This window comes from Neofelis nebulosa, chromosome 3 (genome assembly GCF_028018385.1).
Source record: "Neofelis nebulosa isolate mNeoNeb1 chromosome 3, mNeoNeb1.pri, whole genome shotgun sequence".
Taxonomy (NCBI): domain Eukaryota; kingdom Metazoa; phylum Chordata; class Mammalia; order Carnivora; family Felidae; genus Neofelis; species Neofelis nebulosa.
This window is the reverse complement of record NC_080784.1, coordinates 104,609,455-104,751,055: the sequence shown is the minus strand read 5'-3', so window position 1 is coordinate 104,751,055 and position 141,601 is coordinate 104,609,455. Positions and strand designations below refer to the sequence as shown.

At 37.8% G+C, this 141,601-nt stretch overlaps 1 protein-coding gene and 1 long non-coding RNA gene across 4 annotated transcripts; one reads left to right on the top strand and one right to left on the bottom strand.

Moving 5' to 3' along the window:
- Nucleotides 1–41,572: 41,572 nt before the first annotated feature.
- TNIP3 (TNFAIP3 interacting protein 3) lies at nucleotides 41,573–133,686 on the bottom strand. 2 transcript variants are annotated; one of them, XM_058721488.1, is made up of 12 exons: nucleotides 96,729–96,845; nucleotides 78,493–78,579; nucleotides 74,492–74,572; nucleotides 72,735–72,800; nucleotides 71,156–71,287; nucleotides 67,779–67,907; nucleotides 62,987–63,106; nucleotides 60,018–60,143; nucleotides 55,936–55,986; nucleotides 54,925–55,023; nucleotides 51,693–51,753; nucleotides 41,573–41,740 (listed from the first exon to the last, which is right to left on the bottom strand). In XM_058721488.1, exons 1-12 carry the CDS (start codon nucleotides 96,837–96,839, stop codon nucleotides 41,709–41,711), a joined length of 1,095 nt encoding a protein of 364 aa, XP_058577471.1. In that variant the 5' UTR covers nucleotides 96,840–96,845; the 3' UTR covers nucleotides 41,573–41,708. The 2 variants fall into 2 exon arrangements, with proteins under 2 accessions (XP_058577471.1, XP_058577472.1); XM_058721489.1 differs by lacking the exons at nucleotides 41,573–41,740; nucleotides 51,693–51,753 and adding exons at nucleotides 52,012–52,356; nucleotides 133,621–133,686 and having other exon boundaries at nucleotides 96,729–96,849.
- Nucleotides 71,281–118,331, top strand: LOC131507129 (uncharacterized). Of its 2 annotated transcripts, XR_009259343.1 has the most exons (4): nucleotides 71,281–71,494; nucleotides 78,807–78,872; nucleotides 115,346–115,443; nucleotides 116,194–116,389. It is a non-coding gene; the product is annotated as an uncharacterized LOC131507129 (long non-coding RNA). The 2 variants fall into 2 exon arrangements; XR_009259344.1 differs by lacking the exons at nucleotides 115,346–115,443; nucleotides 116,194–116,389 and adding an exon at nucleotides 117,326–118,331.
- Nucleotides 133,687–141,601: the final 7,915 nt, after the last annotated feature.

The following is a 141,601-nucleotide window of genomic DNA, read 5'->3' as shown; positions in this document are numbered from 1 at the left end:
CTAGTAATTTGTTAACCCTAGCGATCAATTATTTAAAAAAAAAAAAGTCATCCACATTAACCTTTTGACTGTCTAATCCTTATATTCCTTGAGTGGTTTCTATGTGCCTGCTACTGTTACTATTCAGTAGTCCCCACAAGAACCATTATCCAGAGGTATTATTATGATCCCCATTTTAGAGATGAAGCTACTAAGGCTGTCAGAATTTGTCATATTTCTTGCCAAGAAGAGATTTGAACCCAGGCAATACTTTTTTCTATGACACTCTCTTCTCCCCTTTTGGAATAGATTCAAGGTGTTCCCTCACAAATGTGGGGGAATGAACTAAATAATTAAAGAATGAGTCAACTCCAGTCATATCAACATCCATTTTTAGCTATTTCTTATAAACATTTTCCCTTTCAAAAAATAAAACTGTTCTTGAATAGAATAGCATTATGGAAGAATTCCATTCAGCTTCTTTGTGTGTGCTATCAGACTGAAATATAGTAAATTCCTTATTGGATTAGAGCAGTTAACACTGGATTTTGTCACATTTCTACTTTTAAATACCACGTCTAGGAAAGAAATGTCTTAATATTTACTTCATTGTGCCAAATCAGATCCTATTGTAAAACTAGATCAAATATGAATCACTACTCTGTAAAACTCAAAATCTGTATGTTCAAGATAATGAGAAACAGAGGTGGTTCTCATTTTCCGAGCATAACTTCTCAACTCTCATTATGCTCTATTGAAGAAAAAAATTGCATTATTTCAGGTCCTATAAAAGGAGTAAAGCCATTTTTTTTCCTGGGCAATAAATTGTAATTTAATCACTGAAATTATTTTGGGAAAACAGCTTTCATTCCAACAGAGTCTGGAATGAAAACTCCTGGTGTTCTAAAGGAAAATTCTGATTTTTGCTAATGTAAGCTTAGATGATATAACCTAAATCATCATTCTTCAGGTTAATCCTTATATGACATTTTCTCTCTATAAAATGTAATCAATATGGAACCTTGTGTTTTTTTTTGTTTTTTTTTTTTTTTGTCTTCCTAGCATTTTGTCAGTAGCTCTCTTTCTAAGTACATACATTTGTATTAACATGATAAACAGTGGTGGTGTATCAGTTCCAGTCCCCAAACCAACTGCACAGTCAAAATCTGAGGGAATTTCTGGTGTGATGAAACTGCAAGCCTAGGGGTTGGGCATTTTTCTGAAATTTGAGGAAAATAACATCGTGAACAAATAGGTTGGAAACTCAGAGGTCATTTGAAATACCAACCTTTGAAGAACTCATTTGTGCATCTGTCAAAACATAGGAAAATCATTCTGATTTTAAAAGAACTTTTCTTTTTTTTTTTTTTTTAAATTTTTTTTTTTCAACGTTTTTTATTTATTTTTGGGACAGAGAGAGACAGAGCATGAACGGGGGAGGGGCAGAGAGAGAGGGAGACACAGAATTGGAAACAGGCTCCAGGCTCCGAGCCATCAGCCCAGAGCCTGACGCGGGGCTCGAACTCACGGACCGCGAGATCGTGACCTGGCTGAAGTCGGACGCTTAACCGACTGCGCCACCCAGGCGCCCCTAAAAGAACTTTTCAATGACCTTATCTATGGAGGAAATTTCACATTGACTTATGAGGAATATGTAATTTGTGTTAAACACCAAATCTCATTCAAAAACTAAAGGTAATCTTATATCCAATCAATTCTAGACCAGAATTTTTGTAACTTGACAGAGAAAGTTTTTAAGGGACTAAGTGATACAAATCCAGGAGGATCCAAGTGCACAAAGACCTTCAAAAGTGCTAAAATGTTTGACTCTATCTTTGCATGAGCAAACACATTTACAAACCTCCTGCTCGCTCTTCCTCTATATTTTGAGGCAAGTCCAGTAAGACACATGTAGGAGAAGAAACACAATAAGACGAAGAATAAAGGCAATGGGAAATAGGGAGATAGAGGACAGGAGAGGGAAGAGAAGAAGAGATAGTGGTTAAGTGTTTAAAATAGAGAGCCAGGAGAAAGTAAAGACTGGTAGTAAACTGGTTAAGGTGAACGACAGTGGTAAAGACATGGAGGCAGAAGATTTAAGAAGTGAAGAAGGCAGGAAAATAAAGAGCAAATGCATCAGAGAGGTGGAGAAATCCAAGAAAAAAAAGGGGTGATATATGACTTAGCACCAAATCTAGAGGTACATCATAAAGCCGATGATTATACAATGGAAAACAAAATGGAGTAGGGACAATGCCATTTACAGGTGGGGGGGGGGGTGGTAGGGCAGCATGTTTTAAGAATTTCCATCTCACTATCAGTTGGGAAAGCTTCAAAGAAGAGCTTGATTTTCATCTGAGTGAAAGGAAAAATGATAGAAAGCTGGAGCAGGGAGGATCTTGAAGATAGAGGAGTCCTCTTGGTAAAAGGAGAGAAAGTAAATTGGATTGTATATTTGCACCAAGTGGGATTTGAGCCAATATGCCTTAGAGCAGAACTTCCCAAAAGTTTCCCATATTTAAACATAGCTTCTACTATTACTTGATTTGTTTAAAAATTTTTAAACGTTTTTATTTATTTTTGAGACAGAGAGAGACAGAGCATGAGCGGGGGAGGGGCAGAGAGAGAGGGAGACACGGAATCCAAAGCAGGCTCCGGGCTCTAAGCTGTCAGCACAGAGCCTGACACAGGGCTCAAACTCATGGAGTGTGAGATCATGACCTGAGCTGAAGTCGGATGCTTAACTGACTGAGCCACCCAGGCACCCCTTACTTGATTTGTTTAAACTGTAGACCTTCTGTTTTACTAAATAGCTTATTTTAAAGGGAAATTAACAACCTAACAAGTAATATCTGTTTCATATACTGGTTATGTTCTTCTTTTCTCATACACATTAAATAAATAAAATATTTGCTATGGAACGAATCTAAAGTGATATCTCATGCCATTGCTGCTTTGCATGCAAGGGAAGTGAGATAGCCCGAGGTTGAGAAGAAGCCAGAAGGGATCTCCTCTAATCCACAGTATTGGGAAGCTCCTGAAAGATCTAAGAAGACAGGAAATACAAGAGAGCAATGGGTAGTTCACCCTAATGCTTGGAAGAAAGAGCGCAGAGATGAGGAAATGACCCCTTGACATCTGGTATTGAGGTCATTTCTGTCTCATTCTACTGATCAAAGCAATTCAGATTCAAGAGGTGAGGAAGTAGACTCCACTCCTTGATGGGATGAACTGTAAAGAATTTGTGGCACCTCAACTCATATACTCACAAGTTCAAAAACTCAACAGAGTCATCAATAATTCAAAAGAGGTGATATTAGTTTGGAAAGTCATTTTCATGTTCTTTTGACAATATAATATGTTTGGGGCTGACTTTTACAGAACTAGGTCAGGTAGAAGAGGACTGTATCGACCGTTTTATTCTAACTCTTATTTTGGGATGCCAATTCTCATAGATCCTATTTGACATAAGTACACACATTTTACGGACACACACACGCCTCTAGTCTATTGTAGGTTTCTTGAACTATCTTTGTTCCAGTGAACCAGAAAATCTTTTTTATTATATGAGAGGGAAGAACCAAATTAAAGGCCAACTTCATTTATGTTAACCTAAACGCAAAATATCTTCTTTCTACATGACATCTTTCTGTGGGTGAAACAGCTAATTCAAGCATCTAAAGAAACAAATATTCATTTAAGAAGGAAAAGTAGTTCTACTTTAGAGTGGAGATGGAGAAAGGATTTATATTCCACTAATTCTTAACTAAGGGTAATACCGTAGTGTTTTATTGAACACTTCCAGAATATTATTGTTACCTCAAAAGTATAGAAGAGATTCATTTATACACTCTATTGACCAATGTTTAAGAGGCAGTGGAAAGTTCACAAGTCTTCCTAAAACAATGAAAGAAGTTTCATTTATTACCTCATTGCTAGGGCTTGGAAATGATGCTTTTCCTGAAGTCTAAACATATGTGAGGCTCTCTTTTGAATACAAAAATGTGCATGTTACATATCTATATATCTATATCTATATCTATATCTATATCTATATCTATATCTATATCTATATCATCTATCTATATAATTTTGTGCCTGGTGTTTAGTTCTTTTCACTCCATTTTGTACCCACCTTCCTCTCCCTCCCCTGCTTTGTGGTGTTGAGGCTGGGACCCTGAATAACCCACTTCTGATTCCCCAGCTGCTCCTGGTCAGGTTCTGCTGTTGGGGGGCTGGGGGGAGAAAGGGAGGAGAGTGCAAGGCTGAAGTGAAGGGGGGGCGGAGCACATTCCTTCTGTGCTTCCTGTCTCAGCTATTTTCCTTCCTGTGCCTCCCTGCCTCACCCAGCGCCACTTCTAGCCTTGGCAGTGGAGGTATTTTGCAGTAGCAACAGTTGGTCCCAGTTCACAGTGTTCCTGGCCTGTAGAGCAGTCTGGTACACTCCCTCAGGGACACCAGGCCACCGGTCTTCAAGTGGTTTGGGTCGTGGGCGAGGGGGGCTCTCTCCCACATCTCAGAGACAGTGGTCTGAGCCTGACTGTAACTGCCCCTCGGAGCGGGCATCTCAGCTGCATCAAACCCCTCCATGCTTCTTCTACTCCAGGTTCTTGGCTTCAATTCCCCCTCTTCTCTTTGTGCCCAAGCACTGATTTCTCACTTGCTACCTCTGTGAGACCTCAGTGTCCCTTTTACATCCTTTTGCCCAGTGTGCCCTTTCTGGTTCTTTAATACCTGTTTATATTAAATTCTGTCTTTTAAAAACATATCTGATTTGTGTTTCCTGATGGACCCTGACTGGTACACATTATTTCTTGGATGGAAAGAAATTTGAATTTTTACATTGGCTCCATTCTTTTTAAAGTTTATTTATTTTTGAGAGAAAGAGTGAGAGAGTGTGAGCTGAGGAGGGGCAGAGAGAGAGGGAGACACAGAATCCGAACCAGGCTCCAGGCTCTGAGCTGTCAGCACAGAGCCTAATGCAGGGCTCAAACTCATGAACTGGGACATCATGACCTGAGCCACCCAGGCGCTCTCATCGGCTCCATTCTTATTGAAGAAACTTTGTTAGTAAAGTGACTGAAGGGAAGCATAAATAAAATAACGACATAACGTGAATCTTGATCATTTCAGGCACGATTTCTGAAATTCAGGATGTCCCTCCTAGAAGGCTTTAAAGAAAGAACACAGTCTTCAAGAAGTTTCAAGGTTTACCACATTCACTTGGAGTGTAAGATTAGGGAGACTCCCTGATACGAAAACTACATACTTGACATAATGCAGACCTCTCGCCTAAAGATTTGGAAGAGCTTTGTAATGTGGATACTTAAATTAATCTGCACAATAATCTCGTGCATATGGCAGGATGTAAATATCACATATGTGTCAGCCAAAGATTAAGATTGCTTCAGGGACTCCTGGGTGGCTCAGTCTGTTAAGAGGCTGATCACTCAGGTCATGATCTTGAGGTTCAGGAATTGGAGCCCCGCGAATTCCAGCCCCACGTCGGGCTCTGTGCTGACACCTCAGAGCCTGGAGCCTGTTTCAGATTCTGTGTCTCCCTTTCCTTCTGCTTCTCCCCTACTCATGCTCTGTCTCTCTCTCTCAAAAATAAATAAACATTAAAAATTAAAAAAAAAAAAAAACAGGAAAAAGAAGATTAAGATTGTTCCAGGTATACTTGTTTCAAGCAAATGTAAGGGAAAATTCAGATATATCATTTTGTATACATCCAAGTTAAGCAAGGGCATGCAGAAGAAAAAAAAATAAAACAATTGATTTCCAATGGATTGCAGCTGCAGTTAGAATGTGTGAGGATAGAGACCATTTAGTTGTTATGGTTCCGAGCAGAAGATGTAGCAACTTCGGGCTTCGCTGGGCCCTGTGCTCCCTGTGGGGATCGTGTGCTGGGAATGAGGGCCTTTTCAGACTTGTGACAGAATTGTTCTCAGTGACTAAGAGACTCTTAGTAGTAAATACAGTTAACAGTGTGAGTAGGCCAACTGTGGGTGTCAGCCCTGGGTGTTGCTGGTGTCAGCGGTGTTAAGTGAACCTTGGGCTGGAGGAAGGTGTGGGGGGAAGTTGAAGAGTTTATTAATAGGTACATAATAAATTTCATATAAATATAATATCTATGGAAGTATGAATTTAAAACATGATGACATCTGTTGTCCTAAATGAGAGATCTGAGTGGCTGCAAACAAGACTGGGAGAGGACTTACCTTTTACTGTGCATTTGTAGTTTTTGAATTTTATGCATAGTTTATTAATTAATTTTATTTTTTTTAATGTTTCTTTATTTTTGAGAGAGAGAGAGAGAGAGACAGAGTGCAAGTGGGGGAGGGGCAGAGAGAGAGAGGAAGACACAGAATCTGAGGCAGGCTCCAGGCTCTGAGCTGTCAGCACAGAGCCGGACGCGGGGCTCGAACTCACGAACTGCGAGATCATGCATGACCTGAGCCAAAGTCAGATGCTTAACTGACTGAGCCACCCAGGTGCCCGTATGCAAAGTTTATATATTGCCTAGTCAATATGAAAAAACCACCACCAAATGTTTAATTCATACTTGTATTGCTCTCTTCAGTTTCCAAATGGCTCCAACTTACATAATTCTCTCTGCTCCTTTTAAAAAGTCTGTGAGGAAAACATCACAGGATTTCTCATTTTCAGCATGTAATAACTGACAGTGCAAATGTCTGACTTCTTTCAGTATCATGCAGTCAGTTAAAGTGTAGGCTAAAAAAAGGTTTTCTTGCTCCAAATTGTTCTTTCCATTATCTTGCACTCCCTTAGGTGTGCTGAGGATTATAAAACAGATTGGGTAGAAAAAAAAAAAATTGTCTTTACAAAACAGAGTTTACAGGCCAGTGTCTGGGCCATGTATCCCTGGATGCCTGGTGGAAACACAGTTACTGAAGCCAGAGTGACCTTCAGTTCAGAAAACCATGCTATGTGAATTAAACTAATAATGTATTAAGTAATCATATCCCTCCTTTACTGGTCCAAGGCTGAGGACCTTATATACATTATTTGCAGTCTTAACCAATGTATTACAAATAGCTCTTCTCCCCATTTTGCAGTTGGGGAAATTGAGATACAGAGAAGTTACATCACCAACACATTAAGTTAAAGAAAAATTGTAAGGCTAGGATTTGTCTTCAGTTTGTCTTTCCCAAAGCCCATTCTTATTTTTCAAAGTGCTGGGCTGGTTGCTCTGGTGGATTCACAGGTAAGTAACAGAACAACTGCCTTAAAGATAGAAGTGTACATTATAGAGAGGAGTGGATGACAAAGCAGAGAGAAGACAAGTACTGCGAAAACTGTATGATGAACCCGAATATAATAAAAGGAGTCTGAGCAAATGCCATAAGGGTTTAAGGGAAGAAACAATCTCAGCCTCCTTTAGATGAGCTGGACCTGGCTTCAAGAGAGAGCTAGGAGGGGCACCTGGGTGGCTGAGTCGGTTAAGCTTCTGACTTCTGCTCAGGTTATGATCTCATGGTTCATGAGTTTGAGCCCTGCATCGGGCTCTGTGCTGACAGCTCATAGCCTGGAGCCTGCTTCAGATTCTGTGTCTCCCTCTCTCTCTGCCCCTCCCCTGCTCACTCTCTCTCTCTCAATAATAAATAAATATAAAAAAAATTAAAAGAAAGAGCTAGGATGTGAAATAAACATTGAAGAACTACTGAGAAATTGAAATATGGAGTAGACCTGGAGTCATGAATAAGAGGAAAGTGACACATTGCAGATGAAATGTGTGGATGCTTTTATGGCTGGCCAGTGCCTGAAACATAAACTATGCTAATAAAAATAAAATTTTGTCTGTTGACCCCCACGGTCAGGCCTCTAAGCTGTGGGAGTAAGAGCTGAGATGCTGGTGAACAAAGACCCAAATAGTACAAAAATCAATCAATAAATAATAAAAAAGATGTTGAATGAACGCATGTAAGGTGACAAAGAAGGAAGAAAGCATGAAAGCCCCTCTCCCCCAATTTTTTATCATTTTGTCTTGGATGAACTCTGAGTTACATTAGTATCTTATTGTGGTAATTATTTAGTGCTTGATTATGGTAAAAACAAAACAAAACAAACCTTAACACGATGAAGGCACATGAGCGTGCCAAAGTCATGCTTTGTTATGTTGGCCAGCTCTCTTCAAGCTCAAGGAGAATGGCAGAATCCAGAACTCCTGTTGCCAAAGTTCCACTTCCCTCAGGCTAGAGTGGTATTCCAGCTCTGCTCTCTAGATATATGGGACCTTTGAAAAGACTTTGGGGATTCCACAATGAAGAGTTAAATTGCCTGGAAAACTCATCCATTGATTGTATCTGTTTTTTGTTTGCATGTTTGTTTTGTTTTGTTTTGCTTACCGTGGTTCCCGATAAGATTTTATTCTTTTTTTTTTTTTATTTGAGACAGAGAGACAGACAGACAGAATGAGGGGGGGGGAGGGGCAGAGAGAGAGGCAGACAAAGAATCAGAAGCAGGCTCCAGGTTCTGAGCTGTCAGCACAGAGCCCTTTGCAGGGCTTGAACTCACGAACCGTGAGATCATGACATGAGCTGAAGTCAGATGCTCAATCAACTGAGCCACCCAGGAACCCCAAGGTCTTATTCTTAGTAGTAGTGGTATTTCTTTACAAACCTAGCTAGACAAAATATGTCTGTCATTGAAATATATTCTCAATGTTGCAAGACTTAGAAATTCTGAGCCAGGTGGAGGGCATTCACACAAGGTGCAAATGATGGGAAATGAAGGTGGTAAACTACAACACAATGTAATGAAAAGCGTCCTGGGTAGGAAGGTATGGCAGTGGTTTCCACTATGATCCCACTAACGAGATGGGAGATTTGCTTCTATGTGGTAGGGTGACCTGAACAATGAAATCTGACCTCTTGGGACTCCTTTTTCCTCATCTGTACAATGAAAACTTGAGAAAGTTGACCCTCTTTTGTCCAGCTATTGGCAATTAGGTACTGAACACTTTCTAGGATTAAAGCATACTGCTACTAATTTATTTCTTTTATGCAGTTAGCTATTTTAGGCACTTAAAAATGTTACATTTGATGTGAAGCTATAAACTGAGTTGAAGAACTCACTTTAATTTGTGAATGACTAGAATTGTACACAACAAAGTAAAGTGATTTCTCTAGTAATTCAGTATAACTTATGATAAATTGCTTCTTCAATATAAATGTTACAATGTGTAAACACATACACAGTCTGGGTTTAAATTTATTGCATATACAGACTGTCCCCCAGCCAGTTCATTTATTCTGATCCTCTTAAAGGTGTGTTGACTACCGTAGGCTGACCCAAATGTTATGATGTGGCAACCTGTGCAGACTTGCCTATCTGTGTATTTGTGAAAATATAGTTTGATAGAATTGCCCTACTATTCCATGATATGGCGTATGTGTATGACCATGTAATTGACTTCTTAGATGAAATCACTTCTATTGTCTTCTAGTCACATTGCAAAACAAAACAAAACAAAAAACCATGAACCAAACACAGATGGCCTTTTTCTCCAGTGTGGTAGGTTTTATTACTTTTCAAAATTCACCATATATTACATGTATATATATATATATATATATATGTATACACACACACACACACACACACACACATATGTATATAATCTCTGCAATACATATTGTTCACTGCTATGTGCCAGGCACTGAATTTGGTACTGTGGTTATGGCTGTGCAAAAAACAGACACAGTCCCTGTATACCAATTCCTGGGCCTACTGGTGTTTGTAAATAGGCAAGAACAATTCAGTATGATCTGTAAAGTGCAAGATGCCATTGGAGATACGTGGGGGGGTAATCGGATCTGTATTTGTCAAGTTTACTCAACCTTCAGTGTGGAAAATGCATTGCCAGAAACCAAGACTAGAGGTGGAGTATCTAGAAGTGGAGTTAGAAGACGTGGCAGAAATATAGGTGAGAAATTATGGCGGGCCTACCCAAGACAATGGGAAAGAGATTAGAAAAAAGGGGCATATTCAAAAGCTTTGTAGTTGGTAGAATTGAATTTTGGAATGAAAGAGAAGAACAATCCAGGGAAAATACTCTGGTTTCTGGCCTGGGAAGCTTGATGACTGCTACTGCCTTTCAGTGTGATGAGGAACTGAAAAATAAGCAACAGGAGGGTGCAAATGAGTTTGTCTTGGAACATGTTGCACTTTGGGTTCTGATGGGCCATTCAAGCAGAAAAGTCTAGTAAGCTTTATGTGGGTATAAAGCACACAAGAAAAGTCTAGGATGGAGATCAGACAAAGATATACAAGTCCCCAATCTAGTAACATCTGCAGTTGTAGATAAGACGACCATTCAGGGAAAGTGTGTAGGCTTAGAACAGAAGGCCAATACCAGAACACTGATTGAAGTCCACATTTTAACAGACAGGTTAAGACACAAGAGGAACTCCAGAAACATAAAAATGTCACAGAATTTCAAGGTAAGAGGGCACTTGAAAGAGGAAAAAATGGCCAAGTGTCAGTTGGTATAGAGAGGCCAAATAAGGAAAGGTTTAAGAAGTAACCACTGGATTCAGCAACCAGAAAGTCATTGGTGTCTTCTGTGGGAACAGTTTCACTTGAGTGATGAGGATAGAAGCCAGATCGCATAGGCTTCAGAACTATGTGAAGGCCGTAGACATAGTGACAACATGTGTAAAAAACCCTCTCGAGAAGTTCAATTGCTAAAGAAAGAAAAGAGATAGAGTGCTAAAGTGTGTATCAGATTGAAAAGAAGGCCTTAGGAGAGACTTAAGCATCATTATATGCCCATTTGAAGAAGCCAATAAGGAAGGAGAAGAAAACAGCCAGTGGCAGGGGATCCCTAAGAGGATCGAGGGCATGAGATACTGGTAGAAGCATTAGCCTTTACCAGGAAGCAACAATCCCTCCAAGTAACAGGAGGAAGGACTGATGAAGGTTCAGATGGTTGGGTAACAGGAGTTAGTGTGATAAGAGCTTTCAACACACAAATATGAATATGCCAGGATTCTAGTCCTCTCTTGGTTTGGAGGAGGGAGATAGAATATATGCATATAAATCTGTTATTAAGTGGAAAGTGAGACATGACACAAATGACTTAGAAATGAAAGGCAATGCATGTCAGCCTAGAGAATGAAAAGGTTGTTTCTGAATTGGGATGGGGTGGAATCTCATAGAGGAGGTAAAATCTAAGACGTCTTGAAGTACGCAAGAAACTCAGAGGTGTAGACAATTGTATAGCAAGAGGACAGTTTAAGCAAAGGGAAAATATCAATAAAATGAAGGTGGTGTTTAGAGAACAGTGAGTATATAATATTTGAGTGAAATATAAGATACACGGAATAGGTGATAAGTCTCAAAATGTAAATGGGAGTTATGTTGAAGAAACCCCCTCACGTCAGACCAAAGAGTTTGCAGTTGGACTTGTTTTCAGTGACAGGTGGGAAGCTGTAGAAGAATTTTTTTTTAATGTTTAGAAAGTTAAATATTTGGGAATCATATTAGAAAGGTATGACAGCATATTAAAAACAAAGACATGGAAAACATGGAATACAAAAATAGGTATATTAGGAATTTGATAAATATTGATTGATGAGTGAAGGGGTAATTGGATGGATAAAAAAATAAAGAAACACAATTATTTTAACACGTCTGCTCTACATCTACCGTATACACCAAACACCAACAGTGTGCGGTCATTTCTGTAGCCAACTGTAACAACTGGCCCACAATCCCCTCGTAGGCTGATTTAGTTGTCTACCCTTAGGAAAATAAGCTTCCAGATGTTTCAAAGTAAAATTTACAAAGTATGAACTGCTTTTGTATTTGTACATATAATATAGTAAGTCAAAAACTAATATTTCAAACTTCATTTTGACAAATGATTTAAATGAAGAGTATAAAAATAGTATGTTAGTTTTTGAAGACCTTAACATATTTGCTAAATCTTACTGTTAGGTAAATTATGCAAGGAAGAATATTTACTCTTAAAATTCTTTGAATATTTTTCAGTGGTGAAGGTTTTGAAAAACACTTTAAGAAAGCATTATAACTATTTCAACTTAATTAAAAAAAATTTCGCTCAGCTTCTATAAAGAAAAAAAAACACCACGGTATTTTTAATGACATCATGGTGACTCAGATTGCTTTATGAAATACCTACTCTTTGATATTTCCTATTATAAAGAGTTTGCCAAGGGGCTGATTGATTTCTCTTTATCAATGATCAAAACTATTACACTTGTGGAATGACATGTAGAGGAAGCTTGTCATTAAGTTGGAGGTTTGAGGGCGCTTGGGTAGCTCAGTCGGTTAGGTGTCCGACTCTTGGTTTCGGCTCAGGTCATGATCTTGCGGTTTTGGGAGTTCCAGCCCTGCATCAGACTCTGCATTGACAGTGTGGAACCTGCATGGTATTCTCTCTCTTTCCTTCTCTCTGCCCCTCCCCTATTTATGCTTTCTGTGTATAAAATAAACTTAAAAAAAAAAAAGTTGGAGTTTTGAAGCCTTCAAGTAAAATGCTTTTATACTGCAGCATAACTTGGTTTCCTCAGAATTATACTTCTTAAAGATAAGTTAGTAATTAATTCTAAAGCTATGTTTAATGATAAAACATAAGATATTAAGTATATGCTTGAAAAATATTAGTCATAAGTATTATAGTATGAAAACAAAAAAAAAATGCTTTAGAAGCTGCCTTAAGTTTACTAAACTAAGGGCAAACCATGACAAATTTCAGTTAATAAAGAGAATTTTTATATTCATGTCAGCCACTGCAAACAGGAGCAGAATGTGATTTGCAACTCCACTGTGCCATTTGCATTAGCCAGTAATCAAATAGGACCTTTAAATACAGTTGTGCTGGGGCACCTGGGTGGCTCTGTGGGTTAAGGGTCTGACTTCGGCTTAGGTCAGGATCTCATGGTTTGTGGGTTTGAGCCCCACATTGGGCTCTGTGCTGACAGCCTGGAGCCTGCTTCAGATTCTGTGTCTCCCTCTCTCTTTACCCCCCACCCCCACACCAGCTCACATTCTGTCTCTCTCTCTCAAAAGAAAATAAACATTAAAAACATTTTTTAAATAAAAACACAAAAATAAATAAATACAGTTGAGTTCACTGGATAAGAATATGTGAGTGGACAACAATACTGTGTTTTTGAGGATTTAACAGATATACCTAATAGACACTCATATTTAGTCTCTATGTGTGTGTTTCCACACTTGAGAGTTTTTTATTTTTTATTTTATTTTGTTTTTGTTTTTGTTTTTGCTAAGCCTTTCAGCTTTAAGATTTTTGTTTAAGCTCTATGAATTATTTTTGACTCATTAAACAAGTTCCTAGGATTCTTATTTTAAAGCAGGTTTTATAGGTAAGATATTTTCCTTTGTTTTCATTAAGCCTGTGAAGTATACAGGAAAAAAAAATAAAATAAAATAGAACTCGGATGGAGGCATCTTAGCTAAAAAAGTCAGAGATGCAAAAGTTTTCAGAAGGTAAGCTGTCAAATGGCATTCGTTTTTAAGTGTTAATGTCATTTTTATAAAAAAGTTAGTTAAAAAAAGAAAAGAAAAGGTGTTATCTATCAGTTTTTATGGTGTAACTTCCAGTGGTAAAGTTTTAGAAATGAGCTCTTTCCAAGGCATCACTCTCATTCTTTTGAGACAATAGTTCCATCTAGTGGACATTTTACTTAGAAACAAACCTTTGATTTCAAATTTTTCTTTTTCTTTTAACTAAGTCAACATTAGAAGAAACTAACTGGAATAATAGCAGAGATAATTTGTTGAACAAGAAACTAAATGATTAAGTTGGAAAACAAACAAAAATACCTACTTTTACATAAAACCCTTTCCTAAAAAAATTGGCTAATTTAATCAATGTAGAGAACCAATCTAGATAGTGCTGGGGTGACTGAGGTGAGAAATAATTACAACTTGATTTAAAAAAAAAAAAAAAAAGTCTGGTACAAGTGTTAACAAAAATACAAAGCAATAGAGATCTTTTATTTATTTATTCATTCAGCAATAGCATTTTATTGGATGCCCACTTCAACTACATGCTTGTCACTTTCTAGCAAGTGGGATACTGACAGACAGTTGCTTTAGTCATATAGCAGGGGAGGGGCCACCTACTAATATCCCTGGCAGTCCAAAGTGAACCACTGGGCATTTCAAAACTTGACCTCTCATTAATGGCTTAATTTGCAACACAATAGCAAAATAGCCAACCTATTTAGATGGTTCATTCAAATATTAATCATCTGGACATATTCCAAAATATTACCATGGTTGGATTTTTAAAATTGATTTGGCAAAGTGTTGCTTCTAATTACATTATCTTTAAAAGCAGATTGAAGGCCTACAAAGTAAATGTCTGAACACTCGGAATAAAAAGTAAGCCTGAAGTCATAGCTCTTGTTATGGTTATCCTCATGAACTTAAATGATTCTTTCTATGAATGGCTCTCTGTTAAGCAGATCTATCACTAATTTCATTTCAAAAGACCCAAATGGTTGATTGAATCTTTATTTACTTTTAATTTGGTTTAAAATTAAAATGATTAAAGTTTGAATAAATCTTCCAAAATACACAGATAGTGTTTTGGGTGCAAGGGTGTTTGGATCTTAAGGCAGGGCATTTCTGGCTTTCTTTTATCCCTTTTATAACTTGACTATGACTGGCTCAACCCAGAGCAGACAAACTGACTACCAGGGGTAGTCTTAGGTTAAGTAGCATTTCTGTACCTCTTTTGCATACATTGGGACCAATTCTAGAGCCTCCCCATGCTGATCTTCCATTTAGACATATCCGGTATCCCTCCTGGGATTCTCATATATTTGTATGGTGACAAAAATGCCACTTTGCAATTGCAAGACAGTGGCTCAGTGATAACGGGCCTTAGAAGTCTTCTATCTAGGTGCCAGAAGTTAACTATCCTCACCCTTTCACCAGGACAGGAGGAGTCTTACCAACTGTCTTTGATGCCATTTAAGTACTGGAAAGTACATTACGATGTCAAAGTAATTCAGACAGATGTGGATAGGATAGTCTTGAATCTCTAAAAATGTCTTCTCTAGTGATCTTTCTCTGTAGTAGAAGTTATAGCCTAGACCTGAAGGTAAACTTGCTGAATAGAGCTTTTAATAAAGTGTCAAACAGGTTAGAAACTTAAGCAGTGTTATTGTGATCTATGCAAGCGATTAAAATCAAACTCTTATGAGCCACAAGAGGAAACAGTGAGAACAAAGCCCAGACCTGTGACAATGGGGGTGAAGGAGGCAGCGTGGTTGAATTAAAAGTGTAGGGGCTGGAGTATGTGGCCATTTGAAGATAATACTAATGGCTGTCAGTCACTAGCATCTTACTTGGCACCAAAGATTTGAGTAGGTGCTTTCGGATGTTGTCTTATTCGTTCTCACAAAATTTTGTGCAATAGATATTATTACATTGATCCATTTAACAGATAAAAAACTTGAGGGCTATAGAAATTAAATTAGTTGCACAAGTTCACACAGAAAATAGGAGGCAAAAATGACATTTGCTGTCTGACTCCAAATCCTTAGTTTGTTCTGCTCTACCAGTGAAACTATTATTTTCAACCTCAAACTAATATATATATATATATATATATATATATATATATATATATATATAATGGAACTTTATGGAAAGTAGTTGAAACCACTGCAGTATTCTATGCAGAAAAAGCTTTACTACTCACAACAGCATTATTCACAACAGCCAAAAGATGGAAACAATCCAAGTGTCCATAGGTGAATAGGTGAATGGATACACAAATGTGGTACGTACATACAATGGAATCTGGTTCAGCCTTTAAAAGGAATGAGGCTTTTGTTGTTGTTGTTAAGGTGTGAAGTAGTTCTGGCACATGCTACAACAGGGATGAACCTTGAAAACATGATGTGAAATAAGCCAGACACAATAGGATAAATACTTTGTGATTCTACTTACATGAGAATAGGCAAGTTGACAAATACTGAAAATAGAATAGAGGTCAGCAGAGGCTGGGAGATGGGGAGAGATAGGAAGCTATTGTTTAATGAGTACAGCATGGGATGATAAAAAAAATTCTGGAAATGGATAGTGATGATGATTATGTAACATTGTGAATGTACTTAATGATACTGAACACTTAAAAATGGTTAAAACGGTACGTTTTATGTTGTATGTATTTTACCACAATTAAAAACAAAAAGAAAAAAGAACACTTTGTTGAGGATGAAAGAGATTTGAGGAATGTTGAAAGATAAAATCAGGAGCAGTGGAGGGGAGTAAACTGCACTTGTACATCCAGAAAAGTCAGAGGATAGAACTTGGAAGTTTCTGGTACGGAGTTGGGATCCACAAATTCAGCCAAGTCTGAGTACAGATAATCAAAGGGAAAAGGATAGACAAACAGGCATCAACCTACCTAAGAAAGTGCATTGATTGGCCTGTTAAGATGCAAATTAATAGCTGAACCTGCTCCCAACTCGGTCCAGGAAGAGGAGACACGTTACTTTGTTTTGCATACGTTATGGCCTCAGTTATGTCTCCCCTCCCATTCACATGGGGGGCCCTGACCTCCAGTACCTCAGAATATGACTGTATTTGGAGATCTTTTTTTTTAAATTTAAAAAGAATGTTTACTTATTTGTTTTGAGAGAGAGAGAGAGAGAGGGAGTGCATGAGCGGTGAGGAGCAGAGAGAGAGAGGGAAGGAAAGAGAGAAAGAGATAGAATCCCAAGCAGGCTCTGCACTTTCAGCACAGAGCCTGACACAGGGCTCAAACTCAATCTGTGAGATCATGACCTGAGCCAAAATCAAGAGTCAGATGCTTTACTAACTAAACCATCCAGGCACTCCTGGAGATAAGATCTTTAAAGACGTGGTTAATTTAAAATGAGGCCCTTATAATGGGCCCTAATCCAATCTGGTATCATTATAAGAAGAGAAAATTTGGAACAAAAGAGACACCAGGGATGCTCACATGCCACAGGAAAGACCATGTGAGGCCACAGGGAGAAGGTGGATTTCTGCAAGTCAAGAAGAAACCAAACCTACTGACACATTGATCTTGGACTTCCAGCCTCCAGAACTATGAGAAAATAGAATTTCTAATGTTTAAGTCAACCAGTCTGTGGTGTTTTGCTGTGATAGCCCAGCATATTAAAACACTAAAGCAAGTATAAAACCTGTTTCTTGAGGTATTCTTGGTCTATGGTAGAGTAGTTTCATTGATGTAGGAGCTAATCCTTCATAATGCTATGCTGAAGAGAGACATCAGAAAGGAAAGGAAAGGTATAACTCTAACAAAAATGGCCTTTGGGTAACTTAAAAAGCAGTTGTCTAGACAGGAAGGTGCTGGGACCATTTTCTACAGTTGACACACATTCTCTTCCCTGGAGTTTGACCCATATAAGGTGAACTTCCCGGCATCCTTAGACTCTTGCGGCTGACTGGATCAGCATCTCAAGGATCCAGGCATGTTCATTCCCTTACCCCGTTCCTATGTAGACCTAGAAGTGGAAGCAAATGCCACCCTTGACAAATCACAAGTGGCTTGAATATTTTAATCAACAAATATTTAAACAAATTTGTTTAATAAACAAATAGTTATTATTTAAGTAGGAGTAAGCAAAACAATTGAATGAGAGGAAATGGCACATTACTTCAGGCACAATAAGAAAATATCTTTTTGAACGTGAGTTTTTGAACTGATTAGAATTTTATACAAAGAAAACTGCTAGTCCAGGACCCTTTGGGGAGGGACCAATTCCTGCCTGGTGACTACCTTATTCTTTGCCTGGTTACTTGCTTGCGTCTTCCTTTGCTTCCTTCCATGAGAACTGAGTTCCTATTGTGGACTAAACACTGTGCTGAGGAGTACAGAAATGAAGTCTAGAAGCACAGTTCCTACCCTCAAGGAGTGCCAGTTGAAGTCATGGGAAGAGCCAAGTAAGCCAGTGATTTCTTGCAGGGCATTGCATCCCATCACACAGTGATACAGAGTCTTGTGAGAACACAGAGGGGGCACAGCCAGATAAGATGGACACTGGGGGAGACTATTCTTAAGGCAGGGAGGGGGGATGCTTGAGCTTAATTTTCATGGAGAAATTCATTTAGTCATCCAACCCACATTTACCAAATACCTATCGTATACCAGGCATCTTCTAGTGTTTCCGAACTTGGGAGAGCATCAGAATCATCTGGAAGGGTTGTGTAAACACAGATTGCTGCTTGCTGAGGCAGAAGATCTGCAGCCAGGTTTGAGAATTTGCATTCCTAACCCATTTCTAGGTGATAGTGCCATTGGTACAAATATTAGACTTTGGGAACCACTGCTTTAGACAGAGCAGTAAGTAATGGGGGAAAAGAAAAGCAGCACCATGGGTAGGGTTGTGCAGTTTCAAGCAAGAAACAAAGCTTCAGGATGGGCTTTGGTGGCAATGAGCCTTGAAAGCCCCTAATGCACTTGTTAAGTCCTAAAAGCTACCTCAACCTGAGGGAAGAAACACTTGTTCATTTAGTCCATTCAGCAGGGGCCCTTTGCAAAATATCTATCCTGTATGTGAGTTTTAATCGTTGGTCTGCTAAAGGAACCACTTCTTTTGTAACTGGCACAAAGGCTTGGGGTATGCCAAGGCTGGAAACGATGTGCAAAGCAGGGCACGGGAGATGGAATTAGAGATCCGAGATCCTTCAGAATGTTCAGAGCACATAAACAATGGTGAAGCTAGGGCTCCACACTGGCCAATCTGACTTCCATCTGTTGTCTATTACACTTAGCAACCTGGATCCCCTTCCACACACAGATGTTGTGTTAAAATGTTTCACACACACACGGGAACTGCCTCATCTCATCCTGCTTGGATCCATCCTGTCACTGTGGACAGTTCTTCATCTTACCTATTTACAGGCCACGTGATGCTGCTAGATATTAAATAGATGTTAGAAAAAGGCAAAGGTATGGGACCCAAAGGACCAATTGAAGGACACTAATAAAATAATGGCTTAGGTGGAAGATAGTCAATAAACAACGAAGACCACACAGGACCAAAATGCCTGAAGAGGACCGCAAGGACATGTGGGCTCAAGGTCTGAACTTGGGAATTTGTGTGAAAAGATTAAGGGGAATGACTGGCACGTCAAATCAATAAACAACAACAGAACAGGTGATTAGAGTGGCTGTATTTAGAGTTGACCTGAGAGGATTAAAGAAACTTTGCTTGAGAAGAAAGCCTATTAGGAGAAGACTGGAGTCCTTGGGCAAAAACCATTCTGAATAAGAGATTTAGCTTCAGTAACGAAGAGAGAAAAAATCCTGCACATGGAGATTTGTACGTTTAAAATATTTAAAAGAGGCACACAGCCTGCGGGTCATTTTGTGGGAACCATACTTGCTGTTCATCTCTCTGGTGTTTCCACTGCCTACAATTGTTCACCCCCATATTTTCAACAGGACTTGCAATGTCAAAGAATATGATTGTTAAAATGGATTTGGGTGAAAACAAGAAAATATTGAAATTTCAACATTTCTGTAGTGAAGGCAAAAGGCTTAAAAAAAGATCATTTAACGTCTTCTCATTTAAGTCTTTATTAAGACTTCCAGCAACACAAGACTGTTTGTGTTAATGTGCAGGTAAAATCTGCTGTCTGCTAAGTATATCACACGTGAGAGCTCAGCCTGCATCAGCTCCCTGGGGGATTGTTCAAACAGATCAGTAGACTCCCACTCCTGGAATTTCTGATTCAACTTCTGGGGTGTGACCTGAGAATTTGTGTTTCTAACAAACAAGCTCCCAGCAGATGCTGATGCAGCTGGCCTGGGGACGACACTTTGAGAACCATTGTTTGTAAACATTAATAATGTCATTTCTTACAATGAGAAAATCAGTGTTTAAATGGCAAAAGTCACAGCTTGTGGACAGTTTGTGAAGCATTGAGGTAAAGCCACTGAGTTCAGACAATGCTTGAGCAAATGTGAGCACCTCTCACCCTGCAGGGAAGAGATCTTGCCAATTTTGCCCAGCCTGCTTACCAAAGATTTCATGCACAAGACGACAGGTGCAATATGGAAGCGTTTCATAAATTGTACCTCAGTGGAAGAGAGTTGATTACAATCTTAGGCAAGGCTGATTGGGTCATGCCAAGTAAATGGAAGACGTGAAAAATATAAGCATTTGTTGTGAATTTTCCATTAAATGGTAAAAAAGATTCCTTACAGGTAAATTTGAGAGCATATATTTGCTCCAATCACCAATCGGAGCAAACTTTGTACTACATATATCTTTGAACATGCAACTCTTTGAAGAACGCTGTCAGTTGGAAACAAGCACAAAGAGACTAGCACAGAATAGACTTCCTGGTGATGTCCACAAGCAGGTCTGGGAACCCATACAGATCTTAAATCAAAAGAGCCACCACTGAGATTCAGCAAGCTAGGCCTCACCCGTGCATTACTTAAGCATTCCTAGATTAAGTGGCTTATTTGGCCCCAAAGAAATCACTGAAATAATTGGAAACTGAAATAGCTGTTACACACTGTCCTTCTGTCTCTGACTGCTGAACGCATCTCCTCAGTATCAGGTTTAACCCGATGAAATGGTAAGTAGATCAGAACTACTATGGAATAAGCTCAAACTGGTGAAGGGGTTTCCAATATTCATCTGTGAGTGAGTGACCAACCTTTCCTTAGTACATATCAGTTAGATAAACTGGTCTATTAATAGGTCACTTTCAATCTACAAGCTCATTTGGGAAAGCAGTAGGTAACGGAGGCCTCATTCAAATGGGAGAAGCGTAACATAACACTTACTCTGAAAAATAGCACTGTTGGTTCTGAAAAAGAAAATGTGTAGGCACTGAATAAGTATCATAGGAAACATGACACAGTCTTATTAGGAATGCCGTTGGAAGTAGCTGTGGTGGAGGGTGGGGCTCAGTCCCTTTAAGAGGAAGGTTGGGACTATTGAGTTCCAGCGGCTCCTCTCATTAAAAGGGACTTAAGTGAGGACTCCTGACTGCGAAGGGGAGGACAGCCAGGCTGGGTGAAGGAGGAGGCTTCTGCTAACAAGCCTGGTATGGGGCCTTACACAGAAAAACCACACAATTGACTTCCTTTGTTGTTTCTACATGGACTGATGTATGGGAGAGAAGGCCCTGATGGGTTAGTTAGGGATATCCCTTTTGAGGAGCCCTAGAAAAGGAGCCAGATGGTAAAATAAAGCCTAGCCGAGATCAATGTGACACAGCCTCCCCAGCACCCTTTAGTTGTGGCTCTTTCGTTCTGGAAAAAAACGTGTTTGTTCCCCTTCGAGCCACATACTCTGCGTGTGTGGTGTGAGTGTCTTGAATGTGCCCATATAAATGCAAAATGCTAAGACCAATGTAGAGCGCTATTTAACTGTACACACAAAGGCACCTCGATTAGCCCTCTTCCCATGACGTAAGTATTTTCAAGTTTGCCATTCCTCACTCTTCATATGGGCTAGAGCCAGGTAGCCACAAATCTCAGATGGACTGATCAGGAAAGACTCACTCCGAGCCCACTTCAGTCAAGCAGCTTGTGTTCTGTTAAGCTTACGGTGTGCTCAGCACCCGTATGTTGTCAGCTCGTGTGAGTATTTGGGCTTCTCCACCATGGAGGATGATCTGGTCCTTACAGTTTAGTCCCTTCTGCTTTGCTTTCAGAAGATGTGCTCATCCTAAGTGAGTCCAAGGAAAAGAACAGATTCAAAACTGGATAGTCATTATCGCAGTATTATTTTCATCAGGAAAGTCTGAAGATGTCATGCATAAATTTGTTTGTCTCTTTTAGACCGAATAATGTTTTGGAAGGTGTGTGAAATCAATGGGTATAACCTGAAAAAAAAAGCGGCCAGATGAGGGTCCTGGAGGCTGGAAATAACACAATGATGGTGATTGTCATTTTTATGGCTTCATTTTCGTTGCTTTGAAGGGATTCCCTAAAGAAGTTTGCTTATTTTATCAAAGCAAGACAGCTGACTTTGTTTCAGAGTATCTATTGCCGACACTAACACTAGCTCTCCAATTTGCCAAATAAGAATTCTTGCCATATGTTTGGCATCTTTAAAGTAGCTTTTCTCCTTATCTTCAATCAGTGCCAGAAGTTCAGGGATCTGATACAATTTGCTACAAGGCTCTAGCTGTGGTCTTGATCTTGCTGGATAGTATTGTGTCGGGCCATTCAACATGTTTCCCCTCTGCTTTCACTTCAACTATATTTCAATTAAAAAAAACTTGTTGATGTTGCTTTTTTAAATTGTTAAAAAAAAATCCTTAACTTTTGGGGGTCAGTCAGAAATTTTATGTATGATTCCATTTTGTGAAGAATCACACGTAATCATGGTAGTTATGACATTGTTTATTGCCAGGTAGACTGCTTCTCAAGACTTAGGCATCATTATTAATTTTGTTCATGACAAACCTAACGTGAGCATCCACAAAGGAAAACCACCATTATTACCACTACCAACAGCAAAATACTAGCTACGGGATGGGGAGGTTACCACATAATAAGCTAAAAATAAACAAGGTATTCCAATAAGAAGATTCTGGAATGACTGAAAACAAAATATTGGGGGGGGGGGGGAAGGCAAACTTGTTCTACAAGACCTTCTGTGACCAAAAGTCCTGCACAGGCATGTATATGACTTTGATTTCATACTTGAAAATCTCACTTTAAGTGTGGAGATCTTAACTACTTGTTAAAGCATTTCTAAGGACATCTGAAAAGACTTTTGGAATGAGCTTTAGAAATGGAGCTCACAAAATTCAATATGTCAGGATTGCATTGTCTTGCCAGCTAGTCCTCAAAATATTTTTTTTAACATGGTTTTGGTCAACTGTCCAATAAGGGTTGGACTAGCCAGTGCCTGAGCTATCACCCTAAGAGTACACTCTGCCCCCAACCTTTGTTCATCACTATCTGATTGACCTTTTCCACTGGCAGGACTTTTGCTGAGGGAAAGTCAATCCCAGGTGGAGGCCTGCTTCAAAACTCTGTTTTCTGTGGAGTTCACTAGGTGTCTCAGTAACATTCCATAGATCGGGTGCCTCATAAACAAGAGAAATTTATTTTTCACAGTTTGGAGCCTGAAATCCAAGATCAGGGTGCCAGCATGGTTGTATTCTGGCAAGACCCTTATTCTGGATTATGGAACTTCTGCCTGCTTCTCTCTGTGTCCTCAAATGGTGGAAGGGCGAGCTAGCTCTCCAGAGCCTCTGTTGTGAGGGCACTAATCCCATTTATGAGGACTCTTCTCTCATCACCTAATTACCTCCCAAAGGCCCTAATACCATCACCTTGGGTATTAGGTTTTCAACATAGGAATTTGGTGGTGGGCAAGGGACACAAACATTCAGACCATAGCACCAGGGTATTTTTAAGATGGAAAGGGACACTGTTATGGGTTGAATTGTATCTCTTCAAATTTTGTATATAAAAATCCTAACCCTAGCACCTCACAATATAATTTTATTCAAAAATAGGGTCATTACAGATATGCTTAGTTAAAGTTGGAATGAACACATACTGGAGTTGGATGAGCCACTGATCTAATGTGACTAATGTCCTTAAAAAAAGAGGAATTTGTGGGGCACCTGGGTGGCTCAGTGGGTTAAGTGTCCAAGTCTTGATTTGGGCTCAGGTCATGATCTCACAATTCGTGTGCTGACAGTGTGGAGCCTGCTTGGGATTTTCTCTCTCTCTCTCTCTCTCTCTCTCTCATTCTCTCTCTCAAAATAAATAAACTTGAAAAACAAAAAATAGAAATTTGAGCACAGACATTCCCACAGACAGCAGCATTTGCAAATGAAGATAGAGACAGAGTGATGTTTCTAAAAGCCAAAGAATACCAAGAAAATGGCCAATTAACCACCATAAACTAGGGAAGAGGCACAGAACAGATCCTTGCTCATATCCCTCAGAACTAACAACCCTGCTGGCACCTTGATTTCAGATTCCTGGCCTTCAGAACTGTGAGACAATACATTTCTGTTGTTAAAGCCACCCATTCTGTGGTACTTTCTTATGGCACCCCTGACAACGTAACACAGATGCCATTGTCTTCATTCCTGCTGATGCCATGTAGCATATTGGGAAAGATCCTTCGTAGCAGTGGGCTGAGTTCTTCCTATTCGTCTTGCTCAGGTCTAAGCCTGCTAAGAATTTCTGAGATAGTTTTACCTCAGAACTCACCTCACATGTCACCTCTGAAGGCCTTTTTGCTTTCTGGTTTCTCTACGCCTGAACAAAATTCTGTGAGGAACTCTAGGCTGAAGTTGTTTACCAAGTCGGGGGGGTGGGGGTAGAGAAGGGGATATTCTTTTTGTTCCTCTGAGCTCTGACCCCCAGTGATGCCAAAAGGCCTATCTTGGAGGATCCTGGAAGCAGCAGCAGAAGTACACGCAGAGGGCTGTGGGAACCCATTGCTTTAAATAGTTTTGCTTCAGACATTCGGAATTAGTCGTTTTTCTTACCTCAAGTTTTGTCACCAGATTAGTTAATCTAAGTACATTTTCAGTTTCCAATGAAAGAACAGTTAAATGGAATTTGATTTGATATGGAAATATATTTACCACTTAAATGTTAGATACATAGTGCACTAGAACATATTAAAATTAAGATTACAGGTGTTAATAATACTATTCAACCCCACCATATTTATGCCATGGTGATAATGTAGTTTCTGAGGCTTTGCTGAAACATGACTACTGCTAATAACTACTGCCTTTTGAATGACTACTATGTGTCAGGTGATTTATATGCATTATTAATCTTCCAAAAACTCTGTCAGAGGTGGAAGCCTTGCAATTAAGGTATACAAATTCTATGGTTTTAAAAAAAAGTCAAGTAAATTGTTTAAGATTGTTGAAGTCGTAAGTGGAAGAGCTGGGATCAAATGTAAGTCTGTCTGACTCCAAATCCCATGTGTTTTCCACCGCGACACTTTGCTGTTATTATTTCTTTACTTCTTTAAGAAGAGAGAATGATTTTCATATATTTGGAAACAATCAGATCTTTTCATTAAAAAAAAAGTTCAAGGTTGAATATGGTATAATCTATCATAATAGAAAGTTTGGTATCCCAAACTCCAGGCAAATAATGGATGCTTTCCAAAAATGCATTCATTATCCTTCATTGATTTCATTAAATTTCACAAAGCCTTTTTTACAGCATTTATCCAGACAACTTAACTTCTAGATTCCTTATGGAAAATGCCCTTATTTTAAATAAAGCTACTTTATGCATCTTCACATTTATGATGCTTTTTTAAAAATGTACTGATTAACTTATGGACATTGAACTAAAGAATTGTCACATTCTAGTAAATTCTATTAAGTGGTGGCACCTATTGACGATCTATGATATTGCAGTCTGACATCATTAGACACAAATTCTTAAGATTTTAGAAGAGAAAGGAACTATTTTGTCAAGTTTTAAAACTACAGAATATTCCTTGTAAAAATACAGTATATTCCTTGAGAAATATGGTATATCTGGAGTAGAAGTAGAGTGTGGTCACAGAATATGTATGGCACATCTTTCTGACATCTCAATTTTATTCAATATTTATATATGAAAACAAATTATATCGTGACTTAGATGGCAACATTGGCCTGAATGTTCTATCTATGATGGAACCCTTTCACAAAGTGTCTATATTGTAAAGGTATTCATTGTTGCTTTGCCATTAGAGGTTCTTCAGTGGGAAACTTTTAGAAACATTGGGTCCAGTTCATTTTACTTGTGTGAAAGGTGAGAAAATGATGTTCAGTGCTGGGTATAGGCTCAGACACAAGTGCGAGGAAGACAGAGTTCCAAAATCTTATTCAACATTCTTTCCTATTGAATTTACCACCGGATCCTCATTTATATAGTATAAACCCGATTAAAAGTAGAAGAAGTGTTAAATTTAGAGAATCACAAACGTGTGGTCAAAAAAATTTGGGAAAATGTGAGAAGTTCCATAACTTTGGAGTTACTGAAAATTGGTAGCAATGCTAGAATAAAATATCCCATCTGAGAAATCTTTACAAGTTCTCAAATGACTGTGAAGGATATTAACAAGCACGTTTTTGAACCTGACAGTTTCTTTTTGCTGGAAAATTTAAAATTCAGTTCTCCTTGGAGGAGTTTTTCGTTGGGAATATGCCTTTAATTTTATCATGCCAAACAACAAATAAATCACCAGCATTAGTTTCATAACACAGTCATCATTCTGAAACACATCTATTCCATATGATGAAGAATATTCTGGGGCACCTGGGTGGCCCAGTCGGTTAAGCGCCTGACTTTGGCTCAGGTCATGATCTTGCGGTTCATGAGTTTGAGCCCCGGGTCCAGCTCTGTGCTGACAGCTCAGAGCCTGGAGCCTGAATCAGATTCTGTGTTTCCTTCTCTCTCTGCCCCTCCCTCATTCACGCTCTCTCTGTCTCTCTCAAAAAATAAATAAACATTAAAAAGTTAAAAAAGAGAATACTCAAATTTAGGCCAAATTTTAAGTTCAAAGAATAGCTTTGAAATAAGACTGTGGGTGAGTCTATTATTTGATTTGTAGCTAGTTAGATCTCCAGGGTTTTTTTTTCTCATATATGCCTTTTGTATTCTACTTTTTTTTTTTTCAAAAAGCAAAGGGACTTAGGTAATAGACCACTTCAAAAATTCCAAGTGATTGCTCAAAATGAAATCAGACTGAGGTTGGCAAAGATAAGAACTGAAAACTTACAAGGATGCATTATTATTGCAAATAGCCAACCTGTCTCAAAAAAATTGCAAATTAGCTTGCTACCATATTGCTGAAGAGGCATGCCTTTAGCTTTTACTCAAAGTGGCTAGGTTAACATGGAAACTTTATTGTTGCACTTTACTAGTGTTTCAGATGTAGAGAGACTCCAGGGTTTGTTAATTCAGCAATTTAAGAACGCCATTAAATACATACTCAGAGTCTTTCCTTTTGTTCTACCAACCTTGGTATCTCTAATAGGCCTCTAATGTTTGCAAAATGATTCTATTGGCAAACCAGACATCCTCACAGATCAATGTCCAGGGGCAAAACAAGCACAAGAGCTCTCTCTCTCAGGTCCCTTTTTAAGAGCATAGAATCTTTCCCTACAAGGTACTCCAGCAGATTTCCATTCTTGTCTTATTACTTGGAATTGGGTCAGGTACCTCCTTCTGACTCAATTTCAAAATGGCAAGGGAAATAGAACTACTGTATTATGGTTGGTTGAAGGTAATCAAGATTTGCCCTCTGGGGCTGAGACTGGACAGGACTAATCTTCCCTGAGACTGAATACCGGTGCCAAATATGGGTTTTACAATAAGTAAAAGGGCTCAGTAAAAAAAGCAAGTGTCTGCTACACAGCACAGCATAGAGCAACAGAAGTCAATCTCCTCCAATGGGGAGAAACTTTTAGCATGGCAGGTACTGTGCTAAAATAGAATGTATAAGTGAAAGATACACTTAGAGGAACAAAAGAAAAGGAAAAAAAATCAATGTTTTCCTCTATATCTTCTGCTATTTGGGAATTTAATCTCTGACTTTATTTTTTTTTAATGTATTTATTTTTGAGAAAGAGAGAGGGAGACAGAGAGAGAGAAAGGGAACAAGCGGGTGAGGGGCAGAGAGAGAGGAGACAGAGAATCCCAAGCAGAGCCTGATGTGGGGCTCAAAACCCACAAGCCACGACCTGAGCCAAAGTTCAAAGATCCTGAGATCACGACCTGAGCCAAAGTCAAGAGTCGGATGCTTAATCGACTGAGCCACCCAGGTGCCCCTTAATCTCTGACTTCAGGTTGTCAAAAGCAAAAGCAGCCTAAGATCTTATGTCCACTTTCACAGCTAGTGCATACAAAAGTATCAGAAGGATTATGACTTGCCCTGAAGAATGCTGGGAGAGCAATTGTGTTTGGCTTAGCTGCCTCTTTCCCCTGCACAACTCCATGTGTTATTTGGGTTTACACATACACAAATTCATGAAGGCTACATTTAGCGTTACTGTGTGCCTGATCCTAGGATTGAGGTACCCTGTGGGAGAAAAGGCACAGGTAGATGAGAAGGAAGCCATTTGTTCTCAGGAAGAATCATGAGCTCTTTAGGTTCTATGAATTCAATTTAAAAGTACTGTCAAATGAAGTAGATTATGAAGGTAACACAGTGGAAACTAATGTAGATAATTTTGTTCATATTGCATATTCTTATTATGCTCTACATTGCCCTTGAAAACTAGATGATAGGATTTTTTTTTCTCAGACAAGATTAAAAGGGTCAAAGGGATATATTTTAATAAATCACCAAGCCAGAATCACATGATAGTATCACTAGAAGAGTTCTTAATCTTCTCTTTGGAAACTTGAAAAACATTAAAGAAAAGGAAACCTCAAGAAAATTTTCTACTAGAAACTGGTTATAAACATTTCTTAGCATAAAATAAATAATGTACTTGGATAGCCTATCTAATAGTGAGTAATGTCCTAAACCCATGTTCAGCTAAGCCATATTTATACTAAAGAGAGCTCAGGCTTCCTTCAGATAATATGATTCTGATAATTATGCAATTCTATGAATTACTGAATGTGTGTTGTTCTCTTTGTTATTGAGTATATCAGAATTATATATATTTGTTAATTCAGCAAATATGCACTGAGTGCCTAATATGTTCCAGGCACTGTTCTGGGTACTTGAGATATGTTTGTGAACAAAATCAACAAAAGATCCAAACCCCGACGAGTTAACACTCTAGCAGGGATGATAAACATAATAAATTAATAAATGTACTATGATAGAAGGTGGTAAGTGCAATGGGGGAGAGAAAAGACGTGAGAGAAAATGTAAATTTGTGATAACTCATACACTAAATTGGTTAAATATTTTATCTCTGTGTTTTCCATGAAGAGCTTCTAATGTAAAATAACTGCAAAATAATATTTTTGTAATGTTTTTGCTTTTTCTTGGTTCTAATATCTTGCTTATTTCAGAACATTCAAAACATTAAAGAGAAAGAAAATAAAACCATCCATAATCCTACTGCTTATAGAAAACTACTAATATTTTAGAAAAATTCCTTGCTTTCCTATGCCTGTACTCTTCCCTTTTCCCTTCCTCCCTCCCTTCTTTCCTTCCATCTCTCCATCTAGATAGAATTAAAAATAAATATACAGATGAATAAGTTTTTTTCAATGTTTATTTATTTTTGAGAGACAGAGTGTGAGTAGGGAAGGGGCAGAGAGAGAGGGAGACACAGAGCTCAAAGCAGGCTCCAGGCTCTGAGCTGTCAGCACAGAGCCTGACGCGGGGCTCGAACCCGCAAACCGTGATATCATGACCTGGGCCGAAGTCGGACGCCCAACCAACTGAGTCGCCCAGGCACCCCAGATATATGTGTGTGTATGTGTGTGTGTATATATATATATATATATATATATATATATATATATATTAAGGCTGTAGCATAGGTCTTCTATCCCTTACCTGAATTTTTGGAGCCAAAGTATGCTTAGAAATTGAGAATTGATTGGCTATAAAAAGATAATGAGGTATAAACTGTGTATTACATAATAGCCCTAGTGTGGTCTGGGGAAGGACCCTGCAATCAAATACGTTAATACTGAAATTTTTATTTTTACAATAAATGAGATGAATAAAGGCTATAAATAGCCTCATATAAATTCAGGTCATATTTTGCTATTAAATGCCTTACAAAATAGTTTTTGTTATTTGGAAATTCTTAGATTTCAGAATTGAAGATGAATTGTGAACCTAAGTAGGTTTTTTTAAGTGGTGATTTTTCTTTACTTACATAGTTAAGTTAAATTAACATTCTACTATGTTAAATTTTTGTAGATGATTTTAATAATGACAAAATGGCTCGTGATGTGTTTCTTAACTTATTTAACAATTCTCATACAGGTCTTTGATCATATCACTAACTCTTTAGATTCTTAGAAGAGGACTTGACTGGATCAAAGAGTAAGAGCATTATTAAAACACATGGTACATGGCATCAACTGCTTTCCAGAAAAGGTAAACTAATTTACATTCTCACTAGTAGTATACTAGTAGTATATGAAGGTTCCAGGCTTATTTTAGATGGAATAGAATATAAGTGCTTAATCAATATTTGTTAAATAAATGTGCTTTTAAAATTTATTTATTTTTTATTTATTAAAAAAATTTTTTTAATGTTTTTATTTATTTTTGAGACAGAGAGAGACAGAGCATGAACAGCGGAGGGGCACAGAGAGAAGGAGACACAGAATCTGAAGCAGGCTCCAGGCTCTGAGGTGTCAGCACAGAGCCCAACGCGGGGCTCAAACTCACCAGCCGTAAGATCATGACCTCACTGAGCCGACGTCGGACGCCCAACTGACTGAGCCACCCAGGCGCCCCTAAAAATTTATTAAAACTATTTATACATTAGGATGTTAGCCAACTGTCCATCATATGAGATGTACATATATATTTCTGGTTTATGTTGACATATTTATGTTGTTTATATGATATTCACCTATATGTTACATGTAAATACCACATATGGTATTTATGGTGTTTGCCTACACGTTTTCCTAGTTTATAGTTACATATTTATGCTAGCATTTTATAAATCAAATATATTGGTTTCAGTTGTTTCTTCCATTATGCTAAATATTGCTTATAGGGTTATATATATATATATATATATACACATATATGTATATATGTATATATATATATATATATATATATATATATATACACACATATATATATATATATACACATACATTTTTTTACTGTTTAATCCTTCTAGAATGTGTTCTTTAGCTACAATGTATGTTTAAAATATTTTTATTTAGACATTCACATGGGTGATGTGTTTTCTGAGCTCCTGTATATGGGAGCTCGTGGTACAAGATCTTGTCAAGTACATCGGGTCACAATATTTTCTTTTCGCTATTTTATGAGGATCATCTCTCACTTTTGAGGGCTGGTGTCAGCCATGTAGAAGGTGAGGGAATATAGTCCTGACCCTCTAAGGGAAGGACCACATGGTTTAGCATTGCTGGCGTTGGGTCAATATGAGGAGGTCCTCAATCAAGTACCATCTTCAAAAAACCAAAGACAGTAATTGTGAGTAGATGAAAAAGTGAAGGGGGGAAAAAGCAGCTTTTTCTTAAGAAAGTTTGTGGAGAATAAAAGAAGAAAATCCAGTGATTTTGGTAAATGCCAGTATAGCAGAGCAAAGACAGCCACTTTCTGTTGTGGGCTCTCAGAGCTGACCTGATGTTAGCAAAGAACAGAGAAACTTCTTAGGCTGTGAACTGTGTGCTCAGGTTCAAAAACTCCAGAAAAGAACATGATGACTTTTGTTTCATAAAGAGCCATACAGATGGCATTTCACAGAAAAGTTTCCTGGTGGCTGGCCCTGTTGATGGTCACAATGTAGCTTGTAGTGGATGCTAATTTACCAGAGGACCTCAGTGCTTCAAAGACATTGGCACTTAAGTTGACTTCAGGCTGTAACGTTCCCAGGGTTTGCAATTAAGTGAAGCTGTTTTGTTTTGCTCATAGATGCATCAGATGATGGGTGTTCTTTGATGTTACCTTTCCTCCACCTCATCAATCAACCCTTCATCTCTTTGTCTGCCAACTCCTTACCCCTTACTTTACAAGCCTAGTAAAATCAGAAGGTTGTAAAGGGGGCAGATTAGATGAAAATGGGAGAAGAATTTCCTTTAAGCTTACTACACTCTGAGTTCTGCTTCTGATTCTAGCAATCTTCTGTCCACGAACATGCAAATGCCCCACCAGTATGACTGTTTCTAACTTTTACAAGCTGCATACAACATCCTTAGGAATCAGTTTGGATATCTCTTATAAAGATTCTTAAAGGGGCGCTTGGGTGGCTCAGTCGGCTGAGCATCTGACTCTTGGCTCAGGTCATGATCTCATGGTTCATGAGATTCAGCCCTGCGTGGGGGCTCTGTGCTGACAGCATAAAGTCTGCTTGGGATTCTTTCTCTCCCTCTCTCTGTTCATCCCCCTCACAAAATAAATAAACTTTTTCAAAATAAGTTCCTTCTCTCAAAATAAATAAATAAACTTTTTTCAAAAATCTGAAATGAAATGCACCAGGTGGCATGTTTATCGGTACAAAAGAACTTTCAGAAAAGTTATCAGAAGAAAAAAAATATTTTTATCAGAAGCTCTTTGTCTTTCTCTGAAAATAAATAAACTTTTTTCAAAAATCTGAAATGAAATGCACCAGGTGGCATGTTTATTGGTACAAAAGAACTTTTGGAAAGCTATCAAAAGAAAGAAAAATATTTTTATCAGAAGCTTAGTTCTTCTTTCATTATTACATTTCTGTTAGAATATTTTAATTGTCTATTTTGTGTTACACTTAAGAAATATATGCATTATTTAATATCTATAAATTGTATATAAGTTGTTTTGACAGATTAATTATAAAGGAAAGATATTTGGATGTTATGCTTTTTACCACTGATTTCCTCTTACTCTTACTTAAACAAATAGCTTCAGGTGTATCTTTGGAGTACTTATGCTTCTAATTTTTGAAATAACCTCATTAAGAACTTGGATACATATTGTGTTGAAACTAATCAACGATCTAATTGTCTTTTGGAATTGGAGGTGTCTTGCAGACATTACTATCACGAATGTGCCCGAAGCTGCTTTACTCTGGAATATTGTCAGATCTCCAAAATTCCTCTATGTAAGGTGGCATATGTAAGTTTGGCTTCGTTGAGGGTGCCTACAAACTAGAAAATTACATAAAAAGCTGTAGTTCTGCTAGATTGGTAACTCTGTATCCACATCTGTGATTTAGTTTCTCCTTCCATGAGATGATTTGTTTTTCTAAGGGATATAAACACGAAAACCTGAAATCTGAGTTTTACTTGAATTTCTTCTGAACTGCAAGATAGAATAAAAAATTATAAAAAGGATTTTGTGCAATGGCCAAAATGTAAAATGCTGTTAGGTTTCAAAAATAAAACATTTCTTAATCAAGTAATCTTTGGCTTGAACTTTGACCTATATATTATAACAGTAATAAAACCTTCAGATTTTCAAAACTGGAACATAAACTCTCAGGGAGGCAGGCTCCTTGCATTGTATCATTGTTACACTCTAACCCTAGATATGATAAAACTTACATGTATTTTTAAAAGTACAAATATATATTACTAAGAAATAAGGTATTTATAATTGCCTTATAATGTTATTAGGAATTACAGAGTAATTTATATAAAATTTAATATAATTTCAGTGTATTATTTATATACATTCAGTATGTTATTTACATCAATACCTGAAAGGTGAGTGAAAAAGTAAATGAAAAATAAAAGTATAATGTAAAGAAAAAATGGCAAGTGCTACTCCATTAATGTTTTCCTGTATGTCGTGTTGTCCAGGATTGGTTGGTATCCCTCCATTGTTCCTTTGTAAACCAATTGATTTTTTTAGCTTGAAAACTTGTATCAGAATTATTTTTAAATTCATGATTATTATATTATCTTTGTAATCCAGTTTTTTTTTGTTTTTTTTTTCAGAATGTGTCCAGATATTCTGCTTCATTCTTTCTGGATCAGGATGAGCCCTTTTGATTTGCATGCTTTGATCTATTTTCAGTCACATTCAGCTTGAACAAAATTCAAAATTGTTACTCCTTGTTGGAATACATATTCCCTTGTCTCTGTCTCCTTCTATTTGGCATATGACACCCATTCACCCATATATAATATCACAACCCTTCCTGTGTGTGGTCTTATCCTTTTTTTTTTTTTTCTATTTCTTCTTTTTTTTTTATTTTTTAATATATGAAATTTACTGTCAAATTGGTTTCCATACAACACCCAGTGCTCATCCCAAAAGGTGTCCTCCTCAATACCCATCACCCACCCTGCCCTCCCTCCCACCCCCCATCAACCCTCAGTTTGTTCTCAGTTTTTAACAGTCTCTTATGCTTTGGCTCTCTCCCACTCTAACCTTTTTTTTTTTTTTTTCCTTCCCCTCCCCCATGGGTTTCTGTTATGTTTCTCAGGATCCACATAAGTGGTCTTATCTTTTAATAAACATAAAATATCTAAATTTAGTAAAGAATTTAGAATTTTATGCCTCTTTCTTGCAGAGATCAATCTTGACTGGCATCTGATTTTTGTGTGAATTCTATGTATGTTCTCCTTACCAACACAACTTAAAATCTTTACATGTTGGGAGAAATTCACAGTGTAAGTTTTGCAATTTGCAATTTCACGTGAAGAGATATGAGAGGTGTCCTACAGTAAAGGCTGAGTTGGATGAAACACATCTTACACTCACGGGGATGGAATCCTTTCCTGTACAGCTCCTATTTCCCTTCCAACAAGCACATTTTAGGAATGTTATTCGAGAAAGATCTCTTTAACCATCACAATAAGCAGAAGGAAGTTAATGTATACTGAATACCACCCAGGGCCAAACATTATATATTTGATATGAATTAATTTTTATAAAAATCTTCTGAGATTGTTTTCTTACTGTCCTTTTTCAGTTACAGAAACTGAGGTTCACTGACTTACACACACTTGTTCGTGTTCACACCTGGTGCAACCAGGAGCAGAATCTGTACCTGACTCCAAATCCATGCTCTTTCTACAAAATTTTGCTATACCCATTCATTATACTCTTTTTGCTAAAAGTGGATCTCCTGAAGGATTTAGAATAAAATCTCTTAAACTACCTTGGCTATTTCTATCGGCAAAAAACAAAAAAACAAATGAAAAACAAATCACAAAAACTTATTTTTACCTGATTATTTTTTTCATCTTACTGGAAATCAACTTAACACACGCTGTCTCCCCAGTTGGTAGAGGAGTGAAGGAGATAGATCCTAAATTATTTGGTGATGAAGCAAGAAAGAATGTCCAAAGGAAAATTAAAAGTTTGCCAAATAGTATTAGTAATAATTTTCTTTAGGGAAACATGATAAAACTGGAAAAAAATTAAATTAATTTATGCCAGAACATTGGCTCTCCACTTCATTGAATCTAAAAAAAAAAAATCCATTTTAACTTATAAATTTTCTTAATAATTAATCTACATTCTGGGATTAACTTTTAATGTCTTATGAGAAAGGTGGATTTCTGTCATACCGCTAGAGCCATATCGAACTAATAATACTATAAAAATAAATCAAAGGCTAGTTGTCCTTTTGGAGAAAATTATTCTAGATTTTGCCAATTATTAAAATAATACATTTTTGTAAGAAAATTTTAAAAACTTGCTAGAGCACTTGAATATTATAATATTTTGCTTAATATAAATTGCTAAATTCTGACTATCTTTCTTCTGTGCTTTCTATAAAAGGATGATACTTCCAAAGATGTTGAAAGGCTGAAATATATGTTGAAAATTAAAAGGAGCTTCACTCTCCCTGGCTTCAGTCCATCCTCCCTACAACTGCTAGAATAATTTTCCTTAGACAATAGAAAGAATAGAAAGTGCCTCTATTTCTTTTACATCACCCATCACTGCACACACATTTTTATGCAAACAAAACATGTTTCTAGTGAGTGACATTGACAAATAATAACATTCAAAATAGATATTTGATCAAGATGAGACTTAGGATATGTGTAGAATTGAATGTACTAACTCAGATGATTTTGAAGCCATCAGCAATTTTACCTTAACTTCTCATTGAGGAGCTACCCTGTATCTCAATTAACATTCTGTTACAGAACAATCTGAAGTTTATAATGTTAGAGTTTAACTTTGCTGGGGGAAAACAAAACAAAACATCATCCCACTGAGATGTTAAAGCAGAATTCATCTGATATAGTTTCTACACAAAGGAATTCTATTTCCTATCATTTATTTATTAATACCTATGAAAATGTAAATTAACAGTTATATGCAAGTTAGCACTTCAAAAAAAGAAATAGGAAAGTTAGACATGGGCTTTGGTGGTTTTACTTCATTGGAACTTCTCCCAAGTTTGCCTCATTAAAATATCTTCTTGAAGGGCTTTTCGGATTTAGGAGAAAATTCAAATGAAGAAGTATGTTTTATTTTTCATTGTGGTATTTCCACTTTAAAAGATATTAAAATGTATTGCACCATGATCCAAGATAATATTTTGTAAGACTGGCAAGCATGACATTTAAATTAACCGATCTGATTATATTATTATAAGGTTGACTTTCCATTTTTAAAGATATAAAAAAATGTGTGTGCATAACGTATATTTATTTCTCACAATATACTTGACGGTTACTTTCTGACCTTCAACTCTCACACTTGCAATTAATTAAGATTCTTTTCTTTCAAACTCAAGAAACTCTGACTTAACAAATTGATTGGAGAGACACTGGGTTACTCACATCAAAGTGAGTAGAACATGATCTACAATGTGTTGTAAAACATGACCAATTCTAAGGTGCCAGGTAATGACCACAGCCTCCCCAGGACTACGCTGGCTTAAAGTTCAAATTCCAGCAATGGAGTGTCCACATAGCCTGGTTTGGATCACATGGTTGCCTCTTACCTAGGAGAGGGCAGGGCACTTTATGTCAAACCGGTTCCGGTGGGGGAAAGGTAACTCTCCTAAAGGATACTGAGGTGCTATTCCAACAAACAAACAAACAAACAAACAAACAAAGATGGAGTGGGCATTTGGAAACCAAGAAACAAACAAGTCTCCCAAGTTCATTTTTTCTTTTACTTCAGCATTGCGAGATCTGCCTGCAAAGTAGTCTCTGAATAGAGGGGATCTCATTCTTATTCTTGCCCTCTGTGTGTGTGTCTGTGGTTGACTAATGTGGGTCATCATCCTTTGGCTGTAGATATGAGAGAGGGAAGCCGTGAGGTTCCCCCATGGATGTGCAAATGAAATCACCAGTCCATCTAAGCACACCCCTGCCAGTCAAGAGCAGACTCAGGAAAATCAGTTAATAAGATGGATTCTCCCAGCAAATTAATGCTCAGTAATAAGCACATGAGGAAGCCCTAAGGGTTGGGTTTAGTTTACCAAACAGTATTTCCTGAGTCTCATAAATTGCGCTCTTCCTTCTGACGTTGGAATGGAATAAAGTCAAAGGAGAGTAGAGAGAAATTATTTTAACTTTCCGTGCAGTACACAAATTAGTGAGACTCACATGCTCCCGTGAACATTAAAAGTCCCGTCGTATTACTCAGCAGTTACTGGCAAATTATTTGGTTCTAGATTTCAACATTATCACTTCCTGCAGGAGTTTAGGATAGAGTTTGTCAGTATTCTTGGCAATATATTATGCACTCAGGGATTTGAGGCAAAATGGAAAAAAAATTAGCTTTATTATGCAAAATTTCCCATTGGAATAAATCTACTCAGACATAAACGGAGAAACTAGAGGCCTAAACTGTTGCCTGTAAGGTAGAGAGGTAGAGGCAGGGTGTGTGTGTGTGTGTGTGTGTGTGTGTGTGTTATATGTGGGTGTGTGCATAGTGCGTGCTGGTAGAAGTTTCCTTTTCTATAGAATCACAAATGCTTGGAGTCCCCCAGAACACCTTTCTTCTTTGGACCAAAGACTGATGAGCACGAAGAAGTAGATAGGTAAAATGGTGATGAAGCAAGAAAAAATATCTCTAAAATTATTAAAAGTAGGGATTGCAGAAAATATTTTCCTTTCTTTCAAGCTGTATAATTGGAGATTAAGCAATTTTGAGGCAGGGAAGGAAGATCATAGTGTAGCTGCAACAGCAACGCAAATGATTCTGTATCACCTTCGGATCTAATATTATTGGGGTCCCCGGGAAGATGGGTAGAAAAATGGCAAAAAGGAAAAGGGGGCAAAGGGGCTTTCAAATTGAGGAGAATAAAAGCTGCTAAATGACTCTGCCTCTCCCCACCCCCAAATATGTATTCAACCAAAAATAGCGCACAGAGGCAAAAGCAGTGTGAGATGTTTTGTGCTGCCTAGACATTTTTGAAAATAAGCCTGTATTCATGTAATAATTGTTGTGCTCACTGAGGCAGTATATATACTAAGATTAGAATGATACAGAGAAGGACAGCCTGGGTGGCTCAGTCAACTGAGCATCGGATTTCAGATCAGATCATGATTTGGCAGTTCCTGGGTTCCAGCCCTACATAGGGCTCTGTGCTAACAGCTCAGAGCCTGCAGCCTGCTTCAGATTCTGTGTCTCCCTCTCCCTCCCCTTCCCCACTTGCTGTCTCTTTCTGTCTCTCAAAAAAAGGCATAAACATTGAAAAAATTAATTAAAAATACTGTTAAATTGAATTATTGAGTTGGGAGGTCATAGGTCTTTTAGATTTGATTTCACTAGTGACTGAGCTATGTTATGGGGCACATGGATAACTCAGTTGGTTAAGCATCTGACTTTTGATTTCAGCTCAGGTCATAATCTCACAGTTTGTGAGATTGAGCCCTGGGTTGGGCTCTGCACTGACAATGTGGAACCTGCCTGGGATTCTCTTTCTCCCTCTTTTGCTGCCCTTCCCTGCTCTCAAAATAAACAAACATTAAAAAATGTATTGATACATGAAAGCAACCATTCAGGCCCATAGTTGTACCACGTAATGCACTTTATTTTATTTTAATGTTTATTTATTTTTGACAGAGAGAGACTGGGAGAGACAGAGTGTGATCAGAGGAGGGGTACACAGAGAAAGAGGGAGACACAGAATCTGAAGCAGGTTCCAGACTCTGAGCTGTCAGCACAGAGTCCAGCATGGGGCTCAAACCCATGAACTGTGAGATCGTGACCTGAGCCGAAGCCAGATACTTACCTTATTGAGCCACCCAGGTGCCCCTCATGTCACTTTAACATTAAGTGTATATTTTTCTTTTCCCATGTAGTTGCCTAAACGAGATACTTCTCTTATTTATTTATTTATTTATTTATTTATTTATTTATTTATTTTTGAGAGAGAGAGAGCAAGCAGGAGAGGGGGCAGAGACAGAGGGAGACAGAATCCCAAGCAGGCTCCACACTGTCAGCACATAGCCCGAAAGGGGCTTGAACCCATGAACCGTGAGATCATGACCTGAGCCAAAACCAAGAGTTGGATGCTCAACCAACTGAGCCACCCAGGCACCACAAAATGAGATATTTCTCTTAACTCCAGGGGTAACTTACTAAATTCTATACGATATACAGTATTTTCCTTATTAAAATACTTTCTCCTAACAAGTATGTTCTTGTAGTGCAATTTTGTGAAAACCCGAAAGAACTGTAAAAACAAGGAGAACTTGCTGGGGTAACCTAGAAAACAGAATTACAGCATGCACAGAACTGGGTGGCCCTGGCCCACAATTTTGAATCCTGGCTCTGCCATTTCCTTGCCTTGAGACTTTGCAGAAATGACTGAATCTCTCTGTGCCCTAGATTAATTATCTGTAACAAGGCAGTAATTATACCTCTCTTGCTGCGTGATGGAGCTCAGTAAATAAACTAAAGAAAATCATGTGGAACTCTGTCCATAATTAATAATATTAGCAAGTTAGTCTGAAATGTCCTTTTTGTTGAAAAGAAAACGAGGCAAAACTCTATGCTAGTAGCAACAGAGGCTGGCCTAACTCCCAGACCTAACCAGACCCCAAGGAAGGTTTTCTTTTGACTTCACATCACAATCAGGACAAAGTGAAGGTGATACCTTCAAGATCAAATTCTCCACGATCATCAAAAACTTAAAATGTGCCCTAGTTGTACATTTCCTAGATAAAAGAGACTGTGTGGTAGGACTTCTTCCCCTCAGCTATTCCTCACCCAATTTCCACAAATTGTGTTGTGATAATGAAGCAAGTGCCACAGCTGAGGATGACCTTTATTATGGGCTGAGACAGAAGTCCCCAAACAAACGATTTGGGGAGAAGGACCCAGGAGGGACTGGCTGGCTCTCGGGCCATGGCCAAGGCTGTAGACATCTGTCTTCTTGGAAGCGCAGGTGTATTCAGAGCAAGGGGTCCCCTTCTCACATTTGCAGTCACCCACTGGGAATTCAAATTAAATTAGGTCTCACTTAAATTGGAGTGTTTCCCATTACATTAGCATTGGTGCCATCTTGCCAATGTTTGCCAATTTGCTAATTAATAATAGGAAGACTTCAGTAATAGTAATGGGATGGTTAAGTCTTGTTTTATTGCTGTTGGATTGACCTAGAATGAGTCCATCAAAGGGTACTTCTTGTATGTGTGTTCCATTCTTATTCTGACAGGCACATCTCAGTTGGTAAACTTAATCCACCACTAAAAGTTGTTACTGCAATGACTTTTCCACTAATCCGAGGAAACAGAAATTAAAAAAAAAAAATGTGTTTTCATGAAACTGACTTGTAAACTCCATTGTTTTCCTGATTCACTTATGCTGAAGTATTGCTCAAGAATGGTTTGTCTCTTTAATAAGGAGCAGTGAAAACAAAAACAAAGCTTCAGAGAATTAACGTAAGAGAAGGATAGTTCTTTCTCAGGAATTGTGGTTTGAGTAGCTGGACTCAGGCTGAAAGTAGTTAACTTTCTAAAGCTCTTTCACTTCTCCATTACACGAAGTTTCAAGTATATTCAGAAACTGAAAAAGAAAAGCATCTGAGCTGGAATTAAGTAGTATAACTTCGGGAAGTCGGAGCTAGATAGTTTCGGCAGTATCTTGGATTGTTTTATGTGACTTCAGGTTCAGCAGATGCTCCCGGTTTTCTTTAGGTATGTCTAGGATCACAGATATCTGTGGATCTCACGCTCCTGTTATACATCTCACAAAGAGGATCTCCGGTTGGTCGTAGCAAAACCCTTATTAAATGGTTGAACGGAATACTTTTAAATCTGCTTAGTCTTTAGACATCTGTCATGCCACTGTACAATTTAATTGCCACACAATTCGGATACATTCATTTTCCATTTTAATAGGTTTGAGAAGTCAGACATGTCTTTCATCAATAATTACTCAAATCCACAGGAAGAAAAAACAGGTTTAACCACAAATCCACGTATCTCCGAACTACTACTGGACGTGCATATGAACACAGCCAATACCATCATCATCACAGTAGGGTTTTCTTTCATAATCTAGTCCACCTAGAAATGAAGTAGGCTCACAATTTCCCATCATCTTAAAGGAACGATCTGTTTAAAGAACAGTTTCAAGTTTATATGTTATTCAGATTGAACCATTCACTGAGTTTCAGGAAGTATATACACCTCTTCAGTCCTATCGACAAGTTCACTGAGGCCAACAAGGATGAACACAGTATCTAATCAAACAGGCTAAAGAACCAAGCCCCTATACAACTAACGGGAGCAATGTTACAAATTTACCCCTGCAGATGCTTTTCCCCCAGGGAATACATATTTCAATCAACATATAACACCGCTGCACCAAAAGTGGAGTCGCTGAAATTGGGAAATCACCTCTGCAAAATCTGACAGCGATATGCTGAAGAGTTTCAAAGAAGGGCGCATCATCTGTCTGCTCAATCTCATGCCGAGGAAACTGGAAGTTGTGTTTGGTTGTGTCACACTGGCTTCTCAGACTCGGTCAGGATCTTAGCTGTCACAAGTCTTTTCCTCTATCCATGCCACAGGGAGACACTGCCGGGCACAAATAATGGAGTAGACGGTACGCAGTTGTGCAGACGAAGCCACGGGAAAAAGAGAAATGAGGGCCCTCGGCCAAGCTCTCCCTCTGCCCGTACGCTCTGCACGTGTGTGTACAGTGCTTCTACTGATTGACTTTCTTTTCTGAGGAGAAGCCTATGAAAGACAGCAGGAAAATGTTTCAGATTAAAACCTGAAAATTCATTTCTTTTCTTCTGGCGTAAGCCTAACATAAACATTGAGGCTGGCAGGAAAAAAAAAAAAAAAAAGAGAGAGAGATTTTATTCATGAGTTCCCATCAGTTTACACGGAGAAATCAAGGGGCGGGAAATGGAGGGCTATTATTTTAAGCACTGACATATGCTTACCACTTTGTGAAATCAGCTGTGGCCTAGTTCTACTCACACCTGAAGAGGAATAGTCGGTACTACTTCGTATCCTTGCCGGCATTTTGGTGGCTCAGGCATTTGCTTGTGAAAGTAAGTCATATATGATACTATGGGGTTCAGTACGTAGCCCACAGAATGACAGCTGTCACCTAAACTACTTTAAGTGTGGTAAAGGGTATGTTATTGTCAAAGCAATAGAAAAGATCACAGTTCTTAAGATGTGTTAATGGCCCATGACGACCAATATGAAAAACACGGTATATTTTAGCAGGACTACAGGAAAGCACTATAGGGAAGACAAAATCAAAGATCTCCTCATGGCAACAGAAAAAATATATGTAACTTTTAAAATATAAAAAAATAAAGTATATACAATTATATAAATTTCAAGAAATAAAGTGTTTTCCTATTCATGATAACAATTTTGAATATATTGAATGTTTTATTTTTGCTGGCCTGCATTTGGTATTTCAAATAAACAAACGTTTAAATGGACTCACTAACAGTTTCCTTTCCAGGTTTAAAAAATATTCTTCTAAGCATGGCGGCCATTACATTAAAAAGGTATCCAATATGTTAAGAACATAAATTTGGACCCAGAAGCATAGTCCACAGATCTAAAACAATCTAAAGTTTAGATTTAATACATTAATGATATCTTAAAACATTAAGAAAAATTAATTCTTCTGTAGTTTTTACAGCATTCTTGTGAAATAGGTACAGAGGCAAGGGTCATTATCTCCATGTTTTAGATGGAGACAGGTTGTGACCCACGAGATAATCCATGGCAGAATGGAAATCTGAACAAAAGCAAAAACAGGTCTTCAGTTCCTTGAAGAGAAGGCAGAGTGTCCCCATATAGTGAATGTGGAAGAGACTTCTGTCATCAGACTTGGCTCCACAGTTCTGATGGCAGGGCAAGAGAAATGCCACAAGGGAATCATGGGTTCTCACAGTGCTAGACACAGTCTGCTTTTACTTATTGGTTGGTAAAGAATTCTACTCACTAATGTGTGGCTTATTATCTATTAATGGTATGTGTTACACTCCATGCTTTTATGTTCACAAGAGTGCATGTTAAATAGCATGATGCTGAAGTGATCTGAATAGAACCCAGAGATCTTGGTGGCAGAGGCCATGTCTGACTCTACATCAAGGATTAGCTGAATCTGAAGTCCCCTGAGAGGAGAGGGTGCACCAGTGCAGCAGAAAGGTTAAAAGGATTGAGGGGACTTTGCTTTCTCTTTCTCTCTTTCTCTCTCTTTTGAAGACACAAAACTTAATTTCATAGAAATTTTGTAACTCTTACATTCTCAGTGCGAACTGAGCTGTAACCTACTGCCCCATGCAGAAGTGGGCCAGTCTTGGGAGCAGGGAGGAAGGGAGATGGTGGGTAGTGGTCAGAGCTCAGGCCCTAGGAGCCCTGTTCTTCCTCACTGCTGAGGGTTAGGGATGCCACCCTCTTCCCCTGTCCCCCTCTGGGATCCAGGAAGGAGAGCAGATGGAATCTTGGGCCTGGGACCTCTCCCCCACACTCCCCTGTCCCTTCAGGTTGGAGGGGAACTAAGGAATCTGGGGAGAGAAGGGGACAGAGAAGGCAAAGATATCAATCAAGAAAGAGGAGGATCATGCCCACTCACCTCTTAGAATGTGGGTGCTTATGCATCAACAGTAAGGAAACCTAGGGAAGTAAACATTCTTCCCTAGGAAGAATGGAATGCAATATGGAATATAAACCTCGCTTCCCTACAGAATTTTATCTTCCATTTAAGAGGTATATTGCAATACCTAGTGGAATTGTGACTAGTCTAGCCTTATTGTATGCATTTTTCTCATCTAGGTTCTATCTACCTACCTATATCTATATATAATGTTAACTAGAATGTTTAGTCTTTGCTTATAAATCAGTGTCTGCATAGGAATATATTTACCACCAGCATTTTCATATGTTCCTGTACATATAAATATACATTTACACTTTATTTAATATTCCCTTAGCAAAATCACTTAGTTTACCAATAAGCTGAACTTTATAGCATTATAAAGTGAGGACACCTTATAATTTCTTCTGCAATTCTTCTCTGAAACTCCAGAAATGAAATAGGCATAAAACTATCTGTCTCTAATTGATTAATACTCTTTATTAACTCCTGGTAAGATAATTATGAAAGTAATATATTTAAAATTTTTTTTCACATTTATTCATTTTTGAGAGAGAGAGAGAGAGAGAGAGAGAGAGAGAGCGAGCATGGGTGGCAGAGGGGCAGAGAGAGAGGGAGACACAGAATCTGAAGCAGGCTCCAGGCTCTGAGCTGTCAGCACAGAGCCCGATGTGGGGCTCGAACTCACCAGCCATGAGATCACGACCTGAGCTGAAGTCAGACACTTAACTGACTGAGCCACCCAGGTGCCCCAAGTAAGTAATATATTTTATAAAAGAAAAATATTATTTTACCCATCTGTAGTGAAAACCACCCAATGTAGCCTCTAAGTTTCTTCTGTTTCTTACATCTCTTAAGTAGCTTTTACTGTTTACACTGGTTCCTGTATCTCCTCATATCACCAGGTACTAAAAAAAATCCAACTAATCCAGCCGTCTTACCAATGTAAAATTACCAGTAATGGTTAGATACAAAGGCAGTTATAAAAAGACACAAAATGAGAAAGATTCTGGCTTTCAGGACAGGGCCTTAGAATTTATTTAAATAGGGGTGCCTGGGTAGCTCAGTCGGTTAAGCTTAGGTCTTGATCTCAGGTTCATGTGTTCAAGTGCTGTGCTGGGCTCCCTGATGATAGCACAAAGCCTGCTTGGGATTCTCTCTCTCTCTCTCTCTCTCTCTCCCTCTTTCTCTGACTCTACTCTGCTTGCCTGTGCATGCGTGTCTGCTTTATTTCTCAATAAATAAATAAATATTTAAAAAATGAATTTATTTAAATAAAATATATGAAAACGACAACACTACTATATTTTAATGTATAGCCAGGGGTTGTCCATATTGCTCAGTGGTTACAATGTGGGCTTGGGAGCTAGACTGCTCGGGCTTGTCTATGTTGTAGGCAATAACCAGCTATGTGGATTTGGACAAGTGACATTACGTCTCTGGTCCTCAGTTTCCACAATTATAAAACAGGAGCAACAGCGGTACTCATTTCATAGGGTTGCTATAAGGTTTTGAGCAATCCTGTGCCAGACACAGGATTAGTGATATGGGTTGAATTGTGTCCCCCCAAGAGATATGTGTAAGTCTTAACCCCTGGTACCTGTGAATGTGACCTTTTTTGGAAACAGGATTTTTCATACAGAATCAGGTTAATATGAGATTATACTAGATTAGCCTAATCCAACATGACTGGAGTCCTTACAAGAAGATGAAAATTTGGACACAGACACAGATAAGAGGGAAGACAGCCATGTGAAGAGCAAGGCAGAGATTGGTGTTCTGCTACCATGAGCCAAGTACATTCTGGGGCTACCAGAAGCAAGAAAAGGCAAGAAAAGAGCCTGCCCTAGAGGATCTGGAGGGGGCATTACCCCAACACCGGGATTTCAGACTTCTAGCCTCCAGAGTGTGAGAGTATAAATTTCTGCCATTTTTAAGCCACCTAGTTTTTGCTCCTTGGTTATGGGTAGCCCTAGGAAACGAATTCAGTAAGTGTTCAGTTAATGAGTTATTATTAGACGTTAGTAAAGGCCAATTATAATAGTTGGACTTTGATCTTCTGTATTGTAACGAAATAATTATGTTTTCTCACAACACAATCTCACATGCCTACATTTCATGTCTTTCCAAATATGTAAGAATTGAGCTCTAGCTCATTAGACAAAGTTCAACTCTGCACCATATGAAAAGTTTGGAAGGTACAGAAGTGACTGGCAGGCAAAATAGTTAGAAAACATAGCCTGTTTGACATTTCACAAGGAAGAAACAAAACATGTTTTCAAAGTTATACTAACTCAACTATGTCATAATTGTTCTAGACACATGGAAGTCATTTTGCATCCCATTCTGATAACAGATGAAATGAAATTAAAATGTTCTCTGTAAAATCACATTTCTTTTTTTTTAAATTTTTTTAACATTTATTTATTTATTTATTTTTATTTTATTTTTTTATTTTTTTAATTTTTTTTTTTTAACGTTTATTTATTTTTGAGACAGAGAGAGACAGAGCATGAACAGGGGAGGGTCAGAGAGAGGGAGACACAGAATCCTAAACAGGCTCCAGGCTCCGAGCTGTCAGCACAGAGCCCGACGTGGGGCTTGAACTCACGGACCGTGAGATCATGACCTGAGCTGAAGCTGGCCGCTCAACCGACTGAGCCACCGAGGCACCCCAAACATTTATTTATTTTTGAGTGACAGAGAGAGACAGAGCATGAGCAGGGGAGGGTCAGAGAGAGAAGGAGACACAGAATACGAAGCAGGCTCCAGGCTCCAAGCTGTCGGCACACAGCCTGATGAGGGGCTTGAACTCACAAACTGCGAGATCATGACCTGAGCCAAAGTCGGACGCTTAACTGACTGAGCCACCCAGGCACCCCTGTCAAATCGTGTTTCTAAACAGAAACTGTAACCCCTTAACATCTGTGTACTTCAATATATCAAAATGCTATATTAAAATCTAGTGCTACGAAGAGAGAAAGCCAAGCAAGTCTTAAATGTCTTGAAAACCTTTATTTAAATCTTTAGTTTTTGAAAAAAGAATTTTCTTTTTCTGTGTGTGCATTCTTTTTTTTTTTTTTTTTTTTTTTTTTTAGAGAGAGAGAGTGTGCAAGTTGGAGAGAGGGGCAGAAGGAGGGAGAGAGAATCTTAAGCAGGCTCCACACTCAGCACAGAGCCTGATGCAGGGCTCAATCCTATGACCCTGGAATCGTGACCCGAAATCAAGAGTCGGGTGTTCAACTGACTGAGCCACCCAGGCACCCCAGAAGACTTAATTTTCAATGCGTCCCCAAAGCATTCTAAAATAACCAGAGACAGTAACTGAGAGCAAAGATGGAAATTAGTTTACTCAAAGACTGCTCAATAGACTAATCCTTGGCCAGGAAGTCCTTCATTAGGTCTACATTTATAGAGGGACCTGCTGTGGTCCTCCTCTAGTCATCTCTCTCCCGGCCTGAGTCTGCTTTCTTCTAGAACAAGCTGTTGGTACCCACATGCAGATCCCCAAATTTCCTGCCCAACCGACCCTATTTCTGCTTCTAGGCCTCATGTGGTCCTCTTTCCCAAGCCTGAAGTCAAGGGGTGCTGTTGTAGCATAATGAGGGGTATATGGATGAAGCTGGGATGTGCAAACGGGCTGTACTCAAATTCACACTCAAGACCCCTCCCACTGGAAAGGTGGGAAGAGAAGGGGATGGGCCATGGCTCAGGTGTTCCTGTGCCACTGTTTCCTGGAACAGAACTGGTTGGAATATGAGCATTTTAAATTTCACTCTGCCATTCTAGGTATATTTATCAGTAGGAGGATAGACTATAATAGCTTCTACGCTTGATTCATGACACTTAAATATTTAACATGAAGTATGCAGCTCTCCATGTATTCTTGCCTCAGGCCCTGGGAATGTTAAAGGAGGATCTAGTGGTGTCAGAGCAATTTACTCACTCATTACCCACTGTACCTTTGAAAAATCACAAGGCTACTGCTCTACAAATACTTCATGCATAGACATCAGAGCCGCTATTTCAGGTTAGATGATCTTAAGAGGAATAATTATAAGGATCAAAATATAATGTGCTATATATATTGCGGTAAAAAAGTAAATTTGTCAGGAGTCACAGGAAATTAATAAAAAACTGAGAACTAGGGCAATGTACAAAGCACACATACAAATTAGTATTAATTTAAATACCATATTTCTGAAAGGATCATTTTCATTTAAATACAAGTAAATTACTTACATAGTTATTATATGAATAGAATTTATATGAGTTTTAAAAATACTTTCTGGGGTGCCTGGGTGGCTCAGTCGGGTTGAGTGTCCGACTTCGGCTCAGGTCATGATCTCACAGTTTGTGAGTTTGAGCCCCGCATCAGGCTCTGTGCTGACAGCTTGGAGCCTGGAGCCTGCAGCCTGCTTCTGATTCTGTCTCCCTCTCTCTCTGCCCCTCCCCCGCTCATGCTCTGTCTGTCTCTCTCTCTCAAAAATAAATAAACATTAAAAAAAAATACTTTCTGTTTATAATTTATCAGAAACAGAACCTGATTTTCCACTCATTTCTCCTTCCATTGTTTGATTGTTGGTATTTATAGCGCAAAGAATAGGGTATATTGGCTAGCAGTATATTCCTGAATAGTGAAAGATAAACATATTAGCCATATAGTAAGACAATGAGTACTATTATATAAAAAATCTGTATAATAAAAAGATTTCTAAACTCATATTTAATCATACCACAAAGCTACTTTTAAGAATTTTGAGCAACTGGGAGCACCTGGGTGGCTCAGCTGGTTGAGTGTCTGACTCTTGATTTCGGCTCAGGCCACAATCTCATGGTTCATGGGATCAAGCCCCTCATTGGGCTCTGCGCCGAAAACTTGGGATTCTCTCTCTCCCTCTCTTTCTGCTGCCCCTCCCCAACTTGTGTGCACATGCTCTCTCTTTCTCTCTCCCTCTCTCAAAATAAATACACAAACATTTGAAAAAAGGAATCCTAGGGGCATCCTGGTGTCTTAATTGGTTAAGCATACAACTCTTGGTTTTGGCTCAGGTCATGATCTCACGGTTTGTGAGTCTGAGTCCTTGCATCAGGCTCTGCAATGACAGTGCAGATCCTGCTTGGGATTCTCTCTCTCTCTCTCTCTCTCTCTCTCTCTGTCCCTCCCCTCCTTGTGCGCTCTCTCTCTCTCTCTCTCTCTCAAAATAAATAAATAATATTTAAAAAAAAAAGGAATTCTGAGAAATTGGGTTGGACTTACAAATCAAAAGGAGCTTTCCAATTAAATGAAAGAAAAAATAAGAAGAATCACCACTGAAATTAAATAATGGCACACGAGATGTTTTTGTTCTTGTTTTTGTTTTTTGACAAGAGTGATTCCAGAGCTTTTGCCAATTTTTATGACCTGGCTTGAACTTTAAAATAGCATCAGCTTTGGAAGCTAGAAGAGGAGCAACAGAAATCAAAAACAGGTAGATTTCTGAGTAGGGAATTTCTTTCTATGGCCTGGCCCGTGATCAGCCCTCTTCTCTGCTACAGAGAAGCCACAGTTAGCTGCAGAGCTGTGTTGGTATGGAGAAAGAAAGGTTTCAAATGGCAACGCATCCCATCAGTTTCTACCAGGGCTGCCCAAGCATTAACTCGTTGATAGCATTTATTATGTATTTAACCTTGCATTGTACTGTGTCTTTTATCTATGATATGCAAAATACCAAATGAGTAGCACAAATAACATATGTTACAAGTGCATAGGAAGAAAAGACTATTCATGGTTAGATTCTAGTCATATAATTATCCAAGTTAAAGCCCCCATTCTCACTTTATATCAATCATTTTAGAAAATTTTAATATAGTGAGAGGGGGTTTTCAAGAGAACGATAGGATGTGATTCAAAGATAGGTTTTAATGTTCTATACATTTGGAATCTCATCTCAGGGATAATTTTTACCAACTGCGTGATTTAGGCATGCTACTTAAATTCTCTAAGCCTCAGTTTCCTAATCTGTAAAATGGCATAATAACAAAACCTATTTTATGGCATATTGTGAAGATTTAAACAATGTTTTAAAAATACTCAGGTTGCAACATAACAGAGGTTTTTTTTTTCTTATTATAGTTTTATTTTTTATTTTTTTTTAATTTTTTTTTTAACGTTTATTTATATTCGAGACAGAGAGAGACAGAGCATGAATGGGGGAGGGTCAGAGAGAGGGAGACACAGAATCTGAAACAGGCTCCAGGCTCTGAGCTGTCAGCACAGAGCCCGACGCGGGGCTTGAACTCACGGACCGCGAGATCATGACCTGAGCCAAAGTCAGCGGCTTAACCGACTGAGCCACCCAGGCGCCCCTCTTATTATAGTTTTAAATCTATAGACTGTCACACAACATACTACACACCACAAATTTCATTATTTTTCTTCCCAAGTAGACAAAAATCTGTGGGTCTTGCACACTGACTGTAATATTCTATTTTTGCATAATTTTATTTAGTTTCTGAAGGTCATGACAATTCATTTCTATTTTACATAATTATTAAGTTCTATTATATTAGTCCAAGAAGAATCTAGTAGTGATATATGAATGGCTTTATGATGTTACTGAATTCTCTATGCATAATTGTATTTTCTAGTGATTAAACTCCACCTCAGAGAGAAGATATCTTTAATATTCACTCTGGACCAATATAATATGAAGTGGAAAATTGTAATTGGGTGGCAGTTCAGCTATTATACAACAATGGATTTCAAAAACACAGACATTATACAACAATCATTATGGTTAATAGTATGCCATTCTAATAAAAGCTCTCTGTTATGGCTGGAACCCAAGAACTTCATTAAAGCCAAGGGCTATATTCATAGTAAAAAGAAAAGAAAAACAAAGACCCACAGTTTTCTGATAAATAACTAGACATTTTATTATACAGTTCTCACTTTTTACCTTCTTTTTTTCTATAAGCCTTCTGTAAGCTATGGCATTTGCCATTCCTAGTGCTGCTGGGTACAGATGTCTAGGTTGTATAAAGCACAACTCTTTGTTGTAGGGGGCTACATTTGCAAAGACTGCCATGAAGAACTCTTTGGACTGTGAAGTATACAACCTGGAAGACTGCATGTTATCCCTAGCTTTCTATTTCCACTCCATAATGGGCTCCTTATACTAAAAACCAGAATTCTATGATCTCAGATCTGAACTAAATGAGATCAAGTTTCAAGTATGACCTGAAATTGGAATATGGCTCGTCTTCAGCTTTTGTGGATAGATTAAAATCTCTGGAAATTAACAACATAGAGTCACAAGTGTGTGTCACAGGAGATTTTTAAGCATGTAGCAGGCATGGCTGACTTTTGATGATATGTGATGAAAATAGAGGTAAGATTATGGTTATAGCACAGTTTATACAGCCCATTCCTAGATGGCCTCCTGAGACCATAGAGATAAGTAGTAGAAAATATGGCAGATTCTGGAAAGAAGAGGAGAATGGTAAACCAAAGAAAAGTAAGATAAAAGAGTAGTTAGTTGTGAGTACTTTCTAGGTGCCTTTTTAGGTTTTTTCCAGTGTACTTAGAGGTGGGTGTTGTGGGCTACCTTGGCCTAAACTTGAAGTCTGACATTTAGTCACTAGGGAACACAGTTCTGAGTCTTTGTTTCCTCTGTCTGTCTGCCAGTGACATTTAAAACATCTGTCTAGCAAACTCAGCCTGGAAGAGTGGATGTGCATCTGCCCTTTGTAGTGGAATCACAGAGCTTTGTTGTTGTTGTTACAGTATAGCTCTACTTGAAGTTTTCATTTCTAACCCCAGATGGGATACTGACTCTGAGACTGGAATGGGAACAGAAGCCAGGACTGAGATTCATGCATTTCTGCATTTGAACATTTTCTTTTTCTGAAGGAGTTCAATTTAACCCCAGGTGCATCAAATTAGAGTTGTGTATGCAACACAACTTTAGAGAAGGCCCTCCCTGAGTACGAATGAATGTATGTTGAGTAAACATCCCGAAAAGACCCCATTAAAATGTAAACATGAAAGAATGCTCAATACAGCTGTGGTCTTACCATTTGCCTTGTGCTGCACATCTGGCGGAAACTGGTCAGGAGCATACCACTGATAGTCTGGCTGTGTGGAACAATACAACATTATTATAGCAATATGGACTTCAAACAAAACATAGAGGCGCATTAAAAATATAATTATACTATGTGGCTTTTATTATGCAGGCAACACAAAAGTAATTTTTGTCCAAACCTGTTGCCAATCACGCTCATCTCTCTTACCTCCGTCATCACTATTACCATCTCCCAACCCCCCTCTAAATCCACACTGTGCACTGTGCTGGCCAGAATTTCTCGTACTTTGGGGTTGTGTCATGGTGTCTTTTGTTTTTTTGGGTTTTTTTTGTTTTTTGGTTTTTTTTTTGAAGCAGATGTGTTTTGGATATCTGGAGAAGTATAAACACTTCTGTAAAACTTACTACAGCCCATAAACAAAACAAAGCAGTTTACCATCAATAAATACTATGTTTAAATCCCTCACACAGGAGGCAAAAGAAAGACCGAGAAAACAATTACAAGCTCAACGTTTTCTGGTACAAGGAAGAAATCTAAGCCGTTAACTGCGGACATGGCTTGTAGAGGCTCAGGATGGTGAAGCAGGGCAGATCTTTCTCTTTGTAGTGTTCCTCCGCGGAAACTCTTCTCTAAATCACTCAGGTGGTTTAGACTAGAGAGGCAGTGAGAGAAAAGGGCAGACTTGGATTTGCCCTGTGGGATTTTCTTCTAGGTTTCACCAGTTAAGAACATCTAGATATTGAATATCAAGGAACATGTCAAACAAACTGCATTGAATAAATCATGAGCTATAGACCTGAATTTCAAGATTCAGTTCTAAGATGAGAGTCTCTGTGTTGAACCACTTGGAACACAGCAATCTGAGGTTCACCTGCCCCTGAGGATGGTCTGTCTTCCTGCTGCCAATGCTCACCCCTGCCCCCCTCCTCCCCCAAGACACGGAGAATACAGACCTTTTGTTCTATTATTCAATTACCTCCAGAAAATAACTCCGGGAAATTTTCTCTAACAATGAGCCAACAGGGAGCATTTACAGGGCTGCCAGACCACTGAAAGTAGCCTTAAAGTTCAATTATCTGACAAGACACTAAGAAATGCTGCATTTAGTACAGTCTGACCCCACTTTACCCCCACTCAGACACCTAGACTCTTGGCTCCTTTTGGTCCACGAAAAAGCTAAAAGAGGAAATGAGATCACCTCTGTTTTTTATCTCCTCGTTTATTTTTAGATGTCTCAAATAACACGTAGGATAAGTGACGTGAGCCTCAGTTTTATATTCCAGGAGAGTTGCCAAAAGAAGGCAAATATACTGTAATTTTACAAACACTGTCGCTTGTGTTTTAATTCAGGCTTAGAAATAAGCATAGAACACTAAATATTCTTTTTAAATGAACCCTGTGAGTTAAATTCTATTGTTATAGCAAGATCGTGTTTAACTGAATACTGTTTAACTGAATACAAGCCATTATATACATGACTCAGAATCTTTTTTTCAAATCTTTTTTCAAATACAGACCTTTATTTGGTGATAATTTTACAAGGTCTGGACCACTCCTCTTATAACTGATCAGGAAAGTTTGATGAACTTTTAGACTAGGTGAATTTCTGCCTTCTTTCCATAAATGAATATTTGAAGACAATAGTCATTTTTACTTCTAGATGAGCTTGCCTGACTCATTGGCTTTATAACTTAACCTTTCACAAGAATAATTCTACAATTTCCCAACCTGTAGGAGATAACTCCAAAGTACATTTCTGTCTCTTTCTGTTTCCCCCAATATTAATTTACTTCTACATTCTGAAAGCAAATTTAGGGAATTATACCTATGTTTGGGAATTCCAAGGAATGTTTCTGATGAAGATTGAAAAGTAAGCAAGCAGGTAAAGAAAAAAGGAAATGGGGGTGGGTCACAGAAGTGACATGGGGCAACAACACAAAATGAAGCAAATTCTCAGCAGTGTGCTGTGTCACACCGGGGTCAACTAAAGGATGCTCATTAAATTCTGACATCCTTCTGCCACCCGAAGAGTCATTACCTCCTCCCTTGGGAAAAGGGCTTTGAGTTACACTCAAATACAAAACTATGGCAATCAAAAGAATCATGCTCTCCATACATGTTCTGCCAGGAAAATCCCAGGTAAAGGGATTCTCAAGATTCTTTGCATAATTAAAAACACAACTAATAAAAACTAAGGAGGAGGGGAGCTGTCTGAACATTTCCAACATGCAAAAAAATGTATAATGTTTTTTCCGGTATAAAGATTCTGTCTATGTAGCCAAAACACAAATTAGAGACGCATCCAGACCATGGGGGAGGGTGGGTGGAATACCGCTATGGAGAAAGGAAAGAAGGGTGCTTTGGTTCTGACTTATTCAGGTTGACTGTCCAAATCAATTCCACTCACAAATAATTGCTCCACTATCGTTTCATTTTGCCTGGGTAGACACAGTCACAGAGAGCAACTTAAGTGGGTCACTTTCTCTTGGATGCTTTAGGAATATCCTTTTAATTGGAAAATGTCAAAAACTCTGTGGCACAAATGTAGCAATGTCCACAGTAGTTCAACACAAGTTTATAACTGAAAAAGGCATCTCTCAGACTTGCTATATTCACTTTGCTTTTCTTTATAGACAAAAATGTCCTCTTGGAAGAGTCAGGCATTTCATTTAAAAGGACCCGTATAAAATGTTATATGTTCTTTCAAAGAATTACAGCTTAACTTGATACATTTCAGTTAATTCATTCATATCTATGTGTGGCCTGTGGGTCCAGTGTCCCCAAAAGATGATCATAGTGTAATTGACCACTGTAACTGTAACAAAGAGGCTGGGATTAAAAGAGGCTCTTTCTGTGGAGAATATTACATGCTCAGATTACAGAGACAGACATGATTTCTTTTTTTTTTAATGTTTATTTATTTTTGAGAGAGGGCATGAACGGGGGAGGGCAGAGAGAGAGAGAGGGAGACACAGAATCCAAAACAGGCTCCAGGCTCTGAGCTGTCAGCACAGAGCCTGACGTGGGGCTCAAACTCACAAACTGTGAGATCATGACCTGAGCTGAAGTCGGACACTCAACCGACTGAGCCACCCAGGTGCCCCTGAAACAGACATAATTTTTACCAAAAAAAAAAAAAAAAAAAAAAAAAAAAAAAAAAATACCAGCACTTATTAGATAATATAAGCACTTGTATGTTGAAATGCAAGCTGTTACTTACTGGGTGCTTATGTAGATCTTGTGCAGTCCCAGGGTCTGCCAGTGTGCATGGATCCCGCAGATGGAAATTCAAGCCACAGTTACAGATTGGGAAATACATCTGAGGAGGATAATATTGTCCGTTCACTGGAAGTGGGTAGAACTGGGGAGCCACAGTGACACTTCACTGATACTTGCTTCATACAACCACAGGTTTGGCTTAAATCTTAAGGTTTAGTCTAACTCTTGCATAATCCTAACTCGACATAGTAGATGTATCAATGTAGACTCTGGACTGATATAGATAAGGCTCGTGGGTCAAATTTCACTTAGGGTGAAACTCTAATTAGCTTTTCATTTTGAAGAAGTTGGAAACACTTGAAAAGAATAGAGTTAACATGATGTTTTTGAGTTATCTTCAGAGAAGATCCTTGCTTAAGAAGAATCAGCCAGTAAGCCATAAAACAAGTGTTCTTAAATTGTAGCCAGAGATTCCTACAGCATAACTAAAGTCCAGAGAGGAAATCAAGAATTAAGAGAAGAAATATTCATTCCTGAAGGCTACTAGAGAACCAATGGGACAGAATTCTTTAGTGCCCAAGAAGATACTGTATTTTCTCAAAAAAAGGCACAAATAATTGATTTAATTTTTGAAATGTAAATTGTGTAAGCAATTGCAAAAAATACCAAGGAAATATATTTCCCAGGTGTTCGTGGGTCTGTGAAGAGATCTCCATTTGTATGAACACACACTAAGGCTTGTGCGACTGCTAACATGTTCCAAAAAGCATGTGTTTTTCATGCACATTGGGGTTGAGAAACTGGATGTGCCTAAGCATTATGTGTCCACTGACATTTTAGTTGATAAGGAAAAGCATGGGTGTTCTGGGCCATCTTTAGCAGAGCTTGAATATGTCTTTAATTGGAACCACAAAGAACTGCTGTGCTTGGAAATACATGTGGGGGTGGAACATAAGGTTGCCATTTCAACTATGACAAGAAGATTGTTGAATTCAGGTCAGGAGCAACATACCTGTTTTAACTGCTTTTCGAGTTTTTCTTTCTCCATCTGACAAGCTTTTATCTATGGACAAAACAAAGACATCTGTTTGTGAAAGAGTTCACATGGTTTGTTCTAAAGTTACTCTTTACCATCTTTTTTAATGTTTACTCATTTATTTTGAAAGAGAGAGAGAAAGCGCATGCAAGAGAGAGGCAGTGAGAGAGAGAGAGAGGCGGGGGGGGGGGGGGCGGGGTGGGTAGAGAAAATTCCAAGCATACTCCACACTCAGCATGAAACCCGATGCGGGGCTTGATCCCATGCACCGTGAGATCATGACCTGAGATGAAATCAAGAGTCAGACACTTAACAGACTGAGCCACCAAGGTGCCCCCTAAAGTTACTCTTGCCTGACCCAGCCGTCAATGACCTGCTCAGATGTCAAGGGGTGAAGCACTGATAGCAGCAATGCCAACGGTGAAAACAGTCAAGTTTTGGATTTTCTAGAAGTGTACTGGTTCTATCTTGAAATTCCCAAATGAAGTTTCGGAAAGTTGAATACAGTTTTAAACTCTTCTCCCTATTTGTTGAAAGTATTGTAAGTCTAAGTTTTAGGTTGATATACTGAGATATAAATATCTAGAGACATAGGAATAGATATAGATACAGAAACAGCTTCCACTGCCAATTGAATGTACTGGAACTGGTCAGCTGTACACTCAAAAGCTTCCATCATAAATGTTAGAAGTTGTACACGTACTTAATCCATGCCAGGCACTGATCTAAGTGCTTTCCATATAGTAACTCACCATATCTTCCCAGTGCCTCTGTGTGATACTTAAATATTATTATCACTACTTTGCAGATGAGGACGCGGAGACATGAGATGTTGAGTAACTTGTTCAGAGTCACACTACTGTACTTTCTGGCTTCTCACTGTTTAAGACCCAACCTCTTCAGTCAGAGTCACCCACTCTGGATTCCTTCCACCTCTGACACAATGAGAGAAAGCTGTTTTTTCTTGGACTCATTAGTCATGCTATCATCATCCCTCCACAGCATGGTCCACAACCCTGTGAGGTATATATCCCCACTGAATGATACCATTCCAAGTCTCACCTATCAGGATTATTCTCTACTTCCTTCGTCCTCCCATTTAACATTATACATTTTCCATCGGACTTTTTATAGTCCGATGTGTATTGTGCACAGTCAACTTTCATTATCTGCGGTAGTTATGTTCTAATAAAGTCACCATGAACACTAAAGTGGCTAACTGACCCAGTGTTCCTAGAGAAATGCAGGGCTAGGTTCCTATGAGCCTCTGATCATACCATTTTTGTTAACCGATCAATATATAATTTTGTTTTATGCATGATTCTGTTAAAGACATCTCACATACACCGTTGATGCATTAACATTGAACTCTTGGCCTACAGCACTATGTTAATCCCTAACCAAAGCTTATCTAGCATGTGTCTTTTCTCTGTAAGGCACAGCGCAGCCTTCCTGTGCCAAGGAACACTAGGTAGTACTTCAGCACTACGTTCGAGGGCCATGTTAAGCAATGAAAGAACCAAAAAAAAGAACAAGAATGAGAAAATGTGACACAAAATAAACCATAAAAAGGACATTTTTTATAGTCTGAGAGCCAAATCGAGGAGGCAAGGACTTATTGGACCTCAACTGGGAACAAGCATATAAGGTGACTCAAGTTTTTCACTGCATGTTCACAAATGACTTTAGGTGGCACTAGTATTGATTTTGGTGTGACAAATACACCTTCATGAGTAGGCAAATTCACAAACATGGAGTCCACAAATGATAAAGATAGACTATATATGTCCCCCTCATTGTACTGTGAGTCTTTAATAGTAGCAAGGATCATTTTTTTATTTCCTCATAGTACATAACAAAGTGCCTTGCAGAAAGAAAGCGAGCATCAAAATTAAATTACAAGGAACTAAAGGTGGCATGTTAATTGTACAACTAAACTCTATTTAAAAACGTCCCCTTCCAATAGACAAAAATCATTTGTGAAATACCTGTGATCCATGACCGAAGCTAGATGTTTTTGTATAGATTGTTTTCATTTAACCCTGAAAACAACGTTGTGATGTCTATGAGGTAGGAACCATCATCCATATTTTACAGGTGAGTATAATGAGAATTAGTAACTCACCTTTAGAGACAGAGCTTTTAGAATTATAAGAAATATTTTAGAGATCATCTGGTTCAACTTTGTCATTTTACAGACGAAGGAAGAAAAAGGAAGCACAGAAAAGTTGGAGAAGTTGCTCAATGTCATTCCTGATTGTCAAAGCGGGCACAAACACAAAGCTTTTACCCCTAAATTTCTCCTACTCCTAAGTATCTCTAAGTATCTTGCCCTTCACCACACTTTTATTTTATCAGTCATTGACTTAAAATATCCTTAGTGATAGAATGAATAACCTCTGGTATGTAAGCAACTAGTGCCAGAATGATTTGACCTAAAAATTCCTTTTTGGTCAAATGGCCCATTTGGACCACAGATAATATGCTATTCAAATAACATCATGCCTGTTCTATTATATCATGGCATTTAATCTGCTGTTAATACATTTAACATAGATTGTTAAGCCATCTACCAGTTCCCTTTGTGAACTCTACCGTCCTTTTACCAGAGTGAGTGAGACTTTAGAAAAATAAATGTTTGGACTATCATTATTTAAAGAAAAATGTTGGTAGTTTTAAGATATCATTAAGATTATCCCTTAGTTCATTAACACAGTTATCCCATACTGTATGTAGACAATGCATTATTTTGTTAATATCAACAGAAAGTTAGTTTGCAGATGATACAGAAATGAAAATTACTTGTGGATTATAGTCTATAGTATAATTAGATGGTTATGTGTTCCTGGATGCACTAGACCTTCTACAATGACAAGGACATTGCCAATTTCAGACATAAACTTATCATCAGTCTGAACTTAATACAGTAGAATGAATCAAGTTAAAATATGGCTGGAGGTAAGATAACTTGTGCAGTGACAACTTAGAACAAATTAAGGGAGCTCTGCATATAAGGGATACAAATTCAGAGTGATTTCCTCACCGAGAGTAATCAGAACTGAACTATTTTCACTATTTTCATTGTATTATATTTTTACCACGATTTTATTCCTTTCCATTTCTTGGAAAATAGTTCTGCCAAATGATTTTTGCATGTAAAATTAGGAATTTCAAGTGAATCCTTGAAAAACATCGGAAAAGAAATTAAATTTAATTCACAGTATACTTTCTATCAGGAAGAAGGGGATGACAAGTAGTTAAAAATTTCTTTGGAGACTAAGAATCTTGCAGCTCCAGAGCTGTCACACCATGTCCCGCAACAATTTCCTATTTACTTAGAAGTATTGGATGATTTTGCAAATCAAAAATTCTGTGGTTCATTTTCTTTTCTTAAGCCAAAATTGTGTTAGCTACATCTTCCTCATTAACATCAATATTTACCCATTGTGGCAACTTGCTGAGTCTACTCTTAATATATCCTATTGCGTTTAATTGTAATGTGCTTATATTTAATATATTTTATTTCAATAAACTGGCAAATGCTATGTGGCCTCCTTGAGAGTGTGCCAGTCACATTTAGCTGGGGAACCCAGCGAACAAAATTCTCAGTATTTTATATATATAAATGACATTCAGAGATATGTATGTTTTTGGAAGACAGGAACATTCCACCATAGACCTTCAAAGAAAATGACAAGAGTTTAGAAACAACTTCAATGTGCTGGCGCATTGTGGATTTGAATTTTGAGTACTAGGTAGTTCAACTCCCATTCCACCAAGATAAATATTATGAGAAAAAGATCAGAAGAACTGGATTTTATACACGACTTTGGAATCCAAATTCTTAGGTTACTCCTTAATATACTTAAGTTAAAAGAAATCTCCAGTCATTTTCATCTCTTTATGAGATTGTTTAAGAATGATTTCATCCCAGGTGCTTACCTCTCAGAGAAAATCAATGTCAATTAACAGAAGCCCAAAGTCTTGAAAATTTTTAATGAAAAAATTAAAAACAATATGCATGAGCTGGTAAAGATTATTTTTGTTTTGACTGATACCTGAGAATTCAGCCTATTCAACTCGGATTGAGAAGTTTGAATAATTTGCTGTAGAGTCTCTTTCTCTTGATTAAGTCTTTCTCGGTCTGATCGTTCCTTTTTGAAGTCTTCTTCATATATTTGCACCTAGGAAATATTGATTTACTGTTACCGTGAGCATCCTTTTCTCCTAAGTCATTGTAAATGGATTTCAGAAGAGGTACTATCTGGGTTTGTCCAATCTGAATAATCCCTATCTTCTTCATGAATATTTTTTCATGGTGAGACTCTATTCTAATGGATATGGCCAAAATTTCATCTCTTGCTTTGTTTAGAATGGTAGTTCTCAACTTTTTCCTCCTTGAGTATGTGTCAGGAATTCAGAACTAAGGTAACAGCATGGATATTTTGGAAAAACAATTCCCCTCACCCATTATCCTCACCCATTGTCCTCACCCATTATTCTGCTGCACATTTCCTTATTGTGATGAGCCCCGCCCCCCAGGGTTAAGTGTCACTATCCTGGAGCAAGTCACCAATCCCTAACACAAGGCTTTGATGTACCAAGGGTGCTTGAAGTTCTAAAAGACAGTTTACTGACAATAGCTGTTAAGTGAAGCCAGTAAATATTGGCATGCTAGGTTCCAAATATAACAATAAGTTGAACACAAGATAGAAATGAAAGGCTCATGGATGTGGAAAAACAAAATGATTGTTAAAAGGTATTCACAATTTGCCCCAGTAATTTTGGGGGTATATCATTAAAAACAAACAAACATAGTAATATTTTAGTGGAGTGCCTCTCATGAAATACTCCAAATATTCCAGAAAAGCAATCAAACCAAAAGAAAAACAGATTTAATCATTATTGTTTTTAATTGGCATAGTGTCGACTGATGGCTTGGAGGCTAGTATATGGAACTATGAAAATAAATGAAGCTTAGGGAATAAGTTCCTTTAAGACAAGGATTTAAAGTACAACTTACATGGGAACTTAGTAGCTAGATTTCTGTCTATTAGTATTAATGCACACTGCACCTTCACCCCCAATAATGCAGCACATTTTAACTAGAGGCTGATTAAAGTCAATAATAATAGGACAGAATATAATAGGCAAGAGAGGATGAAATCAAACATTGTATATATATATCTAGATGAAGATATGCACATTTAATTTTGATGGTTTTATTCACCAGAAGCATTGCAAGGGAACTACACCCAGCTAAGCTGACATTTGGTTGTGGTTTTGGTTTTAGTTAAGGGCTGAGGCTCAATTCCAGACAGAGTCAAACCAATGCTCTGTAAACAATTACCAGAGGCATTTGAAATGGGAGAAGCTCATCTGATCAAAACTGAACACTCTTTATCAAATACAATATGATAGCGTTGTCATCACGTCAGTCAGGTGGCCAAGATTCCAACTCAGTTTCTTTGTGAATTTAACTCCTTTAGTGTATCATGTGACATTCAGTGAAACAGTGATTGTGGCTGAGCATTTAGAAATATGCACAGTTAAAATGTGTATGCATAAAGTTAGCAAAAGAGCCACAGAAAAACTAAGAAGATGGATTCTGGACCTCTTGAGGATAGTGAAAAAAAGGATACCTGCCACTGTCTGCATCCAACATGAGCTAAACCCTTGCTGTAAACTCCATGCATGTGTAAGAGTGACTCACTTGCATGTGGGATACATTATATGAGAGCATCCAAGATGATTCAAGTGTCCAAACATAAGAAGTAGTTTTTTTTCAGAGGAATCCTGGCTAGTGCCAATGGTACTTTAGGAGTTGAGGATTTGGCAGAGTTTTAATACTCTTACTCTCTTCATAGGCTTATTTTAAACTATGTATTTGAAGCTAAATGTAATGAGGCAGATTATTCAAATGGGGTTGACAGAAGAAAAAATTCAACTTTAACATCAGCTTCTCTGAATTTTTTACATTTACAGATAGGTTACTTCCTATGAAGTAATAACAATACACAACAACAACAATAATACAATTGCTTAATTCTTTGGTGTATCGCATCAATAGTCCTTGTAAATGGCCTTGCTCAGAGCAAAACAGTCAACAAATCAGTTCCAGGGACATACTTCCCAGCCCTTTGTTCCATAACATCCTCTCCCCCATTGCTAATATATTACTGACAATGCGTGCTTCAGAGATTAGAATTCCTGCATGTATCCTATATTTATTGACATCGCCATGAACTGTCCCAGCTCTTTACCTTCATTAGTTTATTTAACCTTCTACAGGAAAAGAGATGTGTTATGCATGGGTGGCCCCTCGGCTAAGCTAGCTCCAGCTGGCTGAACTAAATTTAGACCCAGATAGGTTAGGCAGTGCCCACAGCCCTATGTTGCTGATACATATAGAAGCTTAGAGAAAGCCTCCTTTACTCTTCTGTCCACTTGGTGGCATGGAGCGAGGTTGGGTGAGAGGGGAAGAGGAAGGAGAAGTGCATCAATAAATTGCTAGGTGGTGCCATCCATATGTGGCGGTAGATGAGCAGATCTGGCTCTTCAGAGATTATGATCACTGCACAGTATTTCCCTTTAAAACTGCCCTCATTGTTCAAAGGCCTGGAAACCAGCGGCTACGGAGTAACAGCGTGGCTGCTACCATTTGCTGAAAAGGTCCAGGGTTTGGGTTAATAGTGTTTTCAAAATAAATCATGTCTACATGAAGTTCTCTGGACCAGTGCTAATTAAATCTCACCAAAAAGGTTAATTAGTAAGTCCTTCTTTTAACCGTATGATCTTGGACAAGCCATTCAACCCATTTGAAATTTAATTCCCTCTTTCATAAAGTGGAAGTTGGGCTAGCCGATGTATATTCTCTTACCAAGCCTTACAATTACATAATTCTAATGAAAATAAATGCAATAATTTTGGACACATTTTGAATAGGAAGACTTCCAAAACCATCCAAAGGAGCATGAACAATGGGCCCTGTGTTCTCCACATGATCATGTCACTTTCCACTTCTCACCTGCTGTTTGAGAACTTCCATTTCTGTTCTCATCTCCTTATGTCTGCACTCCAGTTCAGATTTTCCCAAACAATCCTCCGGAAATGAAGAACACTCGATTTTCAAGGCATCTTGAAGAGCCTAGGTTATAAGATAAGCACACCGTTGAACTGAGAGTTACCACATCTTATGAATTCTTCTATGATTATTAGAATTATCTCAAATGCCCCCCCACAAGAAAGAACTCCATTTTGATGCCCCTTTTATGACTGAATTACTTGTCTTCCTTCTCATTTTCTAGCATATGATTTTTTTTTTCAGAATCTGTCTTTTCTCCATGATGATGCTTATGTTATTCAACTGTCATTGTTATTAAGGAGGGCTTCCGATACTGATGTCAGGGATGTCCTGCTCCACCAAGCCAACCATGAAAAGAAAACATATCAATAGCGCTTTTTCAGATTTCCTGCTTCAATCAAAAGCAGACTCTATCAATAATGTTCAAACATTAGAGTATCAGAATCAGCTGGAGAGGTAGCAAATCCTTGGGAACCTTCCCCAGAGATCCTGAAACAGTTGATCTAAGGAGATGGTCTAAGAATGTGCAATCCTCAAAAGCTGACGCTGCTGGTTCCAGATGACATTTTGAGTGATACTGTGTTCTACAGCCCTGCTCCCAATAGGAGAGAAGAAAACCCACAGAAATGTGAACCTGTGCAGATCACTATTCCTTAGATCTGTTGTACTGTCCTCCTCAGTATTCCATGCCCTGGCTTAGCCACAGTCATATTTATTCTCCAATAAAACATGCATGAACTCACTACAGGGTGCAGAGAAGCTCTGCTTTCTTGACATTCAGTACAACTTATTGGCTTTACTGTGGGGTGAGGAGATGAAGGAAACAAGAGTCTCTTAGACAACCATCATTATTCACTAGACCATAATACCTTACATATCCTATACTTTGTGAGATCATATAGAATACATTCTCTCTATCCTGAAGACCTTGGTTCATGATCGAGTTCAATAAAACGGCCGCCAAAATTAAGACACAACACACCTCATCCTGGTGTGGTCTCAGAGCCCACATACGATATGACTACTTGCTCATTATCAAATGATCCCTTTATACAAACAGAAACGTTTCGCTTTCAGAACTCCAAGACTTCACTCCCTCTGAATTTCTTTAGTAGCTTCAATGATGTTCGTTCGGTGGTACTATTTGTAACTTACTTTCCTGCATTACTGTACAATATGATCATAAAAGTAGGAAAAACAAAACAAAGTTATGGTCTTAAATATTGTAGGCAGGCTAGGAATTTCCTAATAGAATGTGTTTATAGTCTATGGATACTGTCTAGCCTAATGTAAATATCATTTTTCATGAAGTTGCAAGAGAAACAAGAACTATTTTCTTCCTCCAAGAAGAATTTAAAGAAACAATAAAAGTTGTTTCATAATTTATGTTTTGTTAGAACTTGTTGTTAAGCTACATGGTTTTAAGAAGTAGTATATTAGTTACAATTTTTAAAAGGAGAAAATCTAGGATGGGGTGAGCCAAATGAGTTAAAGACAATCAACTATGCCGATTTCATATTCTACACCTATGAACAGACTATTTTTGTGGGTGTTGTTATATTTGAATTTCCTGGTCTACCTTTCATGCTATTCAGGCTTCTAGAAAATTTTCAAATGAGTCATAACTGAAAGGTGAGTTTAATAGACATTTATTCCATCTTGGGGTTTTTTAACTTCCTTGAACAAATACCTATAACCTATTCCAGAATAGTAATTTACTATCAGCACAGGCATACTAAACAGATCTACCCATCTCACAATGGTGAGATGTTAGACAAATCAATTTTGCCCATGGGTGGCATTGGCTGACGAGCCTCAGGTAATTTCTCTCACTTTGGTTAAACATCTGGCTTCTCTTTAAGAACTGAATGAAAACAATGCCCTTGGGTATTTCCTTCAAAGCAAATAAGCCGAATTGAGTACACAGAGTTGTGTGAACTTCTGAAAACCATATGTTAATTACTAAGCTGATATGCTACAAATTTCTGCTGTGGTGAATGGGTCAGCAGGGGGTCTGCTAGTGCAAGCAGGGTGGGCCCTGAATTCCAGCTGTGATGTGGTGTGCAAAATCAACTACCCAAATGAACGTTTTAAGTAACTTTTATTTATTCCTGTGCTAAGAGAAGAAACAATCCACAGTGTATGTATGAATAGTAATTGCTTACGTTTCCTTAGATACTAATACATTCACTAAATGAGAAAAAAACCTTTCATAGCTCATCACTTTCTATCTATGCTTTTTAAATGATATTTTAAGGTATAGATATAGTGGAAGTACATCTGGCTTAAAGTATCCTTTTATTACTTTTTTTTCACTACTCATAAGTAATGTGTTATGCCTGCTAAAGCATGAATCTTGGGGGGCGCCTGGGTGGCTCAGTCGGTTAAGCATCTGACTTCAGCTCAGGTCATGATCTCACAGCTCAGCTCGTGAGTTTGAGCCCCGTGTCGGGCTCTGTGCTGACAGCTCAGAGCCTGGAGCCTGTTTCAGATTCTGTGTCTCCCTCTCTCTCTCTGACCCTCCCCAGTTCATGCTCTGTCTCTCTCTGTCTCAAAAATAAATAAACGTTAAAAAAAAAAAATTAAAAAAAAAAAAAAAAAAAAGCATGAATCTTGGGGCCAGAATTGGCTACTGAACATATTATGTACCAGCTAAATTATTTAATTAATTTATCCATTCAATAAATATTTAAGAACATACTGTGAGCAATGCCCTATTGTTGGCATCCAGAACACAGGATGAAAAAATTAGAAAAACTTAGGCTACATTGTGTTGTATTTGTGAGTCCATTCCTCCAAATAAATGCATATTAAAATTATGTTTCCTACCTGCATTCTTACAAAGATGAATATACTTCATATTAATATGAAAATGTTTTTTTGACTTAAAGGTCCATTTTTTTTTCAGATTTTGAGAGAAATTAAACATATTAATAGGCCACTAAAAGTATTATGAGCCCTCAATACTGTGCCTACTATGCCAAATAGAGAAGTCGATTGCACAGTCCTACCCTCATGGAGCTTACAATCAAGATTGGGAGACAGGAAACAAATAGGGTAATTAATATGAGACATTAAATATATATTAGATAGCAATAAATTCCAACGAAACATTAAAATAGGAATATCAGAGACAGAATATGTAATTTTAATTAGGGTAGCCAGAAAAATCCTCTTTGAGAAGGTGACATTTGCATAAAGGCCTGAATTTTACTCAAATTAATTTCTCTCATTTTCTAAATTTTATTATAATCACAAGAGTTAAAAATTTTTTACTAACTTTGAAAATATTAGACTATAAATACAGAGACACAAAAATTAAGGGTACACATAGGAGCAAAAAACAGTTCATGGCTGTTCTAATTACTATAGGGTGTATAGTCTTGTGTCAACATTTACAGAAATGAATTAGAGAGCAGAAGAAAACTTATCAAATAACAAATCACAGATGGGAAAGATTTCAAGCATAATCCCAACATTAGTTCCTCTAATTCATCTGTGGAGGATTTCTGACAGAGGATAAAAGGGAAAATTTATTTGCTCTAAATTTGTATCTCTGAACACTGTTTCCTCTCATAGAGGATAGAGAAGTGCATTGTTTATGATGTTAGTCTCTACTTTCCCATTTTCTCCTGACCAGTAACTTGCCCCACAAACAGATCAAATGCAGCATCACATTTGTAAAGCATTCTGTCAACCATACAGGCACATACTCAACCCTTTGGGGATCTTTAAATGATCCTCTGAACACTAAAAAGATACACAGTCCAGACTAAAATATATACAGTCCGAAAAGCACAGGCACTGACCACTTTTTCAAGGCCAATCACCCACTCTTGTTTTGGAAGGCAATTTCTATTACCTTAGGTCAAGAGATATCTAACTTGAGAGATGAATATCTTGACTCAAACATGTACTACAAGTGCTCCTATGGTCCACATCTGATGTGGCCCTTTGAAAAATCAACAGCAAAGGATTTAATTACTAACTTGAATAAGTGAGCAATCCCTTCCCCAGGTAAATTAAGCTATCCGTCCATAAAACTCTCTCTCTCTCTCTCTCTCTCTCTCTCTCACACACACACACACACACACACACACACACATGCACAAATTCTCTAGAGTCATCCTTTGGCAGCACTCCACAAGTAGCCCCTTCGAATAGCTAAGTTGAAGCCAAGGCACTTAACCACTTGTGTTTTTCTAACACACCTACCTCCATTCCTCCCCCCATCCCCCAGACCCCACATCCTAATTAAAAATGAGTTTTAGGCTTCTTCTCTGGAAGGCTACCATATCAGCCTTGGGGCTGGCCTTTAGCATGATTCCATACAGTCTGCATCATACCCAGCTCCATAGTGATGATTTTAAAGAGCAGCCTGTTTCCTCAGGAAACTTTTGTGGTTGACCAAGAGATATGCTATTGTTCCCAAACACCCACTTGCTTTACGTGGTTCTTTGAACTAAAAAAAAAAAAAAAAGTTCTTACTATCTTCTGAAGTTACTCCTCATTTCTCTTTTTCATGATGATTTTTTGCAGGGACATGTATTCCTTAAAGCCTTGGCTGAAAGATGCAGCTACGAGTGACTTATAAATTTACAGAGAAGCTCCTGTGCAGGCTCCCAAGACCAGGAGCTGTACTGCTGCACAGATTGTGTTGTGACTCTCAGTTAGGAATGTGCTCTTTCTACAGGGACCTTTCCTTCCAGCTCCCCAGATTGACCTGGACTGGTACCTTATTGAGGCGCTTTATTTCACATTCATACTGTTCCTTCTTCTTGCTCGCAAGAGTGTTTTTTTCCTTCAAAAGCTTATTTTCTTTCTTCAATTCATGTAATTCTTCACTTAGGCTCTCCTTTTCCTTCTGAAATAAACAGCAAGAAAACAAAACCGAAATCAATAAAATTCAGATGAGATAATGTTGTAGGAATACTTCTGAAATACAATAAAAACAGAACCTGCTAGATTTTCACTTAACGTTCCTTTAAATTTTTTTTTTTATATTTATTTACTTTTGAGCGAGAGAGAGAGAGAGAGAGAGAGAGAGAGAGAGAGAGACAGAGCATAAGAAGGGGACGGACAGAGAGAGAGGGAGACACAGAATCTGAAGCAGGCTCCAGGCTCTGAGCTGTCAGCACAGAGCTCAAGGAGGGGCTCGAACTCATGAACCGAACTGTGAGATCATAACCTGAGCAGAAGTTGGATGTTTAACCAATTGAGCCACCCAGGCACCCCTTGACATTCCATTTAAGCAATATTCTTTGGTTGGAGGACAGGGTTCAGATAGAAAAAAAATCTTTCTTTCCTCCTTAGTGCTACTAAGTAAATTTCATGACCCCAGAAAAAGCTCAAAATCCTCAGTCCTCACTTTCAAGGGTCAAATGGGTTCAGAGAATAAGCAAGTTCCCATGTACTGTTACAGAGTGATGGGTAAGCGATTTAGTAAAAGTAAGTAAAGTTCTACAAAGAAAAAAAAAAGTACGATTGCAATAAAAAATATGAAATATCTTAAAGACCAATCCTGCCTGCATCATTCTGAACTGAAGAGAGGGAGAAGAGGATAAAACTTCAGGCAAATAAGACCCTTCACTACAGATAATTACTCAGAGCACTGTATTGTTGTGTTCATTGCTTTGAAAAGGGAGAGATCAACAAGTCCAAGTGCCATCACTCCTCCATGTTTCCAATTACCTTCAAAAAGTCCTCTGTTTTACATAACTGAAGCAAGGTTAGTTGACAATATCTATCTTCTAATTCTTAATTTTATATTTTAGATAGTAAATTTTTTGTGGAGTGAATTGCATTTTTTTTTAAGTTTTATTTATTTTTAAAGAAGGAGGGGCGCCTGGGTGGCTCAGTCAGTTAAGCGTCCGACTTCGGCTCAGGTCATGATCTCACAGTCCGTGAGTTCGAGCCCCGCGTCGGGCTCTGTGCTGACAGCTCAGAGCCTGGAGCCTGTTTCAGATTCTGTGTCTCCCTCTCTCTCTGCTCCTCCCCTGTTCATGCTCTGTCTCTCTCTGTCTCAAAAATAAATAAACGTTAAAAAAAAAAATTAAAAAAAAAAAAAAAGGAGAGCAAGCTCACGTGAGCGTGGTGGGGAGGGGCAGAGAGAGGGAGAGAGGGAGGGAGAGAGAGAGAGAGAGAGAGAGAGAGAGAGAGAGAGAATCCCGAGCAGAAACCACGCTGTCAACGCAGAGCCCAATGTGGGGTCAATCCCACCAAACTTGAGATCATCACCTGAGCTGAAATCAAGAGTCAGACACTTAATGACTGAACCACCCAGGCACTCCTGGAATGAACTGAATTCTTAATGGCACTGAAACTTTAACCTAATAAAACAAACATCCCGGAATTTAAGTAAATCAAGATAAGAAAATAGCTAACACATGTTAGAATATGTTGTTTTAGTAATTAATATTTCCCAAAACAATAATTAGATCTAAGATATCTATGTGGGGTGCCTGAGTGGTTTAGTCTGTTAAGCATCCAACTTCAGCTCAGGTCACGATCTCATCATTTCTGAGTTCAAGCCCCCTGTCGGGTTCTGTGTTGACAGTTCAGAGCCTGGAGCCTGCTTCAGATTCTGTCTCCTTCTCTCTCTGCCCTTCCCCACGTTCACCATCTCAATCTCTCTCTCTAAAAAATAAATAAATGTTAAAAAGTTTTTTAAAAAAAGATATCTACGTGAGGTGATTTTTTTTTTTAAGTGAAAACATTCCTATTTGCTTTCACTTAAATAGAGTGGGCTTATATACACTTAGAAAATGAGACAATCATTTTCTAATTTGACATAATCTAAAAGTGACTTCAAATTGTAAATGGTTCCAACTTCATGAGGGAACAATTGTCATGATTCCTGGTCAGGAAAAGGAAGGGACTGCAACAGGGTCAGAAGGGAGTTGCTAAACCTTGTTTGTTTTCCTCTGACTCACTGGGACAGGGAGAACCTTACCGAGGTAAGAAAATCTACACCAACGGCTGTCTGCATTGATTTCAGCTATTGCCTTAAGATTGGTGCACGTGTTAATATACAGCCAATGCTTCATGATATCTGTCACAAGGCTACACCTGAGACTATTTACACTTATTTTTTCTTAACATACATAAAAAAAAGTGCATCCATTAGAGCTTAAGATTTTCCTCCCATTTTCTATAATATCCATTAAGCCCCACAACTACGAGTAAAACTGAGAGTATTTTAGAAGAAGACTGTCACCTTAATGGCCACCATCTTGCTCTCAGTGGGGATTAATGGAGATTTCAAATTTGGAGGCTGGGTTCAAATCCCATTTTCCCAGGTACTAGGTTGGCAAGCTTGGCAAGTCCTGTAACCTCTTCACATCTCAGCTTTAAAATGGCAAAAATAGGGGGCACCTGGGTGGCTCAGAAGGTTTAGGGTGGGGCTCCTGATCTCAGCTCAGGTCATGAGCTCCTGATTGCTGGGATTGAGCCCCACATCAGGTTTTGCATTGACAGTGCGGAGCCTGCTTGGGATTCTCTTTCTCTCTCCCTCTCTCTCTCTCTCCCTCCCCACCCCCCCACTCCACTCTGCCCCCACTCACACTGTCTCTGTCTCTTTCAAAATAAGTAAGCTAAAAACAAAAAAAAAAAAAATGCAGAAATACCACTTCCCTCACAGATGGACTGAGAATGTTAAATGAGATGGTGAAGGTGAGGCAGTTTTTTAAATGTTTTATTTCTTATGATTACAAACGCAATACCTATTTGTAAAACTATGTAAGCTCAAAAGCAGCTGTACAAACACAAGGCAGTGTCCCATTATTAACACTCGAAATAAAAACTGTATCTGAGTAAAAGCAAAAGGGTAAATTTAATCTCCTAGGCTGAAATGCTCTAGAAAGATGGCACCAAATCTATGGATCAGCACTCTCTGCGGGTAGAGCCTGGCACGCAAAGGCCTGCTCATTTGGACAACAAAGGAGGACGCAACCTGGGCATCTCCTTCCTTCAGTTTGCAGAGAATCGGGGACTTGCGTAACCCATCCGCTCCTACGCACACCAGTCTCCGCCCACCAGTCTCCGCCCACCACTCTCCGCCGAGCGTGCTCAGGCCCCGGGGCCAGGAAGGTCTTCTCCCTGAGCCCCGCCCACCTCCTCGAGCTGCAGCTTCTGGCGGGTCTGGTCGTGCAGCCGGTCGCTCTCTCTCTGACTTTGAAGCCGCTCCTTCTCCTGCGAGCTGAGGAATCTTTCTGCGGCGTCCAGTTTCATTTTCAGCTCTGCGACCTGAGGAAGTCGTATACACAGTGTGGCAGACACCACTTCTGAAATTCACACCCCCTCCCACCCCCGGATTTATTCCCCCACCCCGTGCACGCAGGGACGGACACGCCCCCACTCCTGGGCGGCCCCTAAGAGAGGTTCTATTTCCCACCAGCCTTAGCAAAAGTCAGGACCTGTGCACTTAAGAAAGAGCTTCCCCTACCGGAAAAGGTAAACACCGAAACAGCCTTAAGCCCCTTCCCTCCTTTCTCCAAACCACACCACTTCCGAGAGAATAAAGATTTAGATCTTAGACGGGGACGCTTCTGAGCCTGTCATTCTATTCCTAACTCTCAAAATGTGCCTTGCCTGACCTGAAAAGGGCAGCATGGGGTTAGGGGGTGAGTGAATTTGCCTGGGCCAGAGAAAAACAGACATGGCTTTTAACTCCTCAGTAATCTGCAATGCTTGACGCCCTACGAAATGCCAAGCTAGTTCTCAGAGCGATGACGGTCCAGTAAGAGAGGCCTTAGAAAAGGGTGTTTTATCAAAGATGGGAATTAGGCCCACTGTTAACCAAAGGTCTTCACAAACCTGCAGGCCATTCTTCCTGAGCAGCTTACACATTTTCTCTGGGACCATGTTCTTTAAAATTTGGAGACCCCAAAGCTGCCCCAGACTGAATATAACAGGCCTGCTGTAGTGGGAGCATTATCCTGCACTTACTAAATTTAATGCTTCAGTGTATCAAAATGGGGAAGAAGAGAGCAATACTGCTCTGTTACTCACTTGTGGTCAGGTTTCTTAATTCTGAATTATTTAGGGGAATTTACTTTCTCCTTTTCTCTATTTTTGAACGTGGAATAATTTAAATTACAAATTGACTTTGACCTATTAAAAGATATTCTCTCCAAAAAGTTCTTTCTCATCAAAGCAAAAGATTCTTGACAGACAATATGCTGTAGGGGGAAGAGGGAATGCCCCACTTCCCCTCACACTGTCACTGCTACCATTGTTCATTTCTTTATCTGTGGAAAAAGCTTATGCCAACTAATTAAAGAATTAGAGAAATGGCCTCGTGTAAAACAGTATGAACTTTAAGCCATATCCTACCTCACATATAACTTTGTGTATTTATGGCTGCTAGTAACAAATCCAAAACAGGTTATTCCATGAGCTATGATGAATGTGCATAAGAACTCTAGAGACATCGCCAGAGGCTAAAGGCTATTTTTAGTACCTTTTTTTTTTTTTTTGCCATGCTCAAGATAATTCACTGATATCCTTCACTAATCTTCAGTACCAAGAGACCAATAATGCACTCAGCACCTTCTCCCTACCCCCCCACCCATCATTTTTTCAACAGTTGGCTAGCCACATGTCTCCTTCAGCTGAAACCAGTGAGAATCTTCACAGACTTGGTCCCCCAGCTTACTGATCTAAAGCAAATACTAAACAGAGAGGTGTTTACCTTTCGTTCATATAACTCTTTCATACTTCTAAATTGCTGATCCCATTGCTGGTTAACTTCCAGGAGCTGAAATTATTAAAATTTGGTGAATCAATATGGATTTCTGCCCATTTGGAAATTTGGCCAAAATGAAATCACTTTTGGGGGGCTAGTAAGACTTGCAAGCCACGGTTGAACACAGTATTCCTTCCACCAAGTTCTTGTAGGGCTGGGACGATTGAACTGAGCACACTCCCTCTTTGCATAACTGGCTAACATATGAAAAACCATTTAGCCTTACGTATATCTTGACTAGTCAGCTGAACTGTTATTAGAACTTTCAACTTTGCTTGTTATTTGAAATTTTCATCTTTGTTTAATACAATCAAAATCCAGTAAAACTTTGGGAGTATTGATGGTTTTCTGTAAGATTTATTAATATATGAGGGTCTTTTTTCAAACCTTTCCATATTTTTCTGTGTGCTTACACTGATTATTATAATTAAATATTTCTTCTAGCTTTTCTAAAGCAGAATTTATATTAATGAATTCCAAATCCTGATAACTTACCATCATGTGCTTGCAATATTGTGCTTTTTAAAATCAACACATGACTTGTAATGTATATGTAATGAATGGATAATATCACCGTTTTGAAATTATAAATTTTCAAGGAATAATAGTTTTGTCATAAGAATATTTAGAAATAATTTAGGCTGCAATTTAGAAGCTTTAAAATTATGTGCTAAATAAAAGGAAGAAAAAAAACTATGTCCTGTGTTTTAGTTTTCTTGTAAGGGAAGCCTGTAACTTCCTACATCAAGAGAAATTCCAACACTTTCAATATGAGACAGAGATTGAGAAGATAGTTACAAGGACTAAAAGGAAGCAACATAGTCTCCTAATTATAAAACAAAATATCTAATCCAGACACCCAGTCCCTAGGTAAATCTTATGCTGGAAATAGCTATGGGTATTTAGTATAGACTATATTATATTATTATATAAAGATATCTTATCTGTTGGCATTTTAAGGATTAACATTTCTATGCCATGGTAACATTACCCTGCTATAGTTCAATAATTTTCCAGAAGGATACAATATTTTATGTAATATCAAAGAGGAGTAGAAGGCACCATACAGAAGAACATGAAGGATAAAAGATATACAATGGTTTAGGAAACTAATTTAAAATTTGACAACATACACTGTTAAAATTGTTACACTTTTCACTTCTTCATCTTCAAGAAGAATAAAGAGGTTCTAACATTCATTAAACTCAGAAAAACAGAACTCATAATAATATCCATCACATTCCTAATGGCATTTTATAAACAACAAAAAAAAATTTTTTCAATAATGCTCCTTAACCCCTATGTGGCTGGATACCCAGCTCATGAAATCATAGTGCCTAAGTCAATTACACCTAAAGCCTTTGACAGTTTGAGTTTCAAGGTATGTCAAGTTGCAAGGCATAAGGCACAGATGATAAGCTCACATAGTCCATGTGGAGGAAACATCTAAGTTTTGAGAAAAATTAAGATAATTATTAGATTTATGACTTTGTCATTTTTCACTCATTTACACAAACACTGAAAGACTGGGTAAGAGAAATGTAGGTGAATAAGAAAAAAGTACTTCCTCTCAAAATAATGCAGTCCAAAATCCTAGAGATAAATACTGTGACCCAATAACAAAAATAAAAGACTCTAGACTCTATTTTATTCTCAGCATTAACTCATGATACATGTTGCTTCAGCTAATATTTGTAAATTACCTCTTTTCTCTGTTTTTCCAAGCACCTTATCTTTTGTTCAAGAGAACTTGTCAAGTTCTTTCTGCTTGATGATTGTTCATGCTTAAAACAAAAAAAACAAAAACAAAAACAAAAAAAAAAAAAAAGAAAGAGAAATTGTGAAACAAAATCTTCTATAAAATAAGCAGGAGAAATGTTGTCCTTCACAAACTCTATGCATTTGGCTAACTCTCCTATTGTGATTTATAAAAATATCTTATTCTAGGGCTAACAATCCTCACACCATTATTCCTTCATAGAGAACTGTTGATGAAGAAGCATTATATTATATTTCAAATTCCTTTATATGAATTAACAAAATAATTCTCTAATAAATTATAAATGTATACATTAGTCAAACAAGAAATTAGGATTTTATGAGTTTCGATTTCAATCCTTTTCCCAAAAAATGGAAATTCAGAGTATAATGCTTATGGAAATCAGGTAAGTTTCATGGATACATTTTGGGTATTTACATAGTAATAAACATTTCTAAAATGTCATTTCTGTAGACATGTCCATATCTGAAGAGTGGCCCTGACAAAAATCAGAGGAATGACAGAATCATCATGAAAAACAGACAAAGACATAAAACTAAAAGGCAGCAAATCCATTCTAAGACTGTAATGAACTAGCTACCTCAGTGTCCTTCATACAATGATGTTATAGAGAGATTGACATAGATTATCTGGTATTGTGCAATTTTAACCAGCCCTTTGAATAAAGCCAGTAGGTTATAAGTTTAAATAATAAATCATTGGCACAACGAAAAAGTTAACCACCTTTCTTTTCAGTTTTTTTTTTTTTTCCCTCTCAGTGTTGGGGGTATTTATTTAAAGAAAGCACAAATGCTCTGGAAACTGTGGGCCATCTGTCTAAATGGACCACCAACAAAGCTCACTTAAGTGCTGTTTTCTCTATAGTAACTCAATAGTCTTGTTACCATCTCATCTCTGAGTCATATAAACAGTACAACAAATCTGGTGATGAGGGTAGTCCTAAATCTGCTACTTAGTTTCAAGCTCAATAGTTATGGAAATTAATTAAAGATATCCATGAACAATTAAATATTTTCAAAACATGTTGGCTTTTGCCAAAGCACTTACAGGGAGTGTTCTTTTACAATCATCATGGGGTTTCAAGGACTTTTTTCATTAGAAATGATTTATAAAACTATTTTTCTATCTTTTCTCTGCTTACCTATGTCTCACTCAATATTTTAGGGCTGGATCATATGTTACATCTTTATAGAAGCTGCCCTTAGTTTTCTTAGCTTCTTCCTAGACCCATGTACAGTTAAGACCTTATTTTATTTTTAATTTTTTTTTAATGTTTACTTATTTTTGAGACAGAGAGAGCATGAGCAGGGGAGGGGCAGAAAGAGAGGGAGACAGAATCTGAAGCAGGCTCCAAGCTCTGAGCTGTTGGCACAGAGCCTGATGTGGGATTTGAACTCAGGAGCTGTGAGATCATGACCTGAGCTGAAGTCGGACACTCAACTGATTGAGCCACCCAGGTGCCCCTAAGACCTCATTTTAAAAGATATTCTTCCATGTGTCTATAAATTCAGAATTATTCTATTTGCTTCTGACCTCAAGAAGCTGGTTTGGCTGAGTTCCAGAAGTAACATCAAAGTCCAGGTGACAAATATGTTGGGTCTTAAAATTGGGCTTTCCCTTTTTTAGGAAGTCTAGACTCATTCTGGATTAGAACAGATTGACTATTAGGTACCTTTGATCTGGAAAATGCTGTGAGCCAACTGTATGTTGTGTAACCTGAGCTCAGCAAAGCAGAGATACAGTGAGACCAGATTCCAGATCGGTGGTTCTTACTATAAGAACACATAGAAGTCACTATGGAAGCGTGCTAAATGTAGGGCACCACGAACACTGAAAAAGAATTTCTGAAAAGGGAATTGTAGCGCCTCCATTTTTTTTAATAGACTTTATTTTTTTAGAGCAGTTTTAAGTTCACAAGAAAATCTAGCAGAAGGTGACAGAGTTTTCCCATATGCCTTCTACCTCCACACCTACACCTTTATCAACATCTCCCACCAGAGTGTTACATTTGTTACAATTGATGAATAGTTACTGACACATCACACAAATCCATAGTTGCCTTCAGGGTTCATTCTTAGTGTTGTACATTCTATGAGTTTGAACAAATGTTTAATGACATTATAGTATCATATAGGATAGTTTCACTGCCCTAAAAATCCTCTGTGCTCAGTGTATTTATCCCTTCTCTACTTTAAATAAATTTCAGAGGTTATAGTGATTCACACTAAAGTTCAAGGTTCTCCTATTGCAGACCTTTCTTGGGAACACAGATTTGGGGTCCTTAAAAAGTTCCCTTGCTATTTGTGATAGAGACAAAAAAATCTGTGTCTAGCAAACATTTGTATGATTTAACCTTCGGGGAATCCAGATTAAGATTAATTATATACTGTGCATTTTTTTTTTTTTTTTTTTTTTGCCATATATAACTTTCTCTGGAAAGAAATACTAAAACTTTTGGACTTTGATTTTTTATTTATAAATAAAAGTTACTGAAAAGCTAGATACTAAATCTGCAAGTGAGAGAGAGAAAGCACAGTAATAAGAATTGTTTAAAAGCCATAAATGTATCACCAGGAGTTTCTCTGGAGATTAATCAACATTTATTTTACTATGGTTCATATGTCTCAGGTATGTATTAAAATGGAACAAAGTCGGGGCGCCTGGGTGGCGCAGTCGGTTAAGCGTCCGACTTCAGCCAGGTCACGATCTCGCGGTCCGTGAGTTCGAGCCCCGCGTCAGGCTCTGGGCTGATGGCTCGGAGCCTGGAGCCTGTTTCCGATTCTGTGTGTCCCTCTCTCTCTGCCCCTCCCCCATTCATGCTCTGTCTCTCTCTGTCCCAAAAATAAATAAAAAGCGTTGAAAAAAAAAAAAATTAAAAAAAAAAAATGGAACAAAGTCAATCAAACACAAAATTTGGGGAAATTTTTCATTTGTATTTGCTTTGCTTTCCAGTTGCTAATGAAGGTGTCTGATGTTTCAATAAACACAAAGATTTTTAGTCATTAGTTCTACTAAGGGACCCACTTACAGAACAATTATTCCTTATATGGTGCAATGTGTGTTTAAAGTGTCTGGGCATTTCTTTCTCATTTACCATAACACCTGGACCAACTTCTAAGATATTCAAATCCTGACACGCTAAATTAAGTATCTAAAGAACAAAAGAGTTCCCTTAATTTGCTATTATATCTTGGCTTATCTCGAAATAGAACTTTAAGAAAGAACATTCATTCATTCATTCATTCATTCAGTTGGGTAAGTGTTGCAGTAACCAGTAACCAAACAAAAACTATGGTATTCATTGTACATCCATAAATATTTTACTAGGGATACTTTATTGCTATATTGTATTCTATTTCCAACTGTACAAATATTCTTTTTGAAATTTATATTGAACCAAATTTCTTTAAATCAAGAGCAAAATATGGAGCCCACAGAACTGGGGAGCTCAGAAGGATCAAAGAAAATGCAACAGTCACCCAGATACTTTTTCCTCCTTAAATAACATTGATTAAATACAAAGCAAAGGGATGCCTGGATGGCTCAGTCCGTTGAGCATCCAATTTCAGCTTAGGTCATGATCCCCCTGTTAGTGAGCTTGAGCCCCAGGTTGGGCTCTGTGCTGACAGCTCTGAGCCTGGAGCCTGCTTCAGATTTTATTTCTCTCTCTCTCTCTCTCTCTCTCTCTCTCTCTCTCTCTCTCTCTCTCTACCCCTCCCAGGCTTGTGTTCTCTCTCTCTCTCTCTCTCTCTCTCAAAAATAGATAAATAAACATTTAAAAAAGTTTTAAAAAATACAGAGCAGCTATTATCTAAAGAAAGCAAAGTAGCCATTTCTACTCTTATCCATCATTGCATAATTAACCATTAAAAATGCAATTGATGCTATATATGGTCAATTCATCCCCTAAAGATGTATTCTTACCTCTCCATGCTCCGAAGAACTTTCTGCTGCACTCATTCTAGTTGTGCCCTGTACGCAACATGCCATGGAAGCTGTTTTTCCTGGAGTCTTGGAAGACAGAAAGAAAAAGAGAAAGAAAATGTCTCTTGTGGTATCTTTTAAAGTGAAACCAAATATACAGAATTTTTAAAAGACCGCACTGTTAACTCATGGTGGAAAATAACAGCAATTGTTTTTCATTAAAAATGAACAGAAGTGACTCTGTATATGAATTACACAGAATAAGGTTATAAGCACAGCATCTGTGATTTTAACTTTTCTTCTCTTCCAAATAGGGATTTCCCAGGATGTCTCAAGTAGGCAGGCTGTGACTAAGGGAGAGGCCGATTAGCCTCACTATGGTATGTAAATTGTCATTCTTCCTTTACTGGCAGTTTCTCCCACTGGAGGAGGAAGTTACCACAGAAAGCCTGGGCAAACCAAGTCTTTCCTCAGTAGCCAGACTGCCATAACTTCATTGTATTTCCCAGAGAGTTAGGTAACTATTGACTTTTTGACAACTCGGTTACTTGCTTCCCTGAAGGCAAGATTTTCTGGCAATGCCTTCTAACTGTGAGCTTAGCTGTGTGGAACTTAATGAGTCATACGTAATTCTGTATGTGCTACTAATTCCTATGGAACTAAAAGAGAAAATTCATTACAGCAAAAATGGGCATTGTTTGGAAAGCTAATGTTTTATATTGGCAGAAAGTTTAAGCTTGGTTCTCAAGTTTAAGACTGTCTTGATGGTAGTTTGTTAAGTCCAGATTTCTCCATGATCCATTTGCGGTTCAATCTTTTGTTTTTTTGGCACTAATATTTTAGTGTTCATGAGTTGACTCATACAGTATTGAGGTAATGAAATACTGGGTAATGCAGATAAAAGCGTGCAAAGATGATGCTTGGAGCTACACAAATGAGTCATGGTAGAACAGAAGACCTCATTCCAGACTTGGAGGAGAGGGACCACAGTAGAGCCAGGAATGCAGAAAGAAAAGAATGTGTTGCTGAAGGAAGAAAACAAAGAATTTACAGTCAATTACTTAATTTACATTTTTGTTTACACCTTCCTATGAGATAGCCACTTGTATGCAGGATAAATCCTACAATTCCTGAAATTCAAATTCTTTAAAAGAGAATGATGAGTATCTAAGATGTGGCTGTTGTCTTTTTTTTTTTTTTCCTACTTCATATCTAGCACCACTTTTTTTTTTTTTTTTTTCAACGTTTTTTATTTATTTTGGGGACAGAGAGAGACAGAGCATGAACGGGGGAGAGGCAGAGAGAGAGGGAGACACAGAATCGGAAGCAGGCTCCAGGCTCCGAGCCATCAGCCCAGAGCCTGACGCGGGGCTCGAACTCACGGACCGCGAGATCGTGACCTGGCTGAAGTCGGACGCTTAACCGACTGCGCCACCCAGGCGCCCCCTAGCACCACTTTTTAACTCTGCCTGTGATCCAGCCATCCTGAACCCCCTTCATTTCCTGAAACAAGCCATGTACCTACCACCTACTGCTTTCTCTGGCTGGAACATTCCCCTGTCTGGGCCCCCTCCAACCAGTTGACCTGGGAAATCTGCCTAATGCTTCTCTTACCCCATAACCTTATTTGATCTCCTTTTACCAACCAGACAGAGCCTTTACTTAGAATTTACATAGTTTATTTACACGTTTGTAAGTTCACCTCCGTATCTACAGTACTGTGACACACAGCACATATTCAACACATTCTGCTGAGTGAATAAATTGATGAATATCTACATGCCACATTTACAGACTTTTTGCTGTGTGTGTGTATGTATACATGGTTTTGTTTTTTGCTAGTTTCTTGGTCTGGTTTGGGGGTACACTTGTGAAATGGAGTGATATTTCCTTAAGGCAATATCCAAAAATGCAGGTGGGAATCAAATTGTTCTGATTTCTAAAAGTAAGAGTTATGACTCACATATGATCTGATTTTAGGGGACATAAGCAGAGATTTCCTGGAGACTGACACTTCATTAACACTAAAACCTGCTCATCCAAAAAGAAAAAGAAAACTCTAACATGAAAATAGTTTCTTCCAGGGGTGCCTGGGTGGCTCAGTTGGTTAGGCGGCTGACTTTGGGTCAGGTCATGATTTCTCAGTCTGTGGGTTTGAGCCCCACGTTGGGCTCCGTGCTGACAGCTCGAAGCCTGGAGCCTGCTTCAGATTCTGTGTCTCCCTCTCTCTCTTTGCCCCTCCCCGCTCCCACTCGGTCTCTCTCTCTCCCTCAAAAATAAATAAATATTAAAAAAAAATAAAATATTTTCTTCCAAACGCTATCCCCCACAACATAGTTATATAGAGATAGAGATAGAGATAGAGATAGAGATAGAGATAGAGATATATAGATGTAGTTCAAGGTTCCTTTCAGCCTTATCTGTGTATTTGGTAGTAATAACCCAGTGGATATGGTAACATTAACCTAGAAAAGTAGTTGGAAAGATCATTTCTTGACAGAAAGTACAGTGCTTGGCCTTGGTGTCTTTTGGGTCTCCTCTGTACAATATCCTGATGCATACTCAACTGTTTCAGCACAGCGTGGTGTGATGGCTTCCATTGAATGGAAATCCTATACCATTACATTTTTCATTACAATTCCTTTGTGTCTTCTGCTATGCAGTTTAACAGCAAACAGATTTTCTATTAGCTTCAGAGAGACATGTGGTAATTTATGAATTAACAATAACTCTTCTGGAGAGCCCCATGTTTGGATTGAGAAAATAGGAGCTTGCACTAGGCCAGTCTTAGAAATAAACTGGACATTTTCTGTTACATATACCCTTCTTACCTCACCTCCAGCCCGCTTACATGTACTATGTACTTAAGGGTATGATTCTTAGGGGTATCTGGGTGGCTCAGTTGGTTGAGCATCCAACCCCTGATTTTGGCTCAGGTCATGATCCCATGGTAAGAGGATCAAGCCTTGTGTTGGGCTCCACCCTGAGTGTAGGGTCTGCTTGAGATTCGCTCTCTCTCTCTTTCTCTCCCACTCCCCCATTCATGCTCTCTCTTTCTAAAAAAAAAAAAAAGAGTCTGGCTTTCAGTCAAGCTTTGTTTTGTGAGAAGTCTTACTAGCTGCAATAACTCTCAGAGAAAAAGATGTGTTTCCAAGGGGATTTTGAAGAGCCTTCATTTTTCAAGTCACTAAAATATTACACAGAGAAAAATAATTAACAAAGAGAGATATGGTGAAGAAAAAGGACCAAGGAACTACCAGCCACTAGTTAGTTTGTAACTCTCATCTGAGTTGATGATAATTCTCTCAGAACTAGTCTAATACAGATCATCACAGTTCTACAAATGCTAGGAGGCATTCTTTATCAGGTAAAATAAACATACCCCCCCCTTTTTTTATTATCCTTTTAGAATGAAGGTTGAAAACCTCTTTTGCTTCCTGAATCTATTTGCATGAATTTTTAGGTGAGTGTGTTATCCAGGCAGGACTGAGAGCCTTGGCTGGTGACAAAAAGGTCTGACTCTTGACTCAGGTCATCTAGATTCGTATGTTGGCTCTCCCATTCACTACCCGTGACATTGGGCATGATGCTTAAGGCCTCTAAGGTGCAACTTCCACATTTGTAAAATGAGAATAGTAATAGTGTCCTTCTCCTAGGGGCCTAATAGTGTCATCTTGCTACTTGTGAGAACACATATAAAAACTTAGATACTACTGGTAATAATATGATCTTAAAGATAGGGGGACATTGATCAAATTATTTGTGCAATAAATAATATGAAAAAAGAAAAGGACCATTGATCATTTATGTTTCACTTGGCACTGAATGGATGCCAAAGGAAAATAAGCAAAGGTCCCTGCTTCCAATTAAATTAATATGTATACACATAATATATATCCGCTTGCCTGCAAGAATTCAGAGAGAGAGCTCACTCCCAGCCTTAATCCTTATGGAAGGAGCTGTACTTTCTGCTGGGCCTTGAAGGGTGGATTGGATTTTGATAGATGGTAAAAGCTGAGGTATATTGCTATAATGTGAACAACATAAACGGAGTGGAAGTGGACAAACTGTAACGAGCCCACTGTAACTAGAGTAGAGCTCATCTAAAGTTGATTAGGATCAAATTGTGAAAGACTTTAAATTTCACATTAAGAAATTTTGAGATTATTGCATAGGCCAGGGGGAGCCACTGAAGATCCTCGAGAAAAGGAATTTTACATGATCTAAGTAGCGTTTTCATAAAAATAGACCTCGATATATCCATTATGTAACAAATGAGTGAGATTGAGAACTGCAATACCACTTCGTAGATATTATCAAAAACAATATTTGAAATATTTAACAGCGTGTGGTAATCCAGATATTTAACAATCAGTTCATCTAGGGCACTCAGAATGAATCAGTAAGATTCCTATATTAATTGTCTTCTTGTCATGTCTATCTGGATTTACGTCTTTCTCTGCTTGCGTAAAACCTATTTCCTGATCTTCCCCATAAAACTTGTCTTCCCCATTACAGTCAGTGGTGACTTTCATGCCCTATATTACAAATCTTGGAGTTTATATATTTGATTACTCTTTCTCACACAACCTGCATCCAATTTATCTGAACCTTTTGCAGGCACTTCAAAAGTATACCAGAAAGGAGAGCAACACATTGGCACAAGACCCAATTTAATGAGAGAGTGGCAAGGTGAAATAAACGTGCCTTTTAATAACTTTTTCAAAATGAGAACTTTAGCGTTTGTGTCCTGATTTTATTCACATGAAAATTTTGAGAGCATCCAATAGGGGCTGAAATCTGATTTCGTGTCACATCCTACCTCTATGTTTACTAGTTATGTGACCTTGGGAAGACGCTTAGCATCTTTGGACTGATCAAGCCACCTGCATCCCTTACATGGATTATTGCAATAACCTAATAGCCTCTGTGCTTCCACTCTTGCTCCCTTCCTCCATCTATTATCAATATAGTAGCTATTGTGAGTCTTTAAGAACACGCCATTTCATGTCACTTCTCTGCACAAAACCTTTCAGTGACTTCTCATCGCACTCAGAGATGAAAGCAGAACTCTGTAGAGTGGCCCACAAGACCAAATACACTGTAGCCTGTGCTTCTCTGGCCTCTTTCTCAGTATTCTTCCCTTTGCTCACTCTGCTCTGTGTCCTGTCCACACTGCTGCCCCATGAGCCTGTTATGCACACTCCTTGTTCTCTCTGCTTAGAACTTCTTTTTCCTAAATATCCACATGGCTCATCCCTTCACCTTCAATAGGTGATTGCTTAAATGTCACCTGTTTCTTGAGTTCTTACCTGACCTCCCAATATAAAATTGCTCTCCAACCCAGCATTTTCTATCTACCTTTCCTGCTGTATTTTCCCATAGTACTATATATAAGACACTATATATTTTTCTTCTTTGTTGCTCTCAACCATTAGAATGTAAACTTCATTGGCAATAATTTTTGTCTCTTGTGTTCATTCCATATTTCTCAAATCTGAAATAATGCCAATTATTTTAGTACCTACTCACATGCACATAATGTTCAGACACACATCATGGCCCCTCCCTACCCAAAAACTAAATCAAGAATATTCCTGAATCAGCTACCTTCTTAAGAGACTATGAAAGATATAAAGATCAGAATTTCAGCTTCTTAGCCTCAAAACTAGTAAATCACCTCTCTTTCAGACCCCAAGCCTGGGCTTGGACTGAGAGAGTTGGGTGAGAGAGGAGTCCCAAATCCTATAACTTCATGGGGGCTAAATGCTTATGCTCCAGCTTGTAACTCTGAAGCAATTTTTTCATGCAATTTACAAGTGTTGCTTGAAGTCTGTTTCCACTATACACTTTTAGTTTTTAGTGCATCTCAGATACATCTTCGGGCAAATTGACTTTTGCCAGCTAGTCTGTAGTCTTTACAAAATTGCAGACTTTATGCAACTTCCATGTCTGAAGATTTCTCAGCACTGCACAAAGTATTAAAGGATCTGAGCCAGTTTGACCATCAGTCCCCCTCTGGAGTCTCCCTTGGCTCTCCAAAGTAGTGTTAGTTACTTCCTCCTTTGTGATCCCAGGGTGCTCTGTGAAGTATCACTTCCAGTATTTACAGTAAAACAGTCATGAATTTTATGTACCTTTCTTTTCTGTGAGGCTGTAAGCTTCTTGAAGGTAGTAGGCTCAATTTTTATCACTTGAACATTGGGAACTAACATAGTACCTTCAGAGTTCAGAGTAGTGATACTGTTCATTTTTATTGAATGAATCAGTTTATGCATGAATTTTCAGTAGGAAATCATAGCACACCTCTGCTTCTCGTAATACAGTTCAGAGGATAACAACCACAGTGATATACAAAGTTATACACTTTGCCTCAAAATCAAAAAAGATCAAGTAGGAATATCAATGTATTTTTTTAAAACTGTTCTATTTCATTCACTTTTTATTCACTTTATTCTCTTTATGTATAAATATTTTACCCTTTCCTATTTTGGTTATATGATCTATCTCTCTATCTATCATTTATGTATATCTTTCTACCTATCCATATCTATGTATCTATATCTATATCTATATCTGTATCATCTATATCTATCTCCATAAAAATCCCCCTTTAATTTTCTCTTACTCTTGATTACTATTTAATAAATAATCAATATAAATAATTGTACAAGCTATGGGGGAAATTTGTTATTTTTTTAATGTTTATTTATTTATTTATTTTGAGAGAGAAAGAGTGTAAGTGGTGGAGGGGCAGAGAGAGAGGGGAAGAGAGAATCCCAAGCAGGCTCCAAGCTCAGCATGGAGCCAGACCTGGGGCTTGATCTCACTACCATGAGATCACAACCTGAGCCAATATCAAGAGTCAGATACTAAGTGACCGAACCAGCTAGGTGTCCTACTATGCGGGAATTCTTAAAAGGCATAAATGTGATCTTCAGTAATATTTCCTAAATGTGCACAGTGCTTTTTACATCTTAGGAGACAAGTTAATATCTTGAAGTATTAACTGATGATCCCTCCAAATGAACACTGCTCTTTGTTTTATGTAACCACTCCTTTGTTTACTTGGTTAATGGTATCTTTTGTCTCCAGCACTGATTAAATTTGCTGTAAATGCAAAGGGAGAAACAGCCCTGTTCAACCTGTCATTTTCAAAATAGACTCTCCAAACTCTGGAGACCAAAACCAACTTTGAAAACCAAAGCTTTGAATTGCAAAAGCTAGCATTTTTTTCCTGAAAATTATGTTAAAAAAATTTAAAGACTAATTCCTTTCGTGCAGTTTATTTTGAAATACCTCAGAAAATAATGTGGATTTTATTTGATTGATCCAAAATCAAATGTGGATTGATTGATGGAAAGAGGGGTGACTAAGTGGATAGATGTGTGGTAAACAAGTAGAGAAAAACATTGGTGGCAACACTGAGGTTGTGGACGTATAGGTGTATGTCATAAAATCCTTTCAAGTGGCTATCCTTTCAAGTGGTTTCATGGCCTGAGGGAAACGAGGAAGATCAGAGTAAAAGAGTATCTGGATGGTTTTGAGTGCTCATGAAGAAATGGAGCCCCATTCCCCTACTTCTGGGGACTCATCCATCATGTATCCAATTGCCCATATTGAACAGCAAAAAGCAGAGACAGCTTTAGCCTCACCCTTGGGTGAAGCCTGGGCAAAGGGCAAGTCTTGAAGATAATTTCTCCATCCCATCATGGTACCTTGCTGAGATTTTGTGGCATGTCTAGGTAGAGAGGTCCTAAGACAGGTCAACCCTAATGTGCTATGGAAGCAGAACCAGAAATTTGCTACCTTCTTGAGAAGAATGTAAAGGTGGTCAATTGAGGAAGATGGAATATTTACCATATGGCTCTGAGGATAGGAGATGAGTTGAATTGTATGGAAGCTTGAGTGACTGCAGTGAGGATATAGGTCAATGAAAAGACCATAAAGAGTACTTTAGATTAGTCCCAATGGCATCGTGAGATGGCGGGTTATTGAAGCTTAAATGTTTTCACCCTAAAGTTGTCAAAAAAATACAGGACTTACAGATAAATTTGGATTCCAGATATAGTTTTTGTTTATGTGTAACTATGCCCCATCCAATATTTTGTTGTTTGTATGAAATTCAAAGTTAACTGGGTATCCTGTACTTTTATTTCTACATCTGACAATGCTACTCCACTTGGATTGTGTCACAAAATCTGCTTCACAGACCCTAGGTTCCATTATGGGGAGAAGGAGGGAGAGGAGAGAAGTTTTGCAATATAAAATTGCCTGAGAAAACAATAAAATGACTGACATTTCCTATAGCCAACCAGATTAAATTATCTTCTATGAGATAGGATGGGGGTCCTAGACCAAAGGTAAATTCAGTTTAGGAAAAAAAAAATATGTATATATATACATACATATATATATATATATATATATATAATTTCACACACATGAGCTCTGTGGTTTGGAACATTTTATTTGCTTTAATTTGAACTTCATAACAGCCCTATAAGCTTGTCAGGAAAGGTATCTTTGATGGTAACAAAGATTAAGTTGAAATTTAGAGATGTTAACTGACTTGAATTTAATCTTTTCTCTTCTCTTCTCCCTTACCACTCCATATGAATGCAGATTGCTTTATTTTTATCCTACTTAGCTCATGCATTGACCTCAGTTTCATTCATGTATATATTCTTATAATAAATATTTATTGATTATGAACTGTGGATTTGGGACTATGCTAAGTCCTAAGATATAAAGATGCACAAAACAGACATGTCTTTCGCATATTTTCTGTTTTTTGACTATAAATCTGAAGATCAGAGGGACCACTGCATTGATGATGACATTGTTTCTGTGTCATTTCATAATTACCAAGTAATTAGCTTGGACATTTTACGTAGAAGAGACTACTTTCTTCTTGAGACAATACATTCCAACATCATATACATAGATTTACATACAATTCTTAAATAAAAATATAACTAAGTATAATTAAGAAAAAGCATGTGTATATAAAGATGATGCTGGAATCGGAGGAGCCTGTGGTGATAACTCAGTGGAAACACAGGTGATGCAAAGAGTGTGTATCAGGAAGGTTTGTCTGAAAATGAGCCTGACTCAAAAGAAAATATGCTAGTCTGAAAAATTGCAAATATTTTCTAATTGCTCTTTAGTGATTTAAAAAAAAAGTATTTTAAAAAGTAAAGCTTCCTCACTGAAAGGGAAAAAAAAAAAAAAAAAAAAGAATTGATCTCAGTTTTTGCTACTTACCCCAGAATCCTGTAGGAAAATACATCTATAAACTTTATGGGTCGAGCCTTATTTTCCCCACAAGTACAATATAAAGTAAAAAAAGTCTTAATACATTTCATCTAGAAGGTAGCCATTATAATGATATGAGCATTCTTCAGTGAGAGCTGACAGTGCCCACTTGGCTAGTACTTTTCCCACACTTGTGAGAAGTTGTTATCAACCAAACTAGAAGTGGGAAGTCTTGCTTGAGAAACAAGGCTTTTGAGACATTGGATTCCAAAATCCAGCCAGGCAGGGTTTAGAAGTCCTTATGAGTGATCTACAAACTGTCACAAAACTAAACAGATCACGAACATAAAGAACACATTTGCTTAACAACTCTTACGAACATATGACTCACAATACCTCCGAAGCCAAATATTTCACTTCTTTAATACTATCACAAGTTTTCAAATTTCTTAACCCAGAGGCTTATGTTATTCTTCTTGCATAATAAAGAAGACATATCTAAATTTTTTTTTTCAAATTTGCTTGTTGAAATCATACAAGTGTGGGAGAAGACAATCAAAGGCAGAGTAATAATTCTAAAAGGAAGGATAACACCTTTGACCTGTTCAGTAGAAACCCTGAGATTCTGAACTCTCTTTCTTCTCTTTGCAGACTCCTGGATACCTTATATTCTTTTAATCAGTTGGAATTATAAAATCAATTATAATTTCCATCCAGTTGTCACTCTTCACTCCAAGTCTTGGTGGCTTCCTCCAGCAGCCACCCCGCCTCCACCCCAACTCTTACCCCATGTTGTCATGCTGTTCTTCCAGACCCAAGTGATCAAAACTGGAGCTGCCAGAATTATTATTTTCACTGAGGCAGAAAGAATACTCTTCCACCTATTGCTTCCATCTTTCCAAGGACAACCTGAATCTTCCAGTTTTCTGTAACTCCCTTTCTTGTGGAACGTGGGGCAAATCCTCCCAGCAATGGAATGAGCAACATTTGAGTAAGGAAAAGAGTGTCCTTCTCAAAAGCATTTCAGTTTATTGCTTCACTTCTCTTACCCCAAACGGATGCCTCTCAAATGTTAGGGAGAGATTTTGCCTTCCTTCTTTTGTAAGAGTTAATTCTTGCATCTTAGAGTGCAGTTTTAGCTTACAGACCCGTGTCTCTATTTTCTGTTGTGCCAGGTGATATACTTTACTATAAAATAGAGTTCAAGATGGGCATACACAGCAAGATCTCTGTATCTGGACATGTACCTGATAATCATACATTGTGGAAGGCTTTAAAAATCCTTGTTATTAATGGAAGAAGGAATAAGTCTTAGACTAGCCATGGAATCAATTTAACTCGAAATATTTTTGGGAAACACAACTTGGCTTCTTTACCCACTAACCTGTTTAGTTTTGAAGTTTGATTATACTTTGAGAATTAGAAGACTCAAAACTAATAGCTGCACTTACAAATGGAGAAAGATACATGGCTCATGTAAGTGACTTCACCCAGGTTGCCAACACTGAGCTTCAAGCACAAGGTGTGGCAGCTGAGCTAAGATAGGCCTTCTTTGTGCCTGGGAACATGCAGGCAGAACTTAGCTAGCCAACTGTGCAGGCATTTCCTAATGAAGAGTTAACAAATACTCATGTAACAACATATTTTTCTGTTATGAAGAAAAAAAAGGATTAAAACATTCCAAAGCCATCACTACTGAAATTAGATAATGGGATTCAAAGAAGCTACTCATTATATGAGAAAAATGGAAAAAAAATGGAGGGGGTTCAAGGTCGCCCTACTACCATAAAAATAATGGTGATGGTGATGGCAATAATGCTATGCTTGTTTAGTTTAGCTCTTTATACTTATGAAATGCTTTTACTTTTTCACTCACTTTGTATTCTTATCAGAATCCAATTTACAAATGAGAAAACGAGATTTAGATCATCCAAATTGTATTTTGATAAAGAATACTAGCTTAGCTTTCAAAAAAAGGGAAATAAGGAAGAGGAAATTAGCTTTTTTTTTTTTTTTTAACAATGTGGTTACAGAAAACGTGTGTCAGCTTACTGTATTTTGCAGGAAGTTTTTCCTTTATTATCTTTCCAAATGTCATAAGTTTATATTACTCTCTGAATCATCAAAAGAATTTTCCCAGGGCTTTTTACATTGGGAAGAATGTCTGGATCTAGAATTTGTCCTCAGTTACTGGGAAATCCTCCCTCAACTTGTGCAAAGTTACTAAAAGCCAATTTGGGGTACTGCCTCTCAGTTAAAACAAAATAGAATCCAGAGACAAAACAAGGTTCTTAAGCAAATTCAATTCTAGTGAATCTTATTAAAATTTGGACAGTTTTCTTTCTCACTCCCAAGTTGCATCCTTGTTTCTAAGAATTACTGGAAATAGGGGTGCCTGGGTGGTTCAGTCAGTTAAGCATCTGACTCTTGATTATAGCTCAGTCATGATCTCACGTTTCATGAGATACAGCCCCGTGTCAGGCTCCATGCTGATAGTGCAAAGCCTGCTTGGGGGTCTGTCTCTCCCTCTCTGTCTGCCCCTTCCCTCTCTCTCACTCTCTCAAAATAAATAAACTTAAAAAAAAAGAATTACTGGAAATATATTTGTCCAAAAAATACACTTTAATTCTTCTCTCATTTTCTTTTGTATTTAAAGACCTACAATTATAGGGTCCCAAATTAATATTCATATATTAATTTTCTCATAGCATTAGGATTGTGTCTTGGCTTAGTGTAACTCGTACTCAACATGCATTTTGTAATTTGAATATTTTTCTTACTTAGGCAATTATTTTTCTTTTGTTTACCAGACTTTTGATGCCCTTTGTTTGCCAAACGTCTACTTCAACTGTCTCAGCATGCTCTCATACTGATGGAGTTTCTCATGGTCATCAATAATGTTTCTCTGTTTCCTCAAAGTACAGTCAGTCTGTTCATTTTATCTTCTAGTAATCCTCCCTCTTATTCTTGGCAAAGGTAGTTGGGCAAAAAGGGAACTTGACATATGTCTCAGGTTCTTTCATTAAAACATGTCTCCTTCATTCAGCAACACTTTTCCCATCTCATAAACTTATAAAGAAATTCATTTTCTGCTCCTGGAAAGGAAGTATACTGTACTATTGTTCTTATTGTTATTTCATCCAGTGGAAAACAAGAGACACCCCCAACTGTCACTCTGTCATTGGCTCACTCTTGTCTTACACCAAAAAGAAATTTTCTTATACTTTTTCCAGTTCTATCAATATCTCAGTGAGAATGTAAAAGTTTTCATTTTGTTTTGAATGTAAAAGTCCCCCTGTAGAGTGCTTTTGGGTAAATAGTAACTCAGCCAAGATTCCAGCTGGAAATTAAACTATGTTTACTCAAGGAGTCAAATATTGGAAGATACTTTCAGACGACAATTGAGAAAGATATGCCTGAAATCTACTGGGATGAAAAAGGACTCCCAGGGGTTGTTTTTGGCAAACTTTACTCATAGAGAGAGTAAAAGCACAAGTTTGTTTGTTTGCTTGCTTTTGTCTTTGTGGAACATTTTATCAGGGGAGGGTCACACATTCTGACTCTGTCTTAGGCCAGAGGATGACAAGAAGGTGCCAGAAGCACTGGGACCCTGATGGAAGCCTCAGATGGAAGCTGTAAGAACCATATCCAAAGGGCTGCTCCTCAGTGCCTCAGTTTCCCCTTCATGATATGGGAGGGTTATGTTCCCTTCTGGGTTTGAAACACTGTTTGATAAGATAAAAGTAGGTCAAAAGCTACAAAGAGTTTCTCCACTCCCAGGACCTGCTCTGAAGCTCCTACCTCATACTATGGAGCCAGAAAAAGGGAATTTTCTCAAGAAACCATGTTGCTCACTGGTCCCTGCTGCAGGGGTAGGGGGAGTGCAGCTGTCTCTGAATACCTGGATGCTGGGGCAAGGACAAAGGGAGATTCTTGTCTGGACAACATCTTGGTTTTCCAGGAGGGAAAACTGACCTTCCTGAGCCCTCAGGGCAGAGGCAGGGAACCCCAGCCTTGTTCATTCATCACAGTGGCTTGATCCAAGGATATGCTTCAAGTCCAGAGAGGAGGGGTTACTCTGACAACAACATCACTCCTGATAATAGCTTGAGGTATGGCCCAGTTGCCAAATGATTTATGTGAGGGAGAGGGAATTAAGAGCAGGAAGTTCAATTCAGGATATATAGAACTGAGTTTAGGTCCAGAGTCCAATTTCCATTAGACCGTAGGAAAATGATTTAGCCTCATTATTCCCATCTATAGATGGGTAAGGATTGTATATAAATGCTTTTCAAAGTGTGGCCCAAAGTAATCACTCAGTAGATGATAGCTAAAACACCCAAAATAGAAAACCATACACATATCTCTGTGAAACACTGGATCTGTAAGGGAGCATTGGGAGCCTCCTGTGTAGCTAAAATTGGGAAAGAAAAAGCCTTCCCACTGATGTGGAGACAGGAATAGTGTTTAGCTGTATTTGGCACCCTGGAGGCCATATCCCATGCTGGGCATACTTAGTACAGTGAGTGGTGCCATAGCAGTCCCAAGGGTGGTACAGCTGACATCTAGAAGTAGCAGTGATAGGTTAGCACCTGACAACCATTGACAATAATTTAGGAGACCAGAATGGGCAAGAACAAATGGCACTTTCCACACAAAGGATAAGACTCTGGATCTATGAGTATACCTCTGAGATTCCCCCGCAAACTTTGAGAATTACTTGTGGATGGACTCTAGAGGCTGAGTGAAAAGCTAGCTTTATCAAGGTTCATGAAATCAAACGTGTTGTTTCATACTGATACCTCCTAGAAAAACCTACTTCATGTGACATTTTATACCTCATTCTCAAGAAGTCTGACTGGTGGGGATGATATATTTATACATAAAGGATTAAACACCCAACATGACAAAGTCTATGAATGACCTATTAGGAAGGTAAATTGTTCAGGAAAGAGCAGGAGGGGCTCGAGCCACTCTGTGGGACTAGAGAGAGAGGTTAACGGTACAATGAAAAGTTTGAATTGGCATAACAGACAGTTCATCAAATATGTGGGGAGGCAAGGGTTTCCATAAAGAATAAACAGCACATGAAAAGGCATAGCATATGAAGCTGCATGGTCTCCTAAGGGATTATGGGGTGGCTAGAGCATAAGTTGCATTTTGGAGAGTGGCAGAATATGTAGAAGACAGAATGACACTGTAAGAAAAATATGCACAGGCTTGGCTTCCTATCTTGAGACTAGAACTTTGCAGCTTCATGAATTTAGGTAACATTTTAAAATTTCTATGAACCTTAGTTTTTTTTTTTTATCTGGAAAATGAGGATAGAGATAGCCATATTTAAGTGTTGTTATAGTTATCAAACATAATATAAAACACCTCCATATCTGTTATGATCATTGACCCACAAATATTAGATTCTATTCCTACTGTTTTATTCTAAATGTAGTCCAGGACTAGACCCTGGAGGATTTTATATATTAAGTCAAGGCATTTGGACTTTATGATGCAGGTAAGGAAGTCTATTTTTAAGTTCTAAGCACTTGAACAGTAGCAACATCTATATTGGTCAATATGAATTAGTGTGGAGCAACGCTTAAGAAGGGCAACCAGTTAGGCATCTTCTGGGGATAGTCTAGCAAGAAATAATGAATATCTGAACCATGATATGGTAGTAAGAATGAAGGAAAAGAAACAAAGTCCAAAGATTTTATGAAGGTAGAAGAGGCAAGAACTTGAGGGTCCAGGGTGAAGGCTGGCCATTATTCTAGGAATGCCTCCTGGAGTTGGGCAGCATGGTAGCCCTGGAGGAATACAGGATTATACTCAAATTTGGATCACTGGGTGAATAATGATCCATTAACTAATGTAGGAAATTTAAGGGGAAGGAACAAGGAGTTTTAGCAGAAAGGATATTGAATTCACTTTGGAAAATACTGCATGAAATAGATGTGCATGGAGAAAAGAACTCCATGTTTAGGAAGTTATGTGTGTGTGGAGTCATCAGCACATATTTTGTAGTTTAATGACCCAAGGACTACATACAGATCCCTGGGTAACACTGATATAACATAAGCAGGTTATGGAAGTGAAAAACTGAAGGTGAATGAGAAGGAAAGATCGGAGGAAATAAAAGTGTGTGTATAAGGGAGGGGAGATGATGAGAGATTAATTTTATAGTTGTTGATGGAGTAAGACATTTTTAAAAGATTCAATTAGTAAATAGCATCAAATGCATATGAGAAGACAAGTGAAAAATCAGATGCAAAATGACCATTGGATTTATCAAGATAGAGCTTATTGGTGGTGTGACAAGGGGTGGAACATCCCTGGACACCCTGATCAATAAGCCTGGCTATAATGCCCAAGAATGAGATAGAACATTCCCCATAAAATAATATGGGATCTCACATATGTTTAAAAGTGGAGAAGGTAGAAGAGGCAAGAACATATTTTAAGCTGGTGAGAGGTGATGGAGATATGGAAGATATAGGAACTCAAATACCATGCAGTGACTGGATTTATCAAAAAGTGGTGGCTGTGAAGCTTAACTCCATCCTCACTGCTATTCAGCAACTCATTGCAGTTTTATGCCTCTTTTCTGTCTCCCACTGCCTACTTCTTACCATCCCCAATTTCCATATACACTGGATCTCACCTCTCATTTTCTCACTTTCTCTAAATGTTTTTATCTCACACTTTACAAGGAAAAGGAAACAAAAACAAAAACATCAGCTAAAAATCTTCAATCCTTTGCCTGGATGTGTGGTATGTAGGAAAACGAGCACATTTCATCAGGGAAGTGATGAGAGAAGCTGTATCTTAAAGAGAGGTACAAGTTTTAGTTAACTCTCCAAAATAGAGGAAACTAATTACCAAGAGGATGGCAATGAGGATGTAGAAGAGGCCTTTACCATATAAGGAGGAATCCAGAAGACAAAATGAACAGAGTTGAGAGGGAAGTCAGTCATGAGCAAATAAATCTTGGGGCTGATAATCAGAGCATATGAGGATTAGGGTACTGGAGGGGATTCAAAGTCTCACCAAAAAATCTTATTTTCACGAGTAGACAAGAAGGCCACTTGAGAAAAGCATATATTTCTGTGAAGAAAGAAAGTCCTAAGTGGGAGTTAGATGTGTATGTGTGAGGGTTGGGAGGATGGGGTAAGATGAGAAGAAAGAAGTGGAGAACTAAGCCTTCCTTGGCTCCTAACCATCAGCAGATACTCATTTCTAACTTTAAAAATAGACACTACTGGGGTGCCTGGGTGGCTCAGTTAAGCATCCAACTTCAGCTCAGGTCATAATCTCGTGGTCTGTGAGTTCAAGCCCCGTGTCGGGCTCTGTGCTGACATCTCAGAGCCTGGAGCCTGCTTTGGATTCTGTGTCTCCCTCTCTCTCTGCCCCTTCCCCACTCATGCTCTTTCTCTCTCTGTGTGTGTCAAAAATAAATAAACATTAAAAGAAAAATTAAAAAAAAATAGATACTACCTTTTCAGGAAGAAGTGGATTTCTAAACAGGAGTACATAGATACCGAACAAACACACAATACATGTATAAATGCATATTTACACATTTGCATTTATTAAATGCATGCAAAAGAGTTACGGGAGTGACCATAACATATTTTTAAAGTGAAAAAAGGTAAGTTCAACAAACCTCTGTGTGCCTCTGTGTGCGTGTGTGTGTCTGTGTGTGTGTGTGCCAAAAAGAGAGACACAGAGAGAACCCAAATGCTAAGAGATGCTCTCTGGGAGTGGTGGGCCAAAAGGGGATTTCAGAGACAGATTAATTGTAGTGAGGCCAGAAGTTTATACTATATACAATTCTAGGGCCTCCTTTAAAAGAAAAAGATACAAATGTATGAATGTAAATTAAGTGCCTAAGTAAATATTTGGCTATGGGGATCCAAGCTTCACTAGGTCCACCAGAAATCTGTTTCCACATGATTTTTATTGTTTTCTCTCTCTATGCTTAGGATAACTTTTTCACAATGAACATGAGTTACTTTAGAAATAAGGACTAAAGAAGTTATGTAAGTTGTTTTTGTTTATTTTTTAAATATTTATTTATTTATTTTCTTTTTTTTTTTATGTTTATTCATTTTTGAGAGAGAGAGATAGAGTGTGAGCAGGGGAGGGGCAGAGAGAGAGAAGGATACACAGATCTGAAACAGGCTCCAGGCTCTGAGCTGTCAGCACAGAGCCTGATGCCGGGTGCAAACCCACGAACCATGATATCACGACCTGAGCAAAAGTCGGATGCTTAACCGACTGAGCCACGGAGGCACCCTTGGGTTTTTTTTTTGGTTTTTTTTCTTTGTTTTTTTTTTTGGTCTTTTTTTTGTCAGCCATGCTTTCAAACTTATTTCTATTGGATTTTTTTAAAAGGTCATTAGAGATGGTTTCTAATCAGAACGGCTATGGGTTCATATTGTCATTTATGATGCATTTCTAGGAAGTTATCCACAAAGTTCCTAGCTTGAGCTTACCCTGGAATTTTATTTGCTTCCATGAAGCACTGTAAACAAATATCCTGAAACGAGGAAACTCAAAGTCGGACCACTCCTTTTATCCAGAAAGCCTGTTTTTTCTTTAAAAAATGGACAACGGATTATGCTGATTTTAGTAACCCAAGGTAAGAGAGTTTACACAAATTGGGTTACTTCCTCTCCCCAAAAGAGATGTTGCTGTATTAAACATTATTTTTCATAGCACAAGTTTGTTCCTACTTCCCTGTTGTCACAGTTGCCTGCCTGGTATCAAGCTTTAAATGGGAAAGTGTTTGTGCTGAAGGGTTTCCTTAGTAACAGGAAGTGACTGTGTAAGAGGGTTTTAGAGTGGGTTGGCTTTATAACCTCTCAGTCATCAAGGAAGCACATTACTGTAAATGATCTGGGGACTGTCCCAAACTCTTCTGAGTGAACACACTGTTGAAGGGTGTTTTGAGAAAAAGTAGAAAAAAGGTGGTTTCTTACCTTTAGAGAACATGAATTTCTGTGACCTGGTGTGGCTCCTGGGGTGGCCCCTTTAAGATCAGGAGAATCATTCCTCTCGATCAGATCTCTGATTTTATTGTCCAACTCCATGCTTTCACATCTGCTTGGGGACATGGGAAAGTCACATTTTACCAAGTTAACTACAAATTATTCAGAGGTACGATGAGTTTGTCAATGGCACGGAGGTCTTATGTGTCTACAGTACCTCTCTAGAATCTCAGGTCTCTAATCTCATTTTTGTTCATCAGTCCATGCCATTGGAACACTTTAAGGATTATTGGAGTTTAGTTTTCACTTACTTGCACATTTATACAAAGTGATAGAGTAAGATGCAGACAAGCTTAGGCATTTTCACAGCCTGATAACAATGACCAGAATTGAGTGCTCACAGTGAACCCGGTGACCTACACTTTCTTATTCCGTGGCACAACAATCCATTGAGGTCACCCATACCTTCATTTTGTAGAGAAGCAAACTTGGTTTTAGGAAATTAACTAATTTGTTAATTTATGCAAAGTCAAACACTGGCAGGGCCAAAAGCAAACTCAAATCTATAGGATTCTGTAGCCTGTGTATATGTTTTGGTTTTTTTCCTCTGGTTTTATTGAGAAATAAATGACACACATCACTGTATAAGTTTAAGGCATACAGCATGATGGTTTGATTTACATATATTGTGAAATGATTACCACAGTAGGTTCAGCTAATGTCCATCTTCTCATACAGATACAATAAAAAGAAAAGAAAGAAACACTTCTCCTTGTGATGAGAACTCTTAGGATCTACACTCTTCACAACTTTCCCGTATATTCTACAGTGGTGTTAGCTCTAGTCATCGCATGGTACATCACATCTTTAGTACTTATTTATCTCATAACTGCAGGTTTGTACCTTTTAATCTCCTTCCTCCAATTTGCTCCCCCAACACCCCCTCTGGTAACCACAAACCTGATCTTTTTTTCTAAGAGTTCTGTGGGGGTTTTCTCATTTCGTTTTGTTTTGCTTTGTTGTTACATTCCACATATAAGTGAGATCATATAGTACCTACAGTATTTGTCTTTCTCTGACTTATTTCACTTAGCATAATGCTTTTAAGGTCCATCCACGTTGTCACAAGTAGTTGAATTTCCTTGTCTTTGTATGGCTGAAAATACTCCAGTGTGTGTGTGTGTGTGTGTGTGTGTGTGTGTGTGTACACTTCTTCATATATTCATTACTGACAGTTAGGTAGTTTCCTTGTCTTAGTTATTGTAAACTATTCCCTATCTTAACCATTTTGCTGTATGTTTGCAATTAATCTGAGAACAAATTTATAAGCAATTATTTGCTACCAAATGGAAATATTATATTAGAGTCAAAGAATATTTGCCTTAAGGAGAATCTCGTCCAATTGTATCATTTATCTGAAAACCAGAATGAATTGCTTACATTCCCATGACCCTTAATTAATAGTGCCAAGATTTAAAACAGATTTTATGACTTAAATTTTCCATTTTCTTTCATATTATGCCACCTTGCCATGATGGAGAAATTTTTGCACTAAAACCACAATTCACAAGAAAAATGCATGCATTATGTGATTTTTCTTCACATACATTTTTTTTGCCTGCCTTATCATTTCTCAGCCCCTAAAAATAACACCTAGGATTGGGGTAGGAGATCTTTTAGGAGGACTTTTCAAAGTTGTCTGCACATAAAATGAATGTGTAGGTGGATGACCTAATTGTATACCTATGTGGCTGAAGTTACTTGATTTGTCTGCCCAGCCCACTACTTTCTTTGAGAGTAACTCCCAGGAGCTTGTTGCCAGGCTTGTTGACACTTCTTGACCTCACGTCTTTGGTTATAATTGATTGGACCAAAAGAAAACAACTGATCCCAGCCAAAGAGATCTTCTTCTGTGTGCGGAGGGAGCTAAGAATGAAGCATATGAGTAGGAAAATGCAGGGCTGTGAGATGGAGAGAGTCCTGACAATTTTCTAGTTCTGAAAAAGCCCTTTCTAAAGCATAACTGCCTTCCCACCCTTGTATTCTGGGAACCACTCCATGTCCTTATAATGAATTGTCTCCATTTTTTAAAACTATCTAGTTTTGCTTGATTTCTGTTATTTGTGATGTGAAATCCCTAAATAATATACCTTGACCTTCATATTTATACTCTTTCTTTCAGGCTGTGAAATGTCTGTACCTCAAGCCCTACATATGATGTCACTGTATGTTATAAGTCACTGGGTCTACAGTAAAATCCTTCACAGCCCACATCATTGCATATTCATGGCATTGGGGCTTCAAAGTTTCCCACAAACCTCTGAGAAGTGTCACAAAATTCCTTTGCCTCAAATCCTGCAGATTATCTACATTCCCAAATAGCACTGGAATTGGACTAGACTGAATAAGTTCCTGAGGCGACTTTCAGACCTATTCTAAACCAGACTTGCCCACCATAAGCTCACAATACTTTCTGGTACTATATTCCTCTGTGGCAAACTTGTTAATGAGCCATTTCAAACCTCGGACAGGATCACCACTTTGATATGACCATTATGACCTACCCCCAAGTCCCATGATGCTCTGGCTCCCTTGCTATGTTTCTGAGCTCATCTTCTATTCTTCCTCCTGCTTTTTCCTTCCAGGAACACTTGCCCCATCACAGTGTACAGAACATGCTATGCAAGACTTCCACTTTAGGACCTTGATATTTGCTATTCCTTCCACATGACTTGCTCCCCCATTCAGGTCCTGTCTCAAGTGTCACTTCATCAAGAAAGCCTCTGCTGACTAAAGCATCTGAAATAGTTTTTCACACCCATCACTACTCCCCCTTAATTCTGTTTTATGTTCTTCTTAGAATTTTCTATTTTCTATTATTTTCATTTCCTATCTGTTTACTGTTCTTCTCTCTTACACCCATCTAGGCCCTATACATGTCCCCTAAAAGAAGGGTCTTCATTTTTATTTACTGCTCTGTTTCCTTGGCGCATAGTATAAACTCAGTAAGTACTTGTTATTAAATCAGTGTGATTCTACAATGAAATTTAACTCAAAATACCTGTCATTAACTCAAATCCAATCATTAGATTCAATGCTTATTTAAAATGTATGCAAATAACTTCAAACTCATAAGACGGATAAAGTTGAGACATAAATCATTCAGCAAGGAAACACTAACAGCAGCTTTAGAATGCACACCCTAAGTCAGTTATTACTGTATTCATGGCTGCCTTGTTCATTTATACTTCAATTATGTGAATTCTTCAATGTTCAACAATAATTCATTGAGTGTTCACTATTGCAGGGTTCACGTTTTGCAGAAATAATTATATGCGGTGATGATTCTCCAATTGTCATAATTTTAATAGGGAACATGCTTACAGGCTTACAGCCACCCTTTCCTTTTTCATTCGGACAAGTGAGTAAAGGTTTTGCTCCGAAAGAGGACCCTGCTCCCTCTTTTGAGGGTGGGGTTCAGCATATGTTCCTCGGAACAATGGCCAAAGAGGGATGGTCTTATAGGGGTGATGGGCCCTGGACTTGGTACAGTGTGAGCCTCAGTGGGTAACTTTGACCACTACAGGAAAAGGAGAAGTGACAGCAAAGAGGAAGAGAATCGTGTGTTGGTGACCAGAGGTGAGGAGCTTCTGGTAAGATCTATGGAGATGGTGGGTCTCAGTATTGACTGCTGTGGCAGGGACAGGGTTTGGGCACTCAGGAATCCAGCTGGGAGCCAAAAGAACACAGGACGGGTGGGACTCCAGACAGTGTACCTCAGTTAGGATTTGAGTGTATTTCTCATTGCCATGGTTGTAGCCACTGCTGTCGCTGTAATGAGTGTGCCTCAGAACTTACATCCGAAGCCTCTGAAAGAAGCATTATGATGTAGTAGAAAGTAGAAAATAAGCTTTTAGAGTTGAACCTAGTGGTGGGACCTAGGGTAAGTCCCTTAACATCTATGAACCTTATTGGTGTGGTTTATAAAAAGAGAAATAATGTTACATTGGGAGACCATCAATAGGCTTAGTCATAACATATGTGCAAGGGCTAGCACAGTGCCAGACATGTGGTAGGTGCTCAATAATTGAGAGCATGGTTAGTATTCTGAGGGCCTGGCCCAGTTATCAAGCATTCTAACAAATGAGTTTGGAGAGTAGGAACCATACATTTTGTATATTGCTGAAGAGAAAAATAATTTAAAAAACACAGAAAAATTTCAATTTGTTTCAAAAGATAATCAAAAAGTTTAGTTACACCTTGAATAAAAAAAAGGTAACCATATTCCCTATTTGGGTTTTATGACATTCATAGCAAATCTTTTTACAGTATTCTTTTAATATAAGAATTTGCTGGATAAAAATATTTTTTGTTGTTTTTAACTAGTGAAATGTATTATATATAGTTCATGAATTTCAATTGGCCTTAGATTTATTCTACAAAAGAAAACATATTTACTAAGGTTTATTTCTTGCTTATAAAGCTCAACGTTCTGACAAGTGAGAGGCAGAATGAATTACAGCTGATAAACTCTGCTTTTCCCTTTAGATCGCTAAATGCATGAAACATAGTTATAATCTTAATATAACATTTTGACTTAAGATTTAGAGTAGAAAAAGAAAAACATTCTACCAAACTTTTACATACAAATAGAACAAATCCTACATGACCCTGCATTACTGGGTATGTATATCCTCAACTTTGGATCTGTTTCCTGATTCTACCCAGCAGATTAAACAAGGGTTATGGTTCCCATGAGTTGTGCTCTGGATTCTGCTCCTTAATCATTCAGATGAGTAACTTGAGCCTTAAGAAAGGAGTACATTCCATTTTAGGTTTATTTATTTATTTTTGAAAGAGAGAGAGAGAGAGCATGAGCATGAGAGCGGAGGAGGGACAGAAAAAGAGGTGGAGACAGACAATCCCAAGCAGGCTCCAGGCTGTCAGCACAGAGCCCGACATGGGGCTTGATCTCATGAACCATGGGATCATTATCTGACCCAAAATCAAGAGTTGGATGCTTAACTGACTGAGCCACCCATATGCCCAAAAGAAGTGTCTTTCTTAAAGTCATTTCACTTATAAAGGGCAAGACAAGGGTGCACTCTGAGGCCCATGACATTTCACTCTACGATTTGGTTGTTCACGATTTTAGGAATTGTCAATACAGCAGGACCGTAAGAGGGCTATGTTATCCCCAAATAATTGGGTTTAGGTTTTCCATTCGTTGCCTGTTGTCTGCTTCAGCTTCAAAGAAAACCTACTAGTGTCTACAACTGAAATGTAGCTGATTTATAAGGTCAGATGTTAGGACAGGCTTGGGAGGCAAGCTATGAGGATCAGTGTCTCACCTACCACATATCTTTTATGCAGCTCCTTATTATGCAGCTTATATATGCAGCTTAGGAAAGTAAGCTGTGAGTTCTTGACCAAGGTGCATGAATGGGATGAATCATCCCAGATAAAATGAAATATGAAATAATGTATGTCTTATATGCTCATTGTCTCTTTCTGAAGGAAGGGCTTATAGTTTTTATCAAGTTCTTGACTTCCCCTAAAAAGCTGAAAATCACTGATCCAACAAGTTATTGTCTTGAGTGACCACTTTAAAATCAAATTTTACTGTGGCTTTCTCTAAGAGGACACTTCATTTATTTGTTTATTTATTTATTTAACATGAAGGAGCCACAGAAATTCATAAATGACTCTTTGACTCAAACACTATTACTAAAATCTTTATTTGAGGTGGCCTCCCTACTCAGTTGCAAGTGGACAGAGAATTATATAGACTATTGTTAAACCAACAGTTCTCTGAGGGGAGTGTGACAGAATTCAATGAAGTCTAGTAAATCCCTGTTAGACCTTGGCTTATTCATTGTTTATTTAGAATTAAGTGAATATAAACCTTCCGCATTATTACCCCTCATTCTTACCTTTCACTTACAAAAATAAACCAACATAGAAAGCAAACAGAAAAGGTATGTTTTTTAGAAATGGTATTAATATGAATTAGATTTTACCAGTAGGATAGTAGGTTAATCCAATATGACAATGAAGCTTTAAAAAAAAAGAAGCTTTTTAAAATGATGTAAATTGTGTAAATTATGTCTAAATTATCTAAATTATGTAAATTGTGTGAGCGGATTTCCCCTAGACTACCATCAGAAAATTATGATTCACTAGTGGCCCAACCAGAGAAAATAGGGAAAGAGATGAATGGATTTCAGGTGTATTTGGAGCCTTTGGACATCAATTACATATTCAAGAGTCTCCAGTACAGAAGCCTTCAAAAAATTATTGTTAAGGAAAGGATATAGCATGTCTTTGAACGCCATGGTTTAATAGGCTTATCCAAGGATTATTTAATGATTTAAATTTTACTATTTGATTAGAACCTAGACATTGTCATTTGTAGAATCCTTTCTGGTAGAAAATATAATATCAAAGGTTATGGTTTCCTGCCTTGTAGGGCATTAACTGTATCTAATCTAACCATCTTATTCTAACATTCCTTTATTAAATTGCCTGTACCTACCCAGCTCCTCGAATACTCTTTGAATGTGCCTTTTTATCTTTTTGGATATTATTAATTAATTAGTTGAATTAAAACCACAAACAGAGGTGCCTGGGTGGCTCAGTCGGTTAAGTGTCCAACTTTGGCTCAGGTCATGATCTCGGGGTTTTTGGGTTCGAGCCCTGCGTCAGGCTCTGTGCTGAGAGCTTAGAGCCTGGAACCTGCTTCGGATTCTGTATCTCCCTCTCCCTCTGCCCCTTCCTCACATATGCTCTGTCTCTCAAAACTAAATAAACATTAAAAATATTAAAAAAACACAAACAGGTTCATTTTATACTGTATCATGGTCATGTTTTTAACATTTTGTGCATTGATGTTAACATCACTGGATATCTATACTTTAAAACCTCAAATTTCTAGTTTCTGATACTGAGTCATGGTGAGCATGCAACCCAAATTCACCAGACTTGGTTTTTATGGTTACATGCTATGGTTGCATCATTGGTACTGGCAAGTAGTGTAAATTCCTGAAGAACAAACAAATAACAACAATCTTAGAAATAACCTGAAATTGGGACGCCTGGGTGGCTCAGTCGGTTAAGCGTCCGACTTCGGCTCAGGTCATGATCTCGCGGTCTGTGAGTTCGAGCCCCGCGTAGGGCTCTGTGCTGACAGCTCAGAGCCTGGAGCCTGTTTCAGATTCTGTGTCTCCCTCTCTCTCTGACCCTCCCCCGTTCATGCTCTCTCTCTGTCTCAAAAATAAATAAAAACGTTAAAAAAAATTAAAAAAAAAAAAAGAAATAACCTGAAATTCATTTAATTCAAGTCCTGCATTTAAGACAGAAAAAGGAAGCTCAGGGGAGTCAAATGACAGCAAAGCCACGGCAAGAATGAAGGACACTAGTGCTCTTCCTTCCTCCACACACTCGCCCACCTCTTATGTCCACATTTCCTCCCGGCCTGCTGCCAAGGTCACATTTTACGCTTTGATCTTACACCGTAAGCCAAGACTTTTTAGGAAAGATTCCGGAGAACAAAGCATATTTGCAAATATAAGACAAGGAAAAAATCGATAGTGGGTTCTTCTATAATGGAAATGCTTCCAGATGTCCAAAGCCCAGGAACTGTAATCTTTGGTGATTCGGAATGAGAAGTGTTGTCTAAAAGACTATAGTGAAGGAGTAATTTTTAGGTTTTACTTTTTGTTATTATGATTAGTACTCTGAGCATATTCTTGACCAATTTGGAGAGAAATAAATTACTCAATAAAGATTACTTTGTGAGGGCGCCTGGGTGGCTCAGTCGGTTAAGTGTCTGACTTGGGCTCAGGTCATGATCTTGTGGTTCATGAGTTCAAGCCCCATGTCCGGCTCTGTGCTGACAGTTCAGAGCCTGGAACCTGCTTCAGATTCTGTCTCCTCTCTCTGCCCCTCCCCCGCTCATGCTCTGTCTCTCTCTCTCTTTCTTAAAAAATGAATAAACATAAAAAAAAAAAAGATTACTTTGTGTATATGTGTTTTCGATGAATAAAGTCATGATGTCTTAATTACTTTAGCAATTAGGAACTTTAACACTTGTGGCTTAAGAAGGTAGTAGAAGAGAAATGTTTGCTCGGAGAATTAAAAAAATTTTTTTTTTAACATTTATTTATTATTGAGAGACAGAGAGACACAGAGCATGAGCAGAGGGAGGGGCCGAGAGATGGAGAGACACAGAACCTGAAGCAGGCTCCAGGCACTGAGTAGTCAGCACAGAGCCCGACACAGGGCTCGAACCCACAACCTGCGAGACCATGACCTGAGCCGAAGTCGGATGCTCAACCGACTGAGCCACCCAGACGCCCCTCGGAGAAATTTTGAAGTTGCATTGGTCTCAGGCAAAAATGGATATTTCTAAAGTTTTACCTAAGCTATGTGCTTTAATAATTTAAATAGTGTCTAAAAATGGTCTTTGCATGTCTAATACTCAAGCCCAGAGGATAGGGGTATTTCTTATAAACATGGCCTCTGTTGTAGCACTCGATTTGCATTCTTGTCTGTATCCCTATTCATTTCCTCTCAGCTTCTGTAATGTGCTAGGTTGCTGAACTGATGTGCCACGTGCCCAAGTAAGTCAAACCTCTTGTGGCTGCAGCCAGGACAAACATGCGGGGAGAGAAGCCAGGTTGGAGCAGAGATGTAGTGAACTGCAGGTGCTGTTCAGGCCATGAAAGGGCACCAGTGAGCAAAGTTACATAGAAACCACATCCTCCCACAGTTATCCTACTGAGTTGGCCTCTTCATTGGAACTGTTCCGCACAGGTGAAACACTCTCATTCACAAGGGCAGAGTGACAGATTGAGAGTAGCATATAGTTTCCGTGAATAAACACAGTTTTGTCAGAAGATACTCTAATAAGTGCATACATTGGCCTTTTTGCCTGGCTTAATGTTAGCCATCCTACGATTTTCACCTTAAATATGGGAGGGAAACTGAATCCTAGATTGCATGAGACAGTCTGACTATGTACTTCCATAGCAACCTCTATTTCTCCCGTTACAAAGCTTATTACACTTTATTGTAATTGTGTGTTTACTTGCATGTATTCTCCATTAGATTATACACCTCTGGAAGCAGGACAGGTTTAGCTTGCTTATCCTTGCAGTTCAGATCCTTGCTGGGATTATTAAATATTGGCTAAGAGGACAAAGAGTCAAGAACAACTAGATCTGAAGTCAATAAAGATAAAAGGTAGTACTGAAGAAGGAGAAGCTTATATTAAAAAGTCATGTGTAGGCTTTTCCTCTGTCTTTTTTAGATGCATTTTTCTCCATGGTATTTATATTATTTCTTCCCTCCTCATTTCAATACATCTGCCTCTGAGCACAAGAGCCAACAAAGGCTTAAAGGCTATGAGTATTGTGACAGGGACACATCTTTCTGCTACAAAGTACAGTTTCGGGGATCAGTAAGCAGGGTTCAGGAGGTATTTCTGATTTGGGAAATCCTTTCCAATTCCCTGGAATCAAACTCACAGATCAATACTTGAGAAGAAATATAAACAGGGGTAAAACCTTATCCTAAGGCAAATATTAAGCATGATTCTCACCTAACAGTACTTCTGAGATTTTATTAAGAGGAAAATGACACCATACTAGATCTCATGAACAGGCTGAGCCCGGAAGAGCACAGAATGTTAAGATGTGAGTTTCTCTACTTTGGGAAGCAGGGATGGTAGGAGAGGAAAAGGAGAAACATGAAGAGGTCATGCAAACATCATTACTCTGCTTACCATTTATTACAAAGTTAAAAATAACACAAAATGCACCCACTGACAGGGATACAAGAAGAGCATAGCTTGATAGCTTTATGGATCAATAGGGGGGTAGATTCTTTGGTATTTTTGTTATTTTTGTTTTAATATGGGATACTATCATCAAGGTTGGTTTTTATTTATTTAAAATTCCATTCTCTTGAAGAAGCAGACTATAAAAAGCGAATAATTTTAAAGGTTGAAGCAATAGAAAACACAGTTTTCTATACATGCACAGAAAAGTTATATATTTTGTCATTAATTTTGAAGGGTGGTCTACTATCCACTTCAAAATATGCCACTTCAGCATCAGGATTATTTTGAGGTTAAAGTCACTTGAAAAACAGTAGATGTAAGAAAAGCATTCTGCTCTCCCCTTTTCTTCCTGAAAACAGGATAAGACCACCCCCCCCCCCTTTGAAAGATGTCCTCCCTGAACCAGCAAGAAAGGAACATTCTTATTATCAAGGACAGGAAGACTGAAAGAATTCTACATAAACAGACCTTGTTAAATAATTCTTATCTTTCTTTAACCTTACTTTAACATATTTTCTGTTTCCACAAAAGCTTCTCTTTGTTCATCCTAGTAGAAGAGCATTTAGGTTTTGTCATTTCTTTGGGTCTTCATTTCCATACAAGGGCTCCCATATCACATGAACATGTGTATGTTTTTCTCTCTTAAGCTGTCTTTTGTTACAAAGCCCAGCCAAGACCTAAAATGGGCAGAGGAAAGAATTTTCCTCCCCTGCAATGTTCTTAGAAATAAGAATTTCAACAGAAACATTAAATGATATATTTTACAGTTGAGTCTATGTCAAAAAAGCAAAGAAGATAAGTTAGGTCTGGTATAGTCATCTGATGTAACTACATTCTTTTTTTTTTTTTTAGTATTTATTTTATTTTTGAGAGAGAGAGAAAGGAAGATAGACAGCAAGGGAGGGGCAGAGAGAGAGAGAGAGAGAGAGAGAGAATCCCAAACAGGATCTGCACCGTCAGCGCAGAGCTCAACTCAGTGCTTGATCTCACAAATCCTAACATCATGACCTGAGTCGAAATCAAGAGTCGGAAACTTAATGTACTGAGCCACCCAGGAGCCTATGTAACCACATTCTTATGTTGACTATAGTTTTCCTTTAATTTCATAAAATGTATCTGCCAAGTCTCTATACAATACCAAGGTGTGACTAGGAAGACTAGAAGATTAAATTTTGAATCATGTCTAATTATATTTTCTCTTGGATCATTGACCATGTATTTAGGTAACAGTTACCATTAACAGGAAAACAATATCATTTTAAAACTTTTCTCTTAAATCAGTATTGTTAAAGTTGAATTTCACTGGGACAAATATTTGAAAGGTCTTTTTTTTTTTTTTTTAACACAACAGCTACTGGTAAAAGGATTTTATTCAAATTCCTCTAAATTATAGCAAAGGCGGGGAGAAAGAGATGCTTTTAATAACTATATCTGAGACATTAAGTAATTTAGAGACTACATACTTTTTTTTATTTAAAAAAATTTTTTTTACATTTATTTATTTTTGAGAGACAGAGTGAGAGCGGGGGAGGGGCAGAGAGAGAGGGAGACACAGGATCGGAAGCAGGCTCCAGGCTCTGAGCTGTCAGCACAGAGCCCTACGCGGGGCTCGAACCCACAGACCGTGAGATCATGACCTGAGCCGAAGTCGGACGCTCAACCGACTGAGCCACCCAGGCGCCCTAGAGACTATACTTGAGAGCAGTACAAAAATTTTATAGCAGAAATTGTCTACCTTTCTACTTAATTATTCATTAAATAACACTTATTTAAACTATATCAGCTTAAATGTGATATTTTTCACATCTGTTTTGAAGTTTCATTTCAAGACCTGGTTGCCATTCTTGGTTTTAATTTATGACTAGTCTCTGGGTCTGCTGCGGCATATAGTGAACCAATGAAGACTGGGGAGTGAGGCAGCTTGCCCATCAGAATCTACACCAGTTTGGCTATGGATATAGAGGAAATAGTGGAATCAGTTATGAAGATATTCCTTCTGTGATAAATTTTTGGAAGATTTCATAACAGCTTTACCAAAGTTACAAACTGACAATTTAATGTCTTCTATCTCCTGATGGCATGTTTTCAATTCTTTTGTGTAGTTGATTGGGTACAAGCTCACTTTTCGTCAGATCCCTTACATTCGTTTCGTTACAGGCAGTCCCTCCTATGCTGAATCAACTCAGGGTCACTTATTGTGTGTCGAGTAATTCTATTCATGTAATAAGAACTGTGTCTGAAACGTATAGAAATTTAAGTAGGTTCATCCGCTGTTGGAAATACTGCATTGATTGAATGAAGCCTCTAGAGGGCACTCTGCATTCAGTTCAGGTGAAAACCAGTTTCTGATGTTGCTCACATCTTCATTTTGAATTTTGAGGGAGAGAGAGAGAGAGAGAGAGAGAGAGAGAGAGAGAGAGATGTATGGTGTACACATGTGTAATAACTGATGCCCATTTCTGTTTATTTTCTTTTTTTAAACTTAGAAAAATTGTATTTCTTTATAGGAATTTTTTTTTTAAGTTGCAGTCACTGTTTAACATTTATGCCCTAGACTTGTACCAAATAGATTTCCTCCTACATCTGTAAATTGGTTTATTAAAAATTTCAATAGTCCATATTCCCTTTTTTTGTAACATTCATATGAATCTAAAATGGATGAACCTAGAATTTCTTTTTGTGCCAGAAATTAAGAAGTATTCAGAAGGCTGGTTAAAAAATGGGACAATTTTAGCATCAAAATAAATAATAAGAAGAATACATTATAACTCATTAATTACAATAGGAACTCATTAATTAATTTATACTTATAAGGATTTTAAAGCAAACCTAAATAGGAACAGGAGAAGTTTTTTCTTTACACTGGAGTGCCTACTAATAAAAGTAGAAGAAATTATGGAATAGAAAATCAATATTTGGCAGACATCACAGTAATAATTCAAATAAGAAATATCAATGGATGCTAAAACTAGTGGCTAAAATTTAGATGAGGAATGGAATATTTACATAATTCATAGGATCTCCCTCCTGTCAATACTTAGTGAATACTGAAGGAAATACTAAAGAATAACTTTACATTGGAGAATCTTGGCAAGCACCACCTTAGTCAAAGGATCAAGGTTAAAATCACCTGTAATGAATCCAAACTCTGACCGTCTGATAAGATGCATTAAGAAAAAAATAGCTTCACATCTGTGGTATTTTTCCCCAAATGCATAATCTGAATCTAATTATGAGGAAACATTAGACAAAAGCCAATTGAGAGACGCTCCACTGAATATCAGGCCGTAATCTAAAGTCTCAGGTCATGAAAGTCAAGGAAAGATTGGGGAACTATCTCAGACTGAAAGAGACCTAAAATCATAAAATATAAATGCAGTCTATGATCGTGAGTTGCATCCTTTTTTTTCTATGAAGGGTATGAACAAAGTATTTGGCAAAAAATTGAATGGGTTTGAGGATTAGAGGGTAGTATTGTACCAATGTTCATTTTCTGAATTTATATCACTTTGACATAGGATTATTTTAAGCTGAAGGCAATTAAGAGTAGACAAATACAGGAAGAATTCTTTGCCCTTCCCTCATCTCTCTAAAAGCAGAGCATAAACTTCCCTTTGTGAAGGTGGCATAAATTTCACTCCTCTTGTGTACCAGGATAAAAGGAGAAACTTTTATCCACAGAGATGGAGAGCCAGCACCGAAATGAATCTGCATAAATAAACCTTACTAAAATGGCCCTTATCATCCACTGGTTCCCCCATATACTTCCTACTCACTTCCCTATGATTTATCTTCCTTTGAAGCTCACACCCTCTTTCCTTTGTTAAGAAGTATATATACATTCCTGAATCTGCTTCTTTAAGCTTCACTTCTTTTTCTGTGAACTCCTGTGCAAATAAAAATACTAATAAATGTATATTACTTTTCTCCTGTTAAGCAGCCTTTGTCAGTTAAATTAGCAGGCCCCTGATACTGAACTACCCTACGAGAGGGTAGAGGAAAAGTTTCTCCTCCCAGATAGGTGATTATCTTGTGGTTACACAGAAGAATTGTCCCTGGTGGTAGGAAATGCACACTAAATCATCCAGTGATAATTTATTTCAGAATGGCTCAGGAGTAAAAAGATCTTTGTACATTTAGAAATTTTTGATAATTTTGAAATTATTTTAAAATTAAAAAAACACTTAAAATATTAAACCTACAAAATAAAATCTGGTTTGATGCTTTATCTCACGCTCAATGTAGGAATCATTTTATGAAAATGAAATTAGCATTTCATTATGTAACAGACGCTAAGACACAGGCCAATAAATCTTTTTTGAGATTTGTGAGATTAATGCAGACCAAAACAAAGATGATTAAGTGTTTTGTTTTACTTTTCTGAAAGAATGTGGAGGAAGAGCATTTGTATGAATCAAATTACTTTGATGATCTGTTCTAGCCATTCCAGAAAAACAAATGAGCTATTTTCACCATAATATTTAAAGCCCAAGTAGGAAAAAGCACAAAATAAAAAAACAAAACCCCCACATTTTGAATGTCTTCACCTTTGCTCTGTAATGGCTGGCATTTCACCTTCCTGTGGACTTAGAATAAACACGTCAGCTCTTTTGAATTCTCATATTATAGAAGCCTACTTTTGGAAATGTGGGTTAGTGTTAAAATCCATGCTCATTAGAAAAACAAAAGTCTCATAGAGACTTTTTTCTTTTAATTCAATAAATATTTCTTTAAAACCTCTTTGTGTGAGACCTCTTAACCTTAGAAATTAACCAAGACTGTCCTCATCTTTTTGGATGAGTTGTGAAAAGAAAGAAAGGTGCATAAAAGGGGATTTTTTTTTCCTTTCATTAGTTATCTTTTTTTTTTTTTTTTTCCACACAAAGGTATGACCTTTGACACACAGGGGTTGAAATCAGTGTTTATCACTGTATTATTTTTAGTTGCAAAAGTTATAAAATAAAATTATATGGACCTTGTCTATTCATTTCTGAGTACAGAGAATGGGTTATTTATTTGTAGGTGAAATGGAAGAAACACTGGCTTCTTTATGTTTTTACAAAATATCAAACCATTGAATTCAGATGGGAATTATCAAGGGCCATGAATTATGTAAGAAACCAGCAAAGAAAAATAATTTTATTATTTGGTATAAAATTTGTTTTTGTTTTTCATATATCTTTACAGGCTTTATGTTAAAGCAACCTGTAGTATTTGTATAAATGCAACTATACAAAGACTAGAAAAGGAATTACTGAAATTGGGTAGGTCAGAATACATGGCAGTGGGAGTGAATCTCACATATAACTGGTATTTCAGAGATCCAGTGGAAAAAGGAAAATCTTCAAAGGCAAAGTGGCATTCTGTAATAAAAATAGGGACCAAGAGGTGGATGAGGTGATAGTTTTTATGAGTAATAACAGGATGGATAGCAAACAGTAGCATTCTGCTAGAGACATGACATTCACCCTCACTCAGGGATGTTTGTTGAAATATGACAAACATAAAGTCATCCTGGCCAGGCTAGTCATAGAGATGGCAGCATTTATTGAGCATTTATTGAGCCCAGCATCGCACCGAACATTGTATATGCCTTATCTCATTCAATCCATAGACGTCTCTCCTGAGGTTGGAACTGAATCCCTTGTTTTACAGTTGAAAAAATTGAAGTTCACGGAGGATGAAACAATTTGCCCAAGCTGAGCTCTTAACCAATGCATTCCATTGGTCAGGGATTATGTGTAGACTGCCAAAGGTAAAACCTTAGAATAGATCATAGTGACACTGGTAGAGGCAGATCTTTTTTAAAAGCAGTGTTTGTTTGTTTGTTTGTTTGTTTTCCTTCAACAAATTTAAAAAAAGGAAAAAAAAGACAGTAAAAAGGAAAGAGCCAAATGTAAAATTTGGTCCTGAAGAACTAAAAAAATTAGGAACTGGTACAGGAAATAATTGTGTGTGGTTGACCACATAATGGAGATCATAGCACAATTAGATTCAGAATTCCAATGAGATTTGGAAAGCCAAGAAATTGGTCAGATTATTTTTAGAAAAATGAAATTATAAATGTCCAGGGAAAAGAGTTTAGTTTTATAGATGAAAAAAATTTAATTGCTTAAAAATACACGTTCATACCAAATATAAGCATGAATATTTGGCACAGTCAAATCTCAACAATGCTGAATAAATAGGAAAAACAAGTATTTTAATACTTTGTAATAAATATTTTCATAATAACTGTTATAAGAATACAACTTTAATGTAGAAAATTTAGAATAAAATGATGGTAGACTTACTCTATTTTATTTATAAAGCCATATGCATTTTTTTTGCAAATTGGGATTAAGGGTATATAAACTTTTATATTTTACTTTTTCTGATTAATATATCGTCAGAGTATTAAAGGCCTTTCCTTTAGTAAAGAAATCTGTGAGTAGAAAAGGAATTCAATTCAAAGCATTCAAGAATAAACATGAACCATCTTGGCTCAAAGTAAGAGGCTTAATAAACATCAATAAAATACGATGTATTTAAGTACACCAAGACAGGCAAAAACCAGTCAGAAGGCAGTGTGACTATCGGTACAATGTAAAAGCTGATTTATGGAATTGTTGAGTCACTATATTGTACACCAGAAACTAACTATATGTGGACTAACTGGAATTAAAGTAAAAACTTATGAAAAAAAAATGAAAACAAGCAGATGGATGTTCGGAGTTAAGAAACTTGATTTTCAACTTTCCTGTTAAAGATTTTGTGTGTTCCTCAACACCTAAGTCCAAGCTCAACCACACGTAGGATCTATTCTAAGTCTAGCTATAAAGCTACACATAAACAAAAAATTGAGATTCACCCAAAGATTCTGAAGGAATTTGAGGGAAAATTTAGGAATCCTTCTCAAAAAATGGTAACCGTCAGGAAAGAGAAATGAGGATTGCTAATATTATTTTAATTAATACGAAGAACCAAATAAGAAAGGCAAAGACTTTACCTGTCAGCAATGTAATTTCATGATATAGATCTAATATGAAAGTAATTTAAGCTATAGAAAGAATTCTTTCTGTAAGGACAAATCTTGCTTCACTGAATAAACACACGTGAGAACTTCACTAAGATTGTAGGTAGGCAAAAGCAATGTTAAAAATGGAGTTGCGGGGCGCCTGGGTGGCGCAGTCGGTTAAGCGTCCGACTTCAGCCAGGTCACGATCTCGCGGTCCTTGAGTTCGAGCCCCACGTCAGGCTCTGGGCTGATGGCTCGGAGCCTGGAGCCTGTTTCCAATTCTGTGTCTCCCTCTCTCTCTGCCCCTCCCCCGTTCATGCTCTGTCTCTCTCTGTCCCAAAAATAAATAAAAAACGTTGAAAAAAAAATTTAATAAAAAAAAAAAATGGAGTTGCAATAAAAATGTTTTGTCGTGTTTAAAAACAACAGATTCTAGAAAAGAACTAAAGGGTGTAGAAAATAGATATATTTTTGGGTCAGTATAAATATTTGGTTTCTCTCAGGAATCTGGGTTAGGAAAGATTTTGTTTTGTTTTGTTTTGTATGTAAATTACAAGAAAGAAAAGTAAACAATGGCAATAACATTTTTAAAGGGTTTTCAAACCAAAATGCTAAAGCAAAAGCAATAAACTACAGGAAAGTTACACAGCTTATGGAAATAGACCGAGAAGTAGTACATGACTTTCGTTATAAGGAATTACATTTAGAGAAAAACACAACCCAAAACATATTATTTACTTATGAAATCATTCTCACAGCTCTATAGAGATTAAAAAAAAAAAGACTGGATTTTTATCATTCAGCTATTCAGCAGATAATTATTGAACACCTACTACGTGCCAGATGTTCTTCTTGATGGCTGGCACATTATATCAATGAACAAAAAAGAAAAAGAAAATCCCTGCTCTTGTGGAGCTCACATCCTTAAAAACAACAATAATTATCTGGCCTCCAAACACACTTATTAGTGAATTTGCTGTCAGGTTCATTAATAAACATGACTCAGAAGATGATCCAGTGAGGGCCAAGTACTGATCAAGAAGATTAATTGCTTTAAAATAATTAAAATTTTAGTACATCTGTTTGGAAAATATGAATAGTTTCAAAGAGAATGTTAACAAAATCACGGAATGCGTTCTGAGAACAACCTGTCTCTTCAAAAGTGACTATGATCTGCATTATGGCCTTAGAGTTTGTGTCATAAAACACATAGCTCTGAAGTATTTAAATCTTTTTAAATAAAAAGGAAGAATTAGGGAGGTTCCTCAGAAAGATACTATCTTTAACATGTAAAACTTCTAAAGAGCTCTTTTGAAAAGGGTACAGATCCTATGATGGCTGGAAATACAAAGTTGTAAAAAGCTTAGGGGGTGATTTGGTGAAACTCAAACAAAATAAAAAACCCTGCCTGGGCATGGAGAGGGTCGTAATCGCAGGGACCCAGCAAGGGCAAGAGCTAGGAGAAGTTTAATAAAATGTACCAGTTACTGACAGCAGTTTTTATTTAAAAGTAAAAGAATTCGGGCATGAAGCCTGTAAGAAAAGAACGTTGCTCCTCTTGTAGTCTGGCGATGCCCCTGCCTGGCAGAGGTAAATGGGCTGGTGAAACACAGACCCCACACGTCCTGGAAGTGAGTCAGGGGTCAATGAATTAGGGAAGTGGCAACTAGCAATCATTGATTAAAAATTTCAGCCCGTGACAAGTTACGAGGTGTGAGATTAAACTTATAACTGAACTGATTATTATCTCCCCAATTCTCCCACACTCAGCTGGAACTGATTGTGTGTGCCAAACTGCAACGCCTAGAGAAGAATGTTCTAGAGAAGAGAAAACAGAGCACATAAACCCAAATTCACAGTGCTCAGAGGTGAAGCATCCCTTTAATACTCTCAATAAGAAAGGAAGCTAAGGGGGCTTGATCTTTTTGGGGTGACTTTGGAGCAGATAACTTGTCAGGGGAACTGACAGGGTGCAGTTGTTCTGGGTGCTGCTGTGCTGTGTGACACAGGAGGCAGGGGAGGCTGGAATGTCACCATTCCCCACTTGCCACGCCAACAGCTCTGGGGAGGTCTGCATACACCCAGAAGAAGGGGGCCCCTGTTTCTCAATCACATGACACACTCTATGGGCTAGTGGTGCCCTGGCAACTGTGTCCCCTCTCAAAAACTACAGTCAGAGGCAGAGCCCCTCCCTGGCACCACTGGGGTGGAAATTTGGCAGCTCTTCTGTTTGTATGTCGAGACACTGAGACCACTTTGAATCAGTTCCTTTACTGCCCCCACAGGGATACAGACATGCTAAAGGAACTTCCTCTGGCCGATTCTCACCCAAACAGGGGACACCATCCCCACCTGAGAGTACTAAGCAATGGCAGCGAGTTCCTAGGACCCCTGCAGAAGAATTTTTACAAAGAAGACATTTTACAAAAATGACAGATTCCCTTTGCATACTCTTTAAGAATAGGACTCTTAACAGTCCAAGATTTCTCAAAAACGATGTAGTAGGGCCCTCAGCAGTCTTTATTTAGACCCAATTTCTCAAAACCGTACCTAGTTAGAACTTGTCAGGCTGAGGGGATTTTCCACGCTTCTAAGCAACGTTTTTCATCTTTACACAGAGTTTTGGCCGTTGGCAGCTGCAGGGCCACTGGCAGTCTCTGGATGCATAAAGAGATCCCTGAGCGCACAAGCCCTGACCAGCAGGCTTCCAGTTCCTGTAGTGCTTTTGGTAACCACCAACGAACTGCTGATCAGAAAACATCCTTTTCCTATGACAGAAAAATCTCATTCAAAAAGAACTCTGGCTGACACTTACTGCATGATTGATTTATTGACCAGGGAATTACTGCGGGCAAACAGGCACGCTGGCTATCCTTTCTTAAGCAGATTTTTGGTGTGTTTGTTTGGTTTGTTTTTATTCCGTCAGAGAGCTTTTTGTTTCTTTTCATCCATCAGATTTCTGGAACTCCAGCCTAGCCTGGTTGGCCATTCCAAGTCCTCTGCTCAGACTCTATTAAGAGAAAAACCAGAACTGTACTGGAAAATAATGTATCTGAGGTAGAATTAACCGGGAGGAGATTATCACAAAGTGAAACTGTTCTTTGGATCTGCTAGGTGAGAGTGAAAGTAAAGGTCACTTTTTGGTAAGAGACTCTGAATATTAGTAAAAATGGAACTGTGTGTTGGGGAAGAGAGTGGGAGTTGAAGGTCAAGGGGGAAATTTGGTGGCTGCAGTAACTATAGTTAATTTATGAATGGACTCTAAGCTACGTCAGTGGATGCTTCTGATGAGCCTGAATGAGTAGAGGGCAAGTAGAGGAAGTTTTGGGGTGTGAGGAAAGTCCAGAAAAGGTGCTAATCAAATGTTCCACAAAAGGGAACAACTGGGTAGCCATGTTGATGCTTTATTTAGTGCTTGGAAAGGACCACAGGAGGACTCACGATAGAAACCATGCAAGACGGCATGTGGTCACTGGCCTGCTTCTGACAGAGCAGCAGGCTCCAGAATACAACATCTGGTTATTAGGTATTCTACTGGTATTGTGTCTCATATGTTTAAAATTAATTTCTAAACATTATTTTGCATGCTTCAAGAAACAAAACACAAAAGCAAAAGAACCCAAAACAAACGAAAAATAAGCCTTCTAAGAGGAAAACGTAACTAATGGTTCTTCACTATGATTTTTGCTGTACACAAATTTAGAGCTGGAATACTTGTAAGTTTTCTAGATAAGCCTATCACTGTTTCAGGCAACACGAACAACTTTCTCCCTGTTGGTCTCCCAAGCCTATGTGGTCATGGAAAGAGCCCTGGACCTGGAATTGGAAGATCTGGATTCTAGATGTGTCTTTGCCACTACCTACCTGTGACTTGGGCAAGTACTTAGCTCATTTTTTGCCTAAAAATTAATGCAGTTATTCATTCAGTCAATGGTCATAAACCAAGAAACTGCTAAATGCATGTGGCTCTCATTTTCCTCATATGTAAGTTAAAGGAACAACCTTAGGTCAACCCAATATTGAAATCATATAATTGATTTAAAAATGTCACTTTTTTCTTTTTGAGAATGGAGATGAAAATCTAGGTTCTCCGGGGATGCCTGGATGGCTCAGTTTGTTGAGCATCCAACTTCAGCTCAGGTCACGATCTCATGGTTTGTGAGATCAAGCCCCACATGGGGCTCACTGCTGTCAGCACAGAGCCTGGAGCCTGCTTCAGATCCTCTGTCCCCACCTCTCTCTCTGCCCCTCCCCTGCTGTGCTTTCTCTCTCCAAAATAAATTTTAAAAATCTTAAAAAAAATCTAGGTCATCTGGTATGATACATAAACATTGCATATTTATCAAAATATTAGGCTATGTATTTTTAAAATTTTTAAAAATGTTTTTATTTATTTTTGAGACAGAGACAGACAAAGCATGAGCAGGGGAGGGGCAGAGCAAGGGGGAGACACAGAATCCAAAGCAGGCTCCAGGCTCCGAGCTGTCAGCACAGAGCCTGACGTGGGGCTTGAACTCACAGACTGTGAGATCATGACCTGAGCCGAAGTCGGATGCTCAACCGATTGAGCCACCCAGGCACCCCAAGGCTATGTATTTTTAATTACTAAACTTTAAAAAAAATTTTTGCACTATAAAAGTACATCTATTTTAATAAGTATGCATTAGAGAAGATAAAAAGAAAACAATAATATTTGTATTCTTCCTTGAGTTCTACCTTACTGTGATAATTAGTATTAACATAAGTATTCCATATTTTTCCCTATGCTCATAACAAATATAGGTATATATATATATATATATATACACACACACACAATATTTCCTTTCTTTCTTTCTGTTTTAAAATAAAAATATATAAAAATAAATAAGTAAAAATATAGTCATATTATACATTACTCTGCTAATTATTTGGTTATTCTGTATTACTCTGAACATTTTTTTCAGGTTCATACATATAGCTCTAACCAGTTATTTTTAATGGCCAAATATTATTTGAAAATTATGAATGGACCAAATTCATCTAATCATTTCCCTATAATGGAATATCAAGCTGTTTCTAATTATTTTTTCCTTTTTAATCTCACTACAATCAATATGTAATAGAAATATTTATCTAAATATATTCTTACACAATGATACTTTATTTATATAGAATAGATTTACCAAAGCCAGATTGTTGGGTTAAAGGGTTTGAATGTTCAAACTTTTAATTATGCTTCCAGGTTACTTTCCAAATTGGTTATAACAATTTTCTTTTCTATCATTTATGTGTAGGACTTTTTTTGCTACGAGTTAGCTCTAGATATATTAATATCTTTGCCAAAATGGGTATTCCATTGTTGTTTTAATTCGTGTTTTCCTAATTACCAATGATGTTGATCATATTTCAATATGGTTATTATTTATTTGCTTGTTCTATTCTATAATTGCTAGTCCTGGTTCTTCACTGACCTTCCCTATGGGCTCCTTTTTCTTTCCCATCTGCAGTAGTTCTTTGTCTAGCATTTTCACAGGTATAGGGGTCATAGAAAAAATAAAAAGCAAGTTAAATGGGATTGGGATCACGGGTGTTGGTTCGGAGAGGTAGGAGTTGTAATTTTATATAGGTGATCAAAGGCAGGGCTCATTGAGAAGGTGACATTTGAGCAAGACTTACAGTGAGTATAGGAGTGACCCATGTAGTGTACTGGGGAAGCAGTATTTCCGGTCAAGGTAGCCAGGGCCAAGACTCTAAGGCTTGAGCTTGCTTGGTATGTCCAACAAACAGCAAGGAAGAAGGTATGACTAGAGTAGAGAGAGCTAGAAGGGGGGCTGTAGCTGATAATACTAGAAGTAAAAGGGAGTCAACCCAAGGAGGGCTTATGGGTATTAAAAAAGAGCTTGGTGTGTGTGTGTGTGTGTGTGTGTGTGTGTGTGGTGAGCATAACATAATGTATAGAGTTGTTGAATCACTATGTTGTATACCTGAATGTAACATTGTGTATCAACTATAAAGAAAAAAATCTTGGCTTTTATTCTGAAGAGATGAGGGTTTTGAGCAGAGAAGTGGTATGATGTGACATATTTTGGAAAGATCACTCTGATTGTGTGTAAAGGGAGGTAAAGGAAAAAGGTATAGGCCTATTTGGAAAATAATTGCAATAATCCAGGCAGGGATACTAATGGTTTGGATAGAGTGGTAGTGGGGATGTGGAGAGAAAAGGATTGGATTTTGGGTGTAATTTAACCAGAAAGAGGAGGAAAGGAGGTGGGGGAGAGAGAGAAAGAGAGAGAGAGAGAGAGACAGGGAGGTAGAAAGAGAGAGAGAGAGAGAGAGAGAGAAGAGAGTTAGATAGTTAAAGGATGCTTCTAAAGTTCTTTTAGACTAATCACCTGAAAAAAAAAAATGGAGTTGTCCTTTATTGAGACAGAGAAGAATGAGGGAGGAGGAAATTTGAGATACTTAGAGAAATAGAGGTTTTTTTTTTTTTGAACCTCTTATTTTGGATGTCTTTAAGAAATCCCCATGAAGACATACTTTTAGTTATGTTGATATATGATATGTATCATATATTCAAATGATATGAATATAAGACTTGATCAAATTTAATCCTCACCTTAAAATAATAAAGAAGCCACAGTTATTTCCTGATTTGCAGTTAAGTTAAATATAATGATGATGAACTTCTTCCTTAAAGATAATCTACAAATTATTCGTTATTGTCAGAGGCATTTTATCACAGACACATTACTTAGTGTTTTGATTTTTTAAATACAAATGTATTTAAAGGTGTTGAAATGTTAGACTTGGATCTATTCTGGGTTTTTCTTGTACTAAGCCCCTGAGGGTACAGAACTATGTAATTTTGTATTTATGGGGTTGCCTCTTGACATTTTGACTCAAAATAGGAATAAACTTAAGTATTAACTCCAAAGGGCAAAGAGCTAAGAACAAAATGAGGTGGTCAGGTAAAGGAAAATCTTCTCATTGGAAAAGAACAGTCATGGAGGGTCACATTAGTGAGAATATCTTGTGTATGTGGTCTGGGTTTGTGTTTTTTGTTTTTTGTTTCTTGTGTTTTGTTTTGGTGTTTGTTTGTTTTCCCTGTTTTTTAGCATTGTTAACTACTGGCAATTGAAAAGATGACCCTGAATGTTCAGAGATTTGTTCAAAAGTACAATGAAAACAAGCACAGGATGAGTAAAAAACAATGGTCAATGATCTATTTTAACCTAAAACATAAAGAAGACATTAAATTCTGATAATTATAGAAGGAACTTCTAAATCACAGCGAAAAATTAACAAGTCTCAGAAAAATCAGAGAAATTTTAATTAAGGTTAAGCCTATTCAAGCCTGGTAGAAACCAGGACAGACCAATACATGATTTATAATAGTTAAATGTCATTGACTTACTCTGTTATTGACTAATTCTATGTAGGTGCTATGTTTCTTTAGATCTTACTCTCCACATTACTTCATAATGATTTTTAAGTGTTTTATTTAACTGCTTCAGGACTGAGTTAAGATGTTAGTGAATGAAAACAAGGATAACAAACATGCAGATTTGAGGCATAGTTGACCAGACAGAGGAGCAGAGCAATTTACACAAGAAGGCCAAAAACTGGGTGTGGTATAATAAAAGTATACTTGGTCTTTGGCCTTTGTTCTTAGCAGACCTCCTCAAACCCTTGGAGTTTCCTGAGTGATAAGAGTGTCTTATTCACAGAGGGCTCCTTTTGATCACACCTACATTTATCCTAGTGAGGTGACCCAAGGAGGGACTCCTAGAGATCTTTGGGCTGGCTTACTGAGAGGGCAAGGAAGCCCAGTCCCGGCTTCCCCCCACCCCCATACCTTACTTATGCATCTCTTCCTTTTGGCCTTTCCTGAGCTGTATGCTTTATAATAAACTGGTAAATGTAAAAATGTTTTCTTGTGTTCCGTGAGCCATTCTAATGAGTTATTGAACCTGAAGAGAGGTCTGTGGAACCTTCAAATGTATAGTTGGTCAGTCAGAAGTATAGGTGGCTGTTGGGATTTGTGACTGGAATTCAAAGTGGGGTCAGTCTTGGAGGACTCAACCCTTAAACTGTGGCACCTGTGCTAACTCCAGGGAGTTAGTGTCAGAATTGAATTGAATGAATTGAATTGAACACCCAGCTGGTGTTGGAAGAATTTGGTGTGCAAAAAATCACTCATTTGCTGTCAGAAAGAAAGATGTCACAAAGGGTATAAGTGCTGTTTATATTAACCCAAATATCATCATACATAGAAGGAATAGTGAACCCAGAGGAAATAACAAGCTTCCATATTAGCCTTATACATTCAGATCAGTAAAATTATGGCAAATCTCACACATATTTATTTGTACTTTTGAAGTTCCATAAAATAACTGTAGAAGAATCAAGATCCTCTATTCTTTGATCCCAAATGGGGTGAGATAAATATCAGTTACATCATTTTGTTGTATGATCTTTTATTTACTCACTCAACAAATATTTATTAAAGTTTACTGTAGGCCAAGAATTGTCTTAGATGTTCCTTATATTTGTTATTGTAAGAAACAAATCCGTGACACATTTTTGGGTATTACGTATAATTTACACCTAATCTCACATGACTGCTTCTAAGCGAAAATTACTGAAAGTTGAAAATACTTTTAAGGCAACTGTTTTCTATACCATAACCTAATTTGGTTGCTAATTGGTTGTTTTAAATAGATCTGCATGTTGATTGAATGCTTACTATGTGTCAGAAGCTCTAAACGTATTATCTTATTTAATACTCACAACTATGATTATCCCCGTTGGGAAGATGAGACAATGAAGATTTTAGAGAGATTAAGTAACTTACATAAAAAGTGTGATTTGAACTCAGGCAGTCTGACTCAAGAAACCACACTCTTAACCACAATACTGATTTTAAGTGGTGTCATTGAAATATTAGATGCCCTTTTCTAAGGTCAATAAATAAGACCTTCTGCTACCAGCTTTGCTCAGAAGGGTAGGTGTGCTGCCCTGAGCCATTGATGAGAAAGGGTTTCACCATCCTCTAATAAATTATGCCATATAATACTTCTTAAAAAAGATCACCACTGTATAGAGATGAGGTAACTCCTTGTACACTCTAGAGCATTTCCAATAGTCTTCAATCGAACTAAGGTTGATAATAACAGCACTTGTGCTTCTCTAAGGAATACTTGCCAATACATTGCCTGGACTTCTAGATGCCTATTAGATATTAGCAGCTGCCTCATCCAAATTCCTCCGCACATTTTCCCAAATCCTTACAGATCAACAAGGAGAGCAAATAAAATCAATAACAGGAACCTGCAGCATAAATAAGTATCTTAGGCTGCTCAGACTTCCATGACAAAATACTACAGATTGGGTTGCTTCAACAAGAGAAATGTATTTCTCAAAGTTCTGGAAGCTGGAAGCCCAAGATCTCTTAACAGTGGCAGCCCTGGGAAGGCACCACTGAACAGAGGGCATGAGATTTGGAAGAAAGAAGTGTCCTGTGGAATTTGGTGGTGAAAAGATATAAGCAAACAAGCGGTGGAACTGAACCCTAGGGAAATAAAAATCAGAATATACATCAACCTCAAATACATCAACTACCAAAGAAAAAGCAGTTATCTTTATCAACAGAAGAGGGTTCTCTTAGACTAAGAAACCTAGTAAGACACACTCACCATATCTACACAGAAACACCTGCTATACCCAGTCCAGAAAAATGATTACAGAATGACAGGCAACATCCATTAAAAACTGAAAGAAGAAAATAGAAAATGACAATCAAAAGGTTTTAGCTGATGAAAATATTCTCCAAAACAACAAACACAGGGCACCTGGATGGCTTAGTCAGTTAAGTGACTGACTTTTGATTTTGGCTCAGGTCCATGATCCCATGATTTGTGGGTTGGAGCCCCACGTTGGGCTCTGTGCTGACAGTGTGGAGCCTGCTTCAGAGTCTCTCTCCCTCTCTCTGCCCCTTCCCTGCTCTGCCCTCTCCTTCTCAACAATAAGTAAACATTACAAAGTGTTTTTTAATTAAAAATAAAACAATAAACACAAAACAGAGGAAAAGTGCAATAAAACACCTCCCCTCCAACATTTCTAAATAAGTATTGTTAGATATAAAAGAGGATTTTAAATCATAAATTCAGAAAACTCAGGACAGAACTGGACAAAAAAAAATTTATTTTTTAATTTAAAATGAGATATGACCAAATTCAGGAAAGAAATTGAAGACAATGATGAAAATCATCTCATAGGTCAAGCCCAAATTACAAAGTATCCAAGGGAGAATAGATCTGATGGCAAGTCTAATAAGATGTTTTGAGTAGAGGAAACAAAAATAGAATGAAAGGCTCAGAAAGAAAGTACTAAATATAACACAGCAAAAAAGATCCTATATACAATGGATTTTCCTCAATTAAGAAAAATAAAATAATGGAGTAGAACTATTGTTAAAACTGTAATCAAAGGAAAAGTAAAACCTTAAAGTTGTTGTTGAAAGTGCCCATCATATACCTTGGAAATTACAAGTCAGAGTCTAGCAAAACTGTTTACTTTTAAAGAATCAGAAAAAAATATGTTCATCTGGGAAAAACAAATACCAAGAAACTTACAAAGTTTCTTGACTGAAACATACAAAAACAAGACAAAAATGACACAGATTTTTTTTTTTAACTTAGGAAAGTATGAGTAAAGAATTTTGCATCCAGTGAAGCTGTTTTATATGTATCACAACTAAAGGAAATTTTGGCAAAAGGACTGTTGATGAGTATTAAAATAGTAGACCTAAGAATACATCCAGAACTAAAACAAAGGCGAGGACGAATATGAAAAAGTGTTACGTAAATTGTATGTGCTCTTACAAAGTGAAAGTAACTTAGAAAAAGAAAAAAAATTGGAGAAGGGAAAAAGTAGATATTAGAATAAGTTCATTGATTGCTGCATAAGTTATAGATAGAAGTCAACAAATGTCATTTAAATCTAACAAATAGTAGAAGACTAATTAAGGAAAAAAAGATCAAGGGAATTTTAAGAGTTATTAGCACAGAGTTAGTCAACTACTAAAACAAAAATACAAGCTTTCCTAAGTGCAAAAATAAGTACCAAATCTAAGCAAATAAGACAGATTAAGAGAAACAAAGTAAATCTGATATTAATGTTAACATCAAATAGTAACACAGAATCGAGAACAGACACACTGGTCTTATCAACAAATGGAAATGGGATTAACTCGGCTACTTAATAAACAGGATTTTCAATGTGGTTTACAAAGCAAAACAAATCTATGCTGAAGAAAAGACACTCCAAAACCAAGGGATTCAGAGAGGCTAAAAGTAAAGACTGGGCTAAGGCTGAGCAGACAAATGAAAGCACCAAGAATGTTGGGGTTGTGATCAGTAAGGTAAAATTCAGAGGCAAAGCATTAAATAAGACAAGTTAACACTCTGAAATTAATTGGAAGTAAATACACTTGATAATTCACCTATCTCTGGCCATTAATTTGAAAATGTCAGATAACATCAAACACCAAGTCTCACTTATGAAAAAGTTCTTACAATTGATCTTGACATACTTTGTTTCAGTAACGAGCAGATAAACATTATATCAATAAGGTATATAGCACATATGAATTTAACTCTTCTTTTCTTGAAACCCTGTTAGAATCCCAAGAAATGAATTCTTGAAACTATCATTAGCCCACAAGGACAAAGAGAACTGGAAAAGGAGACACCAGTAGATGAGATTTTCTTAATCACTTTCTAGAAGAAGAAAAGAAGTTTCAATTGAATTATGGGGGCACAGGAAGTTAAAACCAGTCTCTTTAAAGAAAGATGCCAGCAAGAAGTGAGGACAATTTTCTCCAAAGAATTTCTGAGAGGCTAACCACTTGAAAGGGCTGAAGAAAAAATGGGAAACGAGGGAAGTGATTCAGTGTCTGATTTTGGAGCACTTGAATCCTTCAGGTCTCTTCCCACAGGAACCCATGCAGCCTGGCAACCATCTTTAACACTATATGCGTAGCCAGAGACTGATTCTTTTGGGAAGATAAAACCAAAAGCCTCTGGGCTCAGGGACAGAGGCTCAGAGGAGGACAGAGAGGGGTGAGGGTGAGGGGTTGCATGAAAACCTACATAGAAAACTGTAGTAGAAGATCTCTTCCCACGTTTTTGCTCACAATACCCATAACCGGCCATGTGTCTCAAGACTACACATTTGGAAAAGTCCTCGCTAGAAAAACTGAACAGCCAGAAAAGACCCAATGATCAGAAGTTCTGAGGTGGTACAGAAAATTCTAGGAAGTAAAGGTGCACTATAGGCCAAAGAGTAACAGTCCAGATTGGAGAGCTGAACAAGGAGTTCAAGAAGGGAGGGTGTTAGAAAAAACAGCATCTGAAGGGATTGACTGTAGAGAAAATATCAGAGGTAGGGTGTCTCATTTACTGAGGAGGACTTCTCAAAAGTCAACCAACTAAAGCAGCAGAGCAACTTTTAACTCAAGTGAGGGAGAACATTCTTAGGAGAGAACTTTTGACCAGACTGAAGTAGTACTTGGTTCAACACTAAATAATATGTGGAGCAATACTAATAATGCAGAAAAATTACTCTCTGGATCCCTGCAGGGAAGGTAAACTGGTGTTATTTTGCTTGAGAGCATTGTGAGTACATATAAAAAGTCTTGAGGTTTTCCAAACTTTTATTCAACACTCCCCTTTTAGGGATTTATCCAAAGAAAACAAAAGTGAATGTGCACAGAAGTTTAAATACAAGTGGGCTCGTTGTAGCATCGTTTGTAATAGACAAAGATTGAATTCAACTCAAACATGCAACCAGTTAAATAGACGCTGAAATAGTTATATAACTGGATACTACTGAGAAATATTTACCTGGGAAAATATTTATAATAAAACATTAAAAAAAAATAAATAAAGGAGGGGGGGCGCCTGGGTGGCTCAGTTGGTTAAGCATCCAACTGCGGCTCAGGTCATGATCTTGCAGTTTGTGGGTTCGAGCCCCACATCGGGCTCTTTGCTGACAGCTCAGAGCCTGGAGCCTGCTTCAGATTCTGTGTCTCCCCCTCTCTCTGCCCCTCCCATGCTAATGCTCTGTCTTTCTCTGCCTCTCAATAATAAATAAATATTAAAAAAAAAAGTTTCAAAGACATCTTTTGCTATGGTCTTATTTAAAAAAACATTTTTTTTAATGTTTATTTATTTTTTTGAGGGGGAGTGGGTCAGAGAGAGAGGGAGACACAGAATCTAGAGCAGGCTCCAGGCCCTGAGCTGTCAGCACAGAGCCTGACGCGGGCCGGAACTCAAGAACTCTGAGATCATGACCTGAGCCAAAGTCGAATGCTTAACTGACTGAGCCAGTTTCCCCAACAATGGACCTATTTTTAAAGAAAAGAAAAAATGGAAAGGTAGAGAGAGATCTGAAATATTCAGTAGTTATTTTGGAGAGTAGGTTTAAACCTGAGTTTCTTTTCTTTCTTTTTTGTCTGTATTTTAAACATGTAAAGCCTTTTGCATAAATAAAGCAACTCTTAGAGTGGCCACACATGGAAAGAACTGACTTACAGCTCATGTTTTAATATTATAATTAGAAAATAAAAACTACTTTCAAATAGAAAGAAAAAGACAAGGAGGATAAGAAGACGGCATGGTGGCAGGTTATTTTGTAATGACCAGAAAATGGTTCTCCTTGGCATAAAAATAGAGCCACCTTACAGGCTAAATTAATCTCCAGGTGTCCCCTTACTCAACAAACATTTTCAGGGCACTTACCATGCACGCTACTCACTGTGATCAGCTCTTTTCCTATTAGAAGCAACTAACTATTCAGCAGATAAGACTTGGAAGCAGTTGGAAATAAACAAGAATCATATACTTTTCCGTGTAGATTGTAACCTACTCTAAATTTAGACATGAATGTGTAAAGATGTTCTGAGCTTTGTACAATAGTAAACAAGTGTGAGTACAATTATGAATAAAATCACCCCAACAATGTCACATTCAAGTATTAATAATGACAGCATAGGGTGTGAAACTTAAGTTTTGCTGCTAATATTTATATTTCTTTTCTTGCTTGTGTTCTAAAATAAAGTGTGGTAAGGTATAGAGCAAAATGAAAACAATTTTTAAAAGGCAAGTAAGCCAAACGGTTTCAATCTTAAAAAAAGTTTTATTTTGTTTTTTAATGTGCTGGTATCTTCCACAATGATTGAAAACACCACTCGGGTAATATAAAGAGAATGAGGGGTCTTACATGGTTAAAACAATGAAAGCAGTTGTGCTCGGAAAGCAGATGTCCCTGGCTTAAGAATATTTTCTAGACATGAAACGGAAAAATAAATCTCTAGTCCAGTTGCCTTGGAAAGTGAGGTGATGTGTGATGTAAGTAATTACAACCTTAACAGAGCAGTATATTCAGAATACAAAGTGGTAGGTAGAGTATTATATCAAAATACAAATTAGCAAATGATATAAATGTCTAAGAGTGGGGAGTAAAATTTATAGCAAACAAATTCTGAACATAACATATCTACTCTCTAAAGTAAACCCATGTTTGAACAGACGTAGCTAGTTTTCGAAGCAGAAGCCTACCAGAGATGAAAAGAACCCAGTTTACTGAGGATATTAAATTTAAATTTTCAATTTATATTAAGGAATAAAAGAGAAAGATCTAAGCCGAAACCAAGCCGAACTTTCTAAACTCGAGTCCCTTCATTTTTTTTTCTTCATTATTATATCACTTAGTGTATTCACACAACTTCCTGTCTGAACAGCACGAAAGGAATTGTGAATTTATTATTTCCAACTGCACTGAAAATCAGAATTTTGCTAATGCAGTACCTTCCATCCTGTTATTTGGCTTTGAACTGTGTCAAGTTTGAGCCATGAAAACTGACTATACTGGCTTAGAAGATCTGTGTATTTAATTACCACGTTGGAGGAGATGCCTTTAGCTTAAATTCTGAAGCCTTCAGCACAAAATGGCAACTCTGAGAGCTGCCAAACAGAAAGAGTTGCCAAACGGAAAAACTTATACATAACTCATTCAGCTGGCTGTGTGTTGTCTGTGACCTGCCCAGGATCTGGTATAGACCTCTAAGCAAGCTCTGTCTCTCCACAGTTAATATCAAAGACATTTCTATTAAGATAAAAGCTGGCACATCCAGTTTCCAGATACACAGATTTCATGCTGAGAGGCAGAACTAGTCCTTCCCAGAGAACTGATAAGTAGATTCTTTGGAGGATTCTAATTTGGTATTCCTTCCAACAACATCTCCCCAGCACGTCCTAGCACATAGTAGGAATTTTACAAATGATTGTTGCATGGAATCAAACAAAGAATTTATGGAGGTATGAGGTATTAAAAACAGGCAGAACAGAAGATATGCTACAGGCATCTTCTTAGGCATTCTATATAAGCTAGGCCTCAGAAAATGAAGTCTATGTTTATCCCATGGGTGTTGTTTACATGAAGAGCCTCTTCCAAAACGTGCTTTATAGAGTCTCGCTGAAAACACAAGTTTTCCAAAAGTCCCTTGCTTAAATCTCTGTGAATTTATCCATCCAATAAACATTAATTTTACTTAATGTGTTACACATAAACACATAGTTGAGATAGCACTTTCTTTTCTCAGAAAGAGAAAAGACTTAGACTATTGTCCAGAAACCCAGTATGACTTTGGTTTTTATTAGTTTGAATATCTATAATTCATGAAAAACTGACAAATTTGTTTTGTGAACTTTAATACTGAAACTGCTTAAAGCATGACTAAGAATTAGTAAAATTTATGAGAAAAAATGATGATGTGTGATGTTCTGTGAGTCATTAAAAATACTTACTCAGCACTTCAAGATCAATTTCTCTTCTACCCCATGAAACAATATGAATGGACAGAGAATAATCTCTGTTTGTCTGAGAAAGTAGATGGTCCCATTGACTTGTCTGTAATGTGGACAGCAACTGTATCAATGGTCCTTTATTCTACCTTTCCAAAATACTTTAATTTAAGGTCAAGTAAGAAGGCAGTTAAAAACAAAGAGGCCAAAGGAATTGTAAAAATGCTGATGATATCATAAAAGAGATCACTTTAGCTTTTGCTCACCACATACATAGTCTTGCTCCAACAAAAACATCTGCCTGTCACCCCATAAAAGTCCCTACACTTCTCTTCCCTTTATGAGCAAAAAATGGAGCTTTAAGGGACACTTAATAGCCAGCAGCTGTTTGACTGCCAAATACTGCATCTGGAGGGGAGTGTAGTATTCATATGGAAAAAAACCAAACCAAAACAAAACAAAAAACAAAAATCCCAGCAACTATCGCTTCTTTTTCTGTCCCTTTCCTTCCTTCCTTCCTTCCTTCCTTCCTTCCTTCCTTCCTTCCTTCCTTCCTTCCTTTGAGAAGGATGGGGGGAAGGGCAGAGAGAGAGGGAGAGAGAGAATCCTAAGCAGGCTCCACACCCAGCAAGGGAGCCCGACACAGGGCTTAAGCTCACGACTGTGAGATCACGACTTAAGCCGAAATCAAGAGTCAGAGCTCAACCAACTGAGCCAGCCAGGCATCCCTATTGGTTAATTTTCTTAAAGTACACCAGTGCTTTGAATAAAGAAATTTGAGCACTTTGAATATGTGGAAAGACACAGGAGCTCCTTAAGTGCATCTGAAACCAGTACATTGTTCCCAGAAAGCAACGAATAACTGAGATTGTATTCAATCGTGTTTAGTACATAGGTTGAATGAGTGCTAACATGAATAAGTTTAAGGCCAGGTAAAAGACACTTCATGAGAATTTACCATTCACTTTATTTTTCTGAGATTACCTCTATTTGAGGCTATAATGAATCACAGTAGTTTTCCTTGCTAGGCTATATTTTCTGAACACATAATTCATTTAAAAATATAATTCATAAAATAAAATGTGAAGACAAGGAAACATCTACCTTAGAAAAATTAAGATGAGGGCCCCTGGGTAGCTCAGTCGGTTAAGCATCCAACTTCAGCTCAGGTCATGATTTTGTGGTTTGTGGATTCAAGCCCCATGTCAGTCTCTGAGTGACAGCACAGAGCCTGGAGCCTGCTTCGAGTTCTGTGTTTCTCTCTTTCTTTCCCTTCTCCACTCAGACTGTCTTTCTCTGTCTCTCAAAAATAAATAAAAGTTAAAAAAATAAAAAAAAAAGAAAGAACAATTAAGATGAGGAGCTAGCAAGGGGTGCCTGGGCGTCCGACTTCGGCTCAGGTCATGACCTCCCAGTTCGTGAGTTCAAGCCCTGCTGCAGGCTCTGTGCTGACAGCTCAGAGCCTGAAGCCTGCTTCGGATTCTGTGTCTCCCTCTCTCTCTGTCCCTCCCCGACTCATGCTCTGTCTTTGTCTCTCTCTCAAAAGTAAATAAAAACATTAAAAAAATTAAAAACAATAAAGATGAGGAGTTGGCAGTATAAAAGTACTTTAAAACAAAGACCAATCCAGGATCATAATATGTTGAGTGGGATTGCTTTTAAAACAATATGCTTTGAGATCCTGTTAAAGGGTAATGTAAAAACTATAAAATATTGTATTTACTTTGATAATCCCCCACTGGGATCAGAGTTGTTTCCTCCACTCTTTACTTTCGCTTTGAAAAAGAAGCTTGGTATGACATCCATAATATGAATATGTAGTACTTCAAAAGATGGAAAGTTATATCCCTGCAGAACTTATAATGGTTCAATTAGAAAGGAGTCCATGCAGAAAAGCAAGAAGAAAAGATGACTCAGCACTCACTATTCTGTTGTTGCCCTGTTGCCTCTCATCTCCTTTTTTACCTTTCTTTTTCAACTTGCCTGAGACAAAAACAGACTACAATGTCTGCCTCATCCAGTCACCCTTCTTCTGGACCCTGAGTCATAGCCACCTTAAAAGGTTAACTTGAAAACCATCTCTTGAGCATTTAAGATTACTTACTCTCTCTCTTTCTCTCAGAAATACAATTTTTTTTCTTCCCGTAGAAAAAAATATGTTAACTTCTAAATTCTGTGTAATTTTCATCATCGGTAAATAGAGAGAATCTCAGTATTAATGTGCACTGCAGGAGGAAGCAACAGAATAAGACTGAAGAGGCTACTGAGTTCATACAATTCTCTGCCTGAAGAAAAGATTAGTCCCTACCTCTTTACAGAGTGGATATACTGAAGACAAAGCTAAAGATATACATATCTTCAAAACACAGAAACAATGGATCTGTCTTCTTTCCTTCCTCTACTTCCTCCTTCCCTCTTTCCTTCTGTCCTTTCTGCGCTTTTCTTCGTTCTCTTAAACTGTAAAAGTTGGCAAATATGGGCCTTTCTACCAACGGAGAATGGGTATCATCTTTCCTAGAAATCATTCAGCATCATAGATTGTATTCTATGCTTCTATAATATCTGTAGTATCTTAGAGGTTGTCAATATAATCAGGAAATCCCCAGAGTACTCCTGTGATATAAATTTCTATTTTACTTACATGTTGTAAAACTGTATGAAATGGATCAATGCTTGTCTGTAGACCTACTGTTAAAGCAGGTTATGTTGTTGTATGACACGTTCTTTGTCTTGAAGTGGATAAAATGTTACAAGGACACGAGACTTACACGCCCAGCACCGTTGTAGAATAATAAAGAGTAGTACAAAATAAAATGCTAAATTTATACAATTATAGGATAAAATGCTTGTTATAGATACTGGTTGAGAGGGATAAGAGAAATCACCATTTCTATATTTGTTCAAGCTCCTACTCTTCCCCCTTGCCAGTTTTAAACACTGTAGCCAGATTCGCCTGTTGTCAGTCCCCTGTTCAAAATTTGTAGTGGCTGCCCTTGTGTGTGGTCATGATTCTCATATTGGAAGTACATATGAACCCCTTTTCATGAATAGGTTTTCACAGATCCGGAACCCTGGACATATGCCTCAGACCGAGGGGCTTATGAGAACCCCAGTTTGAGAAACACTGACTTATTTCTTCAAATAGACTTTTACTTGAAAGAAGTTTTGTCTTTCTAGACAGAGAAACCTCAGCCTACAGAATAAGTTCTTGGCTATTTGGTGTCTCACTCAGGATGTGTTTTGTATTACAGATGTGGAAGCCGCAATTAACTGCTCCCTTGGTCCCTTCAAAAGTCCTCAACTTTCCTATGAGGACATTTACGCCTTCAACCTGGAACACCATTTCTTTCTCTTTCTTATCTTTTCTCCCATCTTATTTTTGCCAGAAGTTAGGCCAAACAACTCCTTCTTCACGCTTCTCTTTACGTCTGCAAAGAGGATTCTCACCTTCCTCTGATTGTTTAGAGCAACATATCTGTGCCTCACTTATGAGGCAAACACCGAATACATATTATCCTGAGGTATGCGCCTGGCTTTTTACCTGCGAACAGCAAACAGCTAGAGGATAGAGTCTGTACCTGATTCATCTTTTGCATGTAGCTAGCAAATATCTTGCACACAAAAGGTGCCAAATAAAAAGTCGAAGAAATAACTATACAGGTCAACGAATAGGATGAGGCTTGAGACAAGCCATAAGGGGTTGATTGAATGTGGAAAGTGACTGACAACGGGATTTTTTTGGTAAAGGATTTAGTAAATTTCTCACCCTATCCATGAGCTAAGGATTTTATAACTGAGGAGTGAAGATACAGCTACCTCTTCACCTTATGAATAAAATAGAGTTGTTTTCAAGGAGAACATTTCTGCTATTCAAGAGAAATTATCTTAAGGTCCAAACTTGCCAAGGGAAATTTACCAAATACTTAAAAAAAAAAAAAAAAAAAAGAAGAAGAAGAAGAAGAAGCAAAACCTCCATAAACTACCATAATTCTTGCCCATGAGATAGCAATGAAAGAAAATGTGTTCAAAACGTCCACACTGTTCTCCATCCTCTTTTTCTTATCTACTCTATATGGTTTGATCCAGATAGGTTCTCGTCTACTAATAATAGACTCATCATCTCTGACAGCAGAAGTGCTGTCCAGTAGAACATTACTAGGAGAGGCACACACCCTCTAAATAAAATGTCATGGTTACCTTTCAGAATCCTCTTGCTGATTGGTGAACATTACCAGTCTCTCTTCGTGTTTCTCGTTTTTGTTTATGCGTTGTCCACACGGAATCTAAAAGGAAAAAAAAATATATGAAGGACATGAGGCTTGGATGTGTCTCAAGGGAAGATAACCATGTCAGTGACTGGAGGAGAAAAACCACCCGTTAAATGCATTTTTCATCAAAAATGTTTTTATTCTCATGTCTTGTTTTCAGCACTGCCAATTATGAGAAAACAGACCACAAACTTGCCTTCTGCCTAGTTTCAAACAAAGGTAAAATGCTGGGTATAAACATTAAAGACTCAGTCTTTCAGTTAAAGAAGAGTCTTGTGACAGGGAGAGATTGTCCAGGAGCAGGTAAAAGAAGGCTGGACATTTCAACACAGGTGCCATAAACTGTTAACATTATTAGACTGACATGTTTGTAGTTCAATTAGCCACAGCCCAGGAATGAGTTTTCCAGGAGTGACTCGTGACCCATGGACACCAAGAACTTTCTTCCCCCAACACCTTCATTCCAGCTTTTTCTCCAAGGAGAGCTGATGGTTATTTCTGATTTTCAGATAACAAGGGAACTGGTAATGTGGCCATTAAAAGAGAAGAAGGAGGTAAAAAGAAAACTGTATGTAAGACACAGAATCCCCTCCCCTTTTTTTTCCTTATTAATTGCAACTTAAGCACCAAACTCCGGTCTAACATTACATAGACGTCATAGTACCTCATGGGGCTTATAGTAGATTCTTGAGAGTGAAGCATTTGAAGACTGTGTATGCTTTAAAAGCCAATCCCTGTAGGCACTTGACACATTTTAAATGCATCTGGAAACCACTAATTGCTGTGATCCCATTAGAAAATTCAGGCGGTTCAGGTCTGTGGGAAACACGAAGCCAGCTTGTCTGAGTTTTATGAGTGTCTATTTAATTATAACAATAACCAAAGAAAAAAAAAAAGTTTGTTTGTTAAAATGATCTTAGAAGGATTTGTTTTAGCTATTGGCAAGCTGTCTGTTCATAGTGTGGGAGGGTGGCTTTTTTATTTTGTTTTGTTTTCAGCTTGTGACAGCTGTTTAAAAGTCATCTGTTACCACCATGGTAGCCAGTTACTAGATGAAAGCAAATGCCTTTCAGGACTGTTGTAGGAATTGGACCACCAACTAGTCCAGCTATCTCTTAACTATGCAATATTGCAAGAGTGCCCAGTTGTTTTATATGGCACTCTGGAAATATTACACAATTCTGCAAATGCATCGAACAGGCAGACAGAGGAGGTGCTACTTGACAAAGAGTGACTTGCAGAAAGTGCCTGTACTGTAATGTCTGGAATTTTTTTTTTAATTAAATTAATTAAATAAAATAAATTTGCAAAAAAAAGTTGTTTAAAGTGTCTTCGATGCTTTCGTTATTTTTAAAATTACTTTTTAAAAAGTACTAATGTCACAGAAGACTGGAAATGATACAGGAAGTCTTGGAGTATCAGAGAGTCCTAGGATTTGAGACCTTAGAGAATACTCTGAGAATTATGATGCCATCACTTTACAAACCTGAAGAGGACAAATGATTTGGTTAATTAATGGCTAATCTAGGATTAGATGTCAAGCCGTTTGAACTCACAGTCTATGATTTTCTACTGTGGTTATAAATGAACATTATACAGATTAAATTTCAAGTTTGAAATAAAGAGAGATCTCATTTTAATACTAAAATATTTTGAAAGTAACATACAAAAATTTCACATTATGAATGAAACCCAATAAAAATATATTTCTCAGGCAAGGATACTGTATTAACTGAACTAACTCTGGTGGTAAACAACCCCCAAAACAGCATATGGAGGGGTAAATTTCCAGATTTAGATTTTTTTTAGTTTAAGATTCACAGATAATACCTCTGAGGCAGTGCAAACACACAAGACTAGTATTATCGCAAAGGTATTAGTTTACCGAACATTGTATTTCCTTTCTAAAGAAACTTTTCATCTGCTGAGATTTTACACTTGTAATTATTCTGTTTAGGAAGTCAAAATATCAAGTAGTGATAATCAAAAAAGCTAATAGCCCAACCATATTATAACTTCCAATAGTTGATCTGTTTCCACAGACAGAGATACTTTTCCAATGGAACAGACAGAGAAGACAATCAGAAAAAGATAGCAATTAAAGGACTTCTCTTTCAAGTGGAAGCAAATAAAATCAAGCCAACCCCAAGGACACGGTGCCTTTCTTAACTCCAGCACCTCATTTGTTTTTTTTTTTTTTTTTAATTTTTTTTTTTTCAACGTTTTTTATTTATTTTTGGACAGAGAGAGACACAGCATGAACGGGGGAGGGGCAGAGAGAGAGGGAGACACAGAATCGGAAACAGGCTCCAGGCTCCGAGCCATCAGCCCAGAGCCTGACGCGGGGCTCGAACTCACGGACCGCGAGATCGTGACCTGGCTGAAGTCGGACGCTTAACCGACTGCGCCACCCAGGCGCCCCTCATTTGTTTTAATCATAGAGAAAATGAACCATTTCTGAAGTCTCATAAGACTTAGCAAATATTTGTTTGCCTCTGAACTTCATCTCCACTAATTACAAGTCAGGGTGGCATGAAACTGTAAGATAAGGAATTCTACTGAAGTTCTCTCTTCTATGGTTTTTCACTGAGCAGAAGCACAAAACTGATCTAAAAGGGAGGGAATGGATTTCCTGAATTTTAATTGGCCAGTGTGGAGACATGGAAAGGGGCCAGAGCAAAGCCAATACAACAAACCAGAAGACACGGCAGTCAGAAGTGCCAAGTCCGGCAGCACACTGCAGTTACCTTTGATTGTTGTTCATTGATTTCTTATAAAATGTGTAATTTAGGGGCACCTGGGTGGCTCAGCTGGTTAAGCGTCTGACTTGGGCTCACGTCATGATCTCATATTTCCTGAGTTAGAAATACATCGTGATCTCTGCTGTCAGCATGAAGCCTGCTTTGGATCCTCTGTCCCCCTCTTTCTCTGTCCTTCCTTCACTCACACTCTCTCTCTCTCAAAAATAAATAAACATTAAAAAGAATTTTTACAAATTAAAAAAAATAAAATGTGTAATTCAAATATTTTTACTATTTATGTATATATTTCCTATTTTATATATATTTTTTACTATTTTACTACTTGCTAAACATTTTAAGTATTTGAAACACATTCTAAATGGGACAACCAAGTTAGACATAGAACATGGTGGACTTTCATTACACCAAATTGTATCTGAAAACCAAACAGTAGAAAGATAAAGGAAAGATAGGGTACCTCAACCCTCTTAACCTTAAGATTTAGGGTTTAAATCTGAACCAAAAGATTTGCAGTTAAAGACCATAGAAAATAACTGACTGAGAGCATCCTCTAAGCTAACGGCAAATACATTTCTTTGTTTCCCTCATTTGTTTACTTTCCTCTGCCTCTTCCTTTCCCCCTCTCTTACTCCTCTTTATAAGGAGTTTTTTGTGTTTTTTTTTTTTTTTTCCCACCTGCTCAAAAAGCATCTGTTGCTCTCTGTTTAACATAACCAAAAGGTGTCCCGGATTTTTGGATGGATTTCAGTAAATCAGTGAAGATCATAAGTCGTTTGATTCTTTAAGCAGAAGTTTACACAATCCACAGTTCCAAAATAACCCAACTTTAGAGGATAAACTTACTTTTGGAAGTAAACCAAGTTTTATGAGATTTTCGCCATTTGTGGTGACAGCTTTTAATACGCTTGGATTTCTAAAGTCAAATTCAAGGACTAGAATGTGACTAATACCAGTAATAGTCAACTCTGCAAAAATAGGTTTCACAGACCTTGAAAATGTCACCTTAAAAATTGCCAAAGAATTCTACCATTGTAGAAGTTTTTGCACTGGTCAAGCCTGTGCTATAGCATTGGAATGTATGAAAATACATGTGTAATCAAAGGCATGAAAGCTTTACTTAAGACAGAAAAAAAATTTAAGCTGATAAGGAATTTTTATCTATATAATGTGCTCTTTCCTCTGGGGTATAGAATTTAGAACTCATGATTCTTAACTAGAAACTCTGTTTCATTCCAGTATCCACCTATACTAAATTCAAAATCAAGTGTTAACCAGAGTCAATATGTTTAGGATGAAGTGTTCTAGGCAAGTACTAAACCATCATGAAAATTACTATTCTTATACCTACATATATGATAAATAATAAATATTTTATATGAAAATATACTTCCATACATACTTATACTTACATATAAAAGAAATAATATTGATTTTTTTTTAGAAATGAAATTTTGGTGTCTAATACATAAAAAAGCTTTCTTATCAATCACATAAGAGATCTACAGGTAGTCAGTTGACCAAAAAACTAGTTAAAGCTGGGACTCATGAAGATTAATGTATTGACACCATATTAATTTAGTGTAACTTAAAATACCCAGGTGCACTTCAATTGCCAACCTCTCATTTCCAGGTAGGAGTCTACTGATAGTATTCCACATTGACTTTCTGGCCCACAACAAATCTGTGAATTCTAGTTTTAGTTTCTTTACAAGGGAATTAGATTTTCAAGACGTTTACAAAGCTATGTGAAAACAATGCTTTTAGATTTTTATGATATATGTCTAAACTTTTATGTTTCTCTCACCCACATCCAATTTAAATTTGGCAACTCACCTTTACTGGATGTTTCAGTTAGCTTGCTTAGGAACAGCGTTTATTGTATCTTTTTTTTGTACTCTTGTGTCATTGGCTTATATTAATTTTACTTATAGTATGTAGTTGGAAGAAAGTAAGACTGTCATAAATACTTAGGGGAACAAAGAATGCTGGCTCTTGGTACAACATACCACTCAACTTTCGAGGCAGAAATAAGCGAATAGCTTTCAGCAGCCTTGAGTTCCAGGCTGTAGGTTTTACACAGAGAATGGACAGCGTGGTTAAGCCATGCTGAGCTGGTTAAGTGGAGGTAAGAAAAAGAGCAATACTTTTAGTCAGGAGTGGGAAAATCGTGCAGAGTCAGGAAGCTAACATAAATTGGTGACACTTGGTGGTAGGACCTGTGAAGAATAAGTAAATGAATGTCCTTTAAAATTTAAAATTCTTTTAAAATTTTTTTAAATTTGTTTAAATTTTTTAAAATTTATTTTTTTAAAGAAAAAGTAAAATAAACAAAACACAATTCTCTTTAAAAATGTTCCATTTTCTTTCATCAATTATTGAGTGTTTTTTCATTACCTTTTGTAACTTCTAAAGTATGAGCTTATTGGATGCCAATATGCAGATAGTAATGTGTAACACTTTCAAGTTCCTTGTTATTATTAGTAAGAAAGAAATATGGGGCGGGGGGAAGCACCAAATGAGATTTTTTTTTTTTACTTTTTTTTTTTCTCGTCCCAATTCCTAAATTACCTAGATGTGAAATCTTAAGCATAATAATTTTCTCTAGGTCTCAGTTGTCTTCTGTAGAATCAAGGCCTGATTGGGTTAGATCTAATATTCCCTGAATTCTAAAATTCTATGACCATGACTATCACTGCCAAATATCTACTGTCAGCATGGGATGGTGACCAGGATCACTACTAGATTAATGCTAAAGGGAGGAGTGCTATTGCCTCTGTGTTTGGCTCTCCTTAAAGTAGAATTAAGTGACTTATACAAAGCTCGAGAATAAATTTTGGAGCTAAAGGGCCAAAGGAAGTTTTCCTTATGCTTAATGTTTTATTATATTGGCTGATAAGAAATAACTTCAAGAATTTTATAGGTTTTTTTTTTCCAATGCTGCAAAGCACTGGTAAAAGCATTCCTTCTTACCTGGACCACTAGAGTTATCATTTTAACTGGTCTGCCTCTTCCCTCAGCTCCCCTCTATCTGCTCTCCACATTGTAAGCATAGTTTTTTGTTTTGTTTTGTTTTCTTTTGTTTGTTTGTTTTTCAACATATGCATCTGACCTTATCATCTCTCCTTTCTCCACCCCCACAATAAACACACCATCATGGTTTTCCATTACACTGACCAAAGTCGTTGTCATAGCTAAAAGGCTCTGAATGTCTTAAATGGGTTACATACTGGATATAGAAAGTGATGGTTCTTTGTTGTGTGGGAACAGTTCTGGTCTTGCAAAATGCTTAACATCACTGACCCTCCAATCATTATGATAACCGTTCTCTTCCTCCCCAGCATCACCTTCCAGCATCTTCTCTATCACCCATAAGATAATTTTGTCAGTTTCTTGAAGGTGCCAAGCTCCCATCTGCTATAATCTTTGAAGCAACTGTTCCTTCTTAGATTGTTCGTCTCCTTAAAGTAAATCTTTCTTGACTTCCCATATTATACAAATTCCTTTAACATATACGCTTACAACTCTATGCACCTTCCTTTCGCAGCATTTATCATAATTGTAATTTCCCTAGTTTGGTGTGTGAGCAATTATTTGCTTAAGGCCATTCTTCTCCACTAGACTGTAAATTTTGTGATTTTACACCTTTCTTGTTCAAAACTGAATCTGTAGTACCTAATCCAGTGCCTGTAATATGGTAAATGTTCCACCAACATTCAGTGAATGAAATGAAGAATATTAATTATGTCAGCAGTTAGTTGTACATGGAAGTTTAACATTTTTCATACAGAATCTTGAATATAGTTTCCTAATAATACCTTAGCTTTGTCTAAGTTACTCGTTATACCAGTTTCTATGTTCAAGAAGCTTTAGCCTCACAGCTCCCTATCAAAGTAATTGTATCTCTAAATTTTTAAAAAATTAAAAAAAGAAAATGGAATCCACTTAGCTGGGAAACAGGAACTATGAAACATATCAGGTGATTATAAAACCAACCTAAATTTATAAGGACAAACCTAATGTTCTATTAAAATATTTCAGAAAATTTCTATCCCAAATTAGACAAATGCTCAAGGTTTTTAAGAATATGATAATGTCATAAAAATTTAAGCATATGTTCTAGATTTTCCTTCATTTATATCCTCTAACAGGCAAGATTCCTATATCTAACAGATACTTAAGACTGATTGCAGCGTAGAAGAAATTGGAAGAGAGGAAAATTACACACCACTCTCATTTACAGTAATGGCTCAAGGGAAATTAAGAATAAGAAAGATTTTTGGCTACACATCGTTTGGCTAAACCAAAAGAAAGAAATACCCAAAAGAACTGCTGTTTTTTTTTTTTTTTTTTTTTTTTTTTTCCATTTCATGTTTCTGAGAAAGGTGTCAAATCAGGGGACTTTTATCATCTATTTCCTTCTAAGAAGTCTTTTTTGTTTTATAGCATTAAAGTAAAATTCTTTGCCATCACAGATTCTTTATTGCTCAGTCATATCAGGCCACCTGCACTACTTCTATATGAAAAACTTAACATCTGGACACTGAAACTGGAAAAGTTCCTGAACCAGTTGGTTCCAGAATCAGGAGACCAAGATTCTGTCACCAGGGTTGTCACTAAACATGCTTGTTCCTGGATAAGGTGTTTATCACCATTTCTGAAATGAGAAGAGATTGTGACTAGAGTGGCTAAGAGCCCTTCTAGTACTTAGGTGTTCTGGAACTGGTCATCCTAGGATTATATACATTGCAATATCACTCATGAAGCACGTGTCTTAATGATTCACCAAAATATAACCAATACCCAATTACCCTATAGAGAGGATTTTTTTATCCATATAATAGTTCCTCATTCTGCAGCAAGATAAGTATATGCTTACTCTGGGTCTTTTTCCTGCTTAGTTTTAGGAACTATTCTTGGACTGTAGATTTCTACTGAAGAACTTCACTGGTCCCCTAAGTGATAAATTCACCTTTTTAAACACGTGTATTGTAAAGAGGATCGGATTAAAAGTCAAAAGATATGTGTTCCAATCTATCTCTTACAGTTAATAAGACTTGTGACTTGCGACAAATTATTTAAACTCTCTGAGCCCTAATATCCTCATTTGTGAAGGATAATACTTCCTGTCTTCAAAGGGAAGAACATAAA

What these genes read in the sequence shown, in the direction of transcription:
- TNIP3 (XM_058721488.1), bottom strand. Translation starts at nt 96,839, where the DNA reads ATGGAGTTGGACAATAAAATCAGAGATCTGATCGAGAGGAATGATTCT. An exon ending in TGAATAGGCTGAATTCTCAG is followed by an intron (nt 55,987 to 60,017) that starts GTATCAGTCAAA and finishes TTTTGTCCATAG; the next exon opens with ATAAAAGCTTGTCAGATGGA. An exon ending in TCGAAAAGCAGTTAAAACAG is followed by an intron (nt 55,024 to 55,935) that starts GTATGTTGCTCC and finishes TATCCTCCTCAG; the next exon opens with ATGTATTTCCCAATCTGTAA.